Below are 144,179 nucleotides of genomic sequence, written 5' to 3'. Positions count from 1 at the left end.
ATAGTCTTTCTGGTAGCAAAGTAAAGGACAGAGCATACGGCCACAGTAACAGCCAGTAGGCATCTTTTTACTGTTGGGAAAACTCTTAGGTTCTTAGATAAAAGGGTGGCTGGTACTAAGAGATTAACACACACATATGTACATGCACATAGTCACACACACATACCTACAAACATACACACACAGGCTGAAGATATTTCTTAGCAGATAAGAGTATATTTACACTACTTTCCCAGAGTATCTGAGTTTGGCTTTCAGTACCAACACTGGGTGGCTCACAACTGAAATTAACTCTGGGTCCAGAAATCTAATGTCCTTTTCTATTTTTCACTGGCATCTGAATATGAGGTATATGTACACATAAACACACATGTACACAAATAATAATAAAATATATTTTAAATTGTCAGAGCCAATTTGAATCCATCTTATGCCATTTATAAAAAAAAGTCTAATTTGAAACTTTGTAAGGTCAAGTCACCACCCCTGCCCCATGGCCTCCCTTTTTTTCTATTCAAGAGATCTTGAACAGTGAGGCTGATTCTTTCTCTGATGTTTCCATGAACCTTCTCAAATGAAGCTTTTCTCTTTCTATAGCCATTTTACTTCTTTACACTGCCAGTATTGATAAAGATATAAGTGATTGTCACTGAAAAGCTTCCAGCTAGTTCTGTTAATGTAAAAACTGATTGCATAAAAGACTATCATTGCAAAGCTATGCACAGTTGAAACCATCTCACATGTCCTTAGCATTGTAGATCTGATCTGAGAGCTTTCCAGTGTTTTGACCATAGGCCAAAAGTCTGTTCTGAGTTCAATGAGGCTGCTGTGAATCATAAATTATTATTTGTGTTTTTGTTTCACTTTTTTTTATTTTGAGACAGGATCTATCTATCTTTGTAGCCTAGAGAGGCCTTAGACTCTCAGTATTCCCTGTTGAGCTTCTTAAGTACTGAGTTGAAATTTGATTCTATCCTGAAGTTCTAAAAAATATGTGCTTGGAACAACTTTAATGTGTAGTATGTAGTAAGATCACTTGTTCTGTATATATGAAGCCCAAATTACAGTCCCAGCACCTGTATAAAAGCTGGACATGGCCAGGTATGCCTGGGAGTCTAGCACTGGGGAATAATGACAAAATATCTGGAAAGATTCCTGACAAGCCTAGGCAAAATGTTTAGTTTCTGACTCAACCAGGGACTATGTCTAAATGAAACACAGAGGAGGCTGATAGAGGAAGATGCTCTATGACTTTGTACTGCTTTCTTTTTCTCACAGTTTAGTAAGATCTTTGCTGAGATTCCCATTATCTCCATAATTTGCTTGTTCAGAACCCTGAAAATCAGCTTCAGCTGATGGACAATGAATTTTAAAGTTCACGTGTACACCCAAACCTAAAATGACCTGGCTGTTCTAGTCCAGTGGGCCTACTTCACATGCTAAGAATAACCTTCAGAATTTCTTAAAAGACATTTAAGGTCCTTTGACACAATGAAACAACTGCTAAATGAAGATATGCTCACCCTGGCTGGTTGGAAATTTGAAGCTTTTAAAAGGACTTAATCGATTGAGTGAAGAATTCTATCAGACCTTCAAAAAAGACCTAACACCAATGCTCTTCAAACTATCCAAAAAAATAGAACCGGAAGGAACAATACCCAATTTGGTATATGTAGTCACAATTATGCTTATACCTAAACCACACAAAGACCCAACAAAGAAAGAGAACTTCAGACCAATTTCCCTTATGAATATCAATGTAAAAATACTCAATAAAATTCTTGCAAACTGAATCCAAGAATACATAGAAGCAATCATTCATCATGATCAAGTAGGCCTCATCCCAGGAATGAAGGGATAGTTCAATATACTGAAGTCCATCAATGTAATCCACTATATAAACAAACTAAAAAACAAACAAACCATATGATCATCTCATTAGATGCTGAGAAAGCACTGTCAAAATTCAACACCTCTTTCTGTTAAAAGTCTTGGAAAGATCACAAATTCAAGGCTCATGCCTAGACATAGTAAAAGCCATATACAGCAAACCAGTAGCCAACATCAAACTAAATGGAGAGAAATTTGAAGCAATTCCACTAAAATCAGGTACTAGACAAAGTTTCCCACTCTCTCCCTACCTATTCATACTGGAAGTCCTGGTCGGAGCAATTAGACAGCAAAAGGAAATCAAAGGGATACAAATTGGAAAGGAAGAAGTAAAAAATATTGTTATTTGCAGATAAAATAGTATACTTAAGTGATCCCAAAAACTCCACCAGAGAACTCTTACAGCTGATAAACAACTTCAGCAAAGTGCCTAGATATGAAAATAACTCAAACAAATCAGCAGTATTCCTCTACTCAAAGGACAAACAGGCTGAGAAAAAAATTTAGGGAAGTGACATCCTTAACAATAGTCATAAATAATATAAAATAGCTGGGTGTGACTCTAACCAAGCAAGTGAAAGATCTGTATGACAAAAACTTCAGATCTCTGAAGAAAAAAACCGAAGAAGATCTCAGAAGATGGAAAGATCTCCCATGCTCATGGATTGGCAGGATTAATATAGTAAAAATTGCCATCTTGCCAAAAGCAATCTACATATTCAATGCAATCTCCATCAAAATTCAAACTTCTTCATAGAATTAGAAAGAGAAATTTGCAAATTCATTTGGAATGACATAAACCTAGGATAGTATAAACTATTCTCAACAATAATAGAATTTCTGGGGGAAACACAATGCCCAACCTCAAGCTATATTACAGAGCAACAGTGATAAAAAAAAAAAAAAAAACTGTATGGTGTTAGTACAAAGACAGGCAGGTAGATCAATAGAATAGAACTGAAGATACAGAAATAAACCCAACACACCTAGGGTCACTTGATCTTTGACAAAGGATCCAAAGTCATACACTGGGAAAAAGACAGCATTTTCAACAAATGGTGCTGGTTTAGAGGTCAGCATGTATGAGAATGCAAATGGATCCATTCTTATTGACCTGTACAGAGCTCAAGTCCAAGTGAATCAAGGATCTTCATATAAAACCAGATACACTGAAATTAATAGAAGAGAAATTGGGAAAGAGCCTAGAACACATGGACCCAGGGGAAAATTTTCTTAACACCAATGGCTTATGCTCTAAAATCAAGAATCCATAAATAGGACCTCATGAAATTTCAAAGTTTCTGTACGGCAAAGACAAAATTTGTATAGGACAAAATGGCAACCATCATATTGGAAAAAGATCTCTACCACTCCTACATCTGATATAGGGCTAGTATCCAATATATACAAAGAACTCAAGAAGTTAGACTCCAGAGAATCCAATAGTCCAGTTAAAATTGGGGTACAGAGCCAAACAGAGAATTCTCAACTGAGGAATATCGAATGGCCAAGATGCACCTAAAGAAATGTTTAATATCCTTAGTCATCAGGGAAATGCAAATCAAAACAACCCTTAGATTCTACGTCATACCAGTCAGAATGGCTAAGATGAAAAATTCAGGTGACAGCAGATTCTTGCAAGGATGTGGAGAAAAATGAACACTCCTCTAATGTTGGTGGGATTGCAAGCTGACACAACTACTCTGGAAATCAGTCTGGCTGTTCTCAGAAAATTGAACATAGTACTACCTAAGGAGCCAGCTATACCACTGCTTGGCATATACCCAAAAGATACTCTAACATATAAAAAAAACAGATGCTCCACTATGTTCATTGCTGCCTTAATTATAATAGGCAGAAGCTGGAAAGAACCCAGATGTCCTTCAACAGAGGAATGGATACAGAAATTGTGGTATATTTACACAATGGAGTACTAGTCAGCTGTTAAAAACAATGACTTCATGAAATTCTTAGGCAAATGGATAGAACCAGAAAATATCATCCTGAGTGAGGTAACCCAATCAAAAACAACACAGATAGTATGCACTCACTAATAAATGGATATTAACCCCAAAGCTTGGAATACCCAAAATGCATTTCACAGACCATATGAAACATGAGAAGGAAGACCAAAGTGTGCATGCTTCAGTCTTTCTTAGAAGGGGGAACCAAAATACTCACAGTAGGAAATAAGGAGACAAAATGTGGAGCAGAGACTACCCATGGCTCCAGCTGCATATGTAGCTTGTTGGGCATTAATGGGAAGAGAGGCCCTTGGTCCTGTGAAGGCTTGGTGCCCCAGGGTAGGAGCATACTAGGCAGGGAGGTGGGAGGAAGTGTGTGGGTGGGGGAGTACCTTCATAGAAGCAGAGGGAAGGTGGGATAGAAGGTTTCTAGATAGGAAACCAGGAAAGGCGATAACATTTGAAATGTAAATTTAAAAAATCCAACAAAAGAAAGAAACAGAAAATCCTCTCTGCACTCAGCTGCATTACAAATGAATCATCTACAATATACATTTCTCAGGCTCACAAGTCATTTGGTTTGTTTTACGGAGATGAAAGGAAAGAACAGGGAGACTGAAAGAAGCCAAGAGTTACAGCCTCTCATCTTTAGGATGCATCTTTATAGGTGGTGGCTTTGAGTCTCCTATTCTTCAGCTTGTGTAAAATACATTTTATCCTATGACCTTATGTCTTAAAATTATACTGTTGAAAAGTCCACACAAAGTCATATAAAATTAGTTATTAATCTGCAGATGCCATTTTAAGATCAGTTGTGCAAATTCATGCTGAAATGCCATTATGGATAATGAAAGAGTTCAGTGGCTACAGGTTGGACTTGATATCTATGTAAAGAATGAATATTGTAGTCACTTCCCAAGCCTAACAAAATCTGATAAGGCAAAATGTTGGTGGCTGCTAAGTTTAGATGACAGAAAAGAAGGAAAAGAAACCCTAGCCACAAACCTAGCTGTAGTATGTTCTTTTCTTATTATATTTCCTTTCAGGAATTATGTGATTATTATAACTTTATTATTTATCTATTGCTGCTGGATCAAATTGGTGAAAATGTAGATTAATATATGCATTCTACTTTTTATTTTCCAACTCTGGAGGTTGGAGCCTGGAATGGGTCTACATTAGGCTAAGATGAACGTGTCAGCAGGCCAAGAGTTTTATCTTTCTTCCCAACTCTCTAAAGTTCTATTTCTACCTTTATGGATCTGCCCCACATATCTTAAGAGTCTTAATTGAAGAGTATCTACAGAAGCTCATTTACAATGTAAGATACCATATACCCCATTTCCTGGAATTAGGATCTACCCTTTGACAAATTATGCTGATCACAGAATTTATAGTAGAAAGACTTCTTCACATATTTTTAAAGTTGCAAATTTCTTCTCCACTTAACATGTCCTGTTTTGAAAAGATAGATGTTTTCCATTCAAGTTCAAAGTCCCAAGGACTGATTGTGCATAGCCTAGCCATATATTTTTTCCAGCTGAAGACAATAAAATGTATATGTCCATGCGAATGGTCTTCATCAGAATATCAGGCTGAACACAGACTAAGTTAGAACAAGGCTTTCTTTTAGATTTCTATCAGTGAATAGACAAAGATCATTTGCTCTGTTGTTCAACTCACCAAAGCACTTTGGCTACAAGGACAAGTTACCTCTGGTCTGATATTTTACATCTTGCATTGGTCTGATGTGTCTGCTGGAAATAGGCCAATTTATTGTGAACTAGGATTTTGCTAGCCTGGTTAGGTGTCTGAAAAGTGGGTTGTAGAAATGCTTATTTAAAAAGTACTAGTGTTCGTTGGCCTATGATTAATAAGCTTATTTCTCAAGTAGATTAGATTTTCTTTAAAGAAAGAAGTAATGGAATTCAGAAACTCCCAAAGAGACTACAAGTAGATACTTAAGCAAGCAAATTCAAGCAAGAACTTGGGACAATACCACACAAACAGTTCTTGTAAATCTCTATACATGTCATTGAGCAATTGTGTTCCTCCAGTGACAAACTGAAGGATGTATTAAATGTTAAAGAGCTAGAATTATGTAACCAATGCCCAGAAATACTCAACGGCCTTTCCAGTTATCAGAGGGTGACTGATAATTCTAATCACTCTCCTGGCATTTGGATAGTTTATATTTTCTTCATCTCTATACAGGTACTTTATTCAGATAGAATTTGTTCCAAACTTTTTTAAAAATAGAGATATTTTTCTAATTTTGAAGTTCAATCAAAATTAGCAAAATACCCTTAGTGGTTAGTGTGTGTGTTTGTGTGTGTGTGTGTGTGTGTGTGTGTGTGTGTGTGTGTCTGTGTGTGAGAGAAAGAGAGAGAGAGAGAGAGACAGAGAGACAGAGAGACAGAGACAGAGACACACAGAGACAGAGACACACAGAGAGAGAAAGAGAGACAGAGACACACAGAGAGACAGAGACACACAGAGAGACAGAGAGAGACACAAACAGAGAGACACACACAGAGAGATTTCCTCTTCTGTTTCATATCAATAAATCCCAAGATCCTTGGTAATGTGGATTTTGGATGGCCCAGGAATAGGTGGCTCATCTCACTTAGGACAAGTGAGCTGTGGATAGTAGCTGTGCTGCCAGCATGTGCCTTTCTAGATCCTTGGGTGAGTGAACTTCAAAGATGCTCCCTAGAATACAGGGTTTTTACTTGCTTTCACTTTGGAAAATCAGTTTGTATTAGATGATGGGACCCTCTAGAAATCCATCTGGGTTCCTTGCCAGATTTCTCTGTAGAGGGAGTGTTTCAAAATCACCTTGCAGGGCTGGAGAGTTTATTCAGAGGTTCAGAGTAATGACTGATTTTCTGGAGGTCCTGGGTTCAATTCCCAGCAACCATAAAACCATGTGGTGGCTCATAACCATCTATAATGAGGTCTGGTACGCTCTTGTGAACTTCAGGTATATGTGCAGGCAGAACACTCTGCATAATAAATCAATCAATCAATCAATCAATCAATCTTTAAGAAACAAGCAGAAAAAATACTCTAAAAATCACCTTTCATTTATTCCTCATGCTTTTCAATGGATGTTATCTCGGTTCAGGTTCATTTCAAAGCGGAATGTGAGACAAGGATTCAAAGGGAGCGTCGCATCAGAAGACTGAGAGCAGGATGAAGAACAGGCAGTCTCCCCGTGTGCACTTCCCAACAAATTCCACTATGGGTCTTACAGGATCTCAGCTCTGCTGGAAAATTCCATGAGTCTGTGGAGAACACTGAGAATTAACCTGGGGCTCAGGGTGGTGAGGGCAAGAGGTCTTCTGCTTGTTGGGAAAAAGCTGGCCAAGGGTAACTCAAGAAGCTAGATGTAGAGCAAGCCTGCCCTATAAATGGTAAGGTTTGGGCTCAATGATGGAAAGATTTCTTGTTAGTCTGTGAGACACCAAAAGAAGTGAATGTGCATTAGATAGATAGGCACGTTTCATATGCTCACAACTGTACCAAAAGCTATCAGGGAAATAGTGGCCGTTGAAGATATTGCTTCTCTGGGGAGCTCAAAGTCTTAGAAAAGTAACCCTTGTTTTACCTTGCAACAGTAAGGAAAGGGACAAAATAGAATGGGCTAGAGTGATGAGACATTCACTACAGGAGGTCTGGAATTGTTGGGAAAGGCTTCCTGTGGAAGGTAGGAAGTGAAGGAAGGATAAGATTTGTAGAGTCAGGGCCACACTCTGGATGGTCTTAGGAAAGACTTGAGAAGAAATGGAGCATGTGGGTAGACATCAATGATGCTTCTGAGAATCGAGTTGACAGAATACTCTCAAGTGGATCCACACATGTTATGATGAGGTACTGCTAACTTTGAGGCTCTTAAAGACAAAATGGAACGTTTTGGCTCACTGTTTTTCTAGAGTTGTAAGTCGATGCCTGGAGTCTATAATTCCTTTCAGAAAAATAGTTCACCCATGGCCATATCATAGCTCAAGAACTGGGTTCCTTCAGGAAAGTTTTCTTTCTTGCTAGGTTACACATGAGTGGGATAAGGCAAATCCCAGACACATAGTCTCATGGACTCAAGATTTTTACATTCCAAAATATTGCCCTTGGACACGAAGAGGTTGAATCCGTTTTTTTATTGTAATGTCAGGACAAGGGTTTCTTTTCTTTGTAAGCCACAGCCAGGGGCAGACATTAAACTGTACTGCACAGTAATGCATCACACTGCCAGACTGCAGCAAGAAAGATTCGTTCCAGTGGGAAACTCAAAGTGGCGAAATTGGAAAGCCTGAGTACGCTCAGTGTGGCTTCAGATTTTCTTACTCAGGGTAGGTTTCTGACAGGCAGTTTAGTTTTCTGTAAACTTTCCACTCAAGGACCGTTCCCTAAGACAACAAACAGTTTCTAATGTGTATCTCTTCCCTGGTTTCCATGCTCTCGTGGCAAGTACTAGGTATTTATGTCAACATGGTCCAGTCACCATGATTATAGTCACGGCCTGACAGTTACTGCAGGAGGGTCCCAGTGAGACAGTAGAGGAGTGTGAGAAATGGAGGGGGCGGGAGAGGGAAGGAAGCCTGGCACAGGCAAAGTCCACCCATGTCTATAGAGCATTCAGTGGCGCTGTGCAGGGTCCTGCTCACGTTTGCTTTCGTAAGCGTGACAAGGGAACTGGGTGTGCGCATTCTGCATTGCTGGAAATGCCTAGGCCAGTCAGGCAGGATCCTTCCCCTCATCTCTGTCACCATCAGGATGGGTTGTGGGAGACAAGCTTGCAAACAAAGGCATTTTGAAAACTGACTTCTGGGTAAAGCGCACCACCCAAAAGTAAATGACTACCAACAAAGGCAATGACATCCGTGTCCTCCTTTGCCACAAGACACAGCATCCAGCTGCACAAGCATGGCTGGTCCCCTCCTGTACCTGTTTCCTCAAGTCTAAATTTCCTGTTTTTTAAAGAAGACTGTTAAAGGGATGTGATAAGAACCTGGCAGGAACCCAGTTTAGACTCAGCAGCTTGGATACTAGAAAGAGAAAGTAAATATCACACCTAAGGTTGGTGAGACTATTGTGTATTTCTCCTTCTCCGCTACAAAGGAGTGTTTGCTCTTTTAAGAAGAAAGATCTTACTGTTTAAAATCCAAGTGTTATGCTTCTAAGAAGGTTCACATTTGCTCATGGTAGTTAGTTTTTACATAGTGCCACTGACTTCTGTTTAGTTCAGAAAAAAAAATGTGGTTTACCATCCACAAAGCTTTGTGGGACTTAAAGCCCTAAATGATCAAATACTAAGGTATTCTTATATGAGGAAAGGATATGTTATATAATTACATTTCTATTTAAAATAAGTAACAAGGACCTACAAAATGATTCAGAAGGTAAAGGACTTTTCCATTAAGCCTGAATACGCACAAGCAAAACACACACACACACATACACACACACACACACACACACACACACGCAGTAAAGAAATAAAGTGATAAGGTAATACAACACTTAAAAAATACATTTCCTAACGAAATACTATTACAAAGTCACTTTTCACAAAATTTATTGTTCATAGTTTGTATATATATTTTCTATATTATATATAACATTAGAATTTACTAAGAGCAACAGCTCAGGAGCCGGATGATAGGTGGCTTCCATTAAACTGTCCGGCTTTGTAAAACGTGCCACAGCGACACCAAGTCCTGCTGTCAGCACACAGGAAGTCATGTCCATTCTTAGGAGGCCATGGGAACACACTGCCTCATTAGTGAGTCCCTATGTATAGCCTTTAATTGCAGCTGTTCTCGTTGCATGCCATCATCTGTCATAGCTCGGACTCAACTTAGATCCTTTTATGTGTGTTTCATTTTCCACTACTGAAAAAAGGCTACCGAGTTGGGTTTCTCTAGATAAAGAGCTATTCGTTAGGAGATGATTTAGGAGGCACAGGAAGGGAGAAAAGCAATTAGCAGAGTATGCCAATGAATAGGATGACTGCTGGAGGTAGCCAGGACTCAGGGTTTTGGGAGCTTTGCAGCTACTTGGCAAATGTTCTCATTCCTCAAGATTGTCCCAGTCAAGAGGTGGGGACTTGGGGCACTCAGCCAACATTTTCCATATGATGTTAGTTGCAGGATGCTTTGTTGAGGATTTCTGGTGAGGCACAAGGGGAGGGAATCAGAAGAGAATGTTAGTGGGACTTGGCCAACATACATATGGATGCTCTCTGGCAGCATCTGTTATGGCCCGTATTTCCATGATCAGGATTCAGAAACCAGAGTCATCTAATCTCCTGACTTTAAGATGCGTGTGTTGCTTTTTAGTGCTCCACATAAGTTGAGACTGCTAAGTAGTTGGAGACAATCTTACATAAGATGCAAAACCTCGACAAAGGGGAGAAGACAGCCATGTGACAAAGGGAAGAATGTTTTCAAGTCCGCTGCATGTTTTTGCCTGTTTAAATTCTGAGTTTAAAACAAGATTTAAATCTTGGCTTGCTTGAGAACTTGTTCTTGGCAATCACAGTCTCATTCAGAATGAAATTGATTAGTCCCATCCTGCAGCCTGTGTTTTCCATTTAGTAGCTTTTCACGTTTCATGCCTGTCCTGTCCATTCAGTTTGTGTCCACACATTAGCCACATTTCTCAGTTGAGTTGCCAGCTGTGCTACTTGATAGTTCTCATCTTCTACGCTAGAATTTGCTCATTCCTCCCCAGGTTACTGGGAAAATGTAGTCTCTGAGGTGGGAAATACCCTTGGTGACCCAGGAAACCTCAGATGCATCTATAGATGGTAAGAGATACCTTTGGATTTCTAGGACTAAACTTAGGTCTACCTGCATCTTATTCAAAAGCCTTAAGTTACAGATTTGGTTTTCTTACTATGCAGCTATTTCATCATTAAGTTGTTCATTTTTTTATTCCATATCCTATCTATCTATCTATCTATCTATCTATCTATCTATCCATCTATCCATCCATCCATCCATCCATCCATCCATCCATCCATCCATCCATCCATCATCTATCTATCTATCTATCTATCTATCTATCTATCTATCTATCTATCTATCATCTACCTCTCTATTAATCATCTATATATCTATCTAATCATCTGTGTTCTACATATTCACATATGTACACTAGTGTGTATGATGTTTGTGCACATGTGTATAGATGGTAAGAAGATAGATTGACAGATAGATGGCTAGATAGATAGATGGTAAGATAGATAGATGATAGATGATAGATAGATAGATAGATAGATAGATAGATAGACAGATAAATAGATAGATAGAAAGAATGTGGAATAAAGAAATGAACAACTTAATGATGAAATGCCTTCATGGTAAGGAAACCATATCTGTAACATTGGAGGCCAGAGGTACACATCAAGTAACATTCTCAACCTTATTTTTGAGACAAGGTCTCTTACTAAGCCTGGACTCTGTCAGTAATCCTGACTACTTGCAGGAGTCCCAGTGATCTTCTGTCTCCATTTCCCCAGCTCTGTGATTATCCGTAGAGGCTGCTGCACCTGGATTTTCCCACAAGATTCCTGAGTATCTTAGCCTTCATGCTTCCACAACAAGCACATTACTGACGGCATCTCTCTGCCACATTATTGAAGGCACGCATCATTTTTCTTGAACCAGTTCAAGAAACAGAATACTAAAGACATTAGGTAATTATGAAGCCAACTCAGCTCAAGTCAAAGAATCCTGATCTTATGAAGAAGAAAACATCACCTCCCATTTGCAATTCCTTTTGATGTCTCCCTTGTTTATACTCTCCAACAGTAGCATCTGCCTTCCTCAAGGGTTCACATGCTATGTCTGACTTTTGAAAGAATCATTTTCTTTTGCAGATACTTTGTTATTTTCACTTTCTTTGAACTTGGGTATTTCTATGTCTCAGATGTTTTCACAATTTCTATTTCTTTGGCGGTCCCTATTACATAAAATGAAAGTCTATTTCCTTCCAATGCAATGTGAAGTACCTGGTTTGCAATATTACATTTCAATAACCTCTTACAAGTAATTTGTTTCTTGTATATCAACCAACCAAATATGGCTCTCAACAAAGATCAATAAAATAATGTGTTTAAATTGTTGTATTTTAAGATTGAACCTAGTAAAGCCAGAACAACCTCAAAATTATAAGCATTAGATTTTCCTACCTTGTACTTGAAAATTTATATCTACTTAGTTGAATTTCTTTACACACAAACATATATATATATTCATAGTTGCAGCAGAAAGAAGGAAAGATTTGTTTGGTGTTTAATTCTACTTTTATTTTTTTATATCTCTCTTTTTTATTGAATATTCTCTGTATTTACATTTCAGATGTTATCCTATTCCCCCAATTCCATACCCCTCCCCTTGCTTCCATAAAGATGCTCCTTCTCCCAACCACCCTCTCTCACCTCAGAACCGTGACATTCCCCTACACTGGGAAAAAGAGTCTTCACTGGACCAAAGGCCTCTCCTGCCATTGATGCCAGAAAATGCTGTCCTCTGCTTCATATGGGCCTGGAGCAGTTCACTTGGTCTCTCCAAGGGAACTCAATGGTTGGTGTTTTAGTCCCTGGAAGCTGTGGTGGGTTTGGGTAGTTGATCATTTCGTTCTTCCCATGGGGTTGCAGACCAGAAGGGAAGATGTAAAAGCAACCCTCCAAGTTTTATTTTCCTCTTGATATGATTCTTACCTAGACTTATACAATTAATGGTCTTTCATCCAGTTATTCATGTATTTGTTTGTTGAGTGAGTTCAGTGTCAGCAAACTTACAGGGAAATTCAAAAGAGCCTGAGAAAGTACTACCTGGTAAGCATGTGGTATTCAGAAGAAAAGCGATGCGTTGTGAACAGTCATGAATGCTGTAAAATGTTTGTACAGTCCTCCGTGTTGTCCAACTAGATAAAAGGAGACTGTGCAAATAAATCTGTTAGGAACCCAATGGAGAAGAAAAACATTAGATTGAGCCTCAGCATCCCTTGGCATCTGTAAAGTTCTAATCCAGTTCCTCTTATTACTTAGCAAGTTAGTGTCTGTTTGGTAACTGTCTCAGTGATGGGCTACAAATGACTAGAAAATGCAAACTCTGTTGGTCAGAACATTCTTTTTTTCTATTTGTACCTCAGAGAAACTGCCATTTTCAGAATAATGATTAGCTAGTTATTTTGCACCAGACAATTGGCCAATAAGGGTCTTAGAAGTGATGGTCCTGAGCCATCTGCTCTCATTTTGATGTTAGCCCAGGACCCTGTTTTCCCACTCCAAATACAGTGTCTCTGGTCTTTCAGTGGTCCCTTGGAGGATAATCCAAAAATAATTTTGTAATTTTAAAAATCTCATATCGAAAGGTTGAAAAGAGGGATTGAGGGATATATTGAGATATTGTCTTCCAAATAACTCGACGTGTTACCATCATCTAAGAAAATTCTAGGTGGCTTGTGGGACATAAGGGATATTCTACATCTCCTTGATAGTCTTACTATGATAAGGTTGCCACAGATTCATTTGGACCCTCTCGGCCTCTCACTGGATGAATGCTCTGGCTGGTCTCTTTACTAGCATCAGCTTTGTCAAATGCTCACCTTTCGTTCATTTCTTCCTCCTGCCAAAGAGAACTCACTCCGCTACTCTTCCTTTCTTCCTTCTTTCCTTTTGTCCTGCTGGTTTCTTTCTCTTTCCTTTCTTTCTATTCTGTCTCTCTTTCCCTTCATTTGGTGGTCTCATTATATAGCAGATGCTGGGCTTGAATTAAAGATCCCCCTTCCTCAGTTTCCTGAGTGCTGGGATTACAGGTGTGTTCCTTTACATCCAGCTCAAGCCCTCTTTCATAAGTGTATACCTAATTATGTCACCGCTGCTAAACTAGTTCACTTCCTTCTTCATAATGTTTGGGGTTCTTACTAGGTAGTGAAATCCTGCTTCATTCTGTTCCATAGGTCATCCAAATTCTTCAGCCATGCAGAATAACACTTGAGTCTGGACTATTTTCTGGGTGGAGGCTCTCTTCCTCCAAGTTTTTACTGTCTCCAACCCTGAGAGCCATCCTGAGAACTTGCTGTCCCTTAGTCCCTCTTTTTCCCCAGGTTTGGTTTCTTGTGCAGCTGCATTGAATGCCCTGCTTACCCCGAAGCCTGAATTAACAACTGTGCAGTGTAGATGGTTTCTGTTCTGCATCTTGCATGTCTAGAACTCTTGGGCTGAACAGGCTCTTTTCAGTCTGTAACACATGGAGGTTGCCCATTTTATCAACACATGATGATGTAACCACTGTAACTGTGATGTGATTAAATATCTGTCACTCTGGAAGATGGCAATTGTGCTTCTAAGGGTTGTTCTCCAGATCAGGCCTTGGGGTGAACCCTGAAAGAGTGAAGGTTCTAAGACACGAATAGCAACTATTTCTGATATTTTTTCAATGGGATATATTTTTGTCTTAATAATGTTAATATTTAAATTATTTCCTGTAAGGACACACATGCATGTGGCATCTTTAGTCAGAAACAAAGTTTAGACAGCAGTAGAGATTATGTTGTACTTATTATAATGGATTTTAAAACAAATATTTGGGGAATGAAAAAGGATTAAAGTAACTGATTTTTTTCTAGAGTTGGAATTATGGACTTTTTTTTTTTTTACCATTTTTCATCTGAATTGCAAGCTATTTCTCTTATACAATCTGTTTCATTTATAATCAAATTTTATATAGCTCCTAAAAAGTAAATAACATAATTCACATTTTATTTAATAATCAAACCATTTCATCAAGAGATTAGTTAACTCAATCAAATCTCACTGTCAAGACATTTAACTTTATTATTTGGAGAACATATAAATTAATATAAATTTTGATGTCTATCCTTTGATATGGAATAAAATGTGACTCTGGAAATTTATGAAATTGGACAGCATATTTCAGACTATTTGGAAGCCAAGTGTTTTGTTGGCCTTGGAGCAGAACCTAAAGCCAGCTTTGAATTATATAGTTGGATTTTAATGGAATATAACTGTCTATTTCTGTAGCCAATTATATTATTCTTTGGCACATAATACAGCAAACATGAAAAATTTACATATCCAGCAAAAGATTTCATGTGAAACAGCAATATATTCTTACACAATCTATAAAGGTGTAGTTACAGGTTCAGTGAGAATATTGACGATGAAAAGAAGGAAGAAACTCTTTTAGAATATTATTCATTTTGATTTTATTCTGTAAAATAAAAATGTCTTGGATATATTATTACAGAAAGTAAGCACACTTCAGTATTTATTGATAATGAAGATTTCTGTAACTGGCAAAAGATGAGCTAATTATTTATGTGCATATAGTTACTGAAAATGTCATTAGAAGGTTTGCTACAGCCATTCTAAGTTTACCTTTGTGTGCTTATTATCTAACACGTCTATGTCCACCGTTCCCAGCTCTGAACCTTGCTTTAGCTCTCCTTGGTTAGAAAAGTAGCTAGCAGCAGAAACGATGACAACTTAGAATAGTGTTTCTCAACCCATGGGTCCAACCTCTTTGAGAGGTCCAATGACTCTTTCATAAGGCTCACATATTAGATATCCTGCATATCAGATATTTACATATGATTTATAACAATAGCAAAATTAAAGTTCTGAAATAGCAACAAAAATAATTTTATGGTTGTAGGCCAACACGATATGAGGAACTGTATTAAAGGGCTGCAGCACTGGGAAGGCTGAGCACCACCGACATAAGAGTCTAACCACGATGGCAATTAAACACTCCAGCCTGAGAGAGGCAAGAATCACTTTCAGGGACATCCTCACCAATTCAAGCTAGCCTGTCATCTGGTACTTGGAGACTCACAAGCAGAAGGGGCATGCCCCTATTAAAAGCAGATTCCATATTTACTAAACAGGACTTTTTAATAACCTTGTCACTTTAAACATTAGACTTGATCAAGTTCTAAAGCTCTCAGGTCAGGCCACTATTACATGCATGTGGGCAGTTTTTGAAAATGTTTTTGGCCTGTCCCTTCTACTCCAGCGCAACTGATTCAGGTTCCAGGAATCAGAATAGCATAGAGAAATGTTTGCAATCCAGGGTACAAGTGGGTTCCTGGTGTATCACATAACACTTTCTGCATATAGCAGATGTGATGGCAGTTTGGTGCTGATCTACCTAGGTGGAGATTTTGGTACCTAAAGGCAAGTACTAAAATATTCCCATAGGAAATCCTGGAAAAGAACTTGGAAGAGGAACTTTCATTGGCTGAAACTTTAATGGAACTGTACAGCATTCACATTCCTTAAAGCAATATTATAATATTTCCTCAATTTGGCATTTTGCTTGTTTGTTTGTTTTTGTTTTTATGTGAGGAGAGGGGCCAAAACTGGCTGAAATTTGCCCTTTTCCACTTTACTTATTATTATTATTAATATCAACTATAATTTTGTTTTTATTAAAAATTTATACAATATATTTTGAGAATGTTTTTCCCATTCCTAATGCCTTGTAATCCTCACCATATCCCTACCCAATCAGCTTCATGGTTTTTTCTCTCTCTCAAAAACCCCCAAACCAGGAAAACCCAAAACAAATAAGCAAAAATCCCCAAACACAAAGGCCAATAAGACAAAAATTGCCCAAACAAAATACAGTGAAACAAAAAGACCATTGGCTTTGTTTAGTGTTGTCCAAGTTCTCCTGGGCATGTGGACTGCCTTAGATGGTGGTTGTAACTTCAGTAACTTCTCCAGTAACTAAGTTGCTAATAGCCTCTTAGTTAAGGGTGGGACTTTGCGTCTACTTCCTCGTGCTGGGATTTTGTCTTGCTGACCTGTCTAGGTCTTCAGTGGAATGCCACAATAGATTTGTGAGTTTGTATGTCCATTAATCCTGTTGTGTTTGGAAGACACTGTTTTCTAGGAATCATTATCATCTCTGGCTACAAGAATCTTTTAGCCTCCTCTGATACACAGATCTGGGAGGGCAGAGCTTTGATGAAAGCATCCCATTAATAATTGAGTACTCCAGTCTCCAACTCTCTCAACATTGTCCAGTTGTGGACCTCTATGTTTGTTACTGTCTACTTCAAGAAGCTTCTCTAATGGGTGAGAAATGATGGCACAGATCTACAGTAACAGCAATATATCATTAGGAGCCATTTTATTGCTATATTCATTTAGAAGAATAATTGTGCTTTCCTATAGGATCATTACTTATCTTGTCCCAGGTTCTTGGCCACTTTGACAATGTCAGATATGGGGTTCTATTTCATGAATGTACTGTAAATCCAATTAAAATGTTATAGTAACACCCATAACATTGTGCCACTGTTGTACCAGTGGTGTGGTATTGATTATTTTCATCCACAGTAGTATGCAGAGAACTTTCCAGCACCATTAGTGGTATTTAGTAGGAATGAAGCTTCTAATTTATTTTCTCTGTATTTGATAATTTAATAATTGACTTCAGGAATGTGAGTCTTGCCATTAGGTTGTGAAAAGCAACCAAAATAGTCTTGGCAATAGCCTGTGATGTTTGGAGAATTCCATGGCACCTCTGTTGTGATCAGTCTTAACAGAATGAAAGCTATACCTGGTGTTGGAGGTTTTACTTGGTGGCATGAGAAGTCTAGTTGTAGCACCATCTCCCTCATTATAGGGTCATTCTATTTACATTCTCTTCAGTTTTCTGGGTTTTGACCAATGTATTATATACACCCAGACCCTCCTCTTAATACAAAATACTTGCTGAATATCAATCCCTTGTAAATTTGCAATATGATAGCTTTATCTATAATTCATGAGTGAAACATGCATATATCTGCAGCACATAGGGAGAATGACCTTACCCTCGGGATAATTTAATGCCATATCACTAAACACATCTTCTCTTCCAGTTCCTCTAATCATTTTTCTCGTTGCTTTCATGTACCAGTATCTTATTTGATTTATACATTATGGGAAATGTCAGATTTCAGTTCATGTGCCAGAATCATCATCTTGGTCTCATTACTGTAATGTATTCCTATTGTTTGAAATATCACCAACAATTCAAAAGCTCTCAAATGTATGTCACTCACCGCATATTTTTCTACTAAGCATGTTTGGATACTTGGTTCTTTAACTGAGTACGTAGTGTGTGTCTCTCTTGTGTACTCCTTAGGTATGCTTTTATCCTGCTCACTGTATTATTCTGTGTCTATAACTTCATAAACCAGAAACCTAGGGTTGTCCATCGCATTGCCCTGATCACACTCAGAAAACAAGATCTTCACCATGTCCTGTGTACTGGGCCTCTGTGGTATTCTTCAAGTTCATTCTCGTCTCTGAGCCTCCACAATAAAATTAGTCATCTCTTGGTGCATCACACTACCCTGAACCATAGTGCCATAAACAGTGAGTTTTGTATATCTCTCATAGTGTCCATAGGTGGAAAGTTTGGTTGCAGCTCTACTAGATACTTCTGGACAGGGATTGCTTGTGAAAAATACACTCAAGATTGGCGGGAGCTATTTTCACCTGCTTCTGTGAAAGTCTGCCTGTCTGGCAAAGTCAAGCCAGGTCATGGTCCCCTTGCAGATTTCCTGGCCTGCTGACACTTGGACCAATAAGAGGAGCCACACTTGAAGCTCAAGGCGAGAGATCGAACATTCTATTAATCTTTATGGAAGAAACTGGGAGGTCTCTGGATGGGATCAAGTATCTTATGTATGTCGGCCACTGTTTCTGCTAGCTTGTGACTTTGTTTCCTATGATAATATAAAGTATATAAAGCCTATAGGGAATACATCCAGGGCTGGTGTGGTATAGACCTATAGCCCTCTAGATTGCTAAGCTTTGTCCCTGGGTCTTCTCTTCTGCCTTTCCTATAATCATCCCCACTACCTGCTCGGAGAACTGTTCTACTTAGCACCGGCAGGCCCAATTTACAAGATGCTTTGAAGGCTATTGCTATCCGAAAGGCTCCCAAGTGGTTAGATCTTCCAGTGTGGTTGATGTATACAGCTGGAGTGTTTGTGCTGGCTGCCCGCGGAAGGCTCAGTTCTTACGAAAGGGAATCATCCAACCAGGTGGCATCTGTGTTCTCACCACATGTCAGCTGGCCTCAGCAAACCAGCATTGCAATTATCGTTCATGGATTACCTTGGCAACATCATATTTGACTCATCTTATTAGCTACCCAGATCAGTCCTGATCAATGAAAGAATAGGGGTGCTAGCTGAAGTGTGAGGATTAACAGTGAAACCTTAGGGGTAATTCAGAGACAGACAAACAAGAGCCGCTAGTCCTAGATATTGCCTCACTTCCTCCAGAGAAGACAGAGCCCTCCTCAGTAGCCTTGGGGCTTTTCTTCATCTCCTCCATTTCCTAAAGTCCGTGAGAAGTGTTTTAATTAAGTGGCTTGGAAGTGTCACCTGCTGGCTTTAATTCTTCATGCTGGTACATTAAATTTAGAAGAAAATCCAAGTTCTTCTCTGAAAGGTCCTCAAAGTTAGACCTACGTCTCATGAGCGTTATCCCCATTGCTCTTTGGGTGCCGCCATCTTTGCGTTAAGTTCCCCGGACTTTCTCCTGCTCTTCATCAAACGTCACCACCTCAGGGCTTTTGTAAGGGTCTGTTCTTCATTTATAAATGCCGTTTTCTTCCCTCTGCTCAGTCTGGCTGTCTTTACCACTTCACCTTCAATGTGGGCATTTCTTCAGTGAAGGCTTCCTTGACTATCTATTTAAAACCTCACTTGGTGCTTTTAATCACAACACATTGATCCCAATTTATAATAACTACTCTGTTATGTAGGTACTTTCTTCTTATTGTAGAGGCAAGATCCTTCACGATACCAGACCCAGACTCTAGGATGCTGATAGTGAGTCCTTTAATGTTTTTTACAAGGCACAAATGAGTGAACAAATGACGTTTTATCTTTAGGTGAAATTCTATATAAATGTCTACATTGTAATTTTTCATTTGTCCCCGTTTAAAAAATTTCAGTAACTCCAAGGTAGAGGTAAGAGATTGAATAGGGAGAAACCAGAGTCAGCCAGAGTGTTTGGACTAGAAGGAAAACACCTTTTCTCTCTCCCTGTTCCAGTAATTTTCTTTAAACCAAAAGCCTAAAAAAGAATTGTGTTTCTGAACTATTGATTTTAGAATAAAGTATAAAGGATTTAAGTACATTTTGGTCCAACCTAGATGATGTTTTTAAGTTGAAGGATGAAATAGAAAACCACCAACCCAATTACTCCAACTGAACCAATCAATATGTTCCCTGTCTCACTCTTCCCCTCCCTCCCTGTTTAAACCCTTGCAGTATTTATCTCCATTTGCCAGAAATTTGTTATAAAATAGCTTGAATAATATGATCACCTATTGTCTTTTGTGTATTCCTAATTGTTCATTTCCAATGAAGGGAGTCCAAAAGCTTTATGGAACTCTGGCAAAAAAGGGTTGCCAACTAATTCATATGATTGTGACTCTGGGTCTGTGCTACAGAACAACATTCAAGGTTGACACCTGCCATGAGAACGCACCGTCTTTCCTTTCCCAGTTTTGTCACCACACTGTCAAAAATGACCTGCAAAGTCTTTGCAAAAAAGATTAAAATGATTTTCCTTTCTGGTCTGCAGTCTTTCCGCACATTCAGAATAATCAGTGCATTTTTCATATAGAAGACTGGAATTGAGACTCACCTGTAAGATCAGATGGAGTAAGGGACACGTAGAACCAAGAGTAATAGTGAAACTGTTTTGCAGAAGACTTGAAATTGTATGTACCCGCCAAGGGGAAGAAAAATCCCAGAGTTCTGCAGAAAAACCAGGTATAATGTCAGATACAAGAATTCATAAATACAGCAGTCATGGTTTGGATGGCAGTTATATATATATATATATATATATATATATATATATATATATATATATATATATATATATATATGTGTGTGTGTGTGTGTGTGTGTGTGTGTGTGTGTGTATATATATATATATATATATATATATATATGGGGGGAGGTATAGAGATAGATAGATGATAGATCTCCAAACTACTTCTGTTTCAGTGAATTATTGTGTGTGTGTATGTGTTTACTTACATATACTAATTCACTGAAACAGAAATATTTGGAAGCAGTGAATAAACACAGAAAAGGAAAGAATGTAGGGACTCCTCATCAGTTTTGTACGGAGAGATGATGGTGACGGCTGGAGGGTATGGGTGAAGTGGGAAGCAAATTCAAACAGTAAACTTAAGGAATTTAACAGGGGTGAACTGCAACAGCTGAGTACAGAGAGAAATGGCTTGTGACTGGGAATTTGTGTTTCGTGTTAGAATGGATGGAGATTTGTTTAATGGACCAGAAAAGAGTGAGGGTTAACTTGACAGGGGGACACACAGTGAGTGGACTGTGAGAGTTGGTGTTCCAACCACCACTGTAAATTCAAGCCCGTATTCATGAAAACAGAACGGTGACTACCGCAGGAGAAAGACGATGTGGGAACGCAGCAGGTGGTTAGTGTGAGTTCAGTACAGTACAAAGCGTCAAAATGGAATTCATTAATTATACGCTAAAATAAATGAAAATGTTAAAGCATGTCAAATGTCATGTGTTGATGGGACTGAGATTTAAAGACACAAGCCTAAGACGTAAAGATGAGAGCCATTCCAATTGGAGGTCTAAGGAGCTTGCCGGGGTAGTATGTGTCAAGATAAAGGTTTGGGAGGTGGTTTTAGAAATTTTGTTTTGACAGGGTTTTGTAGTTAGAAAATGTTCCTTTTATTTTCCAACATCCATGGCTTTTTGAGGGGGGGGGGAGCGTAAAATACATCTTTTTGTTGTTGTTGTTTTGTTTATTTTGGTCTTTTAAGGACATACCTGTTCAGTAGTAGTCTTGGTGATTGCACCAGGACCATATCCCGTAGATATGACATGGCAAAATCAATCTGACCACCAACAACGCTGCACTCTGAGACTGTAATGATGTCTAGAGTCCCAAAGCACTGGCTTTACTGGAGGTGAATGCATTTTCATTTGGGATTCTTGAAGGGAATACTGGGTCCCTTTGGTTGCCTTGCTGCTGAGACAAGAGCTCACATGGAAGGAAGAACAAAAGGAATACCGAAGCTGTGCCATGAGCACAGAGCCACAGCCTGGGAGTGAGACATTCCCAGAGATGGTAAGGATCAAGACTTGATCAGTCTCCTGCTTGAAACACTGCTTTAATAAAACTCCATACTGAAAGATTGCTGATGGTTTTGTGGAAGATGACCTATGAATGAGACTTAGACACAATGAAAAAACTGTGGTGTATTAACATAAAGTCTAGGCCAGAGGAACGACTCACAGTAAAGTGGAAACACATCACTTCCCCAACTGGTTCCTAGAACCTGGCCTCACCTTTTCCCTGGTGGTACAGTTTTTACTTATATTTTCCTCTATCTCTCTTTCTGGAATGGCTTTGTTATACAGGATGCCACCCCTTCTATCCAGTTCTTCTCTTCGAGGAGGGCCTTGGTGAGTCCTCATCCTTATGAAACTCACTTCATAAGACATTTCACTGTCTAAATTCCCTGCTTTCACCATATATACTGCAAGTCCACAGGTGGTGTGTTGTGGAGTCTTGTAGCTCTACTGGAGAAGCTGATGGTTCTGTCCTACCATGTCTGAAATCCTGGGATTTGACAATGTTCTATTTAAATATGCAAAACACCCTGAAATTCCCCCAGCATTAGCTTTTCTAATTGCCTCGAGGTATAGATTGGCAGCTCCTGCTTGTTTTTACAGGCTACTAAACTGAATATGTTCCAGGAGGAAGCCTATAGAAGTGGAGGCTAGTGAGGTCATTTGGGGTGTTCTTGCAAGGGGAAGAGAGATTTATGAATACTGTCTGAAGAGTTTCTATTGCTGTGACAAAAAGCCATGACAAAAAGGCAAGTTGTGGAGGAAAGGATTTATTTGGCTTACACTTCTACATCATAGTTCATCATTGGAGGAAGTCAGGTTAAAAATACAGGCAGGAGCTGATGCAGAGGCCATGGAGGATGCTACTTACTGGCTTGCTTTCTCTGACTCGCTTGCTCAGCCTGTCTTCTAAAACCCAGGACTACTGCCCATAATGGGATGATCACTAATTAAGAAAATGTCCTACATCTGGATCTCATGGATGCATCTTCTCAACTGAGGCTCCTTTTTTGGTGTGATGAGTCTAACTTGTGTCAAGTTGACACACAAAACCATCAACTATAGATACCCTAGTCAGTTCTCATGAGAATATTATACTAGTCTGCGCACCGCCTCACCAAGTTTCTTTCTGGCTTTCTGTCTGGCAATGTGACCTCCACTTCCATAAGCTTTTGCTTTTGACATCTTCCATGAGGCAAAGGAGCCAATAATGTTCTTTACCCAGCCTGTACTAGGCTGTTTAGATGTTGAGTACGCAAAACTATGAACCAAAGAGTACACTTTTCTTTAGCCAGCCTGACTCCAGTACTTCATGACAGTAACAAACAATATTTAATAATGTATGTGCTTATCTTCATGGTCAGTGATTGTAAAAGATGCTCCAATAAATACATGCCTGAGCTCACGCATATTTTGAGTATCATATATACCGATCCCTAATAACTAAAGGTAGACCATAGAGTGCTGTGATTATAAATCTTATGTTGTTTTATGGTTGTTTCTGCATTGTCCTACTGTTATAGTTTGGGTTTTATTGCTATGAAGGGATAGCATGACCACCTCAACTCATAAAGAAAAACATTTAATTGGGGCTGACTTACAGTTTGAAAGCCTTAGTCCAGTGTCATCATGGCAGGAAGCACACTAATGTGCAGGCAGACATGATGCTGGTGGAGCCAAGAGTCCTACATCTTGATCTGCAGGCAGCAGATGGAGCCTGTGAGAGACACTGGGCATGGGCTGAGCATAGATCTCAAAGCCCACCCCTGCGGCGGAACACTGCCTCCAACAAGGCCACACCTCCTAATAGTGCCATCACTATGGGCCAGGTAAACATGAGTCTATGGGGTCATACCTATTCAAACCAGCACATCTACTGTATCAAATGTTTCATCTATATTAAACCTTATAGAAATCCACACTGCAAAATATTTTAAGCATTATAATCTTTAATTATTGGGGTAGTCTCCAAGTATGGTTTTGCAATCCATTGCCTGATGACTTACCAGTGTTTGATGCTTTGTAAATAAGAGACATCTCTGGGTTCTTTTGAAAGGAGAGTATATCCGAGGATGTGCGTTATGAAGAGGAGGTTAGGGAGGAAATCTGCATCACCAAGTAGCCCAGATTCTAAGAATAACATCCATTGGTACTACCCCTAGGAGTTAGGACAGGGGATAGTACTTAATGGAACACAAGAGATGGATCATCTGGTAGAAATATGGTGTGGCTGTTAGATAGAAGCTGTGAAGTGAGACAGAGATAGACTCAGATATTGCCTGTGATGGTACTGAAGGCAACAGGGGAGAGAGTATTATCCTGGATTTCCCACACATCCCTTGGCATTTTGTCTCACACGGGATCTCCATTCTCTGAATCTTTCTGGAAACCAGATGATACAGAAACCTGGGAAGTACAACCTGGATCAGTTACTCCTTGTAAAGAGCAAGGAAAATGCTTAGGGATTCCATTGCCAGCACTAAATAGTACTAAGTAAATGAATAAAGTTAAATGTGTGCAGAGTTAGGGTTGCTGGCTGCCTCAACATTATGACAATGCTAGCTGTTGACAGCATAGAAGGTTTAGAAGTGTAGGATGATGTACATGTATGATATATAGAGGTCCCTACCTATGTAGGATTGTATGGTCTGCCTAGCTATTCCTGTGATGTACTATTTTGATGAATTCCCCCCTCTGGCTGACTATTTAGCTGTGCAGTGTTGCTTTGGCTGGGGATCCATTCAGACATCTTCGGGATACTTTGTATGTCGCTTATTTTATTTTATAGGTTGATTTCATTAATTCCTATGAGGAAAGTTGTATCTTTCACTTCCTTAGTCAGGAGCTTGATACTGAAGCCTCAGGAACAAAAGACCATAATACTCTCTCAGTTTAGAGGATCGGGGAGCTTTTCAAATCGTCAGGTAAATCACTATAATCTAGGGGGATCAGATTTGTGTATCAGCTTCTCTTCAAAGTCTTACCTACGAAGACAAAAGGGAAAGGTATCAGCATTAGTAATCCCGAATAAATACGCAGGCATCATGCACACTAAAGATTTACTTGGGATAAAAGAAATCCCCAAGACTTCCAGAATGCAAACAGAATGTTTAGTTCTTCCTTGTTATCCATACATGGCGAGATGTAGTAATTACTACCAAAGGATCTGAGGATGTTATTGTCTGAGCTTCTTTGATCTGCATGCATGTCCCGTTTACCTTCATTTGTAAATTTCCCCTAGGATCTATAAGTTAAACAATCAGAAAGTCACAAAAATCATACAATTCATGAAAATGGTTAACAAAAACCCAAGAAAGTTCAGTTGGCATCTTGAAATTAGTGTCTGTGTGTAAGGTATCTTAGCTTCCCCTCTCCCTTCCTATACCCCTTTCCTTCAGGACAAGATATGAGTTTAGTGGGTCTTGTGGGCATCATTGTGGCTCCACATTGAATATCTTGAATTAAAAATTTAATATAAGTTGCTAAACTAACTTTACTAGAGCCAATTCAGTTGCTCCTAGTAGATGTAATCTTATCCCAGAACATGGGGAAGAAATCATCTTTTGGTCTCTGATGTTTATACTTTCTAATGTCTAATAATACTGAAGTTTGAAGAAACAGAAACTAGCGATGGGATTTTGAGTTGTGTTCTTCTAAGTAGCTGCCAGATGAGTTTGCATTGCTGTTCTTGTTCATTGTTCAGTTTTATTCTTAGTGGTGAATAAGACAAGTATGTGAAATCAAATTCATGTGAAAGAGAAAGCATGATATGCAAAATGACCTTAAAGAATTACCTTCTGCCCTAAAATGTTTCAATACAGAGCTCACATTGGTTGAAGCTGTTGCTAGTATCCTACCCAGGTTCCCTTTGCCAGCTAACCCTCCCACCTTGTGCCGGCTAGACCATCCTGAGTTCAGCTGATGAGAGAAGGAGCTCAAAGCTCTCTGCAGTTGTGTACTAGATCTTGAGTCCCCCAGGCTCCATGGTCCAGGGATCACTGTGAGGGTGAACACTGCAGTTATGGGGGTGGGGCATATGGCACGAGACCATATTTATGTCATTGCAAATAGAATCAGAGAGAAATCAGAAATGGGAAGGTGTCAGGGCCAGACATCACATTCAGGGACACAGTCTCATAACCATCTTCCAATCACCTCCCAATAATCTATGTAAATGATCTAGAGGTCTCAGGAAATGTTCTCAATGACATGCATGTTGGTGTGCCCTAGTTGATTGATTAGGCCCTTCTTCCGTGATAAAGGTGATGATGAAGAGTGACTCTCATCTTTCCTGGTAGGAGTCCCTCATCACCCAGCCAGTTGATGGTTGTGAGGTTTCTCTCCTAACCAGGATCTAGCTAGTGTCTGAAACTGGAGGTAACAACCCAGCCTCTCTACTGGATAGAACAACCTCTGCTGGTACAAGCCATCCTCCTTAGTGTCACATGCCACAGACCAGAGCCAATTCCTTCTTGATCTCACATCCTTAATTTTTTTTCTCCTGATTCTTCTTGTCCCTCTCTATGGCCAGTTTCATCTGAGACCTTTCTGTCTACAAATTACTTGAACCAGAGATCTTGACTCAGTCTCTGTTTCTATGAACCAGTTTAATCTATAAAAATACTTAGATGCTAGAGGAAATCAACTTCCAAATACAAAAATTTTAAAAGTAAACTCTTGGGCCACTATCTGCTGAAACCGCCACTACTAGACTTAGTACTGATGTCTTATAGCAAGTATGATTTCCCCATGTCTGATTACTAGAAAGTAAGCTACATAAAGAAGTGCATGTTTAAGTCACTTAAACTAAGAATTTAACTCATCTTGCCAGAGGTGAGCGTGGGTTAGTGAGCTTTCATTGCCTTGCTTTTCATGTCTCTTCCTTTTGCCTACTTTGGTTTTCCTTTCTGCCTGATGGTTAACAGTGAACCATAACTAAGTACCAATATATGTGGGCACAGGGCTGGTTGTCCTGAAGGTTGTTGACTCATCTGTCTGGTTCCTGTGAAGCTGCCATCTAAGGTCACACAACTGAAACAGACACTCCCTGGCTACTGGTACTCATCGAATAGAAATAAAGATTCAAATCTGAGTCTGTGGAGAAAGCTTGTGCTTTTACCCACATGTAAAATCCATGGTGTAAAATCTGAAAAGCACCTTGTACCAGGCCATGTACTATGCACAGTTTCTTCATTCTCTCTAGAATACAGTTATCATGGCTCCCATGGAACTGCTGTTAGCACAGAACGACTTTTCTTCACCCCTTAGCTGGTGGGGATTAAAGGTGATTCAGAAATCCAGATACCCAGATCTTTTGCTGATGTTCTAACCACCCACTTCCCATCCCCAGGAGTTCCCCTGCTTGACCTCTTTCTCTTGCCTATCCGGTGTCTTGCTCTGCCTCATGGGTGGTCCCTTCTCAGGTTACTTGCTCTTCAGTTCTTGACTCAGCGTCCCTGACTAGGAAAATCTCTAGACACTTTGATATTCTAGACCTGTGTGTATCAATCTTTGGGCTTTTAAAAGAACAAAATCATTTATTACAAAGTACACCATTTTCATTGTTATAAAAATAGAAAATACAAGTCAGAATAAAATGGAGGCTAAAATACAATTTATGCCCCAAAGCCCCACAAACCCAGAAACAACTAGAAAATTTCCATTGACACATTGCATAATTAAAAGCCCGAGATGTTGTATAATCTGTCCCCCCCCTCGCTCTCTCTCTCTCTCTCTCTCTCTCTCTCTCTCTCTTTCTCTCTCTCTCTCTCTCTCACACACACACACACACACACACACACACACCTTTCTACTCTAGTTTTTGAAGGTGAGACCCAGCTCCCAGCTCCCGTTGCTGCTGCTGCTGTCCCTAAAACACTCGAGGTAACAACGTTGATATATTCTTTCTCAGAGTATTGGAGGGACTCCGACTTTGCTCTGTTTAGTCTTAGCATTAAACTCCACTCAAATATCTTTCAAACACAGTTCCATCTTAAATGAATTAAGCCATTAGAAAGAAAATAAGCATTTTGTATTTCATATGTACAGAAAGAATATTAATTAGGACTGGTCTCTTCTCAGTTTATGTTTACAAAGGTGTCTACGCATCAATGATATTTAGATGAAGATCTGATACAGGGCATTCAGTTCTCTTGTTCCCGAATGAATAAGTATTTCCTTGCACATTCAAGAAACAGAATCCTGTAGATACATCAGGAGACATATTTGTTATTAGTGGTTGAATTGTAATTCTTTCTGCTGGCATAAGAAGGGACAATTGGAGAGTCAAGCTAATCAAATGGTGTTAGTAACTGATATAGATGAGAGAACCTTTAGGCTCAGCACCTGGAACTTGTGAATAAGACTAAAGAACGGCAGAGTAATAGCAGAAAAATTAAGTGTATTTATATGCCCATATTCTTGTTGCCCCATGGTACTAAGTGGCATTAGAATTTAAGATTTTTTTTTTAATTAAAAGATTTCTGTATTTGAGTGTTTCACCTACATGAATGCTAAGTACAGCATGTGTGTGCTGTGACTTTGTTGGCCAGAAGAGGGCAGTGGATCCTGGAACAGGAATTACACACAGCTGCAAGCTGCCTGAGCTGGATACTGAAAATGGAACTCAAGATGTCTGTAAGAGACACAAGCTCCCAAACACTGAGCCACTTCTCCAGTTCAATAATTTGAGATTTATTAATATATCTACACAATGTTATACTTCATGTGTGCATTTAAGATAATGTAAATGGAAATATTTAAAAGCAATTTTAAAAACCAGAAAAAGGGGAGGAGAAAGGGCACTTGGGAGACACAAACAACTTGTTTGGAAAATTAGGATTTCAAGAAGAAAAACAGAAGGTAGGAAGCTTGTGGTGATGTTTATCTACACAGCTACATGTGGCATCTTCGTCATATTTGGAGCTGTAAACCTTCGCTGGAAAAGAGACCTGGAGTAAATTTGCTGGTGTTTTTCCTGCTGTAAAAACTGAAGATAGAAGAGGAATTTATGGCAGATGAGTAATCAACTTACATTTGGAGTTGTCTCCACAGAACAGCCTTTCAAGTAGGAAACAAATACGTGAGTACATTCTGCTTAAATTACCAAGATTAAGGGAGAAGAGAAAGTCTTAACCATCAGAGGCAAGACATACATTTAAGGAACGGAAACATGATCTCAAATATCATAATATTATTAGTACTTATCCCATAAGGAATCAGTCATGGATATTAATTATAGTGAGTCAAATTCATAAACTTACATACTTTCAAAGACACTCCCCAAGACACAAGGCACAGTATGCTGTGTGACATGAACTTCCCACGTTCTGACTTCTGGTTAAAGTGGAACTGAAGCATGTGCATGTCACATTCTTGCTATTGTTGCTTCAAACATAGTGTTTAAGTCTGTTCTTGGGACAATAATATGACAAAAACCAAGGGATATTTGCAAAACAACTACCCTGTATTCTTAAATAGCAGCATTTCAAAGATGTCTTATTTTTAAAAGGGAATCAGGCATTAAGCTTAAATCCCACTGGGCAGATAGAAGGTTTCATGCTAGGCTCGTTTTTCCCCTAATTCCTTTATCAGTTCTGATGCAGGATTTCTTAAATCCATCTTTATTCTTTGGTTCCCTTTCTCCAAACATATTAAGGGAGTGTGATATCTCTAGTCATTCTTGTATAGTTTTTTAATATTTGATTTTTTCTCAAATTATCAGCTATTGTATGAACACCATTTCAACGAATTCTTTGCAATTTCTCCAAAGTACAGAAATTTTTATTTTACAGTAAGCAGAAGATATGGGAATTTATCATTAAATCTTTTGATAGAATAGCTCAGGTTATTCCCATGGTTTTTGAGTATTAGTTTGGGCCCTGTAGCTACCTAGAAACAGAGAGAGGTATATTTGGGAGGGTGTGTGTGTGTGTGTGTGTGTGTGTGTGTGTGTGTGTGTGTGTGTGTGTACCTTAACTGTATCCTAGGGCTCTAGGGTTCAGAGAACATATACTCTTCAGTCACCCAACCAGAAGGCAAGAGTCCAACATCTGCTTTGCAATCATCTGCCTCCATACTGCTGAGATTACAGGCCTGTTCACCTATGCTAAGTTTTCAATTTTTGTAGTGTGTCTACATTCAAAATCATGATTGTTACTTTTCCTTTTAAAGTGTGGTTCTGGGGGTTGATCCCAGGGCTTTTCATGTGCACTAGAATTATTTTTTATAAACACAGTGGAGCACATCTGATAAATTTTTGAAATATTTGCAACTGTCATTTGGCCTCGGAATTTATACGGATAACCTGCCATTCATTGTAACATGAAAGAGAACTGCATGATACAACTCTGGATATTCATAGCTGTTACAGAAAGAACTGGCCTTTAATAACAAAGTCTTAATGGGTGAATTGCTTTGGCTTTGATGGAAATACGTACTTTCTCCAAACTCTGCCTCTGGGCCACAGAGCACTTCTCCAGGGAGGCAAAGCCCTGACTTAGTTCTTGAGTAATGCCTCCATTGCCTGAGCTTTCTCCATGATGTTCTTTTGGAAAGGCATCATGAAGTCTTCAAAGTCTACCTCGTAGGTGAACCTCTCCCTCCGAAGTTCCCTCTTCCTGATCAGCTCGGCTGTTGTGGCTTCAGGACTCCAAATCTTAAACAGACAGTCAAAGTTGAGGCAGTTGTTATCATGAGGGCCAACAATTTACACTCTCACACATTTTTGTTTTAAAGAAAGCACATGCTAAATTAGCACTCTGTCCACAAGTTACAGCTCCACCCTAAGACCTCTCATAGTTTCACCCAGAACTATAAAATACACATCAAAAATGTACTCCTTGTGTTACTCTATCTCATGACCCTGGTGGCTATGTGAACATCACTATTTCTGGTGAGACCCTTCCAGGAACAGAGGTCAGAAGTGCTCTTCAATTCACGTCATCTCGGGGCCAACTGCTGCTTGGTTCCATGGATACCAACACACAAGATCAAAGGAATTGGGAAGTCTAATGTAGAAGTCAAGTTGTTTTTGTAACAGAAGGCAGAGAGTGGCTACTTATTCAGCATGGCTTGATGGGTACAGGAAAGATGACTCTTTCTCCCACAGATGTCTCCACCTGTTTAAGGGCAGGTATTCTGGGAGATTAGTGGGTTCATTCATCCTTGACAGTAGAAAGCTTCCCAGATGTTTTGGTAAGGAATAGGCTCTGAGAAGTTACAATACCAAGTGTCTATAGGTTATATAGTCTATATGATGGCTATATGGATGGATCTAAGGAATACTGTTAACTAAAGAAGACTCCAGTCCCTTGAGGAGAATGGAAATACTAGTGTAGACATAGCAACAGATGGAGCCAGATTTTGGGAGTTAACATTTGGTAGGTCTCACTAAGAGTAGTGTGGCCAGGGAACACCACTGAGAGGCCATGGACACTGACATTTCTTCATATGGCCTGTGGGGTCAGCAAATGACAGTATGCTCTCTGATGTGTTATGGAGGCTTTTCTCAAAATGCTCACCCTTTTAGGAATAAATGTGATGTCAACTTTCTTGGTGAAGCCGCTGGTAATCAGGGAATTGAGGTAAACCACGCTGTCCCTGTGTGACTTCTTCTCCTCTGTCACCGCTGGCACAGTGTAAAGGGAGGACAGCGTTTCCTGGACAAACATTTTAAAAGAATAAGTTGCTAAAATCAAATGTCCAGGAATACCTGTTTCTCTACATTTTACTTGTAGAGTAAATTGATAGAGAAGGAAATTGATAAAATGTGAGATAAGATAGAATGTTATAAATACTGTAGCTCAAGGCATGCCTTGTTGGACTTCACCTATTTCGTCCTGTTGGGGACAGATACCATAAGATTTTAAGGTGCCTATCCATGACCTATGGCTATTCATGATATGAATATTACTAAAAATGATAATGGTGTGTTCAGTAGGAGCAGCAGTTGGTGAGGACCCCACTGCCACATTAGTCTACAGTCAGAGCTCTGTCCCTTCTGCCCAGTCCCTTTCCCCATCTCATTCTCTGAGGTCTACGTTCCCCAGCCCCCAATGTGATGGCATTAGGTCTTTTATTGCTTTACTCTCATTGCCTGGTCTCTGCCTCACAAGGCTCCAGTTAAGCCCGTATTCCCCTAAGGAAGCTTCCCGCTTGGGAATGCACTCCGACCATCCTTACTAATAGCAATTTCTTCTTCACTGTCTTTTCCCTCTATGTTTGGGGCATCTCACCAACTCTGTAAAATCTGGGCCCATGGAGACACAAATTGAACATCAGTTCTTTTTCAGTATCCTAATCATTTGATTGAATCATTTGTACTTCCTGTGGATTCTGTTTATGATAAATCCTGTGTAGAATCTTCAGTAATAGTAATTTTCTTGCTAGACGTGTCTTTATATTTACTGCCAAAGGTTCACATACCATGCTACTTTCCCTTGTACACAAGCATAACATAACACCACTGCTGCCCCAAGAGCTCAGGCATGTCCTGCTACTACTTGGTAGCTTCTTTTTGTCTTTACCTCTTCTTTCTTAACATCTGTGCCTTCTGTCTTCAGTTTAGGAAGCTTGCCTTTCATTTTTTGACTATCTGTTGGTTTAGGCAAGTTATCTAGTTTTTCTTTTATCATACCAATGATCCGATAATCAGCATATGCCTTTGCTATATCCATAGCAGCATGTCCTGTGGCAAAGATAAGCAGACAGCTAAAGTCACAATGAGCTAGTTTAATGATAGATTATGTCAGCATGTTACCATATGGTAGTGCAAATTCACAGAACATGATACATATTCTGCAGAGTGGACCTCACCACCAAGACCTAGATTTCAAGAGTCATTTACTAATACAACTTATTTCTTAAATCTTTTGAACACGTATCCTAACATGTGAGTGATAAGCATTAAATTACATTTTGAATATTAAATTGGTTGTCATTTCCACCCTCATCCCCACCATACATTGTGTATGTGTGTGTGTGTGTTGATTTTTTTTCTTATCCTTCCTTCTATGTTGCAAGAACATAAATCCTGCAGGTGGCCTTATTCTTAGGTATTATTTTATTTTACCTCCAACATCACCAGGCAATTCTAAATACCAATGCCTTAAAACCAGTGATGATACTACCCGTGATACAGGGACAACTCAAAGGCTGCTGATGTACAGAGCCTAAAGCAGTAATGAGTCCAAAGTAAGAAAAAAGACACCTCCAAATAGTGTTGGACCAAGTGTGTTCTAGAGCTATGAAGGCCTCAAGATACGCGTTTGTCCAATATTAAAAGTACATCAAGGTTTACAACCTCTAGATGGCCAGTAATTATGGCATAAGGATTTTAACTGTGATAATCTAAGTGTGACCTGAAAAATGCTCTGTGTTAAGGACTAGGGACAAGAAACTACTGCAGAACTAAAATGTGGATAAGTACTTGAACAAGGCTGACTCCACTAGACATACTAACTGGACAAGAGAAAGCAGGAGGCCTGGGTCCTACACAAATATCTACGCGGATTCTGAGGGTGAGAGCAATAGTGTTCCTCGGGAGAGAGCACACCCATTGGTTAACCAGTACCAAATGGTCAGCCTTGAAAACATAGACACACAAGTAACATTAAAGGGACTGGGCAGGTTGTGTTTATTTGTTTAGGTGTGTGTGTATGTGTGTGTGTGTGTGTGTGTGTGTGTGTGTGTAGCAACAAAGAAAAAGAGGTTGTGAAAGAGAACAAGGTGAGGTGAGTTGGTTTAGAGGGAGGGTTTAGAAGTAGGAAAAGGAAGAGAAAATGATGTACCTTTATTACAATATCAAAAATTAGAAACAAAACTGCAAGGATTTTTAAAACACTCTAATTTTTTTCATTTAGTTTTTCCATCAAAAATAAACTTTTAAATGCACTGGAAATTATTACAGTTAATAATGGTATTCTAAGTTCAGTGTGTGTAAGTAAAAATATACTAATTTTATACTATGTTTAAAGATGTAGATTATCAAATATTTCTGTCATTTTGGGGTTAATATGCATTGTACTAAGGTGTTCTTTAGCAACCATCAGATTAAAGCATACGCTAACGATTAGGGTTGTAGAAAGAACTTCAGCAATGTGATAGAGAAACTTTCCATCACTTCTACCTAGTGAATAAGAAAAAAAAACCTTTGGGCATGTATTTCATGGTTCCAAATGTTTTTGTTTTAACTTTCCAAAACTACCAGCCTTTAAGACTACAAACGTAAAGAAACGAGCCTTTAAACCAATGACTGGGAACTGCTAGGTATCAGAGAAATTTCCCCACCATGTAATAAAGGCTCATGTCTCTATAAGCACAAAAGCAATTGGAATTTACAATCAGTTCCCCTTTCTTGCCCCCAGCATCAGCAACACGGATGCGTACCTTTTCTGTTTTCAATCTGGAATTTGGCCCCAATATCGAGTAGGTATTTTACAGTGTCCAGTCTACAGCTTTCAATGGCTCTGCTTAACGGAGTGGAGTTGTTGATCGATGTGGCATCTATTGCAGCCCCGGATTTAACAAGAAGCTCGACGATGTCTTGCTGGCCAGCATGGCATGCAAAATGAAGTGGCGTCCATAGAAAATTATCTGTTGCATTAACGTTTGCCCTATGTAAATAACACAAATACAATAGTTAAGAATTCTGGTGGTTTCAAACATCAGAAGCTAAAGAGTCAAAGTAAGAAATTTCATGCAATTTTAATATTAAATTCTCAGGCATAAGAGCTGTGTGAAGAGTCACTGTGCAAGTGTTCTAAGTGTTGGTATACTTTTATATGCTCCCCAATACTTTTGTTTGGCATTATTGAGCAGCCTTAGCTAAGCAATAAACATGTATAACAATATATAAACAATATATAATATATGCACAATATATACTAACAATACAGACATATATTATTTATATATATATGATTGTGTGTGTATATATATGTGTATATATACACATACATGCATATAGTAGGAGCAGCAGTTGGTGCCACTGCCACATTACTCTACAGTAAGAGCTCTGTCCCTTCTGCCCAGTCCCTTTCCCCATCTCATTTTCTGAGGTCTATGTTCCCCAGCCCCCAATGTGATGGCATTAGGTCTTTTATTGCTTTACTCTCATTGCCTGGTCTCTGCCTTACAAGGCTCTCCAGTGAAGCCCATACTCCCCTAAGGAAGCTTCCCACTTGGGAATGCAACACATTGTGTTATGCAAATATAATACATATTGTTTTATATATTGTTGAGCTTGGAAAGTGGAAGTTACATTTTTGCAAAGCCTAAAAAAATCAATAAAGTTCTAAATCTATTTCAATGAAGATAAAAGCTGGGCAAAAAGATAAAATGTGAATTATTCTCCTTTATGTCTACTTTCTCTGCATGTTCTGAAATTTAAATGAATATTCATTATTTTAAAATCTAAGTACTGTGATGTATTATATAAAAGTTTAGTTTTTATTAGAACTTCACTACTCAAAAGCTATTTTTATTTATATGAATTACGCAGATGAGTATCTTTGCCATATAAAACTGAAACAACACCATATGTCTTTCCTTGAGTGTGTGCAATAATTGAGCTGATAAGAGCACTGCATATTTAAAATTATTTAATCATCAATGAACTTAGAGCTGGGTCCTATTAGAGCCTATTAGAGCTTGGGGAAACCAAGGCATGGAAGTGTTCTAAACTTGCTTCTGGTCATACAACGGTGGCAGAAATAGCAATTAAACCCAGAAGTTGTTTTGGTTTTAAGAAATAAATGAAAAGACCATGTTTTAAAGATCTTCATACATGAAGATGTTCACTTCTCTTGAGAACTGGAGAGGTAGGGATGTTTTCTGTTGCCGTGGTAGTCTTTCTGCTTGTATTTGCCTCATCCTCCACAAAAATAAGAGGCAAATTAAAAAGTGACTCCACACCAGCTCACCAATTAGGTATGATCCCAAGGCAAAGCCAAGTTGCCCAATCCCTAGCTTGAGAAGCAAGAAATGGCAACTAGAAGACATCACCACCCCAGATTAAAACTGTGGGTTGTCACTCTGTTTATCTTGGTGGGCTACTGTCTCTGTGCATCCATGATCCCATACCCTCCTTTGCCTGCATCCTCTTTTCAGATGCATTGGGCTGTTCACTACAAAGGGACCAATAAACACCAAACCTGAAGCAAAGAGCCAAAACCTGAAACGCATACCCCCTTTCGATAAGAAACTTGGCCACATCAACGTTGCCGCTGGCACACGCTGTCATTAGGGGGGTCTTGTAAGTATTGTCCTTCATATCCACGGGTATTCCTGCTTCGAAGGCCTTTTTCAGAGAGGCCAGTTCTCCTGCTTTGGTGATAAAATTAATATTTGCAAAGACCTTATTCGGATCATCAATGTACCACTCAGAATCGTCCTGGATGGGGTGCTCGGGTGGATGGTCCCGATTGAACCTGTTACTGTCAGTGACATTCTGGTAGGTCTCAACCATGTAGTAGGGTGGGCCCCCATCTGGCCGCCTTGGAAAGGCGTTCTCCGGGATGGTGCAGATGGGCAGAGGCAAAACAAACTTGCCTTTCCTTGGCTTTTTGCCCAACCCCTTTTTCTTTTTCTTAGGCCCGAAAGAGCTCAAGACGTAAGCCTTGCTTAAGTATCTGGTACCCTTAAAGAACTCATTGATGTTGATCCCGCCTCCTTTGCTTTTTTCGTGCATTTGAGCGATGGAAAGCAACTGCTCTGAGGTGGCATACTCTTGCCTCTCCTCCAGGGTCACCACGAAGTCATCTCTGCTAACTACACCATCGCCCCTGTCCACGAAGCTAAAGGCATCACGAAGGACAACCTCGTGTTCTATGGACCAGTCGTGCAGCCGGAGGGCCCAGAGTGGGTTAGGATTTTTTGCTCCTGGCTTAGCAAGTTTAGCAGCAGTCCGCTCTGCTCGACGTATCTCTTTGCTAGCAGCTTTGAAGCCTCCATCTTTCGCCACAGCTCGGGGTGTTTTATGTTCCAAATTTTTCCATTTCAGGTCGCATCCTAAAACAAAGAAGCATCACTGTTAAGAGTATGCCAAGGTTATCTGTGTGGCCTCACAAACGAACACTCCCTGCTATTTCCTTCATTTCGTGTAGTCAGAAGCTAATTCTTAAAACTGATGTATAAAGAACATACATAGCTATGTGTAACTACCAAAACAATCAGCAACTTATTTTCCTGAGAGCATCATTTGAGTGCATTCAAAGTCACAAATTTACAGTATGTATCTGCTCACCAGTATCCCTGGAGATAGACAACTTAAAATGAAGATGTTTGAAACAAGTATCAGTGGACTATTTGCTGGGGAGCTTGTGCTAACAGGGAAAAAGAGAGAGGGTTACTAAGAATATTCGGAATCCAAACAGCTTAGGCAGGTCTCCTTCGGTTCAGACCATAGCAGGAAGCTTACTTCTTTTTTAATACGCTTTTACATGCTGAAACAATATTTCATGTTTTCTCCATTAATTGAAGATAACTTATTCTAACTTGCTGTTCTGCATTAAGGTCATGGGAAGAATCTTAGCAGCTGAAAAAAGAACGAATTTCTTTAATGAAAGCTAAACATTTCAGACTTGTGTTTCTATACAGGATAAATATTACATTCATTACTTTAACTCCTTAAAGATAAAAAAATTTAAAAGTCTGCGCATTTCTAATTATATCAGGGAATGCTTATTACTACCAAGAAGGCTACAATGTGTTGTGACACATTAAAATATATTATATAAATAGGTCTGTCTATTAGGACTGTCTTCTGGTCCTTAATCTAGCTGAGGGCTGGGCAGCTCTCTTGCCACCATGATGTAATAGAAGCAGACACACACGATGGGATTTGAAATCTTTATTTTTTAGAAGAAAAACAGATGACAATGGTGTTTGCTCTGCCAGACCTGGGGGTGCAAGGCATGCTTTTTCTATGTGTTGGGGAGAGCAGTCACCTAGAAATATAAGCAACCCTTCTCCCTCAAAGGAAGTAGATGAAAGAAGAAAAAAAAAAAAAACACCAGCTCTGGTTTTCAATTCATTCTTTGTTGGAATTGTCAAAGATTTGTATTTATACTAAGGTTAATAATATTAATAGTAATAAAAAACTCATAAGGGTATGTGATAATGGCTTTTGCAAGTTTGACCCTGGATGGTTTGGAGAACTGTCATTTAATTAGAAGGAGATGGGACAGTCCCAGGAGAAATCCACAGCATGGTAATGCCACAGACACGCTGATGCTTTCCTGGGATTCTAGATCCACCAAACCTTTCAAGGCAGTTCTTGCATGTCCAACCCTAACCCTTAGAAAGCTAAGAGATTTCTAGGCCCACTTTAGCTTGCCCTGCTAGTAAGCAAACCTGGTGGTTGTAAGACTTGCGTTCCCTCTGTTCTTGTCTGATACTTCCAAGAACTGTACTGATCTCAGAGCACATTCAGACATTTGTTTTACGGAAACATCTTAGGAATCGCCCAGGAAGATAGACGGTCTCTGTATCACCAGCTCAGGCCACTGCCCATCACCCAAGCTTCGGCCTTTGCTTCTCAGGGCCACATCCCAGCATTTTATCCTAGGAAACTTTGTCATTTGTCCCAGCAAGAAATCACTCAATATATTAAGGATGCTGACTGAGTCAGTCTTGAGACATTACTGACGTTTAGAAATCTACAGTGTTAAAAGTAAACATGTCAGAAGAAAATGTTGAGAGTGACAGATTTAAAAATAAGACTAATTAGACAGTTTGCTGGGCAAAACTTGCATATGACAGTTAGGTTATTTGTTATAACAGTTTCTTTCTGGGAGAGCTCTGAGCTTATACAAGTAAAATCAAGTCAGCAATGCTATTAGTTATAAGGGCCTGTCAGTCATGTACATTCATGACTCTAAAGTTTATATGTAGAGGGCAGGAAAAAAACATATTTTTAGAATACAATTGTATGGATTTTTTTCCTAGTTTTTATAAACTAGAAAAAATAAAATTCAACAAAGCACTAATGGATTTCTACAGAAAATAGAGTTCAGGTGTGCACTCAATCCATGGGTATCTTGACCAGGGTGCTTCTGTGCTGTTCAACATAGTGACTTAGTATTTCACTGTAACAAATTTGCTAAGCTGTAGTCTGCTTAGATAACTTATGTTTCTCAATGGTGAGAAGATCTACACATTATGTTTGTTTACATTTTATGTTTGTCATACATCTTTTTGCTTTATTTTATTTCGCTTATAACTATGAATCCCTCGGAAATATTTGTTTCAAATTTGACATGCACTTTAGGTAAGATAAAATTATTTTCAATATTTATTTTTCTCGAGATTGAGGTTGGGACCATTTGTTTGTTTTACATTATTTTATTGGATATTCTCTGCATTTACATTTCAAATGTTTTCCCCCATCCCTAGCTTGTATCCCCCCTCCCCGTCCACTTGCTTCCATGAAGGTGCTCCCTCTCCAAATCACCCTCTCCACCTCAATGCCTTGGCATTCCCTATACTGGGAAAATGCACCTTCACTGGACCAAAGGCCTCTTCTCCCATTGATGCCAGACAATGCCATCCTTTGCTACATATGCAACTGGAGCCATGGGTCTCTCCATGTGTGCTCAATGGTTGGTGTTTTAGTCCCTGGGAGTTATGGAAGGTTTGGTTGGTTGATAAGTTGTTCTTCCCATCAGGTTGCAAACCCTTTGAGCTCCTTCAGTCCTTTCTCTAGCCTTTTCACTGGTGTCTCCGTGTTCATCCAGATAGTTATCTGCAAGCATCCTCAACTGTATCTGTATGATTCTGGCAGAGCCTTTGATCCTACCAGTATTTCTTGGCATCAGCAATAATACTTGAGTTTGAAGGCAGTCTCTGAATGATCTTTTCTTCAATCCCTGCTTGTATATTTGACCTTGTATTTCCTCCTGTGAGTGTTTTGTTCTCTCTTCTAAGAAGGACTGAGGCATCCACATTCTGGCCTGCCTTCTCTTAGAGCTTCATAAGGTCTGTGAATTTTTTCTTGAGTATTCAGAGCTTTTGGGAGCTACTATCCACTTATCAGTGAGTACACACCATGTGTGTTCTTTTGTATCTGAGTTACCTCACTCAGGATGATAGCCTCTAGTTCTATCCATTTGCCTATGTATTTCATGAAGTCATTGTTTCTAATAGCTGGGTAGTACTCCATTGTGTAAATGTACCACAACATCTGTATCCATTCCTCTGTTGAAGGATATGTGGGTTATTTCCAGCTTCTGACTATTATAAATAAGGCTGCTAAGAACATGGTGGAGTATGTTCCCTTGTTGTAGGTTGGAGCGACTTTTGGGTATAAGCCTAGGAGTGACATAGCTGGGTCTTCAGGTCTCATTATGTCCAATTTTCTGATGAACTGCCAGACTGATTTCCAAAGTGGTTGTATCCTTTCTGGATTGCCATCGCACAAACAATGGAGAAGTGTTCCTCTTTCTCCACATCCTTGTCAGCATCTGCTGTCACTTTGATCTCAGCCATTCTGACTGGTATGAGGTGGAATCTCAGGGTTGTTTTGATTTGCATTTCCCTGATGACTATTGATGTTAAGCATTTCTTTAAATGCTTCTCAGCCATTTGTCTGTTGAGAATTCTTTGTTTAGCTCTGTACCCCATTTTTAATAAGATTATTTGATTCTCTAGGGTCTAACTTCTTGACTTCTTTGTATATATTGGATATTATCCCTCTGTCAGATGTAGGACTGTTAAAGATCTTTTCCCAATCTATTGGCTGCCATTTTGTCTTCCTGACAATGTCCTTAGCCTTAAAGAAACTTTGAAATTTCATGAAGTCTCATTTGTTGATTCTTGATTTTAGAGCATAAACCATTGCTGTTCTATTCAGGAAATTTTTTTTCTGTGGCTGTTTTCTAAGCTCCTCCCCACTTTCTCTTCTAATATTTTCAGTATACCTGGTTTTATGTGGAGGGATGTTGGGACTCTTAAAATAAGAATAATAGTGGGTTATAAGCATTTAATAGTGAACACAAATCCATTTTGATTTAGGCTTTAATTCCTCTTATTACTAGATTTATAATTCAGTGGGCAATTGTATGAAAAAAATTCAATTTTCATCCTACCTTGGGAGAGGATCAGTGACTAAAAATTAAGTAGATGATAAGAAACCAGGCTGTGTATGCTAATCATTTATGACACAGGTAAAACATGCATTAAACAGAAAACTGGCAGACCATTTTTACCTCGCTGTGCTAGATATTTGCAGCAATCTGCAAAGCCACCCATAGCAGCAAAATGAAGGGGCGTGTTTCCATCCATTCCAATCAACCCCATGTCTCCATTGTAGGCAAAAAGGAGCTTCAGGATCTGCAAAATAAAAAGAGAAATGGGAATGTTCATTTATGGCAAGATGGACAGCCAGCCAGACCCGTGTTCTCCTATCTGTTGATTGTCTCCTGTGGCTGTTGAACATTCAAACTGAAATGAAGGTTTTTAAGTCCAAGTCTTTAGTCTTTGTGGCCACATGTAAAGTATTCAAAAGTCATAGGTTTAGAAGGTTTTCATCATTGCCAAAAGTTCCAAAATTCAGTCTTGATACAGATGACAGAAACAGCCAGGAATTGTCACTTGGTGGCAGGTAACTTCAGAAAGCATCAGAGCATGGCACATACAGAGAAGCAAATTTTGTACTCATTCCAGATTCAATGTTAGATGCATCTTTAACATACAGAAAAGACACGAACAAAGGTAGTGTGCCAAAGCTCAGAAAATTGAGTAAAGAATCTTTAGGTGGGATGCACAATTTCACAACACAAGATAGTGATTCTTACACAATTCCTGCAGTGCCGTAGTATCTGTGAGCTATGCTGCTGAGGTGTCGGAATGTTTAGACTTTAATGTTAAGGGGTAGAATCAGGTACGCAAAAGGGAGATAAGAATGTGGTGGCCCTGCCCTCCCCATGGGCAGATAACAGGAGGCCTGAAGAGTTCTGAAGCTGTCAGAGGCAGTATATAGCATAGTCCTAAGTGGCAAGATTTCTACATGTTATAGTCAACTATATAGGAAAACATTACTGGTAATATCCAGTTAATAATCGAGCAAATATATAGAAATGTTAGTAAATATATGAAACTGGTAATGAGACAGCCAGGATATGAGGTCAGAGTTAAAGTTTTATATTTGGGAAGATAAGATAAAAACAACATAGATATCTTAAAAAAAAATACCTGCCTCAGTTTAACCTGCATGAAAAAGAAGCACAGAAAGGAAAAAAAGGACAGCTTTAACAGACAAATTTAAAGCAAAGAGCAATTATTACATCAAAAAAGCCTCCTTTGGCAGCAAAATGAGCAGCGAGGTGTCTATTGTTGTCAAATGTGTTCACTTCACCTCCTCTTTCCAATATGCCTCGAACTATTTCCAGCACCCCTTCTCGTGACGATTCCATCAAAGCTGTGCGCCCTGTGGACTGGACACAAGACAGATCAGAGACTGTTACACTTTTCTGCATAAGCCACAGTCAATACAAATGTAGGCTGAGTTCCCTGGATCTTAGTTGTATGCTAAGAAGTTTCATGGTCTGTGTTTTGTTGATTTCTCTTTAAAAAGAGGACTGTGTGTGACTGACTGACATGGAATTTTTAAGCTAGAACCCAGGTTGCTCTGCTTTCCCCTCTAGGAATGTCATGCAAAGGGGAGAGCCATGGAGGGCAGAGAATAAAATGAAAGGGAGAGGGAGGGAAGGAGCAGCAGGCAAAAACTAGGCAGAACTTCTTGTCTAATGAGAAGAAAATCTATGTCTGGATGTCTTGAAAACATAATTACAAAAATTGGGAACTCCAGATTAGCCAGCTGAAGAGAGTCATCATTATATATCAATATATAGATAGGGGGAGACAGATTTTTCTTTCTATGGAGATGTATTTTATTAGATGGCAGTGATACTTTTTCTACTTGCTATAGTGATATTTCCAAACTATGGGTAACAAGAACTGATTTCCAAACACAATTAACAAATAAAGTATAGAAAGGTACTGGTGTGAAGAGAACAAAAGTGTATCATCTTCAGTACTTTATCCAAAGAGATGAACAGTCTATGAGCTAACAGGACAGGTTTACTATGTCTCCTCCCTGCTCCCAACATGCATGCCTTTTTCCTTCTTGTTTTTTTCTGAGACAGGGTCTCATTTGTGTGGAAGGCCTAGCATGCTGGTCTCGAACTCACAGAGATCTGCCTGTTTCTGCTTCACAAGTACAGGAACTAAAGGCATGTACTAGTCTGAGAAAGTGCAGAACAACAACAACAACAATAAAACAACTACTTGATTTGTAATATAGTAAAATAAAAAGATATTAATCATAGGAATAGTCATACTGTGTTCATAGCATTAGGATTGGCTCCTTTCTCCAAAAATGTCATGCACATATCCTTCACATCATGTGCTTCCTCACAAGCTTTGAGGAACACTGGCTTCCCTTCGTAGGTGATATTGTTGACATCTGCACCATGGTCCAAGGCAATCAGAGAACATCGATAGTGCCGCTTAGTGGGCAAGATGCAGTAAAACAGAACGCCTGCAGAAAAACAGTCCTGCCGTGACTATTCCTCGTCCAGGAACAAATGGCAGCCGTGAAAACGTGCATACATAACATTATATGGACATAGGTTATATTTAGGAATATATAGATACATACAAATACATATATCCATGTATTAATAACTAATGAAAAGGAGACCATGAATTTGAAGGAGAGTGGGGAATAGTATATGAGAGGGTTTGAGGGAAGAAAGGGGAAGGGAGAAACATTGTAATTAAATTTAATTAGAATAAAATTTCAAAAAGAAAAAAAAATCTACCTATATTTGAACCTGGCCAAAAAAAAAAAAAAAAAAAAAAAAAAAAAAAAAAAAAAACCATCAGAATTTAAAAGCCTATGAGACATGTCATTGATGGAGTTAGAAAACAGCTACAAAAGGGAATGCACCTTTGTTAAGGCAACTGGAGTGTGAGGGGGGATGGGAGAAGGGCAGGATAAAGTGATAACATCTCAAATGTAAATACAGAATATCTAATAAAAAAAAAAGAGAAAAAAGGGGGAGGGGAAACAGCTACAGCTACATCTTACAGGACTTATGCTAAGGGAGAATTGGAGGTCTGGTATGGAGTCCTTGTTGGCTCTGGGGTTTGGTAACTTATGGTCCACACCTCATGTGACTGTTCAAATCTTCAGGGCTCTGTGTGCCAGGAACTTTCTTGGATATCCTGAGTTCCATTTGAACCAGTTTAATGGGAGCAGGCTCTCTGTTTTATAGCAGTAAGAAGAAAAACCAATGCTGTTTTGCTGTTTTGCTAAATCACTTTGTTTCCTCCCCCAAGAAGAAAATGCTAAACATGTACACCTGGACATAGAGGATACGCTACATATTACCATACTCTGTGTTAAACATGTACTATATACCAACTATTCTTACAACCTTAACAAGGAGATGCTATGCAAGTTGTAGATAAATAACAGTTAAAGCTCTAAATTGACTTTGTAATGACCTTGTGCCCCAACATGGCTTCTTTCAAAAGTGAATACAGCCCCCAAAGAGACCTCTAAAAATACACCACCAGAAAGATAGGAAAGTGGATCATAAAAGGCAGTTAAAAATATTCAGGGAAAAACATCACATTAATAAAAAATGATGGGCTGGCTTATTTTTTTTATTAGAAAAGAAATTAAATATAATTCATTCACAAATAAAAATGAAAGACATACATACACCAAAGAGGACCAAAGAAAATAGAAGACAGACAAAAAAAAGATGGGACTGAGCCAGCAGGACCTAAGAGAACACATTCAAGATTGAGCCTGCCCCAACTATGGTCATACAAAATCCTAAGAGCTGACACAACGCCAAACAAAGATGAGTCCACACAGCATCAAGGAGAGGAGAGGCTTTGGCTCTGTGAAGGTTCAATGCCCCAGTGTAGAGAATGCCAGGGCCTGGAGATGGGAGGAAGTAGGTGGGTGGGGGAACTCTCTCATAGAGGCAGGGGGAATATGGAATAGGGAAATTGAGAAAGGAAACCAGGAAAGGGGACAGCATTTGAAATCCAAGTAAAGAAAATATCCAATTTTTAAAAAAGGAAAGATAAAATACAAAGGAAAAATTGTAGTGCTCCAATGACTATTTTGCCAATGAAAAAACTGAATCTAAAGATCAAAAGGAAAACTTGCTTAAGAACAACCAATGGGAGGTAAAGCCAGGTGAAGAAGGTCTTCTGCCCAAAATCCCATCTCCTTTCTAAAGCGAAAGTCAGGTTATTCCTGAGATTTCCATGGGAATATTACAAGCAAGAAGGTCATTTAAAAAGTGACCATATGAATTTATAATATCACAGAGAAGAAAACAAAAGAATTATACCATGTCAAGCTGCTGATCAAATATAAAATCAACACACACACACACACACACACACACACAGCAGACTAAGCATATAAGAGAAGTTCAAATGAGTAGGCTAAAATACGTCATATAAAATATAAGCCTAACAATAGGATCAACACTGAACGAGAATCTCTGCAATTTCTTCAACCACAGAACCAAAGATAACCTTCTGGAGGAATTCTGGGTAGATAGATTATTTCATTGGGAAGGGAGAGGGGAAGAGAAGATAACAAGCATACGGTATTTTTCCATCTTTTACTGAAAATCACGATACTTAAAGACTGTAAGGAGACCAAGCAAACAATATCAACTAAGATATAAGGATTCACTCGAGCGCTACATGATCATAACGGACAATACAGGTGATGGTGCTGACAACACACAGGCCCAAGGAGGCAGAAAGCTATCTAGTTAGCCTTTGAGGAAGCTAAAAGACTACTAGTTTTAGAAAATTAAAAACTCTAAAATATAAAATGGCTGGAGCACATAGAACACAAAAAAAACTTTTGTATTTATTTACATATTAGATCCATTACACATCAGTACTATGAAACTGCTGAGAAGTTATGACTTTTTAATATAAAATAAAATGACAGTTCTGAGGCCTAATTTATGGACACTTAGACACATAAATTTTTGCTATTAGAAATAAAGTTATATTAAAAAACCTTAAATATCTGTCATATAAGAAGACACATCTAAAATAGGTTTACTGAGAAATTTAGAACTACAGTGAAGGGGCTAAAGATAAAAGACTTATCATGTTACCCAAGGACCTGGGCTTTTCACCAAACTGCAGGAGAAGTAAGAAGGGAGGAATGGAGGGAGATGAGGTAAGAAGGGAGGGGAGGAGAGAGGGAAGGATGAATATCCTGATGAAGAGTCAGTTGAAGACATAGTTAAAAAGAGAAAAATTAAAAGGTTTTATGTATAGGAAGTAATTGCTGAGAGCCAGAGAGAGGTTCAGAGAGTTTGCTGTGAAATTGTGTCTCTTAGTAATATCAACAGCTACACCCACAACGTCTCACCATGACTGCCCACACATTTACTGAACAAAGATGATCCCGGTGGACATGCCAAAAAAGGATGGGGGAAAAGTCCACAAGGCCTTAGCCTTACGGAAACAACTGCATCTGAAGCCAGCTGAGGGCAGGAGAGGAAGTCCTCCCCAGGGAGGAGCACACTGATTAGCTGTCCCACACCATATGGTCAGTTCTGAGAACACTCATACAGGTAGCATTATATGAACCCAAAAGGTTATATTTTGGAATATATATGTATATACATACACATATATGCATGAAATAACAGCTGTGGAATAGTGGAGCCATGAAAAGGAGGGTGGGAAAGGATATAGGGGAGGGTTTGGGAAGAGGTGAGAAGAGAAATACTGTAAATGCATTATAATCCTCAGCATCCATGAGGATGCTGGTTAAAAATGAGCTTAGAGATGACCAAGACAATGTAACAGAGAACTATTCCAAATCAAACTCTGAATGTAATACCACACTACATTTATTACAAAAACACCAAGGTGTTTATGAAGTGCATATTTTGTAAGGAAGGCTTTTGTACCCTTGAGCTCAAAGCCTACAGCACATGTCAGGTCCTTCTAATGTCTCATTTAAATATTCCATGTTTTCTTGTCTTGTAGAAATAACATGCAGTCAGTCAATGTTAGAGAATCCTGGAGTAAGCACAGTGCTGCCCCCTAGCTGAGGCTGTGCAAGCCAAACTGAGCTCTCTCCAAGGGAAAAGACAGGGGTCTTCTGTTAGCCATGAATCAACTTTCAAGGCAACATGTGAAAAAACACAATGCATTTATTTTATTTCATATTTTGTTTTTCCCCATGTGACTTAAATTATTTTTCCCCATATTTTTACTTTTTCAGACCTTTATTAGCTTCATAGTAATTCAAATGGCCGTAAGTATCACTCAAGTAGCTGTTGCACTTGGTACAAATATCTACATGACCTTGTTCTTATTTTTCTTTGACTTAAAAAAAAACTTTACAATTTTAGATTCGTAAACTATGTGTCTCCTTTGGATGTATTCTGTTTGATTTATATCTTGGTTACCATTTAACAAAATAAACTTTTCTTCATTATATTGTCTTTCCAAGTTTACTCTATACAACTTAAAGTATGCTTGATGCTATGTGGGAAAACTGCTTCATGGCCGAATAAATATTTACAAATATTTTACTTTCTCTCAGCAGGAACAGAGGAGGATGTCTCAATTTGTTTTATTCAGTGGCTGGCCAATGAATTAGATGATTCCATAGGTCATGGATGCCAGCTAAAAAAATGACATTTTGTGAAACTTTAAGAGGGAGTTTCTCACTGTGTAGCCCTGGATGAACTGAAAGTCACTATGTAGACCAGGCTGTCCTCAAACCCGTATGATCCTCTTGTGTCTGCATCTCAGGTGCTGTGATTACAGGCATGGGCTGCTATGCCCGTCCATTCTACTGCACTGTCAGTATTTAAAACGTTAAACCATACTTGGCCTCTAAATGCTTCTTAAGATTATTTTCTTGTGTGGTTGGAGTGCACGCTGTGTGGAAGATATCAAGTTGGTAGTCAGTGGCAGAAAATATTAGCAATGTAAAATGGGATTCATTCCATCAGTGTATGTTAGTGTCAAGGTTGTGCTATCCTCTGGGACAACTGACTGCACCTACCATTTTATATGGAGTCTGTTTATAATTAACTTGTTAATTTTCATGGGGCTGCCTTAACTCTGCCATGGAACTCAATGAGGCAAAAATCACCAGTGATTGATGGCTTTTCAACAGAATTACATGTGCAATAATTCTCAAAAGTCATGTGTAACATTTCAAGTTATACTTCCAAATGCATTAAATTGTACCTTATAAAAGTTGGAGTTTTAGCAAATCTACCTTAGTTTTCTCAGGCTCTTAAATGCAATCCTTTCTACCCTAACCTTGGGACCAGACAGGACAAAATTCATCTAGAGTCCTAAGTAAGTTTAACACTACCATGTTCTAAAAGGAATGCTTCTTTGTAAACAAGATTTTACACTTTACCATAAGTGAGTATAATAATGTTTCCTTGTGTAAAGTTGAAAGCTGACCTCACTCGAAATAATCTACCAAACCAGAGAGAGGTTATACCTGTAATCTCGTTATCTGGGATCTAGAAGGTTCATGCAAGAAGATTCAAGACTAGACTGAGCTGAGACTCAGTTTCAAAAATTACAAAACCGCAGCAAGCAGAAGGGGGAGGAGGATATGGAGGAGGATGTGGAGGATGTGGAGGATGAGGAGGAGGAGGAGAATGTGGAGGAGGAGGATGTGGAAGAGGAGGAGGATGTGGAGGAGGATGTGGAGGAGGAGGAGGATGTGGAGGAGGAGGAGGATGTGGAGGAGGATGTGGAGGAGGAGGAGGATGTGGAGGAGGAGGAGGAGGATGTGGAGGAGGAGGATGTGGAGGAGGATGTGGAGGAGGATGTGGAGGAGGAGAAGGAGGATGTGGAGGAGGAGAAGGAGGATGTGGAGGAGGAGGAGGATGAGGAGGAGGAGGATGTGGAGGAGGATGTGGAGGAGGAGGAGGATATGGAGGAGGAGGAGGATGTGGAGGGGGAAGAGGATGTGGAGGAGGATATGGAGGAGGAGGAAGGAAAGAAGGGAGGAAGGAACAGAAAGAACAAATGACCAAATACAGATTAATCTAATTGTCTTTGTATGAGTGGGCTTTCAAAACTTGTTTTCCTGTAATATTCCCAAGATGTGTTAGATTATGTAGAGGCCATAAATTTAGGTGGAGCAATGGGAACTGAATCTTTTCCTTAAGATCTTAATTTATTTCAAAGGCTGTGAATCAAACAACAAATTAAATCGCTTCTTGCTTTCTAGCTACAAAGTGAGCATCCTCTTCGCAGAATGAGACAGAGTGCGGGAATTTTACCTTTTCCTTCATTATCCACTATTGTCATATCAGCTTTGGCTTTGGCTAAAATTTCCATTGACAGCTCATGGCCCAGCTCTGCGGCTCTCATGGTCGGAGTACAGCCCATGTGGTCTTGCACATCAGGATGGGCGCCAAGTCCAAGGAGAAAGCTCACCATGTCTGTGTCATTAGAGATGGAGGCTAAGTGCAGAGCACTCAGTCCATCAACGGGGTCCGTGAAGTTGATTAGCTCAGGGTACCCCAGTCTGGTCAGCTTCTCTATCTGCTTCTTGTCTTTGTTTCGGACACACTGAAGAACTCGGTAGATCTGTAAGTTCTCGAGTCTCTTGTCTGCTAACGCCATGTTTGATGCTGACTGCTTTCAAAAGCTATCTGGACTAAGACAGAAACTATAGAGCAGAAAAGGGAGAACATAAAAAGTTTCATCGTTACTGATATTTTTATTAATTTTCAATATTTTAAAGCTCAAGGGAGAGGCTTTTAAATGTATATAATATAATTTAGTGCAACTGCTTCCAGAAAGATGTCATATATAACTTCAAAACATTCCACTGAAATAACATTTTAAGATAGTTCAGTTTTCCCAGAGAAATGAGTCCTAATTTATTCGGCATTTCCCTTACTGTCACATTTAACCTGAGTTGCCCTAGCATTTACAATTGAATTGGCAACAGAAGGATATGGGCTCCCATCTGTGGCCCACAGCAGTATTTCCCCTATACAGAAGCATATACATCGTCTAGCCATGTTCATTAAGAACATGAAAAACTGGGCTATGTGAGGCACCAACAGTGGGAGGCTGCAGAAGGAATGAGTGCTCACGGAGAAGCACCAGGGAAACTAGGAATCTTATCATGCAAGGTGGTCGCAATGAGGGCATGAATGCCCACTAAGAGGAAATAAATACCCACTTTCCATCCAGAAGGCTGGAAGTGAATGTTGCTAATCATCGGGTGATTTTTTGCTATCTGTAGAGCCAGACCTCATCCAAATCCCCAGAACTTTCATCCCAGACTCTTCTCTCCCTAGAACTTACCTTTGTTTCTCAGTCAACCGAACCCAGCCTTTAGGGGAGACATCACATATGCTTTATAGATCTCTGTGTTATTTCAGTCAGGGACCTCAACCGATCCTAGGCCCTTAGGCTATAGAGCCCATCTTTATGGTCGAGGGCACATGTACTTTGCAAAAGAGTTTTGATATAGTCACACCTTAAATTGTATTGTACCCATGGGATTTGCATAATTGTTCTTACCAGAAAAAATTTCCCCCCAAATTGTGCTGGATTTAAATATGTATAAAATAAACTGGCCTAGTGTCAGACTCCATAAGTTTTGTTCCAGCACCAGCTCAGTTGTGATGACATGAGTTTTATTTTACCTCCCCCAGATCATTTTGCTACCATTGTGACTCTTGCAAGGATTCCTGATAACTCTTACATCATCTTAAGTGAAGATAAGGCAGCTACATTGAGGAGACAGCTAAAATTTGCATAAGTATTGTCAAGGCTAAATTGGGTACTCTAACATAATTTACTCATAATTTTATAGAAAGACAATCATTTGGATAAACAGTAAACCTTGCTTATAGATATTTGTATTTTTCCTGGCCAAAAGTCTCTCTCATTAAAATATGAGGAATCAACTCTAAGTAGTTTGAATGGGGCTTTCTTTCTGCCCCTAGAGCAGGACTTAGTCTGAAACCAAGGCACGGCCCACGCCCGTGAATGATCTGTCTTCAGATACACTGAATTGCTCTACTGTATACACTTAGGATGTGCCGCCAGTCAGCATCCTGGAGGCTCTATCGGAACCATATGGAAAGGCTGTCATTGTTGAAGCTACCAAGCAGTCTTGTTGGGACCCTTAAAGAAAGCATACACTCAAAAGATGAAGACAGCTGGTGGCATGAGCTGTATGTACCCTGGGTCTCACCCCACCCCCACTTCATGCTGGAGAAATCTATCTATTCTTTTCCTGCATGTCTTAGCCTGGTACCAGGCAGAGAGCCATATGTCTTACTGCCTTCACAACAGCCCCTACATTCCATTCTCCAGATAACATCTGCAATGGAATGTTCCATTTGATTCTATTTTACGACAAAATCAGCAAGTATGCCCATTTTTTCCGGAACCACAAACTAGTGCCTTCACCTATAGTGCTCTAGGGCAGTGCAGTGAACTATTGATCCCTTGTTCCTTCTTCATGTCACCGTAGGCAAGCAGTGTCTCTGCCTGTTTCTTCTTTTACACCATTGCCCACCCTTCTACTGTGTTCTTTGATGACTCTCCTTTTGATGTTTGACATCTCATTGTTGGACTGTCTTGATAGGTCAGAGGACATTCTTTTACCCTTGGGAACTCCGTGACTAGTGCCATCCCCTGACCTTCATCCTTAGTTTAAGCTACTGATTCTTCACTCTTAGGTTTTCATAGCTCCCATGAGCGCTCCCCAGAGTGAACAAAAACTATTATCCATCTGTATGTAAAGGATTCACTAACACTGAGCAACTGATAGGTGCTGGGAGAGAAAGAGCATTTTTCTTTCACTTTATGAGCACTGATAGGTTTTCTATGCTTCAGCAGATGGTCCTACTCTCCTGCATATACTAGTAGCACTTACTGGACAAGGTGGGACACTAAAAAAAAAATTAAGTAAAAAGGATGATGTGAAGTGGGGGCATGTTAGGGAATATCCAGTGGTAACTGAGGGGTAAAATAGAGTGTGTATACAGACAGATATTCTGGATACATACAGAATTTCCCAAGGAATAAATTAATTTTTAAAAGTAGCTTGACCATTGCAGAATGTATGATATTATCCTGATCTTCTCCATTTCTTCCAGCTTCTGATAATGGTATTACGTTAAACGTAACCTGAGTTACAGTTCATTCTTTTTGTTTGTTTTTCTTCACAGAACCCCTCCCTCAAAACACCTTAGCAAACCCCATGAGCTCTGCTCAGAGTGTATATCTTGACATCACTATGACCCTCAGACAAATCACTCTCAGGCTCCTCATTGGTCCACTGCTACTCCAGCATCAGCCCTATTCATCCCAGTGTCTAAACAGCAAGAAAAAATCCTTTCAAAATGTACATCAGATTGATTCACACATGCTTTTGACCCTTAAAGTTGTGTCACCCAGGGGCTACCAATAAGGCTATACTCCATGCCGTATCTATCCATATCGTTGTCTTCTAAGCTTGGCTTTTTATCCAGTTCAAAATAAAGTGCAGCCACAATCTAGCATGTATGTCCTGACTTGAATCTATTATGTCTTTGCAGACCTTGTCTTATTTTGTCTGTAATAATATGAGCACATATAAAATGTACAGCCTAGTCTATACAGCAGTTCCCAGGACAGCCTGTGCTATTCAGAGAAACCCTGCCTCAGAGAGAGAGAGAGAGAGAGAGAGAGAGAGAGAGAGAGATTTAGAGATTGATAATTTAATTTGTAATTTATGTATCTTTCCAATTACAATATGCTCATCATATAAGATTTATAATACAGCTATTTCTCTACCCCTATAACCTGAATTATATGAGGCATTACTATAATGAGTAATTTTCTTAATTACTCATTCAGTAATTTTCTTAACACTTAAAAGTTAAAAGAACTGAAGAGGAAGCATGAAAGAAAACCCCAGGTTTTTGGTTTGAGCCACTAGATACCTGTCTCTGAAATGGGCTGCTCATGGTAGGCTCCACGCTAGTCAGGCACTGGCATGCTGAGAGGGCAGACAAGCTGATATCCAATTTTGAGCTGTCAGGAGAGATGTCTGACCCAGGTCTGTGGTGGGTTATGAGGTCTTAAGCAGTCACGGGGTAGCTGTAACAGAGTCAAGAACTGTCACTGATATGAAATCCACAATGCCAAGCTTTCCCCCTGTCCTGTCTTCTGGACTCCCCCTCCCTACCCCCTTGCTGCTGAGATCAATGCTTTCTTGCTATAGTCTGTCTCTTCCCTTCAGGTCTATCTCTAGCATGGGGCAGACTCAGGACACCAGTGTTGTTTGTTCAAACTTCTGTATGAACAGGCTCCAAGTCAGCCCAAGGGTCCCCAGCTGCCTTTGCATCATGGTTGGCTGACAGTCATTTCAGATTCCTTCACAGCTTACTTGTAGTACAGTCTCATGTTACCCCTATATACACATCTGTCTGGGACAGGACAAGATGCCTGCAAACAGTTTACACGAATGGTGATTCTATTCATTAAAACAAAAACACATCCTCAAAAACAAAACAAAACAAAACAAAACAACGAAAAACAAGCATCAAGACTTAATCAAGCTCTGAGGATGGTTCCCCAGCTCCCAGTCTGTTGGGCATGAGCTGGAAGACATAGTTACAATATCTTGGCTTGAGTGTTTTATTTGGAGTCTGAACATCCTCCAGTTATATACTCCACCCTTCCCTCATCTTGAGTGCTTTTGGGTGGCTTTCTAGGCACATTTTTATGTCTTCAAATTCTCCACAAGGCCCACAAGGTGGACCGTTCAAGAAATGGATGAAGCTGCTCTTGACAGAGGAGTGTAGCAGAGGGGAATCTGCTATGGTCGCTTCTCCTCTGCAGCCTTTTCACCTACGGGGCTGCACACTTGGACGGGTTAACTCCAAGAGTCTATTCGGTGATTTCATCTCTGAACTGGGGATACACGAGAATTCCTGCAAAATAGTTAGACAAGTCCTATAAGCATCACCTCTGCGTTTCCTTTCAGCCTGTCCAGAGGTAACATTTAACATTTGTGGGCTTTTCTACTGGGCCTTCAGTTTTGGTTTTTGTTTTCCAGAAAAAAATCTAGAGATGAGAAGGGCAAGTAGAATTATCATTCCCTAGAAGAGGATAGGGCACCAGTTTTACCTTTTGGTCCTAGAGGCGATCAGGAGCCAGATCTCCCTGAGCACTTGTGTCCCTGGTCTTGTCAGGGCCTCTCGGCTTCCGATCTCTGTCACCTGGGACTGGCTCTAGCCAAGGCCTTAGGGCCCAGTAAATCACCCTTCTGGCAGAGCAGGCCAGCCTGCGCGCGCGGGCAGCAAAGAAGGGTTGTGTGTGTGTCTGCCAGCTTGCAGCAGGGTGACCATAGGGGGTGAGGTGCGGTCCACCAGGCTGCGCCCACTGTGAGCTTCACCCACGCACAGCCTGCTGCCAGGGCAACCAGGCAAGTGCTCTTCTGGGCGGAGCTTGCCTAGGCCCCGCCCCTCGTGGGTCGCAGCGGAGGCTTGGCTTTTACCAGGATTCAGGGCAGGCAGGGAATGGCACAAAAGGACTCCGTGTCCCTTCATTCTGTTTGTCACCTTCTGCCCTCAATCAAAATATAAATAGAAAGGGTGAAACTGCATGTGGTAAATAGTAATAATCAAATACACAATAGTTTACTGAGTAAAATTAAGTGAAAGTGGGAAAATGCTGTAAATTGTACGAACAGAAATGATTTTTTTGAGTATTCATTCCCAAAATTATTTATTAAATAAGTGAAAATAAGTATGGAAATAATTTTACTTAACAGTTATCTTCCTATCTTTCTAGAGGCAAATTTTGAAATTTTATGTAAATGAAAACCCTGTATGAGGGTTTGCCGGGCAGGGCAGATATCTAAGTCACCAAGTGCAGGAAATGTCCCTGAACATCAGAAGAGGGCAGAAGCAATCCTTGGAATAGGAAGGAACCAAACTCATAGGTCCTCTGCAAGAACAGCAGGCATCCTTTACCGATCAACACAGCATTCAAGCATTCATCGTTAGAAATAAATAACTTGGAGACGTTTCTAATCAAAAGCTTAATGGTTCCTGACACTCATCAACACAGAGATGTTGTTTTAAACTATTTTAAGGACCATTTCGCAGGAAAATACTGAAGGACATATAGATCGTATGGCACTGTGAAGACCATAATGTGCATGTGACTGAAGAAAATGAGAGCTGGAAAAGAATGTGAAAAAAAAAAAAAAAAAAAAAAAAAAAAAAAAAAAAAGACGCGAGAAAGGGGTAGAAAGAGAGAAAGGAAGGTAAGGGCCGGGTTTTATATTTCTTCCTGATACTGTGCCCTTTCTCTCTGTCCTCTGTCTGAATTTGGTATTTAATGTTTCATAGCATCCAGAAATGTGTTTCTTCCTGTGAATGGTTCCCTTAATAAAGGGTATTTATGATAGAATCCCATGTACAAATTTTATTAAAATGGAGGAATTAGATGGCTGGGGCAACTCATGTCTATGATCCCTATACTCTTGGGGGCTTCAGGCAGGAGGCTAGGCCATATAGTAAGTGTGAGGCTAGCCTGAACTCATGATCCCCTTGTTTCAACAACAACAACAGACAACAACAACAACAACACCCCCCCCCACACACACACACAACACAGTGCTTTAACAGTAGTACGCATTCCCACTGTATTACTATTTTGTGTTCCCGTTAAGTAAGCACAACGATTGGTGAATAGTCAAGGTATTTTTAGTAACTGGCATTGAAGCAAACTTCTAGAATCATAGACTGCACACAAGGGCAAGATGAAAACTTGTTCTTATCTTGGTGACACAGTTGATGACAGTGGTAGCCAGGTTTAATTCTGAAATCCAGGAAGTTGTGAATCTGGTACATTTTGGAGGGATCACATTTAGAATATGGAAGAGAATAGAATAGTAATTACATCAGAACTACTGACTGGAAGCTGACAGAATGGAACATTTAAGCTTCTACCCAAAATAAAGTGTGGATACAAATCAGATCCTGGCTACATCCTTCATTAACTTAACTTCTTGTATCTTTATCTGCTGTTAAGTAATATTTTTATCCTCAAATTAAAACTATTCAATCTGATTGAAAATAAGCAGCTATCATTGATCCCCAACATAGCCCCAAACATCTGATTATTAAAAGTGATTCTATTGGATTATTTCACATGTGATTATAAAACTTGTCATTAAATCTCCAGGAGTGAACTGCATTTGCTACCAGAAACTTTATTTCTGGCCTGGAAGGAATCCTTTAAGTAGTTGAGGCATAGCCTGTTAATTAATTCAAATTAGAAGATTACTGGTAACTCATAAGGCATGCCAGTGGGCGGTGCATAGTTAATTAGAAATAAAATATCTAAAGTTGCCAAAATTCCCAAGTTTTAAGTTTGTTGACACAGGACCAAGGTAAAGCTGTCAAAAGTTTCTTAGTGTTGCCGTGTTCTTTTCACAGTTTTTTACAGGAACGTATTTGTCTCTTCTAAAACCTAATATTTAGAATGTTTTATGTTACTCTTGCTTCCATGTTTCCCCTGTTACAGTATGTGCCACTGTATTATGAAGAAGGACAAGGGATTTATTTAAAACTGTTTGTTGTGTATAAAAAAGATCACATAACAACAACAGATGCTTTGTATCTTTTCAAATGATAAATAAACGCATGTCCAACAGCTTTGAAGTGAGGAATAAATCTGTGGAAAACATAAAGCACCACGTTACACTTACACTGGCAGCTTTACCTTGATTCTTACGTCTCAGCAGTTCTGAGCCTTGTCTTGAATGAGAGTTGAAGAAGGATTCCTTTAGAATATGAACAATTGGTAGGTAATTATATTCAGATAAGAACCTACTCTTTCCAGGCTTAGAGAAAAACTATTCTAGGATCTCATGGGGAATAAATATCTCTAAAGCTCGTGCTGAGCACATTTTCACAGTTTGAGTCTCCATTCCTCTGAATAGTCTCATTTATTCCTAACTTTGCTCTCTCTCTTTTTTTTTTTTTTTTTTTTTTTTTTTGCATTCTGAAATAGATCAAGTGGGATTACTTATGACTTAAAGACAGACAGAATATCTAACTAGGGAATAATTTGGTCTGCATTTCTAATGTTATTATTTAATCACCATGTCCAGTTCATGCCTAGGTACTTATCTATTTGAGATTTTTATGCACGAAAAGAATCACTGCCAGGAATTCATAAGAGTTTGTGCAAGTTTTCAAACGGACTGACATATGACTGAGAAACATTCTTTCATAGTCCTCGTAGCTTCTCAGATGGTGTGATTGTGACTCCCACCTTCCTAATTATAGGCAAAGCCTTTCTCCTTACTCAGAACCACAGAGACCGTTCTGCTCTACCATAGATCTATTATAGATCCAAGAAGGAACTTTCATTATATATCTTCTCTAATGTTATTTTTAATTTCATCGAATTTAACTGTCTCTTTTTTATGCTTTTACAAAACAATTATTTGGGGGGATAGAAACTTTTATCTCTGACAGCATTTTATTAAAATACAAAGAAGGAACTATATATCTTCTCTATTGCATTTTGTTATTTTTAATTTCATTAAATTCAGCTATCTTCTTGTATTATCTCTTAACAGAAGCATTCATTTTATGCTATTTCTTAAAAGAACAAGGTTTTTGGCTAGGAACTGTTTTATCTCTGACACATTTTATTAATATAGACCCTAAAGGCTATATGTTTTGCCTTGACCAGGACATGTCACCTGGTCTTTAGTATTAAGTAGTCTTTTAATTGCTTTATACTTAATAGTAATGTTACTTGTGGTGTTCTCCTTGATGCCAAGATGAAGTATGTGGCTTCATTTCTAATTAATGAAGCTGTTGATAATTTTGAAATAATTTACATTTGATATATGTCTTAGTTAGAGTTCCATTGCTATAAAGAGACACCATGACTCAGGCAACTCTTATAAAGGACAGCATTGAATTGGGGCTGCCTACAGGTTCTGAGGGTCAGTCCATATCATCAAGGCAGGAAGTATGGCTCCATTCAAGTAGGCATGGCACTGGAGAAGCTGAGAGTTCCAAAGGCACTGTCTCCCACATGGCTTGAAAGAGGGCCACAAAGCCCACCCCCACAGTGACACACTTCCTTTAACAAGGCCACACCTACTCCAACAAGTTCATATCTCCTAATAGTGACTCCCTGGACAAAGCATATTCAAACTACTATAATAAAGGATGATCAGCTAGCAGAATTATTTGCTGATTTTAAGAAAGAATTCATAAAATATATAAACAAGTACATTATGCGGGAAATGGAAGGCATACGTTTAATCAACTTTATTGTATTATTCCATTTTCCTCTGTGCTTGACTATTTTTTTAAATTGGTTCAGTTCATAATATATTAAGTCCTCTGAAATAAGAATGCTCAGTCATGCCATTGAATTTTTTATCTGCTGCTGTTTCTTGACCCCCAAGAGCCCTGGCTTTCGAGTATCATCGATACATAGCAGATCTTCTGTTCTCCAGTAGAATCATGGTGATCGGTACTCAAGTCTGGCTATTCCAGGCACATTTAGGCTGTCCATAGAAATGTGAGAAAAGGGAGAAAATTGTGCTTCTGAGAAAACAGCAATAATTCACATTGTGATGATGTGAGTTCTTTATATTGTCTTCTAACTCTACATTGTCTTTCACACTCAACCCGTCTTGCTTATTGTTTCTAATATATTGCAGTGGATAGGACAGTGGGATATCAGAGATGAGGTCCCAGAAGTCACCACAGCTTCTAACCCTTGGAATATTTGATCTGAGGGCAGTGAGGAACTGAATGACCACAGCCACGTCTTGACATCTAGGGAGAAGATCTTCCAGCTGCAGTCTTGCCGTTCATGAGGTCACCAACTTTAATCTCATCAGGAGAAACCCAGAGCCATCCTGACTTTCAGAAATACTGTCAAGTTTTACAGCCTGGTCTAAACCTTACTAAGTTCAAATGAGCCTCCTGACTTAGCCTCTGTGATGGTTTGCATATGCTTGGCCTAGGAAGTGGTACTATTAGAAGGTACAGCCTTGTTGGAGGAAGTGTGACACCATGGGGATGGGCTTAGAGACTTCCTTCTAGCTGGTTGAGTATGCCCAGTTAGTTCCTGGCTTCCTTTGGTTGAAGATGTAGAACTCTCAGCTCCTCCTGCACCATGCCTGCCTAGATGCTGCCATGCTCCCACCTTAATGACAATGGACTGAACCTCCGAACCTGTAAGGCAGCCCCAATTAAATGATGTCCTTATAAGAGTTGCCTTGGCCATAATGTCTGTTCACAGCAGTAAAAACCTAAGACAGCCCCCAAAGAGGCTAGGTCTTCAGTCTTAAGTGAGGTACAAGCATGTGTCATCGTGTCCAACAATACCTTCTTCTTTTCATTTTAGGATTTTAGGCCATTAACAGTCTGGATCAATTGCTTGTGATGAAAGTTGTGTCTCAAAAATTTACCTCAGCTGGAGGCTTGAAGGTTATATTCTCTGAATTCTTGCAATCTGTGAATGTTTATTTCATTTATCACATCATCAATGTGTATTGTAGTTATGATTTGAATTTCTGGTGTCAGGTTTTCTTTATTTTCCTGAGCACTATAAATGTTTCCTACTACCCTCAACCAACACCCATTTCCTTCCACTGAATAGGTATTGTACTCTTATTGGAAAGTTGATGAAATTTTTATTGTATTTTATATGTGAAAGATTGCTTCTTCCTTAAAATTTGAAAGATTTCCACTTAATTATCTAAGTTTTTGGAAAATAACCAGGATGTATTTAGATCGGCACTATTGGTACTAATTTTGCCTAGCAACCAGGAGCTTCTTTTAGGATATAGGTCTGGGTTTTCAGCTGAGAATACACTTGATTTTAATTATTTCTTTAAATTTTATTTTAATTAGATTCTGTGAGCACTGACAGCTCAAAAACAGGCAAGATGGTACTTTGAAGGACTTATTAAATATTTGGAGATCTTAGTTAAAATGTAAATTTTGATTCTGAGGACCTGGGAGGCCAAGGCCTGTAAACAGGCTAGAGTAGAGCACCCAGTTTCCAAGAAGGTATCTGTGCATCCACTTACAAATGATGCTGGAGATGTCAGGTTTTACTTTCTCAAGATCATCCCACAGTCCAGCTGATCTCAAATATACTCCATAAAGATTTGTTATGAAAAGCCTGATCTGTCACTCTCCCATTCCAAACTATGCTGCAGGAATTATAAATGGAGAATGTGGTTGAGAAGGGGAGAGTAGAGATGGCCAAGATTGTTTCAGTTGGGCTCTTGAACTCTTCTTAAATACAATTAGCCTATAACAGGAAAGCAGAGTTCTGAAAGAGCAACTCCAGATGAGAAACAGTTACTATCTCTGTGTAAAGTGTTCCAGATCACAGATATGCAGGCTGCTTCTCATGTAGAGATTTCCAAAGACAAGAGGCTCCCTGCAAGTTCTAAGCCAACAGACATTATGAGTGAGCAAGGCCAGCCACTTCCCATTTATTCTTTCATCCTCTTAGGGAGAAACAAATGGGAATCTATAAAGATTCTTGGATTTCCAAAGGGAATCGTTGAGATTAGCTAATGAGGAGAAGCTGTGAGCCAGGCTAGCAAAGAAGCAGCGAAACAATAGGAGCCCATAAAGTTTATATAAAGAAACAAACACATCTGTGGTTTGTAGTCTTAGGTCAGAAATGCTATTGAGTCAGGTTTAATAACATCTAAAAAAAAAAAAGCACGAGTTAGTCTTGAAGTTTGCACATCTGTATTTATTTTAATATCTGGCTCTCCCTGCCTGCCCAGCTCCTGGGTAGAACCAACTGTTGACTTCATTAAGAAAGACATTACGGTTTAGGTATTCCACTGACATCTCTGACCATCATTAGCAGTTGATAGGTTCCATGCTGTCTTACTTTGGGATTCTGTTACTATGAAGAGACACCATGACCATGGCAACTCATATAAAGAAAAATGCTTCATCGGATCTGACCTACAGTTTCAGGAGTTTAGGTCATTATTGTCATGGTGGGAAGCATGGGGCATGCAAGTAGACATTGTGCTGGAGAAGGAGCCGAGAGTTCTATAGACAACCAGATGTATAGATAGCAGAAAGTAAGACTGAACACCAAGGTGAATATCCTACATGCTCATACTCCCTTTGAACCTATGGGAGCCATTTTCTTTCAAACCAGCACACATGCAAATACTGATAGTTCTTGGACTTCATTGATCTGTTAGAGTTCTCTAGAGGAATAGAACCAATGGGATTAACATACAAAAATTTAGTAAATCAAAATTTAATAAAAATTTCATGTCTGTCAATAGGAATTTAATAATACCAACTGCAAAATTACATCTGAGAGCTAAGAAGCCCAGTAGTTATTCAGTCTTGGAGGCTGGGTATCTCAGCTGTGGGAGTAGTCCCACAATGACTGTCTCTTTATTTGGCTGGGGGGTCTCAACAGCTGGTAGCTTCTCAGTCCACCAGTCTCAAGCTGGCAACAGAAATCCAGAAGGTTCCTAGAGAACTGCTAGTCCCTTGTCCAGGATGAAAGCATGAAAGTGCTTGTGCTGATATTTTAGAGAAGGAATCATCATTATCATTATTGTCATCATCATCATTGTATTCAGCAGCAGCAGCAGCAACAACAGAGTAAATTAACAGAGTTGTAACAGGAAAATTGTAAGAGTTGAGGCAAAGTTTCTTTTGCCATGCCTCTTTTATCAAGACCACTACGGGAAGGTGCTGTCCACAGTGGGCTACATCTCTGGACATAATCATCAAAACAATGAGGATAATTTTTTCAGGTGTGTTCTCTATTCAGGTTATTCTAATTTGTGGTAAAATGAACATCAAAACCAACCACCATGATAGACTTCATATGCCTACTATAGATTGCACATGAAAAATTTTAATTCTTTCAACACCAAGAAAAATGGTAGCTATGTGTTAGTAAAAAGATGACCATGTTGTTTTGGTATTTATGTCGGAGAAGACTGTTAGTATATGGGTTTAAGGTAACAGAAAGTCTTTATTAGCCAGACAGTGACTGAAGTGGGCATTCAGGATCCTAATACAGCACTGAACCCCTTTCAAGGTGAATGTTTAAACACACACACACACGCACACACACACACACACACACACACACACACACACACAAACATGCTCTGGATTGACATATTTCAGTTAACAAAACAGTTGGCCAGAAGTGGAATTACAGAAGCCAAGAAGCAAAGGTAGCACATTGTGAAACTTTCCCAGAACTATATGAACTTCTATGAATAGGCTACTGTTTTAGTTTGGCAGGTGGTATGGACTATGGCCTGAGTTTTACAACCTGAATGGTGCTTCCATCATGGAGTCAATGTTGCTAAGGTCTGGGGCTATGTTACAATGTTCTCAGGATTTGGCTGGAAATAATCTTTGTCACATCTCATTAGGAAGTGTGCAAGCATAATCTGGTCCTGCGAGGGTAAGTTTCAGCACAAAAGTCAGTCAGCCCAAATTAACAGAACAAATTCTAAGAACATGCGTCTTCAGTGATCCCGAACTAACTGAAACGCTCATTGTTTTAAACAGTTTTGAGATAATTCTCTTAATGATTAAAAAAAAAAAAACAACCATTTTTGGTATTGTATCAAATGTTTATCTTCATTTAGCTCATTTATTTAAATAATTCTTGATGTCTCTGTGTATTCTGTATAATGTAAGTATGATTTGAATATCCATCCAGAGATTGTAGTTGACCTGTAATATAAATGTCTATATTAATTGATTCCTATTTCTTTTCCAGCTTTCTTTTACTATCCTACATGTCTGTACAGTAAATCTACAATGTTTTGGTTAGGCAAAGCTAAACTGTGAAATTAATATTAACTGTTAACTTACTGCAATTACAGAAAATAATTTCTCTTATTAGAATTCCTGTGGAAAAAGGCAATATAATCTGGTATAACTCTAAAATGATTTATTTACTATAATTCCCATAATATAAACATATACCTAGAAAAGTATGAAATTAAGATTGTTTTAAAAATGAGATCTTCCTGAAACAAAATAAACATTTGCCTAATCTCAAGCTGATTAGGTATGCATTTTAGCTGGTGCTTCTCTCTGGTTGCAATAATTAAAGTATATTAAATATTCAATTAAGTAATTAAAATTTTTCGGAGAACTTTCTCAGCTCTGTGAAGACTTAAATAAATAAAATTCAAGCACTGTATTTTCATACTTCGTAACACTTGCTCCTTTTTAGTGTACTGATCCAAGTTTATGGTTGACTTGAAATGAGATGGATCTTTATTAACTGTTAACTCTCTTTTCCCCACTTTCTTTTAATAGCCCACATGTCTCTACAGCAAATCTAAAATGTTTTGATAAGGCAAAGCTCAGCTGTGAAATCAGTATTGTTGTCTTACTCCAGTTATAGAAAAGAATTTCTTTCATTTAAATTCCTGTAGGGAAAAATCGAAGTGAACTGGTATCATTCTAAAAGGATTTATATACCTATATTTATATCTTGTAACTATATTTGATTTTTGTTTCATTTTATATTATTTAAAGCAATGCTTTGGGTAGAGGCTGCATGTAGGTATAATCATGGACTATCAACTTGCTGATTTGTTTGTTTTTGTTTCTTTTCTCAATGTAAAGACATCTCAAATGCTGCTAACTTAGTGAATAACTGAGCTTGCGATAGAAAATACTCCTGGGATAGTCTGGGTGTTTTTGCATACTCCGTCATTTTCTTGATTACCCTGTCCATCTTCACCAGTAACATCCATGACATTGTTTGCATGACATAAAACCAAGCAGAAAAATGATTGTTGCTCTGAAAATTTTTTTTCTTTGCTAAATAACTCATGATAAAACCACTTGACATTTTTATAGAGAGATGTTATTGAAAAGAAAAGTATTACTGTTTTTAATTTTTTTATTTTTTAAAATAAATGACGATTTTTATTTCATTGCAACATCTCACAAACAACTGACCTTTTCTCAGTTTTCAAAATTGTAAAAAAAATAAAATAAAAAAGATAGTCTGAAACTTCCTTCCACTTGAAGAATGGCCCCATTTCTCTCTCCTTCTTGTTCTTTTTTTTAATTAAACACAACTTTATTTTTAAAAAAAAAAAACAGATAAATGTACAGATTTTAAAATCATTTTTGCATAAAACTATATGAATATAGTTTTGTCAGTACTTGATTTTTTTAAAGGTTTGATAGTATGCATGAAAATTTGCATTCTTCTGCATGCTGAGTATCAGTAGAATCAGCACCATTTGTTGAAGAGCTGTCCTTTTTCTATTGAATGTTTTTAGTTCCTTTGTCAAAGATCAAGTGACCATATATGTGAGGGTTCATTTCTGGATCTTCTATTCTGTTCCATTGATCTACCTACCTATCTCTGTACCAGTACCATGTGGTTTTAAACACAATTGCTATGTAATATAGCTTGAGGTCAGGGGTGGTGATTCCCACAGAAGTTTTCTTGTTGAGAATAGATTTTGCTATTTTAGGTGTTTTGTTATTCCAGATGAATTTGGAAATTTCTCTTTCCAACTCTATGAAGAATTAAGTAGGAATTTTGGTGGGGATCGCATTGAATCTGTAGATTGCTGTTTGCAAGATGGCCATTTTTACAATGTTGATCCTTCCAATCCATGTGCATGAGAGATCTTTTGAAAAAGAACACAATTAGAGAACTAATCCCTCTGATTTTAAACCTTACTACAAAGTTATAGTAAAGAAATTGCTATGGCATAAAAATAGACAAAACAACCAATGGAGTAGAATTGACAGTTTAAAAGTAAACTCATAGGCTTAGATTTGTGACCCTGTTATCAGGACAATGTAATGGGGCAAATTAGGCTGTTCAATAAATGATGCTTTTGCAAAAGGATGCAAAAGGACTTGGCATCTGCATCATACCATTTAAAAAGCAACTCATGTTATTTTTGTATTAGAATTCCATATTAAGATAAAATTATAAAACTTTGTTTCCATTTGTTCTGATTTTAAATTTTTATTCCTTCTTTGCAGAAAGTGAGGGCCAGAGAAGAGAGAGAGAGAGAGAGAGAGAGAGAGAGAGAGAGAGAGAGAGAGAGAGAGAGAGAAAAGACAGAGAGACAAAGAGACAGACGGAGAGACAGAAAGACACAAGGAGAAAATAAACATGTAGGGAGAAGGGAGGTAGAGGGGATGAGAGGTTTTGGGAAAAGAAAAACATGATAGTTTCTTGTTATATGAAAAGGTTAAAAAATACTTTTAAAAAAGACCATAGAAATAAAGTTTCATGACCTTTCCATTAGGTATGACTTCTTAGGCATGACACCTGGTATATAAACAAACAAAGGGGAAATAGAAAAACTGAATATTATGAAATAAAACTTCCATGCCACTCATAGTGCTATCAGGAAAGCAAAAAGGACAAACTACAGAATGTGAAAAAATATTTGCATATCATATGTCTGGTAGAATTATAGTATTTGGAAAATATAATGACCTATAACACAACAAGATAACTAAATACAGTCATTTATATGTTTGTAAATAATATATAAAAATAAACAATAAATTTGAAAAGAGATTTGAATCATTAGGTACTTGGAAAACACCAGCTCAAGCTATAATGATGTCACATTTCTGATTAGCTTATTTGATGATTTGATTGAGAATGGAACTCTTAGGTTAAAATTTTCAAATACTTGGTTCCAGTTGGTGGACGTGTTTGGGGAAGGATGAGAAGGTGTGGTCTACTTGAAGGTATGGCAATTCGACCAGGCTTTGAGGTTTCAAAACTCCTTAGGCTGTCCCAGTGATCTCTCTGTGTTCTTTCTGTCTCCATTTTAGTGACCAAGGTATAAGATTTCAACTGTTCCTGTCACTACGCCTTTGCTTTGATGTCATGGATTTAACCATCTAGAACTGTAAGCCTAATTAACTGTTTTATTTTGTAAGTTCATTTGTCATGGTGTTTTAATCACAGTAATAAAAAAACATTAAGAAAGCTATGGTGGTGATGCCAAAAAGCTTGTGCCAAGTGTTGAAGAGAATATTGAGAAAGCAGAACCTATTTACTGCTGAGAGCAACAGTCGTACTGTATGACCCTAATTGATTCTTATCTATTTGAGGTGCCCATGAATGAGATGAGAAGTCAGAGATCAATGTAAAAGCAAGAGGTTTATTAGTCTAGTGCACTGGGGCAGCCGACATCCAGAGGAGAGGCAACCTTGAACTTCCGTTAGTACAGTTTTTATACATTTTATAAAGGGTGGGCTATAGCAGTCATGATTAGGCATGCAAGCATTGGTGGGGTCATTTGACATTTAAGGTGATTGGCTGCTGTTGACTTGGGCTTTGTTGGGGTTCTTGGCCTACACTCCAGTGGCTAAGCTGTGTTAGAAGAGGAGTGGGTGTCTAGATAAAGTTGGACCATTTTTTCCTGGGAGAAAGGGCTTCTTGGTGCCCTGGAGACATTCCAGGAACTGTGGCTAGATAAGATTGAAGCATTCTTTCTCCTGGAGGGGAAATTACCACCCCTTACTTTTCAGTACAGCCCCCTCAGAATACTGTCACAAAACTTAAGCATAGGATCAAAGTAATGCCAAGCAGTTTCATCCTAGGAATGTGCACAACATATTTTAAATATGTGCACAAAATCTTCTTCATGAGTGTTCATAACAGGAATTATTTATATCAATCAACTATGTCAATATAACCCAAATGCCCAGCAGCTAAGAAATGAACAAAGAAAACGTGGTAAAGTCATAAGGGATATCTAGTAAAAAATGAAGTACCAATAGCGTTCTACTACATAAGTAAATAGAATAATTTAGGATTTCTGTTACATGAAATTTATATACATTTATATGGCACATCCAGAATAGCTAATAAATTTACAGTTACCTAGGAGTTGATGAAGTGTCAAATGATTCTACAGATTCATGGTTTTCTTTTTGGAACTCTGACAATATTCTGGAATTACTGATAACATTCTCTCATGTTGCCACGTCAAGAAACTCCCATTGAATCCTCTGAAAGGATGAATTTTATAAAATGAGACATGTCAACTTTAAAAAAAAATAAATAAATTCTGGAGAATTTCTCAGAATTCTGGTTTTCTCAAAATTCTCAGGTGATGTTGAGTCGTTGATTTACAAACTACACTTAGGATGGTAAGGATCTGAAGAATTCATTCCAAAGTCCGAATTGAGAACACAGCACCCCTCTGCAGTGACAGACTGCTGGAGGATCACTTCTCTTTACCTTCGGTATGAAAGGGGTCACTCTACACAGCAGCTCATGAGTGAATGGCTGATACTCATACCTCAAGATGAGGTACAGCCCTTGTTCCATCCAAGAAAATGGATGCTACCCATCTCAACTATTGTTCTTGAAGGTCAGCCATAGTTACAGAAGAGGAAGGAACCTTAGATTTTGCATCAAGGAAACCATATGCCATGTGTGTGTTTGTTAGGAATTTTAGGAAATGGGTTTTGTGAAGGTGTGAATGAGAATGGCCCACATTGGCTCCTATATCTAAATTAGTTGCCAGTGGGTGGAACAGTCTGGGAATGATTAGAAAGTATGGCTTTGATGGAGGAGGTATACCACTGGGGCCATAGGCTTTGTGCTTTCAAAAGTCCACATGATTCTATCTTAGGTTTCTCTGTCTCATGGCTGTGCATCAAGGTATGGACTCTCAGTTTCTGCTCTGGTGCTATACCTACCTTCTGCTCCATCCTCCCCACCACGATGGTCATGGACTCACACTCTGAAACTGTAAGCCCCAAATAAACTTTTATAAATTGCCTTGGGCATGGTATCTATTACAGCAATATAATAGTAAGACATTGTTGCCACAGAAACAACCCTACAGGTTTTGGTTATTTGTATCTTGTATCACTTGTGTGAGTTTCATATACTTGTTAATGTGGGTTAATGCATGTATGTTGGTGCACATGCACATCTGGTGGAGGCCAAAGGCTGCCATCATCTATCTTTTCATGACCATTCTTAATTAATTAAATTTTAATTAAACTTAATTACTTTTTTTTAGACATTGTCTTTCACTAAACTTGAGGCTCATTGATTCTGCTGGGCTTGCTAGCTGGCAGGCTAATGAAATTTGGGGATCCATATGTCTCATTGAACCCCCAAGATAGAATTACAGCTTTTCACTATTATGCCTGGCTTTGTATGAGTACATTTTCTGGTCATCTAAACTCAGGTACTCCTGCTTGAAGTGAGGAGTATTTTGTTGACTGGGCTACTTCCTCAGCTTCCTTTCTAAATAATTTATAAAGATGAAATTTTACTGAGCACTAGTTACAGGAATGGTGGATTAATTGATATGCTATATTGAATGTTAAGACACTCCAGAGTTTTGCTATGGCAGAAGCCTATTCATCCGTGTGCTGGATTGGAAAGAAGCTATAGTGATGAACTCTATGGGCTGGATTATACCTGGGAGCTTGAAGGTAGAAAAGATTCTCTCACAGGAACAAGAGATATTGGAGACACTGCTGGAGACAACATACAGTTAGTCTTTCCCCCACTTCCAGCACAGCCTAGAGAGTTTCAGCATCTCTGTGACACATACCCAGAGCACTGGAAGATAATAACAGAAGGAAAATGGAGCAGAAGGAAGAAGGGCTGAAAAGATTGGCAAAGAACCTCTAAGGGAAGGGGTTCATTCCTAAGTTGCCTTTGTTAAATGTTTAGAAAAACAACAAATACAGAGATGGGTGCTCACAGCCAACCATTGGACTGAGAACCGGGTCCCCAATGGAGGAGTTAGAGGAAGGACTAAAAGAGCTGAAGGACTTTGCAGCCCCAACAGGAAGAACAACATTATCAACCAACCAGACACCCCATAGTTTACAGTGACTAAACCACCAACCAAAGAGTACACATGGAGGTACCCATTGCTCCAGCCACATATGTAATAGAGGATGGCATTGTTGGGCATCAATGGGAGTAGTGGTCCTTGGTTCTGTGAATGCCTGATGCCCCAATGTAGGAGAATGCTAGAGCAGGGAAGCAAAAGGGAGTGGGTAGGTGGGTGTGGAAGCACCCTCATATAAAAGCATGGGAGAGGGAGATGGGATAGAGGGTTTCTGGAGGGGAATCCAGGAAAGGGGATAACATTTGAAATGCAAATTTTTAAAAAAAATCCAATAAAAGAAAAACAAAACTAATAGGTCTACTTGGAAAATGTGACCCAGTGTGTTTTCCAACTTGGTCTACATTAGAACCACTCAATAAGGTTTTAACATTGCTCTGCCCAGGCTGCCTATCAAGCCAATTACGTTGACTCTTAGGACGTGGAACTCAAATGTTAGTATTTTTTTAGAACAATCGAGAGGATTGCAGCATGCAGCCTAGACCGAAAGCAAAGCAAAACAGGACAAGGATAAAGATACAGGATTGGGCACGTAGTTTAATTCCATGTACCTTACCATTAATAGCAACAACAATAAAGGGCATTGGGGTTAGTTTAAGCTGGAACAAAAGAAGGAGAGACAGGTGGGGAAAGTTCAAACATGAGATGTCTTGGGAATAGAATACCTGGAAAGGCACATCAAAGGGTAAGCTAGTTACTGAGCTAATGTTGTGAGTAAAAATTAGGCCAATCTCAGAAAATACGTTTGGTTTCGTGTGTGTGTGTGTGTGTGTGTGTGTGTGTGTGTGTGTGTGTGCGCGCGCGCACGCGCGCACGCCTGTATAACATGAATATAGAAGCAAAATGTGAGTGAAACAGAGAGGACTAATTGGGGAGAGGGAAGTAGAGAGGATAAAATCAACATGCAGTGTAGACCTGTATGAAAATGTCCTCATATTACACAGTACAATACACAATAAATGTATGTAATAATTGAAAATAAGAGAGACAACAGAGACAGAGGGAGACTAGTCGTATTCATTTGACCACAAAGTTTGAAGTTCTAAAAAGGCAACAGAAACTAAACCAGGATTACAAGCAACAGGAAGAGTGGTGTGTGCCTTCTGGTTGCCAGGACAACAGGAGCACTTCCTTATGTTAATGACAGTAGGCAGAGAACCAAAGGTCATGCAGCTCTTGCAGTAAGGAATTGTTAGAAACAGAGTCACACCTTGTTCAGGGAGTTTCCACTGAGGGATGCTCTTAGGAGATCAGGTGAGATTGTTCTGAGACCTTGAAAGGGGTGATGGGATTGGTCTTGAGTTATTGGAAACAGGAAGTTACACCTTCTGTGGAGTGTCAGCTCATACCATATGTGGCCTCTTCTCCATGTTGTTCTTGATTGAGTTCCCTGGGAATAAGGACTCAAGACATCTGGACTTGGCTGACTCTCCATGTAGGAAGTGGGAACATAGAAGAAGAAATACCACGATTTACAAAAATTACTTCAACTTTCTTAAAATAGGTAAATGACATTTCTTTTTATTTCTTTACTTACTGAAAACTTTTGGATTTCTATTTCACATTTTAAAAGCTAATATTTTGAAAAGCTTATTTCCACACATTATCTTTTATATTTGAAAAATATTTAAGTGGTTTTTCCCAAATACTAAGAAACTTTTTAAGTGAAACATTTTCCTCTTAAAATGGTTTATTTTTCAGTGATCGAAACACAAAACAAGTTCCTTTCTGTTTTAGAGGAATGTATCTGTAACAAGCCCGAGATTCACTTGGGGTCATGTTAGCTAACTACACACTTTGGCTGGTCTTAGGTGGGTCCTCATGATGTGTATTTCAACAGCTTCCCAGTGATGTCTTCTGACATTCTGAATAATGGAATGTTAACTCATTATAGTAACTATGAGAAAATATTACCTTAATAAATACATTCTGACCAAATATAGTGCATTTCCTTTTGGAGTATAAACTTTCCCTTTTGGAAATAATTTTTGTTTCAAATTTATTCTCTTTTATTGTTATATACAGGTAATAATTAGGTAAAAGTTCAATAATTATAAGAACATAGGAAGTAAAGTAAGATATATTGTCATTATTGTAATCCTTCTTGATCTTTCTCCTCAGGAAAACAAATACTTAAAAATACTAAATACTTTATATGTGGACTTACAAACATGTGTACATAACCATCCATATAACACACAAAAAACATTATATGTAAGTTTTCTCAATGTCATTAAAATTTTAACACCCTCAAATTCCTCCTTCCATGGCCATATATATTTTATTTTAGGACAGCATATGGCTTCATTCTTCTTATTGTAAGTTTTAGCACTGCTTGCTTTAAGAAATCTATAATCATACTTATGTAGTCTGATTGTGCACTCATATTTCTATACGTTTGGGCGCATTTAAAGTTCATTTCCAACTAGAGAGAGATGATTCAGTGACCTTGAGCAATGTGGAGAAGAAGATATTTCTTTACTTCTTCAAGAAACGCTGTTCCAGTTCATTCCAGGACTCAGGCTGGTAGCATCCATGCAATGAATGGCCAACTTTGTCAGCAGTCTAACCCACAGGAAAATTAGGTTATAGTATCTGTTCAAACAAGTTACCTTAGGAAAGGGATGGAATTGTCCCGGCACAGGAGAGGTATATTGCTTCCATTCTGTTGACGGAAAATGACCAAGTGAGGTCTTGCTGCATTTGTGACTCCATGGAAGAGATTTTCCCTTGAGTCTTTCTGTGTCCTCCCAGCCTTTATCCCTGGCAAAATTCACATTTTCAATCTTTGGTGTCTATTTTTGTTCATCAGAAAGAATTCATCTTTGAATGTTTCCAAATTGGTAATTGTCCAGAGCAGTGATTAGTGCAAAAAGTAATAATAAAAAAAATTGAACTGTTTCCATGTGTTCATTATGGGAACCAAGCCAAACAGTTGTTATTTTACATACTTCAATTGCCGGAGCAATAAGCCTGTTGGTTTCTTTCCAGGTTTATTCTCCAACAGCAGTACAGGGTCTTTCATTAAGAAGACGTGATGTCAGTGGGAAGTTTGGGTTTACAAAGTTTATTTTTAAAAAATCTGTTTCATAGTTAACTTTGTCTTTAGGAACAAACTTTTTATGTGGATGCCAGGGAAAAGTTGCTGTTTTCACTGTTTGAAGAGATTCACCCTGTGACAGGCTCTCTCTGAGCGGACAGGAGATGCTCTTGATGCCCAGCTATCTTCTTAACCAGTGTCTGGATTCACGGCAGCTGCTCATTTCTTTCCAGCTGTGACTCCACCTGGAGGCTTTTTCCATAGAGAGGCGATCGATCGCTCTGCCACCTGCATGGCCACCTACAAATGCAAAGGGCTTTAATGGTGCCAATACCAGTCTTCTACCAGTGAATTAACTGGAACCAGTAAACAAACAGCCTAGCTTCTCTGGGACTCAGTGGGGCACACTCGGAGAAACATTGGGCCAGCAGCAACCTGCTGCTCCACTCCTTTTACTGGGTGCCTCTGCTAAGGGTGTGGCTCAGTCCTAAAGCTCATACTGAGTTCAACCCCCAGCACCACAAAAATAAATATGTGTTTACTATTATTTTTATTGTTGTTTTTACAATCATATATCTTATGGCTGCCTCACTCCCTACTGCTTTGCAGCAAGTCTTACCATGCTCTGACTAATAACACAATTGTACTGGTGCCTTATCTCAAGACTGAACTTGAAAGAACCTTCCCATAAGCACATAAAAGCAGAGCACCTAAGGCAATAAAGTAACTTAACTTGCATGTAAATAAAATGGCTGGCAGATGGTGTTGCTTTGTCAGATCTCCCAAGTTAAAATAAGCGGCAGCTGAATATCAGACACATATAGAAAGACGCTCGATACACCCCCGTACATGCTGGTCTGTGATTGACACATAGAAAGGTACAGTGTGGTCCAAGGCAACAACAGTACCTTATGCTCTCGACCCGTTATCTCTCTAAGTAGTTCCATCAGAACCTTACAGCCATGACTTCACTTTGGTTGGTCTAGGGGAGCCCTTCCCTGACTCATCCAGATGTATGCACAACTCCGAGCTAGTGATTTTCAGCCCAAATGGATCTGCATTAGTCTCGTGTGCTCCGAAGAGCCAGTGTATACACTTCTTGGGCCCTAGTTCACATTTTCTAGGCCACCATTTTACAACCACCATCTTTGTGAAAGTATTACTGATGGGTGGCACTTTATCGAAGTGCACACATGCACAGATCTCTCTTCTTTCCTGGGGTTTCAGTCTATTGCTTTCTATAAGCCACGTAGGTGTTCTTTTCTAATTATTCGTTTTTATTCATGTGTAGGTGTGTTAATATCTGCTCACATGTGTACCATGCACATGCAGCCAGTGCCTGGAGAGCCAGAAGGGAGTGACATAACCCCTACAAGTGAATTCACGAGCAATTTTGAATCATCATGTGGATGCTGGGACCTGAACCTTGGCCCTCGGAAAGAACAGTTAGTGATTTTCACCCCTGAGCTGTCTTTCTCTCCTCAGCTGTGTGTCCAATTCTCAAGCTGCATCAGAAAAACACTGGCTAGGAAACTCTTGAAGCAAGAATACAGATGGCCTATTAACTGTTCTCCTCTGTCTTCACTGATACTTTAGAAATCTGTTTTATGAAAATAATAGTCATTTATTTTATGCATATGAATATTTTGCCGGCCTGAACATATATGTACCAAATGCATTTCTAGTTCCTGGGGAGGCTGGAAGAGGGTTTTGGGTGGCATAGAACTGAAGTGACAGAGGATTGTGAGCAGTCAAGTGGGTTCTGGGAGTTGAACCTGGGTCCTTTGCAAGAGCAGCACCTGCTTGTGGCAGGCAAACCATGGCTGGCCTGCTTCCAGCTCCGTGGCTAATACTTTAGAGGTGTGTTCTATGCCACTGCGCAGAGCTGCCCCAGGAGGACTGAGCTGTATTAATTTGTGCTGCAGCTGGATTGCATAACACACTATTTATAATTTATCTGTCCAGTCCTCCATTTCAGCACCCGAGGGAGGACCTGTGCAAAGGAGTCTTTCCCTGTGCACACCCAAGTTCAACTTGAGGGAACCTTTGCTACCCACGACCACACATCTCCACTCTGTTTCCATTCACTTTTCCTATGTCTCCCCAGTTCAGATTCTAGTACCAACATCTTGGCTTAAAGCGACCAGAAGTTTTTAAGTTAAAAAAAAAAAAAGTGTGGGGAGGATAATATTCTTCTGCTAAACCACTGATATGAGCAAATACTTATATATCTAAATTTTGATATCCTTACTGTACATTCTGAAACCCTAATGACTCTTCCAGTTCCTAACAGCTGTCACTTCTTCGTCGGTTTTTATCTTTCTTTGTCCTCCATGGTGCTTACAGCTGTTGATATACATTTTGTGAGGACTCAATGATTGTAGGAAAGGCTCCTGCATGCCACAACATACTGCAAGGATTTCTGAGAAACCCCGGGTTGCTAATACGCAACTGATTGCACTCCAGAACAGTGCAAAGAGAAGGAAAGTCTACGCAAGCAAAAGATAATGTGATTAATGAGACAAGTTATATGCTTTCCAACATGTTAGGGAGGCAAGAGAAATCACGGCCGGAGAAGCAGATTTACACTGCTCTTCATCAGTGAGTAGTCAAGGATGGTCTTCCGGGACCATGCTGAGATCAGCAAAGGAGATGACCATTAATTTTTCTTTTCTTTTCTACAATGATGGCGGAACTTGAGTTCTGCTGGCTAAGACATTTTGAAGGAACAGTTTGCAATATCATGAGAAGACTTTGATAGTTCTAGGTATGTGAAGCTCCAAAGACATTTCAGCAAGTGTGGTATAATGTCACTAATAGCCTCTACTTTTCCAAGGCTGTGATGTCCTAAAATGAGAAACTTTGGAGTATTAGGACTGTCCTCCTACCCATAACGGGTGGGCACTTCAGGCTTGTGATTGTTTGTTTTTAAACGAGAATTTTATTGTTACTCATGTGTAGACAGCAGTTTGAGTGACCTAGAAAAATCTAACCAGGAGAATAAGAACGCCATATCTCATGCCTTCTCTAACTGAACTTTATGCTCCAAGCATTGAAAATGTGCTATTTTCTGTAACAGCCGCTCACATATTATTTATCTCATACAAATAGGATGCTTATCAGCTTCAAACACTTACAGCAAATTGCTCACGGGTTTCTTAAAAACAGCAACACTAGTGGCAGGCTCCATTACTTTGTGTCTCTGCTTTTACCATATCCATTTTGGTTGGTTACGGCTGTCCTCAAGTTCCTCATGCCCCTTGCCAGAGCCACCAATTTGTTGGGATATTAAGCTTCTGCTCCCATGTTTGGCTGCCATTTATTTATTATTTATTTATTTATTTATTACATTCCGAACATTTCTCACAACTGCAATTTTTAGAAGTCTCCCAGAGTTTCTGTCTCTTCTCTAGGATAGAAGGATACGAAGACAAACAGAATTGTGGCTTTGTGATTAGTAGGCCTGCGCATGAGCAGCAGGTATGGCTTTGTAAGGGAAAGGCATGTACGGACCACTTACCAGGACATTACAGAATCCCACTTTGTGCTCACCTCTCAAATGGATGGCACATCTATACTGACTGTGTGCTCTTGGATCTGTGAGACACAGTATGGGTAAATACATAGTATGTCAGAAGGCCACTGTGACACTGTTGTGGGGACATGGTTGCTTTGTAGGTTGGATTTGCCCCACTATGGGGTCTTTGCTTTCTGACAAAGATTATGAAATAAGCTATTTAAATTGGGAACAAGAATGCCGAGCCCGGGCCATGATTCAAATGACGTAGTCAGTTCCTTATTTTTCCTGGGAAACAGAGTATCTTCCAAATGTGGGAGGTCTAGGGCATTTCTTCCTCCACATGTCTTGTGATTTTAATTAATGGTGAAGGGACAGCTAATGTGGGTCAAGTCTTTGGTACATCTTCCTCACTTACGCTCACTTTTAAACACTGATGTGGAATTGGCATGCTTCCTCTGGGCTCCCTGCTGCAGCTGTGCATGGAAACTTGGAGAGAGATCACATCAGGAATCCTAGTGTGAGAATCATGGGAACTGTGAGACCTAAGCCCATCCCTATCAGCCTCAAACAGGCCCCAAACTTCCTCATGCTCATCAATGAAAAACCCTAAGTGGCAGGTTGCAGCCCTCTTGAGTTGAGCTGTGATCTCAGCACACCATGCTCATGATCAGGAGACACCCTTTATTTGGTTCCGTATTCGTTATAATGAGAAGATAATTTTATCTCTCCGTTTCAAAGCAATAGACAAATCTAAAACTGAGATTAACTGAGAAACCATTTCTGCCCGGAAAGCTAAGAACAATTAATTCTCTAGAAGACCATGGGAGGTTTTCTTTCACAAATAAACTATGAATAACATCCATGGGGTCACAGAGAGGGTCAGTCAGGGCATTGTGGTAAGGAAGAGATGACACATTCACCCTTTTTAAAAAATCACACCTATCTGTGTCTGATGTATCTGCTACATGGTGGATGCACTGGGACAGGACTACTGCCTGCAAAGACAAATGTGCAAACCACGGTGCAGTTCTGATGTGGAAAGGCCACTTGCTTATGTATTCAGAAAGGAGAAGAAGACCCTCTGTATTACATACAAAGTATCATGTAAAGTGATACATTTTACGTGAGTAATGGTGAGGAATTCCTAATTTCAGTTGGCTCATCTTTTTACAGGAAAGCTGCATTAGTTGCCATGGCAACAGAGATACCAGGGCGACTCACTCTTTTCCAACATTATGTGATTCTGTTTCTCTCACTGCTTATTGGAATAGCAGCAAGCTTGTCTCCATCCAAGTGCTATGTGAATTCTACTTAACACATAATAGAACATCACTCCCTTCATTAAGATATCACATTGATCATCGACAATTTTCCATCAGTTGAAACTCAGAGGGTGTCTAACAAGATTGGGACTTGTGATGACCTATATTGCAACGCAATGTTAAACATAGAGGGTTCGTAATGTTATATGTTTATACTTTGGGTAAAATATTCATGCATTTAACTTTAAATGACTTTCTTTTTTTAAAAAGTATTTTAAAATATGGATATAGGAGATGCTGTAGAATCCTAAAGAGTGAATGTGTGCCTGGCCAACATGTGTTTGTGGGAGGCGGGGACAAGGGCATTAAACAATCACACTACAAAACTGATGCAGTGCTATAAAAGGAAAACTGTTAATTCACTGTGGGGGGCTGGTTTTACCATTGCTAGTCTGGAGGACTGTCACTATGGAGGGTCACCTCATTAGGGAAGAAGGTGCTGTACAAGGCTGGGTTTATTTCTTGGTCTCAGGTTCACTAAGCCAAGGGCTGAGTAAATGATGCAAAACAATGGGAAAGGCAGGAAGGGATGCGGGCTCGCTGGAAACAAGATGGCGACCGTCTTTTGTTCTCCAGTGGAAAGGGATGTGGGCTTGCTGGAAACAAGATGGCGACCGTCTTTTGTTCTCCAGTGTCCAGTTACAGATAGACCGCGTGGCTATTTAAAATATATTTCTAAATATCAAAGAGAAAACAAATTATATTTGAATTTCCTTCATTTCTCTCCGAATGAGTAGCCTACCCTTTCTAGTCTGTCCTTACAGAGGGAACAAAATGCATGCCCAAACTGGTGAACAGTCAGACAAACATCTCTCACCTCCAACTAGGTTAAATAGCCCTGATCTGAGTGTTTCCTCAGATATAAGTAAACACTTTAACATTTAAAAGTTTGGATTAAAATGTAGTTGCATCCTTTCCCTCCCTCTTGTCCCCCAAACCCTTCCCATGTCACCATCCTTTCTTCAAGTTCTTATTCTTCAATTATTTTTGTTACTTACTTAGACATGCAAAGAAATATACAAATGCAGGTTGTTGGGTCCATTTAGTGATGCTTGTGTGTTTGTCTTTAGAGCCAACCACCGGATGTGGATTTGGATAAGCATTTAGAGGCTCCTGGAGAAAGCTAATCCTCCTCACTGCCATCTTTAACAGCCTAGCTCTTCATCTAAGTGTGCCACTTCCTCTCTCTCTCTTTCTCTCTCTCTCTCTCTCTCTCTCTCTCTCTCTGGGTGTGTGTGTGTGTGTGTGTGTTATACTTTAGAACTACCAGAAATTCTGAGTGATGTCAGTGGGTGTACCTGAAAATGATTGGTCACCACAGACACATGTGTCTGCTCAGTGGTGTCCCTACTTTCATGTCACAGAACTGTGCTGAGTCACATGCTCCTGTTTCTTCTGGCTTTAGCCTTATCCTGATCTTTTGCCACCTGTCTCTCTCTTTAGGTTGAGTGATCTCTAATTCTTGATCAACTTTACTGGGTCTCTAAGTCGTTTTATACCAGTCTGTGTACCACCACACCTATCACGACTTCTTAATCTTCATCTTCACACTCTATTTATAGCTGTCATTATTTTACACCATGTGTGTCCATATAAAATGTCTTGGTGCATTTTCCTTTGCTATAAGAAAATATGGGAAGCAGAATATTTCAAAAGAAGTTTGGTTACCTCATAATTTTGGAGGTAAAATGCCTAATATTTAGTGCTCCAAGGTCTCTCACTCTCTGTGACATGTCTGGCTGTAAGCCTGAAATTTGTTCCCATCTGTGGCAGGAGGAAGATGATGGCTGAAAAAGCATTGACCATGAGTATAAAAGAATATAATTAAAAGTCTTTTATCACTATATATATATGTATGTATGTATATATGTGTGTATGTATATATGTGTGTGTGTATATGTATATATGTATATATGTGTGTGTATATATATATATATATATATATATATATATACACACATATGTAGATAGATAGATAGATAGATAGATAGATACACATATATAGAACCAGTAGGTTGCCCAAGAAAAGTTTTTGATTCTTTTTTAAGAAAGAACTTAAGGTTCAGTGGGTAGGAGGAGAAAATAATTTGGAGTGACTTAGGAGAAAAATGTTGTCAAAATATAAATGAATTTAAAAATGGTTTTAAAAAGAAAAAATATAATTAATTACAATAAAATTATAATAAACATTATCTCCCCCAAACACTAAACATTCATGATTTCTGCACACTATACCTACTAAAAGTGTGTGCATAGGGGCTTATAAATGTTGCAAGTCGATACCTTAGACTAAACCCATTATTGGAGAAATTGTATATTTATTTACATTGTTTTTCATGTAATACTAGTATATCTTAGGGAACGTTTCAGGCATACAGCACTTGATAGGTTTTATTGGTGTAAAATCCATTTTCAGAAAGTGTTCATTTTCTTTTTAATGATCAATTTATATGCCTTTGATTTGTGGGCGCATAAACACAATATCTGTTACATGAGGTCAGCTATGTCATTTCCCCACAACATAGCAAACATTGCCCAGTTAAATAACTCAAGCTGCCAAGCGCCTGTCCTCTAGGGAAAAATAGTGTTTTCCAGTGTGTGTGTGTGTATGTGTGTGTGTGTGTGTGTGTGTGTGTGTGTGTGTGTGTGTTTAAATTCACCAGGCCTGTTTCAGAGGCATAAATCACATTTGCACAGAAATCTGTGGTTTGTTCATTTTGGACTCATTGAGATGAACAAACATGAGAAATCACAGTCGTTTATAAAGATGTTCTGCAGGGGAACCGTTAGATATCAAAGCTCAGGCTAAACCATTTCCATACTACCTGTCAGTCATTCTTTCTCTTATTCAGCAAACCATTTACACATAAACTGAGGATTTAGCCAATTCTTACTTTAAAAGCTCTATTTAATTTGATCTTAGCAAGTCTTGAGGTTGTTATTGAGATACTTGATTGTGTGATTTCTTATATTATCTTCTTTATCATTAATATCTATTAGCTGGCATTATAAAAAATGAAAGTTTTGAAAATTAGACAGCTCAAATTATTGCAACTGAATTTAGATAATTATACAAATTGTCATATTTATTTTAATCTATTTCACTTATTAGTCCCAATGGACAGATATTTAACATAGAAATATTACTCACCACTTATCTATAAAAGAATACATATATCCTAATGGTAACTCATTATTAAAAACAAATTAAAATAAGCAAAGAAAGATAGTAATCGAGAAATAAAAAATTGGTAACTATAGTCCAAGAAATTTATGTCAATTTGTATGTATTCTGATTAATGCTTATTTTATATATATTTCATTTAATCAATACAGCAACCTCCTAGTTCATTCAGGCATGTTTTACTAATATATTTTTTACTTGTTAGTTTACAGAAGTTGTTAAAGTTCAGAACTAACCAGTGGTAGACCCAGGATATTTCTAATAAAAAACATATTCTGTCACCAAGGCTCTTGTGTCTTCCAGGATGCTATGTCGTATCCTAGGTGATGTAGGTAGAGGAACAGACTGACGGACCAACAGGACACATAATGAAAGAATCTCTGTCCTTGAAAATGCTGCAAATGGGAAGATCCAGCTTCAAAGCATTAATTTTGTTTTTATTTGTTGTTGTTCTAATTCCTGCCTAGCAAGCAGACCAGTTTCTTTCATGGGAATTAAGGAAAAGTCTCAAAGCCTTGAGTAAGTAGATTTCAAGTTCTACTAAAATTCATCCTAGCAATGTTCAGTATAATTGTATTATGTTTACTTCCCATAAATGAAAGCAAGTTAATAATATTAAGCAGGCTTATATATAATCTACTGGCAATAAAGTTTGATTCTCTTATTAGTCATTAGAGTTATTCAAAATCATTGTTCAACAAATAGCGCCTTCATTTTGATTCTTACAGTTGGAGGACACTTCTTTACCCAGCTGATCATTCACTATGCTGAGATTTGCTTTGGCCAGGGGAATGGAAAGCAATATGGGAATGTACTTTTACTTAAAAAGGCTATAGACAGTTCTCTATTCTTCTCATAGAACAAAGAACAATGTACTGTCACATTTAGGTATGACAAGACTATACCCAAGGTAGTCCACGGTAGTAGGAAGAGACACTAGGTCTCTACACACTGGTCTAACTTGTACCTTAGAGTTTAAATCATCTGGTTTGTAGCAACCCATGATGGATTCCCTGGTGATAAAGTTGGCAAAAGCCAAGATACAAGTACTTAAGGAGAATGCACACAAATATCTATACTATGCTTGCCAAGACTGTGCTGGCATTAGTGTAAGCGACAGGGGGAAATTATTTGTACAAAATTTTGCCCTGGCTTCTCTCTCACAGTAGGGCAGAACCTTGATTTCAGTGTGAAGATAAGAATATGAGCTTTCATACAGTCATATGGAGAACTAATGTGGTCATCTGAAGAAGTCAAAGTTGGAAATTTACCTCAGTGGATTCAGGTTAAAAGAGAAGTATAAATTTAAATCTTGGTGAATATGGTTCTATGTTAGTTCTATCATTACTGGCCCAAATCACCAACAAAAACAGCTTAAGGAAGGAAAGCTCTCTTCTCACTGTTTAAGAGGGTTTCTTATGATGGTGGGGTCATGGTGAAGAAACTTACACCATGGTGCACAGGGCAAGGACAAAGTATCACACCCAAGGACACCTCTTCCTAATCCATTTCCTCTAAGTAGGGATTGAAATCTTGAATACATCAATGAATTAAACAATACATGAATTCGGGACAGTTTTTCATTATGTAGCCATCTCTACAAAGGCCCTTACAGACACATGTAAATTTCAAGTCCACTCAAGTTAACAGTTAGTATTAATAGTGAATATGTGTGTGTGTTTGTATAGTATAACTTATTGCGTATATATTTTCAAGATAACACAACTTATCACCTGTTTCTAGAAGAACACTCTGTGGCAATTTTTGATGAAATGGTCTTCATTCTAGTGCCTTTGACCAGGTGTCTTTACATCACAGCCTCATGCCATAGCTCTGTTCTCTTTACAGTAATTGAATGCTTCCTTAAGCATCGGCTGCATTGAAATAGCAAATGAAGTTCTGACTCAAATTTTTAAAAGCAAATCTAGCTGCTGTGCACCATCTTGTGCTATAAATTGGTTTCAAGCCCCTGAAGACCCTTTAGTATTTACAGGATTTTTATCATGGGACTTAGTAATGAAGTCTTTGTCATCAGAAGCCAACAGTCAGTGAAGAGACACCTTACGCTCATCAGTGCCAAAATAAGCTAAATTGCCACAGGGTAAAAAACCTGCCCACCCATTACAACTACTTGGATCCCCAAATCTGGCATAACAGGTTTTTGCCCCAGTTGGAATAATTGTCTCTTAAAAGTTCTTGACACAGACTCAATATGATTGGACACAATGCTATGTTCGATTTTTAAAAAGCTAATTTTTTTCTTTACTATGAGACTCCCTCTAGCATAGTTTTTTTTAGTCATACAAAAATTAAAAGTATTTTGATTCATATATTAGTCTATGCTATTTCAGAAACAAAATAAATTTGTGACAGGAATCTAATTTATCTATTTTCTTTTTATTATGATTTTAATTATGTTAAGTTAGAGGACATTAAGTTCTGTGCTTAAGAGTGGCATGCGGTGACCGTAAACTACATCACACTGCCGTGCTATTACTAGCATTCCTCTCCAGACCTCTTTGTGGTATGCAAGACTTAGAGACATGTACCTTTTTCTGAGTCATAGGCAACCATCATTCCACTTTATTTCTATGGTTCTGACAACTCTAGAGACGTTGCATAAGTGGAACTACATAAAATAATTTGTCTTGTTGTGATTGGACTTTATTTTCTTTAGTGAGACTTTGTTAAGATACTCAAAACTGATTCATATTTTAGTATGCATAAGGTTAATTTTTTAAGGTTGAATAGTATTTCACTGAATCTATGCACTATAGTTTATCTGTACATTCATCTGTCTATACACATGCGAATTACTGTTACCCATTGGCTATTGTGAGTTACGAACATGGGTGAGAAAACTCTTTAAAACCGAGCTTTAAAATTATTTTTAGTATGCAATCAGAATTGGGACTGCTGGATCACATGACAATTATATTTTTGTTACTTTGAGGGGTCATACGGGCTGCATTAGTCTATGTTCCCACCAACAGTACACGTATTCCATTCTTCCCTGTTACTTATGAACATCTCTTATTTTCATCATTTTAGCAGAAGTCTTTTTTTTAAGATTTATTTTTACTTATATGAATGCACTGTAGCTGTCTTCAGACACACCAGAAGAGGACATCAGATCCCATTACAGATGGTTGTGAGCCACCAAATGGTTGCTGGGATTTGAACCCAGCACCTCTGGAAGAGCAGTCAGTGTTCTTAACCGCTAAGTCATGTCTCCAGCCCCATTTTCATCATTTTAAATTGTAACTTTTTTAATGTTATGGACAATATCTTATTATGGTTTGGATTTGCATTTCCATCATGACTAATAGTCATGGAACATCATTTTATGTGTATATTGGCTATCTGTGCATTCTTCTGGGGAAATGTTTACTAAAATCTTTGTCACATTATTCGTTTGGGTTGTTATTAGTAAGGTTTAATGCATTTTGGAGACAAACCATTGTCAGATAGACAATTGAAAGATATTCTTCTTCATTGTGGGGGTCATCTTCTTACTCTTAATTATGTCTTTTGATGCACAGAAGTTTTTAATTTAAGGAGGTCTACTTTATATATTTTTACATCTTTAGCCTATACTTGTAGTATCCTATCCAAGAAATCACTGCCAAAGCTATTCATTTGCTTTTAACAAAATCTGTCTTGTATGACATAAAATATGATTTGCAATGTTAATCAATTGGACAGGCTGAATTAATTTTGTCATTCAGAACACAAGATACTAAAAGCAGATAAAAACAAAACTGTTGAATTGGAAGTTTATTGAAACTCACTCTATAATTTTTAAGGAAAAAAAATACATCTTTGCTTAGTTAGTTGATTCAATTCTAAGTATCTCACTCCCTTGTGCTCATATGACCTTTCATATGGAAACATAGTAGAAGTGATTTGAAGCCAAAGAACAAGAGGTCTTTGTTTGGCCTATACTGCTTAATTTAGTGAGTCTTCAAGACATTCTCAGTATATACCCAAAGTAACAAACTTTGGGCCAGAAAGTGCTAAGCTGTGTGGTCCACACTACTGTGGATAGTGCTCGGCACCAAACTAAGAGGCTGCAATCCCATCCCAACCTTGAATGCCCTCTTCTAAAACAGGCCTTAAAGTTGTACATCTTCCAGTTTTAGCCTCCCAGGTAATTGGCAGATCAGGTTTATGTTCCTGGTTTGACTAAGGCATATGAATTGGGATCCTTAAAAAATAAAGTGCCAGGGACCAACAGTGAGTGCATAAGATGCCATGCTTGTGTGTAGAATAGAAGCGTGTGGCTTTAGTTTGGACTGCCTTTCTGAAAAATGAGGCAATGAGTACCTGCGATGCTGTGTTACATCTAAACTGATGGGTAGTACAAGGGAACTGATCATGGATACTAGATTACTACCATGACTGTGTCTGAAGAATCTTCCTGAATTCTATAAATGCTCCTAGAAACAGCTCCCATGTCCCTGGGGCTCCCGTGTCTCATACTTCCCATAAGTTTTAGCAAAGCCTATGTAAAGATGCAAAAGAAGACTCTCTGTAAACCTCCATGTGGGGTGACTGGGCTCCGTATTTTAAAGTTCATTTTGCTTGTTGAAATGTGTAGCATTGAGACATTAAAGGGATTAATTGCCCATACCTTCCTCCGATGACTGAGCAATGAAGACCCAGGGAGATGGCAAGTCTATACAGGCTGTCAGCGAGTAATGTCAAGATCTTAATGAGATTATCAAATCTAAAGGTGTATACATTGTTACAAAGGTCACCAGAGGCATAGCCAAAAACAAAGATGTATAAGTATGCACTTCGGGGCTGAAGACTCCCTTTTTGTCTTCTTAAATTCTCTCTCTCTCTCTCTCTCTCTCTCTCTCTCTCTCTCTCTCAATCGCTCTCTCTCTCTCTCTCTCTCTCTCTCTCTCTCTCTCTCTCTCTCTCGACCAATCACAGAACCTTTAGGTTTCTGCACTGACTTCCCCCAAAGTAATGAAGAAGCCCAAGGATCCTGCCCTTGGGAGCCATTCCTTCCTACCACAGTTCTGCCTTAGTGTATCTTACTGACTCAGGCTGGACAACACTCTGTTTTCTCCACTTGCAGCTGTCTTTGAAGTTTCATTTTATACAGGAAGCAAGGCTCACTGCTGTACTGTTGCTACTGTTTCCACGAAATACTATAGTGATAAGACTGGCATTTGTCCAGAATGCCCAGACTCTCTTGTTCTTCCAATTTACAGTATTCACTAGAAAATTATTGGACATCTGTGGGAGTCATTCGGGTTAAATTAGGTTTTCTGTGGGAAGTGCAAGTGGGTCGGGGCACTGGGGTTACTTTTTGATTGTGTCAGATGTGCTAATAAAATGCTGTTCTTCAGGGCAAAAATGGGCTTGACGAAGCTTGGAGGGAAGGCTTTTCAAAATTCTTGATTAAGCAGTATGTACAAGAAGTCAGAAAGGACACATCAAGAGCCTCTCTTCAATTTGACACTAAAAATAAACAAACAAACAAACAAACCCTGAAGTGATCATAACCCAACCATTATAATCTTAACCAGTCCTATTTGTGCAGAAAGAGGCAGCTTGTTCATGCTTTAAGCACTAAAAGGAAAATCCATAAAGAGAAATGCTATTTTCTTTTCAGAATCTGGGATTGCAGTGCTGTAATTTGTTTTTGGATTGCTTAACAGAACAGAAATGGGGCAAAGACTCAAGAGTGTTGGAACTCAGATTTCCACTGGATATTACAAAGAACTTCTCTAGAACCGGCTGCCTTGTAAGAAACAGACTCTCATCCAAATGTCCCTGGAGAAACTGGGCAGTTCCTTCTCAGGACTTTGGCAAAAGATGTTTCTTTGCTGGATGAAAAGTATACTAGACAACTGTCTATGTCTGTTTAAACCAAAAGGGTGGAAGGCTCTAGAGAGCCCCTGGATGAATCAGTGCTACATAAAAAGTCTCAAGAATGAGTCATCACCTAACTGAATTTAGTATTTATGTTTTCAAAATCCATATAGAGGCCAAAGGGCAGTTAGTTGTCTGTTTCAGAAGGATATTCAGTGAAGTAGATCCAAAGATAGTTGGCTCTCTGGGGATCTGATCAGGGGATATAAAACAGGAATGATGCAACTTGAAGGACAACCTCAACAGAGTCAAAGTAAGGACCAATTTTGATGTCGTTTCTGTATTTCCATCAACTTTATCCTTTCCAATGTGAACACGTAGCAAAGATCAAACAAGGAGCTTTTATTGGGTTGCAGCCATAGCCATTCGCTCTGAATGTTACCAAAGTGACAGCTGACTCTTTTTAGGTGCCCAGAAATTCCTCTAATTTAATGCAACTCTTTCCTCTGCTCCATGCAGTTTTGCCACTCTCAGAGTTGACATGTGGCCTCCTGTTCTTGCCCTTTCTGTAGTCATATTCCTACCTCTGAAGCCCCTACTTTTTCTTTCCTAGAGTCTGTGACCTCAGATAAACCCTCACATTTGGAATTACTTCTTCTTTCCTCCCAGAATCAAAGATATGAGCTATCCCTTGCTTCTCTGGTCCTCTTGGATATGTCATGGTATGAATGGGCAGAGTTCCAAAGTGTAGAGCTGACTGCAGCCTTCTTGAATGATATCTGCACAACAGTCAAACTTGTTATATTTCTGGGTTATAAAGTACACGGTAGCACTTAGAGTTACCACTTTGAGGCATAGTTTAGCAGCATCCCCTCTTCCTGGCAGTTAGATCAGCCCCTTCGATATCTGTGCATAAAGGTCGAAACCATGTGGTGAGGATCATTTTAAGATTCATTGCAAGATCCTGTCCTCAGTCAATCAAATGTTACACAGCTTTATTCTGTGGAGGTGCTATTGGACTTCACTGGAGAGTGGACAGTGTTATATCACACTAGATAGGAATATGTCACACTGGATAGGATTTACTGATTTCTGTGATTTTAGACATTTATTGACTGCAGAATGACATTCCTAGTTCTTTCTTTCTTTTTTTTTTTACAGACTCTGATTTTGCTATTTCTTTAATGTAAAGTGTTTACCTAAGTGTTAGAGTTTCTCAATCTGTTGTAAACTTCTAATTTTGTTGGAAAGAAATGTCTGGGAAAAGTTAGAGTATGAGAAAGTCCAAAAGATATAAAAAGGCTGAGATAAGAGAGCTAAGAACTGGTGTTAAAAAGTTACATGCTGACAAATGAACTCAACTAAGCAGAGTCTTCTACAACTAAAATTATGAGTATGTACATAAAATACAACTTACCCACAAAAACTCAAACCCAAGGCACTTAGAGTACATACTTATCAAACAGAACGGGAGACAAAATCAACCCGCTTGCTTTCACAGAGCCAAAGCCGTGAAGTAGAGGAGGAAAAACAGAATTCTAAGTCAGTAACATGTCAGCATTTGAAGTGTCATTCCACCACACTGATGTTTTCTCTACAGTGACCACTGTTTCCAGCCACCAAAGCTAGCAAACATGCCGTAAAGGCCATTCTGAAAGCGTAGAACCCACGGAGTGCATTGCTTTTCTTTGCTGCTTGGAATCAAGGGGAAAGAATCCCAAATCTGGTCAAAGCAGCAATGTCCTTAAACTTTAGTCTCTGTCAAACATTTTATCCAAATTGCTAGAGAAGGTGGAAATCTCTTCTTTTTCCCCTCTGTCTGGTCAGCACTTGATATAGGCAGTGACACTGGTTTCCCTCGGTAAGCGAGGTTGACAGCTAAAATCTGCTACTGCGACAGAGGCTGCCACTGCTCTACGTCTGAGAAATGGATGGCAAAACTTTCAAACAAGAAAGTGTTTTTTTTTTTTCTTTTACCCCAAACATACATGTTACTTTTCTCACATCAAGGAGAAATTAGGTGAACATCTGTCAGCCTCACCTGAATAAGTAAATTTGAGTTGTTGACGGCATCCCGGAAGCCCTCCCACTTGGCTCTTCCGCTGCACTGCGACTCTTCAGAAGGGAGGCTCTGTGGGCTGGAAGGCTGAGAAATGTCCAGCAAGGATCTTCCCATGGCGAGCCAGTGGTTTCTTGGCAGTACCGCTAGACTCCAGCACCCAGCCTCTGTCCTTGTTGAGGTCGTAGGTTTTTCCCATCTCTCCTTTGAAAATGTAAAAAATGGCTAAGATAAAAGCACCCGTGGCTACTGTCAAGTAGACAGCGTATAGGGTACCAACAACAGCTGAAGCTAGCATGAGATCCACAAAGAAAATGATCAGCTTCACCAACATGTCTGCATTTCCTCTTGATCACAGGCTGTCTCTTCCAGTTCCCGATGCCCTCACTAGGCAATTAAATCTTTGAAAAATGTGATCAGGAAAAGGACATTTCAGAATATGCCAATGGAATTTGTGATTTCTCCAAGTGTTTGCCAAAGGAGACTTAACATGATGAAACTTTGGATTTCCCAACAATACAAGTATGAAATAGTGGCTAAAAGTCAAGTCCGGACTGTTGCCCAATCACCAGTCCTATAAAGGGGAAGAACACAGGGTTCATTTTATTCCCTGTGTGATTTGCTTAAATTGTAAACTTCTGAGCAATGGAACTTGCTAACATGCATTTTCAAGAATTCTATATAGAATTCTATATTTCTTAGAAAACAAAAATGTACTGATCCAGTGTAGAGGGAAAATAAACCCATGTTTATAATCCAAAGATTCAGAAAGTTTTATTTCTCTTACGTGTACCGTTTTTCCTCAAATTACTCAGGAGTGAAATATCTTCACTTCCTGGGAATATAAGAAAAGTTGACCTTGACCAATATACCCATAAAATTAAATTGATTGTGGAATCAGAGATCAGTGCAGATATAAGAGGCAATAAATTCAAATTAGAAAGCAAGTTAGAGGGCTACTCCAGACAAGAGCCAAGAAGAAAGGCATGTACATGTACTTGTTTGAATGATTTATAAACATAATACCATGAAAATATGATGGCAACGTTAATAAGGCAACCTTAATAATAACCTGGACACCTTAATAAGGCAAACTAAACACCGAGGGACATGTAAAGTTGTGTAGCAAGAATGATTCTCAAATGAAGCAAACTGAACTGAAGTGCAATTCGGCAAAAATGACGCCACACGGGAAACAAGAATTCATTCATCCTGATTATGGAGAATCTTTCTCCAAGGATCATAGAATAAGAGTACATGTGCCTACTTCCAAATGCTTCAGTTACACAGCCTGGTTTTCCAGTAACCTTTTCCAATCTCCGACTCTCCGGAATACTGATCTAGATTTATTCATTCATTCATGTATATGTACATGTGTCCAGGGTGTTGTCTGCATACCAGGATGCACACATAGAGGTCAGATGACAACTTGTGGAAGTTGGTTCTTGCCTTCTGTCATCTGGGTCCTAAGAATAGAATTAAGGTCACCAGCCTGGGTGGAAAGCACTCTTATACACTGAGCCATGGATTTTCTCTGTTACTAGTTGTACAAGTCTAGAGCCTTAAAAACAACACAAGACATCCTAATATATAATGATGATAGAACAGAATATTTAGGCTATAAACTAAACAATGTAAATGTAGCAATGCAGCCAACATTGGAGGCATAGCTGGGGAGGTTGAGAAAGCTAAATAATATTAACTTTTATAATTTACATAGTTTTAATTCAAGGAATACTCTCTAATACAAAATAAACACTAGGCATAGACTTAAAAGGAATGAAGGTGGTTAATAACAGAAATGGACACATATAATTAGAGAATTTATAAGACAGAATGGACAACAGAAAGTGTTGCAATTTTCACTTTCATGGCAGGGAACCAGCAGTCTGCCAGACATCGAGTTCTATTAGTCAGCCTTTCATCTAGGTCAGACAGTCAGCTATATGTCACTAGTCTCTGCACCCACTGAGTGCTTGAAATCTACACAGTCCATATTGCTAAATGCAAAATATGGTTTGACAAAAATACCATGAAATTATTTATAATTGCGCTTGATGACACTAAAAATGTGTATGTGGTATATGATTTTACTATGTAGCTAAAATCAACTTTCACTTCCTTTTAAGGACATGCCTTCTATAAATCTTATATATAGTCTACATTGTGTTTCTACAAGGTCATACTGGTCTAGAATATTTTAATATCACTTGCAGAAGAATTAAAGCCAGAATGTTTTAACTGTAAATTATTAAGGATACAATACATGTTGCCAATGTCATTTTTTCCTACATGAATTTTTAATGAAATATAAATAAAATGTGCTATGCACAAATGCAGATTCTATAGTCTTAAGGAGTGCACTGTTCAGGAATTCATGAGACAAAACACAGAAGAAAGACACAACGGTAATTTAAATAAAATGTAAATAGACAAGGTAGAGAGAGAGAGAGAGAGAGAGAGAGAGAGAGAGAGAGAGATGGCGAAATGGTTAAGAATGGCTGCTCTTCCAAAGATCCAGAGTTTCTTTACCAGGAACCACATGCTGACTCACCAACATCCATGAAGTGATCTGTCGTCCTCTTCTGGCATATATGTGTGCATGCAGATCGAGCACTCATATACATAAAATGGATATTTTTTAAAAAATGTAAATTTACCTAACATATGGAGAATGAAAAGGAATGGTAATTGAAGACATGTGTATTATTGATGAGAAGTTAAGATTGTGAATTATAAATGTATTGCATTGGTCTATTATACATTTATAAGCTTATAACATGTTTCAGATTGATTGGGTAGGTTTGCATATTAGACTAGGAACGGAAAACTATCTGGTAGATGGTGGTGTCAGGATCACTAGCACAGGTCAGTTGGCCTTTTGCTTAAGAAGAATATATATTCCCCATTGTAGCAAAGAGATAACCTTGGCCGTGATTTCTTACCTTATCAAAGCAGCCCACCTCAAGTAAAGAAGCATCAAAACAAACTTCAGAGCTCAGGCTGAAGGCTAAGTGCTTGTCTAGCATGTGTGGGGCCTGGTTTCAATCCCCAGAACTGAAAGAGAGGGGGAAAATGACACGCATCCATCAGCATTGAATGCCCTTGTGTGTGGCTTTCATCTAAACTCTGCTCCCTGGCTTTGGAAGGTTGCTTGAGAAGGAAGGGCAGGAATAGAATTCAGATTTTCTCATTGCCATTATTAAAAAATGAAATATAAATAAGGCTCCTATGATCATGGTTGAGCATATGTCCTTGTCATATGTGGGAGTGTTTTTCGGGTATATGCCCAGGAGTAGTGGAGCTGGGTTCTCTGATAACACTATGTCCAATTTTCTGAGGAACCTCCACACTGATTTCCAGAGTGGTTGTACCAGATTGCAGTCCCACCAACAATGGAGGAGTGTTCCTTTTTCTCCACATCCTCACCAGCATCTGCTAACACCGGAGTTTTTGATCTTAGTCATTCTTACTGGTGTGAAGTGGATCTCAGGGTCATTTTGATTTGCATTTCCCTGATGACTAAGGATGTTGAGCATTTCTTTAGGTGCTTCTTGGCCACTCAAAATTTCTCAGTTGAGAATTCTTTGTTTAGCTCTGTACCCCATTTTTAATAGGGTTATTTGGTTCTCTGAAGTCTAACTTCTTGAGTTCTTTGTATATATTGGATATTAGCCCTCTATCAAATATAGGATTGGTAAAGATCTTTTCCTAATCTGTTGGTTGCCATTTTGTCCTATTGACCATGTCCTTTGCCTTAAAGAAGCTTTGCAATTTTATAGCAGCCTTACTTATAATAGCTCAAAGCTGGAAAGAGCCAGATGTCCTTCAACAAAAGAAAAGGATCCAGAAAATTTGGAAATTTACACAATGGCCTACTACTCAGCTATTAAAAACAATGCCTTCATGAAATTCTCAGGCAAATGGATGGAACTAGAAAATAAAGCAGGGGGAGGGTGGATAGGATAGGGGGTTTCCAGAGGAACTGGGAAAAGGAAATAACATTTGAAATTTAAATAAATAAAGCATCTAATAAAAATGAAATACAGCTAAATCCTCACAAAGCATTTAATAAAATCAAATGCATGCTAACATTCTTCAAACACATTAGTTATAGCAAATTAGATTACTATTTCACTAACTGAAAGAATATTAATTCAGTGTGTCCTTGCGAGTGGAAAAATACATTTTAGAGGTCAGATCAAGAGGAGATTTTTTTCTCCAGTTCTGTTAAGAGTTTGTTGTTTTCCAGCACTCTTGTGAGGTGGGTTGTTCTAACTCCAGCTCCAAGGCACCTGGCCCTATCGTTTGATGTCCCCAAGCATCGGCATGCACATGGGAGAGCACACATGTAGATGTGCACACACATAGAAAAAAGACTAAGTAAAAGAAGGGCCAGGGGTGGTGGCATATGCTTTTAACCCCAGCACTCAGGTGGACCTCTCTGAGTTAAAGGACAGCCCAGGGCTCTGTCGCACAGAGAAACAGTGTCTCAAAAACCACCACCAACAGAACCTTGTTAAGTGGTCCTTTCTCTTTCCCCTTTTCTAAGGAACAACTGATCAGAACAGAAAAAAAAATTAGGTTAATAAAATCCCTACCTATGCATTTTTCAGAGAGATGGACAAGAGAGTCATGCAACTTCACTCTGAGTTAGTTGTTCTTCTCTGATGGGTGATTTTACAGAGAAACTGCGTCACATCTCCATTTTCCCACTATCTCAGCATCCCTCTGGTCAAAGCATTGCTTTCTATTGATAGTTTCATAGGAAGGCCTACAGAACCCAGTTCCATTCCCCCCCAGTCATTAAAGTACCTGCCGAGAAGTTTTAATTAAAGAACTTATTTATTTATAAAGATAGACCTTTCAGGCTGAAGAGATGGCTCAGTGGATGGCATACTTGTTATGCATGTGTGAGGGACAGAGTTGGGGTCCCTAGACTCACACAAAATCTGCATTTCAGCATTCATGAGGCCCAAAATTCAGGGCAATCTGGTTAGCTAAGCTACCCTAGTTGGTGAGGTTTGGTTTCCCTAACAGATGCTGCCTTAGGAAATAAAAATGGAGAGTTATCATGGAGGACATGTGCTATCAACTTCAGATCCTTGAGTGTGCCCTCACACCTGAACATGCAAAAGGATAAAGCTTCATAGGAAAGAGGTTGGAAAAGGGGAGACGTTACAACTTCAGGAACTACCAAGGTCAGACAAAGATGGAAGCAAAGCACAGAGAGAGGCGGGCTCGGCAAACATTTTGGTAAATCATGCGATTTAACAGTCTGTGTCTAGCCAACCTGGAAATCAAGGTACAGTTGGTAACCCTTACCTTTTGTACTTCACTTTGTGACAACTAGGACGATTTCTGTCACAAATCGATTTGTGACTGAGAAAGAGTCATGGAAGCTCTTCTAATGTAAACGTGTATAACATGTATATAACATGTACTTGTATAACCATTTTAGATTTAGTACTAGCTGTGCTAGACAGCACAGCTCTAACACATCAAGAGGTTCAGTGTCTGAAATTTTACAGATGGATGAGCTCCTATTCCTATATGTAAATTAGATCTCGTTTTGATTTTCAAAAAAAAATTTTTTTCAAACCTTCATTTTAATCCTTACCTCAGGATACAGATTTCCCTTATTTAAAAACAGATTAAACCAGTAGCAATCGAGGATTCAGTCCATTTAAAATGGCTGCAGTGGGTTATAGCAGCCAAATCATACATTTAATATCCCTCGATTTCCAGATCAGATTTCACAAGGCTCACTATAAATCCGTCTGCTTCCACCCACGACTCAGAGCTTTTCAGAAGCAAATGATGCCCTGCCTTGATTTATGTGTACCTGGACGCTCGGAGGCCTCTCTGCCCTCCATCAATCTTTAAAGGCTGGGAAATATGCTTGAAGAGAACTGCAATGCACCGTGGTAGAACGAGGCTTGGATTTCTCTGCTACAAAGTAGACGGCTTGACCTGATCCATGCTGTGGAGCGATTTCACCTTGGACTCAGCAGCCCCTCAGTTCTGCTTTGTGCTTTTTCAAGTCAGGGATACACCCCGAGAAGACTTCTTCCCTAAAGTACTACTTCCAGGCAAGGTCAAGACACAGTTCACTTGCATTGACACCTGTTTTCTCCATAAATGTTAGGTGATATTCTATTTGGTTGTATTTTTACAGTATTAATATATTGAGCCTAGTTTTATATTATAGCCTAAGTTATCTAGCTAGTCTGGCACCGTTGACACAGCACTGGCTTTTAACGGGTGATCCAGTTTTGGCAAGTCAGCCATCACCGAAAACGAGAGCGGATGTGGTGCAAGAGAGATCTTCGGGGAGCCATGAAGACCGAGATTGTGAATTCAGTCACATCTTTCATAACTCGAACTCTGCATTTAATGTTTGCTGTTGTCTTTGAGAGCCACGTGATGAATGTGTGCGTTCTTCAGCCCGTCCGCATTTACATTCCGGGTACGTGGTGAACGCATGCATCTTTCTGCCCGTCTGCATTTAAATTCCGGGTAGCTTATTAGTTTGTCGTCCTCGGGAGCTCTTTACTGTTTCTCAATGTCAGTGTCTCCTGTTGGAATAAAGGGGCGGGGACAGCATCTGCCACATGCGGTCATTGCAGAGATAAAAATGAACCAATGAATACAAAGTCTGGCAAACGAGCCTTAGGTGTTTAAATCGTGTAAGTTATCATCACAGGGGCGCATCTTCTCTGCTCCTCCCTTTTCAGTTGGTCTTGCAACTTATTTTAACTTTGTCTGCGATTCCTTGAAGGTAGCAGTAATTGGAAGATGTTTCATAAATTAGCTATTTCAGGTCTGTGTCTCCTTGGGAGACCATTGGAGTCTAGAACAATTTGTAACGACCAATTACTAGTACAACGCAGATCCGCTGGGTTGAAGTTCTGACTTCCTTGCTGTCTACACCGGGACTTCTTTCTGAACCATGAAAACTTACATTACAAAAGAGATACTAGACAATAAATCCTATCCAGAGAAAGGAGAAAGTCTCAACTTCCGTGCTCCTGAAAAGAGCCGGAACACGGAAGGGTTTCAGTTAGCTACATGAGCCCCTTTCTCTTCACATAGCTGGTATGGCTTCTGAGAGCTATTTTGAATGTTGCAAAAGCACATTACTTTAGGAAGAAAATAACTATTTCAACACATACACATATTTCAGCACACGCACACACATCTGCACACACACACACACACACACACACACACACACACACACACACACACACACGCACACACACGCACACCCACACACAATATTGACCAAGCTACAGATAAATATGGGATAATACCCGCCCTCAAGTTGTAGAACTTAGATACATTCTAATGAGTTTTATGCACCTTTTCATATTCAAAGACTTTTTGACTTTTGGGGAGAGTCTCTGCTTACATTAGAGAAATGCCAGAGCTCTGTGGAAACTTGCAGCCTGCATGTGAAAACAGCCCATTGGCCATAGCCTTGTGTCCAAACACAAAGGCTGAGGTCCTCATTCAATCCCATGAGGCAGTGAGATGTGATGAAACTCAGACAGAAGAAAGTCAGAAACGACCCTGTAAGCCTTGGGACACTGTAGAAGTTGGGGTTATTTTCCACTGTGTTCTGGCAGTGTTTGTTTTTCCCACAGGCCCTTGCTCCCCCCCACCCCGCCCCGCTTCCGTTTATATTTTTTCCTTCTGTGCATTACACACAGCAACAGCGCCACCTACTGGCTCATTCTATTGCTGATTTTTTTTTTTCCCCTGTAGTGATTTTATAGCTTCTGTGACGATTCACCTTAGGTTTTCATACCTCTGCACTTGTTCTGCTGAGTACCTTTGTGATAAAGCTACTTTGCAGTTAGCTTAGTAGCTCTCCATTATTAAAACCACATTTCAAAATAAACAAAGTGTTCTTATACCACCTTGTCTCTGACATAGTAATTTATGCAGATAACAATCTTATTAATTTTCCTGCCAAGGGCTTAGTGTAAATAAATGTGTTGTCTTAGGAAACACATAAAATTAACAACCCAATAGCATTGGCCAGTTAAGCAATGTAGTTTGCTTTTATTTCCTTAAAAATTGTTTCTGCATTCAGGAATGTGATATATATATATAATGCTGTGCACACTTAATATACATATATATTGTATATACACTTGCATGTGACCCCAAGAGTTATATATTATTATCTTCTTTTAAAACAGAATTAGAGGATGTACTTAGTATGCGCTTATAACAATGGGGCATTGGAAGAACTCTGTGAATACACTGCTCACTTTCAGATTGCACTTATAGAAAATGTAGGCATTCTGGCAGAGCAGTGAGTCTGATCAACCTGATGAAATTCGAGTCAAGGATGTTCTGAATCTTTTTAGCCTCCAGCGTGGCCTCCTCATGTTTGGTCACAAATCAATAGATTGCAAGGAAGAGATTGATAACTATTTGAAAGACAAGGGAAGAGAAGAGCGCTTGACACAGACTATCAAACTGTAGCATATAAAGATTTGGCTTGACACAGGATCCATGTGTGCTGTAGTGAGGAAGGATCCAGAAAGGGGCCAAAGCAAGATGGCGGGGATGTGGTCTTGGGAAAACCTTGGCAGATTCTTCTTGGGGACAATGAAGCATGAAGTGCATCTCTTTGGTCAGTCACTGACTGTGAACTTGTTCCTTGGTACGTAGAGAGGCGACTAGAAGCAACTGGTATCTCTCTAATAGTCATACTAACCAGAGAAAGGGATTGAGCCTCACTGAAAGGCACCTGAATGGGGCTCTACCATGTTTCAACCGTTTGCTCTGCACAGATAGAATCTTCTGCCTGGAGGTGCCGCAGGTCCTCAGATCCTTTTGAGTAGCATGCTGTTAGACTGAGGTCCCTAATCACTCTCAGCCTTCATCCAACTTTGCCTCTCTCCATCATCTCCTGAGTCCTTTGCATGTGATACTTTATAAGCCCACATACAGCAGTCTTGATTCTTTGCTCTGCAGTCTGCCTTCAGTTTCTGGTCCTTCCTTCTCTTCTGCACTGTTAGTCAATGGCTGGTTCTGTGTATAACAGCAATCTAATATTTTATCGACTAGATTTTAAAGTGTTTTGAGGTTTATTATTTAATCCACTCTGATCTTGTTTCTAACTGAACCAGAGTGATAAACCCTGCGACTAACTTCTTTCCTATCAAAGGACAACAGACAGGTCAGTCAGGTGTTTCTTCTGTAAGTTAACCATTTAAACAAAACACACAAAACCATGGCCTGTGAGCCATCACATAGGCTATTGGTCTTTAAGATGTGGATCTAAGGGTTAAAATATAAGAAAAACATATTGATTAGTGTTCCAACACCAACTAAATGTTGTATCAAGATGGAATCATTTCTGTGTCCGAAAGGGAGAAAGAGGTGGCCCCTAATAACCTCCCATCTTCCCCTCCCTCTATCTGGTTAGCTCAGAAGAACCAAACTCAGAATCCAGAGAAATCCCACTGAGGCATCCAGCATGGCTCAAAACCATGGGAACACAGGGGGCTGAGGAAGAAGTTGTTTTTTTACAGGAATAAGGGCAAGCCACCACAGTGCCATATGGTTAGTGATTCAGCAATGACATGAGGGCATTTTGTAATCTACTAAGGGCTGTGAACACGAGATGGAGTCATTTGTGTAAGGCTCTTCCCAGTTCAGGAAGCAGATGTTTAATAGGGAGAAGGTTTTGGAGATCAGGTAAAAAAAATTACCATTTTCCTTTAGCTTTTGAGAGAATTGTACCAAATATCATTGAATTTTTTTTAAAGGAGTCATGGTTTTCAGATATAATCAATATGTCCTGATTTGAGAACATCAGCATATTCTCATCTATAGCTTTTGAGTTATATTTATTAATTTCATGTTTGTAATGTTCTTTTGTACTAGGAATATTAGCCAGTAATCTCATAACACCTTCAATATTCACTATTAACTATCACATTTAAATCTTCCAAGTTGTTTCATTATTACTGTTGTTTGATATTTTTGTCCCATGCTTAGGATTCTCTTACCTCTAACTGGGAAGCCTTGGGAACATATGGATCATGGCCATATCCCACTTTGTTTTTATTTTTGTTTTTAATGGCCTTACGTTGACTGGATCTTATCCTCAAGAGTTCCTTTTCTGAGAACATGCCCAAGTACATATGTGAACACAGTGCTTGGGCTGTTTGTGTTATGGCTTGAATCTTAAATGTTTCCTCCAAAGCTCAGACCTTGAAGGTTTTCCTTTTGGTCAATGACGCTCTATTAGAAGGTGTTAGAAAGTTTAGGATCAGGGGACCAGTTGGAGGAAAGAGATCAGTGAGGAGTGTTCTATCTGGGCCAGGCCTTCAGTTCTTCCTCTCTTCCGTTCTGTGTTTTCTAGCTCTGTTCTGCTAAGCACTCTCTGACACCATGTTCTGCTTTGTCATGGGCTCCAGCAATGGGGCCAAGTGACCATGGACTACAGCCTCTAAAAATTTATCTTTTTGTTTTAAAAATTGCTTGTCTTGGGCATTTTGTCACAGTGATGTGAAACCCAGTACAATGATTTTGTGTTTATATTTGAGAGGCAACTTGGGGTTATAAAATCTTAGAGTCACATTTGTTTTCTAAGCACTTTGTAAATGTTACTTCAGTTTCCTGATATTGGTTATTTGGGGAGGAAATAGTTAAATGAACTTCTACCCTTTCATTTTACTTGCACCTATTGTCTGTCACAACTTCTGTCTCTTAGCAACAAGAGTATTTACCTTTTCATCTATAGCATCTGGAGTCACTGATCTGAAATCTCCCAGAGAACTGTGGTATTATCTGATAGATTTTGAGTTTGCTGAACTCACAGAATCTCTATAACATTTTGTGAAATTAATAAACTAATGACTGAAGTCTAGTTGAATTTTCTGAAAGTCATTTTGTGAATGATTTACTCAGTCAGTTAATCCTTAAATGATTGTGACATACTGCGCAATACATAAACACACATATACACATAGATTCACAATGGTGTATATGTGTATATGTACATATATGGACCTATATATTATGACTATATGCATGAAAATGTATACAGATATATGGGGTTTTTTTGCAATTATTGCAGGTTGATTTAATTGGTTTTCTCACAATGAAAATCTTTTACATCTCCATTTCTGAATTTATATTGCTCTTTTAAGAAGAATTTGATGTGGCATGTTTTTCAAAACAGGTCACTCTAGATTAAAAATGACTATGAAGACAGAATCCATATAATGGCAGCAGTGATCTAGAAATCTAATTTAATCTCTTTATTTCAGCAATTACAGCAAACAGGAACTTGTAAGTGGAGTTTATGTGGCTGCTTATACAAATCATATATCTCTCAGGATTGATGTTTGCTTTTATATACTGATTTCTTCATATACTTCATAACTTACTAGCGTAGCAATGAATCTATACTGAGTAAACCAGATTGTATTTTTGAGCTCAGATCTTGCAGGAGTCGGGTCATTGTTCATGCTCAAGGATGTTGGGTGTGTTGGCTGTTTTCTTTGGTTCCTGCACATTCTCAGCCTCCTTAGTTACTATTTGGTACCCGGGAGGCTGATGCCTCTGAATTAAGTGCATTCTCTCCCTTCTTCTGCTCCCTTGGTTTAGGCCAATGAGAAACCCTCCTGAAGATCACATGGCACGGTAAGGCCTTGGGACAAATCTCCACTCTGCCAACCTTGGGTTTTTAGTTCTAGAAGTGGATAACTCCTCAAACCACCCATCTGAGCTATCAGGTGACTGTGGTGATACCATCACTGCCATCAGGAGAGACAGATGACTGATGTATGTGAAAACATGTCTGGTAAATGCTGTGGGGGAATATCTGCCATTCTTGTGTGCTGTAGTGATGTTTTCTCCTAGTGACTCACATTTAGAACTTAGTGTGGGCACACACTTTAGTTAAGCAAGAAAACTTACATTCTTGGTATTTTGGAGAGTTCAATATTGAACCTATTGGTCTTGAATTCCGATTATTCCAAGATCAAATAATCTGGTTATTAATTTACAAAATAAAGAACTGGCTTTAGAATAATGACTTGGTTGTCACAAAGATGTAAGTAGATGACATGAGTTTTATAGAACAATGAAAAGTGGAAATGATGCCATGAACCAGGGCTCTCTTGTTCTCTCTCCCTCCCTCTCTCCCCATCTCTCCTTCCTGTCTTCCCCTCTCACTCCCTCTACCTCTCGCCTCTCTTCTCCTCTCTTGCCCTATCTTTCTTTCTTTCTCTCTTTCTCCTCCTCTCAATTTCTCCCTCTTACTGTCCCTGTCCCTCTCTCCCCCCCTGTTTCTCTCTCTCCCCCTTCCTCCCTCTCCCTCCCTTCCTCCCTTCCCCTCTTTCTCTCCCTCCTTCTCTATACATCTTCTTCTTTTTTGCCCCTCTTTCTGTTCCAGATCCAGTGATCTAAATCAGGACATGAATATCTGGGAGAAAACATCTGGTTGCATATTTTATTGTAAATTTCAGGAAGAGAAGCCATATAATCTCCTTTTACAATTTTATAAGTGGTGGCAATGAACTAGGTGGTAAACAAAGGATGCCTAAGAAGAATTAGCCTGGCAAGATGCAGATGCCTAGGAGGAGCAGTGTCTTGTGCACATTGTCTCTTTTCATCGGCTTGTCCCTCCCTTTCAAGTGTTACCAGACCTAGAGTGTGTTTTCATAACCCAACAGCTTCATCTCCCACAATGGCAGGACTTGCACAGAGCAAGTTCATCATGGCTAGGAGCAGAAAGGCTTAATGTAGTCACTAACCACTAGCCCCTCTGTGCTGTGGCTGTTGACTCACTGAACATTCTTCTTCTTTACAGTTAGATTATGTGATAGTACAGAAGCCAACCAGCAACTATTTCTAATCTGAGGTTCAAATCAGCCCCCTGCTTTGTTGTATAACTGAGTCAGGGTTGACTCATCTTTGGCAGGAAGAACTGGTTCCCCAGGGGGAAAGTCTGTTTTTTTGCAGATGCAGAGTAGGTGAGCGCTCAAGGCAGGTTGTGTGCAATGTCACTGGTGTCCACCCTCTAGGGAACACATCTGTAGTCCTAATGTCATCTTCACTTACATGTATCAATTAGCAAGATGACTTGGAAACCTTTGCTTCAGAATCAGGATTGGGGAAGACAGAAGCAGAGACTTGGAGAATCGCCACTTACTTTTACATTATAATTCCCTTAAGTCACTGGGAAGATACAATGAGGTATCAAGGGGCTTAAGAAAAAAAAAAAAAAAGCAAAGTCAAGAAATAAAGAACAATCCAACACTTTGAGATGGCTCAGCTAAAATAAAATTTAAATACTTTGATAAACATTTGTTCCTATTCATGTGTGTGCATTTTGCTAATGTTCCTATGTATATTAGATGTATGGATGTATGTATTTATGTATGTATGCATGTATGTATGCATGTATAGATAGGGGAGATTGCACATGCAAGTGTCTGGAGGCCAGAGGATAGATTCAGGTGTTGTTCTTCAGGTACCTTTTCTATCTATCTATGTATCTATCTATGTATCTATCTATGTATCTATCTATCTATCTATGTATGTATCTATCTATGTATCTATCTATCTATCTATCATCTATCTTTCTTTCTATTTATCTATTATCTATCTTTCTATCTATCTATCTATCATCTATCTTTCTTTCTATTTATCTATTATCTATCTATCTATCTATCTATCTATCTATCCACCTATTTATCAAAGGTTTCAATAACTGGCCTAGAAGTCACCAGACTGGGTGACCAGGGAGCCCCAGCGATCTGCCTGCTTCAGTCTCCACAGTGCTGGGATTAGAAGAGTGTGTGCTATCACCCCTGGATTTTATGTAGGTTCAGATCCTCCCGGTGCAAGACACACCCTTTATCCACCGAGATTTACCTAAGTGTCTTTGTTTAAATTAAAGAATTCTTAGAAATAGAACTAATTTCAAGGTAAGTACTTTGATTTTGAATTCCCCATTCCTTATGATCATTATCTATCTCTAAGTGGTATAGCTTGTTTTCCCACCTACCACAGAGGGGATTTTTCCCTCTAGTCATGTACATGTGGACCTGAAATTATTCTAGTTTATCTTAAATGTTAAAAGGTTTGGACATCTCTTCTAATCAGAGTAAAGAAGGTTGCTGCAAAACAAAACTGGGACATATTTTGTATTTGTTTAGTCCCTATGGCTTTGGTGTGAGCAAAACATCTGCATCTTACTATTTTCATCAGTGACTTGTCTTTGTAACCTGAAAGTAAAAACATCCCCAAGATTTTTTAAATGGTACTATTCCTTGTAAATACCTGGGACCAGAGAAAAACTGAAATGCAGATTAATAAAGTAGCTATACAAAGCAAAACAGAATACAAGCACATAAGCTATTGTTACTAATTCTAACTGCAAGCACAATTTTGGTCCATGTTTGTTTTCTTAGGTCAAAGAATGCCCAAGACAATTTCACAAGAGATTTATGCTTTCAGCTCTTTTGAGTACAGTGTCTAGCAAGATTTTAGTCAAGTATAATTCAGCAGTACCATTCATTAGCATGAAACATCTATCAAAACCTGCAGAGTGTTAAGACAAACAAAGATTCTGATAGGGGCAGGCAGGCCTTAGAAATAATGTCAAGGTTAATTAATTTCCTTTGAAGTTTTGATGGTTATCAGACAGACAGTCTTAAAAAATTTCCCAGGCAAGTTTTTTTAGACCTCAAAGATAATCTGTGATGATAAACCTGGAAATTACTGTGGACATGTTTGGGAAAGACACTTTTAAGACATGTGTGAGGGTTGGATAGATGTTGACAGCAATTTTCGTGGTGCATCAGACATTTTAAAGTTATAAGAACACTGTATCTTGCTGGTAAATGCCCAAACACAAACTGAATATGCAGTGGTGGCAAAGCCTTTTCCTCCAGATCGTATTATCCCAAAGTAGCAACAGTGAAATGTGAATACTACACTACACTACATTACACAAACACACACACACACACACAATCTGAGTATATTTAAAATTTTTTACCAGTTCATAATTCAGTGAGAGGCTCTGTTGTCTGTCAACATTATAAATTTAAGAATAAGTAAAAGTGACTTTCTTTTGAGAAGGAATAAGGACAATGCCAAGGAAGGAAGAAGAGATAAATAAGAGTAAAGAAATGGGGAAGCATATTATTTCAGATAATAATAAAACAAGCCCCTCACACTTGGTCATAAATCAAATACTATGAGACACATAGATTTAGGTTTTCTCATGTTCTTTATGGTCATCTTACCAATTAGGAAGCTCTGAAGTAGGGAAAGGAGATGATTGTCATTGTCCAACTTCTATATTAGAGATCATATTTTTGTGTGAGTCTGGAGATAATCATGACTTCATGCATGATACGAATAAGAAAATAACATAAGGTAACTTTTTGAAAGTTGTTGGTCATTCTGTTGAGAAGTTGAGATGGCCACCTGGCTTGATCTGATAGTTCAAATGGTTTTACCTCACTTAATTTTCTCTCTGTGTTACAAGCACTCAATTCCTATATATACCCTTTCCAGTTTTTCATCTTGAAAAAAATATATATCTACTCATTAAAAATTTTTCTAAGACCAGATTTGGATGCCTCATTCTTTCTTAGAAGGGAGAACAAAACACTCACGGGAGGAAATAAAGGGACAAATAGAAGAGCATGGATTGAAGAAAAGATCATTCAGAGACTGCCTCTCCTGGGGATCCATCCCATATGCAGCCACCAAACTCAAGTACTATTGCTGATGCAAAGAATTGCTTATTGGCAGAAGCCAGATATGGATGTCCCTGTAGAGGCTCTGCCAGAGTCACACAGATACAGATGAGGATGCCTGCAGCTAACCATCAGACTGAACACGGGGACCCAAATGAAAGAGGTTTAGAAAGGTCTGAAGGAGCCTCTCTCCATGACTATTAGAATGTTCTCATAGCTTGTCTCCTTTGTTTCAGTTTAAACTTTTCTTGGTGCAGGCACCACACAACAGCAGACTGACCTTCTTCCATCGTAAATTCGCTCACATAAATTTGCTTTTAGCATTCATTCAATGCTGCCTGCATGTTGCAGTCATTTTTAAATCTCGCGTTTTCTTAGTCGCAGACAGGCAGCATTTTCTCTTTTGGCAATCTCCAAAGAAAGTGTTAAACAACAGCAATGGATCTTTCTGAGCATGAATGTTTTGAGAGAAAGACATCTTTGATAACATCTTTCACTTCGTTAGCTCATACTGCTCCATTCAATTATTTCTAATTTAATCATTTTTTCAAATGTTTCATTTCTCTAAAGATTTATTCACTCTATGTAGATATTAGAATTTATAGACTCAGAATACCTTTTTTTAATTTTTCCTCCTTAATTTGCTTGTTTAATTGTAAATAACTTCTTATCCCTATTTAGTATCACCAGAAATTTTTGATAAAAGCACTGCAATTAAGTAGTTTTTTGTCTCAATTATTAACGGTTTACTGTTATTTCTCCTGCTCACAATTGCATAGAGTTTTGCCATTATCAAAATATTTCCTCGTCCTTGCCTCACTGATTTTGCCTCCCTACAGCAGGCCCAGAAGTTATCATAGTAAACCACCTATGCTCCTTCTTGAAAAACTCATCTGGCTTTTCAGTTTTAGTCCTTTTCCTTGATATATATTTTAATGTATGCCCCTAATAAATACAATATGCGCACTGAAAAGAATTTTTATTTTCTCAGTAGGTACTGCCTTCATACAGTTTAGTCTAAGTATTCTTTTAAAAAATTAATTGTATTATTATTATTTTACTCATTTGCTTTACATCCCACTCACTGCCCATCTCCGGTCACCCCTCCCCCACAATCCTTCCCCCTCCAACCTCCCCCTTCTCCTCTGAGCAGGTTGGTCCCGCTGGGTATCTCCCTAGTCTGGCATTTCAAGTCTCTGAAAGGCTTGGCACTTTCTCTGCCCCCAAGGCCACACAAGGCAGTGCACCTTGTAGCACACATGCCACATACAGGCCACAGCCTTAGAGATGACCCCCACTCCAGCTCTTTGAGACCCACGTGAAGACTAAGCTGTACACCTGCTACGTGTGTGTGGGAAACTCACACAGTATTGGGTGATGAGGTGAGAAGGAACAGCCCACCCTTCTGAATTCCCCAGTTCGACAGGAAACTCTCAGATGGACTCCCTGAAAAGCAAGTGTGGAGGTCATAGCAAGTTCTGAAAGCTATGACAACAAATTCTTGTAAGGAATTCCAGTCTGTGTAATCAATGACTTTGTTCATTGTCTGGTTTGTGCCTGGAAAAGGAAGGGCAATTCCTCTGGGTACATGAAAAATGGAGGTTTGGCACTGGACTGTTTGCTACAATTATTTTCTTGTGCTGGACAAAAATTAGAGAAAATTTCAGGAGACTTCTTTTATATTTGTTGCTATTAATTATAATTATCACAGCCTTTATTGTCAGATAATATCATTAGCATTTATCTTGATTAGAGTAACCTTATCTGATATAATCTTATAAATGTCACATTCCTTTTCTGCCAATTAAAAATTAAATTGAATTCTGTACTGGCTATCAAACTAGTTATTTTTCAAAAAAGTTTATGCTTTTCAATTGCTTACATAGTGTTTGATCATAATTTATAGCATAAAATTTCAAAAAATTTGTAGTTCAAGTTATATTTCATTTTTCTCCAAAACAAGAGAAAATATAAAACAGGCATACATGCAGGAATGTTAAAATAAATATATTTCAAACAAATATGAAATGTGTATAAAATAGAATATGTATGAAGTATTCTAGTATATTCTAACCTCTCAAATATATTTATCATTGAATAATTACAAAAGAAATGAGAAAAGCATACAGTCATCTCGTTTTCATAAATTGCCAAGACATTTTTTAAAGATGTTTTAAGTAGATGAAGCCCATTTCCATGTATATCACAACATATCTGATTAAATAATGCTACACTGTTATCTGTCACTTGAATTGGACTCTGCTAATAGATCTAAATCACATTGACTCTAATGCAGTAATACCAAATGTCTTCATACTCTGTGAGTTGGAAAGTCATCTGACTGTCCTGAGCAACAATCAACAGAAATTTTCCTTTGCTGAGGCTTTATCACTACATGTGGGTATATGGATAATATTTAGAATTAAATTGGGAATTATATTGGCCCAGCAAAATGGCAGTAGCAGATTCTTTTCTAAGATCTATCACCTCACTGGCTATAGTGAGTGATATTTTGGCTCTATTTCTAGTTCCAAGGATGATTTTTTTTTCCCATACTGACTGGACCTTACATCCAATTAGACACCCCTTGGTTAGCACCTCCAATGCACCCAACTTATTGCATCTTTATGGACATCTTGCCATTCTGGCCATTGTTCTGATTCGTAGCTGTTGCAGCTGGGTGAGACTATTCATTCATTCTCTTGGCAATTTGCATTACATTTTCTGGTACTATAGAAACTAGATTGCAAGGAGGAGAAGTTTTTCCTTAGATCCAGCTCAAATTATCTGAGTACTGTGTCCTCAGTCTGCAGTATCTTCAGCAGCAGAGTCTTTACTCTCAACTTGAGAGGCACCCAAAAGATATCAATATATAATTATGTATTGCTTTGGGAGGGTCCCTTGAACCACCTTGATCAACTGTACTAGCTGGTTTTGTGTCAACTTGACGCAAGCTGGAGTTATCACAGAGGAAGGAGCCTCAGTTGAGAAAATGCCTCCATGAGATCCATCTGTAAGGCATTTTCTCAACTAGTGATCAAGGGGGGAGGGCCCAGCCCATTGTGGGTGGAGCCATCCCTGGGCTGGTAGACCTGGGTTCTATAAGAAAGCAGGCTGAGCAAGCCAGGGGATGCAAGCCAGTAAATATTATCCCTCCATGGCCTCTGCATCAGCTCCTGCTTCCTGACCTGCTTGGGTTCCAGTCCTGACTTCCTTTGGTGATGAAGAGCAATGTGGAAGTGTAAGCTGAATAAACCCTTTCCTCCCCAGCTTGCTTCTTGGTCATGATGTTTTTGTGCAGGAATAGAAACCCTGACAAAGACACCAACCATTCAAAAGGAAATTTCTCATGTCTGGTAATAGAACTTTTTTTGTAGGGTTTATGTGGCACAATTTCCAAAAAAACACTGGGATTAAATTACATTCTAATCAAATGCTTAAAAGTCAATCTTGTTTATTTCTTAAATAACAAATTTTCTCTTTCAATGATTTTTTACATGTATTTTACTAATTTCTGCTCTGCTCTTATTTATTTCTGGCTCTTTGTTTATTTGTTTGCTTGTTTGCTTCTTTTCCTAAGGGCTAAGGTTATAACATCATTAAGTTATTTGTTTGAGATGTCGCTGGCCTTTCAGTCACTCTACTTTAGGACTGTCTTTGTTGTATTCTATAGGTATGGTTTACTTTGTATTTGATTTGCATTTATTTTTAGGGATTTTATATTTTCTTTTTTGATTTCTTCTATAATCTGTTCAAGTATCAGTGGCATACTGGTTAATCTCTATGAATTTATGTATTTTCTGTAACTTCTTTTGGCAATCATCTCTATCTTTAATCTCATTGAGGTCAAATAAAATACACATCATTATTTCAACATTCTCTATGTGTTGGGACTTGCCTTGTGATCTAATAAAGAACCAACTGTAGTGTAAGAACTATAGATTGCTGCGAATTTGTCTTTAATAGTTTTGTGTGGCATGCTTTACGAAAGTTTGCTTAATTCATTTGTCCATGATGTCTTTTAATGTTAATGTTTATTTATGTAATGTTTCTTTAATCAGATGACCTGTCTGTTCTTGAGAATATGGTTACCTATTATTTCTGTGTGGGATAAATCTTTTTATGACTTTTTACCTAGTAGTTCTGTTTTATGAAACTGTGTTCACCTTAGAATTATAATTTCCTCTTGATGGGTTGTTCGCTTGATCAGTTTAAATGTCCTTTTTCCTTTCTAACTAGTTCTTTTAACTTTTGTTTTTGTCAGATATTTAAATAGAAATGCCTGCTTTTTCTTTTTTCTTTTTTTTCTGATTTGGCTTGGTTGTAATAGCTTTTCCCAAATTTTTACCCTGAGAGAGCACAGATCTTCAATAATGAGGAATGTTCCTTAGAGGTAGTACAAAAAGGTGTATCTTGTTTTCTAGTTTAATATGCTAGTCTGTGTCTTTTGACTAAGCAGTTGAGTCCATTAATGTTCAGAGTTACTGAAATGTGTATGTTAGTAACTCCTGCAATTTGTTGATCTCATGGTGTTTGGAGCTTTCTGAGTTCCCTTTGTTTAACTAGTGTTCGCGCACCATTGAATGAACCTTTTGGTCTCAGATATTCCCTTCAGGCCCTGCTGACTGCTACGTTGCTCTTTGCCTCCCCCTTTTAACAACATTCATCAAGGAAAGTGTTTTCTTTCACCTTCAATTATGAGAGTCTCCCTGTGCACAGTAGTCTGTATTGGCAACTGTGACCTTTCAGCACTTGAAATACATCAATCTATACACCAAGCACAGCTGGACCCAATTGAATCTGTTGTACTCTTTCAGGTAGCTGAGGTATTTTTAGCCCAGTTGTGGCTTCTGTGATTATTTTGAGGCAGCCACAGATCAGTCAAGTTTGTTTTGTGTTCACTACTGTGAAGTCAGTAGGAGTTATTTAACCCACCATGGTCGTCACTACTGCTGGGGTATCTAGTTTTGGTGGCTACAGTGGATAAAACCAGGGAGTCTTTGTTGAAAATGGTAAAACTCCTCCTGTGGGTGTTTCACTATACACAGAAAGGCACTTAAGTGTAGCCCTCCTCATGGTCACAACAGCTGTATCTCCTGTGGTGAACGTAGCCTGGTGTCTGCAGTGTGGTACCATGTCAGATCTAGCGGGAAGATCACTGGGGAGATTAACTACTTCTGATCAGTTGGTGAGTCAGGGAAGTGGCAGGAACAGGTGACTGAGTGATGGCTTTTGTTGATTTCTGCACTTGCTTAAGTATCCTCACCCACTCATTCACACAGGACCCTTATTCTGCCATCTTACTCAGAATTCTCTTAGTTTTCTTGACTGTTTTGGTATTCCCCTTAGAAACTAGAATACTGAATTGTCACAATGACTAGAATAGAATTTGCAAGTTGGGGTTTTCCTGACATGAGTAGTTAGTAAAACTGAAGGAAGTTTTGATGAAGTCGGTTGTCGGTTAGACTTAATAAGTTTCAGTTTTATTTCATTTTGGGGGGTCCTGGAGCTTAAACCCAGGACAAATGCTTAACAACACTAAGCTCAAGAGTTTTGTTATAAATGATGGTATGACTTTGATTTTGATCCGTAATAGGACTTTTCATATAATTGAATGTCATATTAAGATTTTATGTACTTTATTTAACAGCGTTTATAGTAACTATACATTTTTTAAATACTAAGATTTGAACTCATGATCAAACTCATGCTTTTTTCAATAAAGAAGTATTTTATGTACTCACAAATAGATGATCTGGGAAAATTACTTATCTCATTAAGAGGTATACTCACAACAAAAATTTACACTGATGTATAATATTTAGTTATCAACATTTTAACATCTTTATAATGCTTTTTATCAATTATGTTCCTAAGGATTATAATTCTTCAATGTTTTAACACTTGAAAGTTTATTATTTTTACTGAGAGAAAAATGTTGCAATATCTTCTACATATGGAAAAATGTAGGGCAATAAAATATTTCCAACATACGAGAAAATATTTCAAGATACAACTCTATAGAGTAATCAGAACGAAAGCTTGATTTTCGACAGTAAAAGACAGCATGTACATTTTCTACAATCATAGAGAATTTGTTCCTTTTAATGGACAAACTAATGCTAAATTATACAACTATATTTTGTTTCCTTTGGATCTACTTATATTCCTCTGGATAGAGTTAAATAGATTATACCATGTTATTACATTGTTGGAGCCAGTTTAAATTTGTGAAAGGATCTATATGTTTTCAAAATTAGTTTTGAGACAGATTCACTGTGGGAAGCCATTTATAAAGTAAGAGCTATATAAGGGCAGTATCAAGACCACATGGCATTTAGTCACGTGTATTAGGATGCTTTGAGACTGTACCAGGTCATGTTGATATTTAGCCAAAGAAACTGAGGAAGAATTCAACCTTACTAAAGCAATCATCTGCCCATTTCACTACACAAGCGCAGTGTCCAGAGTTGTCTGACAAAATTCTCAGTTCCTGCCAGCCATAGCTCCTACAATTAGGGATAATTTCCCAGAACCACTTTTATGTTCCCTGCTAGAGCATTTTTTTTTTTTTTAAACAAACTGCCCGTGGTTCATCTGATGTTCTAGTACTGTGTGGTCCAACAACAGAGCATCCTGTGACAATGAAAATGTTCAATGTGTCAATGTGTGAGCTACTTGGCATTCACCACCCACAAGTACCTTTTGAACATTTTAAATATGACTAATACTTCAGAAAGAACTGGATGTTTAGCATATATCAATTTAACCAATTCAGTTTGAAATTTTAAAAGCCACATTACAGTTAGCTACTATATTAAACATAAAATCTTTAGCATAACACAACTCATTTGATTCACTGTTTACTTTTGGCTAGGGCAAACTTCATGAAAGTTAAATATTAACTTCTAGAGACTGGGAAGCTCCAGATGGCCTCTTCCCCGTAATCTTTTGTGACCCTGTTGTCATTAATCAGCTTTGTTTTAATTAAGAAGCTTCTTTTGACATTCCTTCTTTTATGGAGAATGCATGGTTCAAGCCATTTCCACTCTCCTTCAGCCCAGAGTTACCACCCTGTCATTTCTGGATGCTGCTACGGCAGACATGAACGCTGTTAATACTCATGAGAACATTGCACTTTTGATGTTTTTGCAAATTATACTCTGGTGCTGTTTCCCCATCTGACTTCACTTATGATCCTCAGGGTTCTCAGAGTTCTTCCAGGCTCCACATTTTCCTCCTGGGTAAGATTCAGAAGCAGCCTCTAATTACTTAGCTCTGTGTGGATCCTATTTTTTTGCTACCATTTTCAAGAGGCAGGAGTATGACCTTTATTTTTTGTTGTGGTTAGTCTAGAATCCCAGCTTTGTCTCTTATTCCACTGTTAACCTATAAGAGTTCCAACTGTAAGAATAGGGAAAACTTCCTAATAACAACAAGGGGGTCAGACACTCAGCTCTGTATTGGGCAACAGAGGTCTCTAGTCATATATTCTCAACCCACATTGATTGCCTTTGGCTTTGAAAGCCTTTCTACTCAGAAGCTTTCTCTGTCCTCATTTATTTTCCTGAAAGGTTTTCACTAAAGCTCTTTTTTTTTTTTTTTTTGGATCAAATTGTGGCCTCATCCCCCAAAAATTCATAATCTGAACTTCTAACCTCTAATGTTATTAACCTGAGAATGCAATTGTTCTTGGGGCTAGGATGTTAAAAGGTGTTAAAATGAATGTGACATTAGTTTGGTCTCTGATCTCAAATGACTGGAATTGTTAAATTTCAGCATAGACACCCACGGAAGGATGAACATACTTAAGCCATCCAGCAAGTAGATAAGAGACACTTTGGAGATAATCAAACTTGATTCTACCATGATTTTAACCTGTCACATTTACAAAATAAATTCAGTTGTTTAATTCACCTCATCTGCAGTACTTTGTTATAGTTGTCCCAGTTAATATCATCCATAAGCTTAGCACACAGAGGTACCCTAGGAGGAAAAAGATTGAGTCTTCTATTAATAAGTTCCATTTTAGCTTGAGTAGAGGAAACATTGAAATGAAAGATTTGGGGGAAGTGGATAGGATACATGATTATCTAAGGGGTCATTATACAACTATCACTGCTTTAGGAAGAGCATAAGAAAGACAAGAAGTGTGAACAGCAGCATCAACATACAGTAGATAATCACATTTTATCCCGACTGGCTCTGTGTATATTCAACAGGTCTCCTGAAAGGGTTATTTATTAACAAGCTGTGTAATATGTAATCTGTTTGTTATGTCTGCAAGTTGAATAGATGGTCTCCATGTTTTGGCCTGTGATTCTTTTTGGGAATCTGGTCTACTGGCAGACCAGCCTGTGTTTGGGTGGTTTAAGATGGCTCTGATCTGAAAAATCCAGCTTTCTTCTTATATGTTCCGAATGTCTGACCAGCTGTTGCAGGCTTGCTTCTCTAGTCATGACCAGGACCTAAGATTGTTAGGGCCAAGGTTCAGAACTGACATTTTAGGTTTGCTGTGTTCTGTCAGTCAACATCAACCCCAGGGCTGTGGCAGAGTCACTAGCATGGAGAGAATCTTGCAGAAGAAAAGCTTCTGTCACCTTGGAGAGGGTGTGGGTCAGAAAGGCTCAGAGAATTAAGACCATTTTTTTTTTTTTTTTTTTTTTTGCTTTTCTTGTTGTTGTTGCCTTATTACAATTTATTATAGTAGCAAAGTTACAGTTAGGTAGAAATGATAAAAGTAATTTTATGGTTGAAGGTTACTACAACGTGAAGAACTGTATACAGGGCTACATATTAGGAAACCTGAGAACCACTTAGGACCAGTTTTACAATGCAGTGCATTGTGAGAGAAATATACTTCATTTTGATGTTTTGGGGAGTTTTATATTTTAGTTTTGTATCAGAACTTTCTTAGTCTCTTTTTATATATCCTCAGAACAAAATGTGCTTTGAAAGGTGCAAAAATGTGGAAAATTAAAAATTACATGCTTTAAATTCTCATCCTTTTTGGTGTCCGCCTAATAATGCAGTTCTTTTAAGCATGTCACTGCTGTTCACAGATAAAGCCAGGGCTTGTTTTCCTAGAGGAAATGGGGCTTTGATACCTTAAGGAGAAAAAGTTTTGTTAGGCTTTCAAGGAGAACAAGAACAAACTGTTTCTCAATTGACATCCTGTCATTGAAACCACAGAGGAAATGTGTACCTGAAGACAAAGTGTTGATACTGAACCCAAGAGTGACCTGGCAGGGGTCACTTGTCACTTTTATTATTAGCACCAAGAGTTGCACTTGTCATTAGTAAAATTTCAGAGCAGAAATTTGCAAATCACGTGTGTACAGTGGCAGTCAGCAACTATTTTCCTTGGGCCACACAGTCTCTTTCCTAACTACGAAATGCTGGCATGAGTGGTCATAACAATATTTAAATGAACAGACATAGCTACATTCTTGCATAATTTTATCCAGAAAATAGCTGGTAGGTTGGTCCTTAGGCTCCATGTTTCTGGTTCCTGTTGAGAAGAAAATTCTTACACAGTCTAGGAGGAATAAGGCAGAAAGAGCACAGGAGTCTGGGAAGTGACTTCTGAGAATTGACATGAAGCGGGAATAAGACCAAGGAGGGAAAACTTAGTGGAAATTATAGGACGTAGAGCCCAAGGAAGAAGCAACTTGACAACTGGATTACATCAGCAGAGGAGGCTGTTCAGCTCCCTGGAAGCCAAGTGGCAGCAAAGAAAGAAGCGCAGAAGAGACATCTCACACTCGGTGATGACATTTGCCTTCTCCAAGGAAGCTAGAACTCACAGATTCTGGATTCTGCAAACTACAGTCTCTGGAAATACTAGGCGATTTATGATTTTCATGATAAGGACTCTTTAATCCATAACTAATTGTTAACTAATAATAGTTAGTTAAGGATAATAATATTCTTAAGGATAATAATATTCTTCACTAAGATGGAACGATAATAATGGACAGCACAGTGTTTAACAGAACTTAAAATATCTTAATTTATTTTTTTCAATGTGAAAAGATCATGCAAGCATCAGAGACCTTTGGAAGGGTGTGGATCAGGATGGGATTTAAATGTCTCTGAGGAAGTACAGATTTGAGCCATCTTTTCTAATACTGGATAGACTAGTGAACAGAGTACTAAGGACCCGTGTTTACTTTTGTACTTTTGAATGTGAAGAACTGTGGCATATAAGACATAAAGAAAAAAATAGCACATGAAACAGAACAACGAATTAGAAAGCAAGAGTCCTAGAAAATAATACAAATATATCCAAGGAATCTTCAGAGATGAGATGCTTAATGTGAAGAGACATAAGAGAATTAATAAATTCAAAATAGAACAGAAACCCTGCTAAAGCTCTTAGGAAAGAGGAGATAAAATCCAACCTTCTGGGAGGTTAAAGGTAAGAAAATCCAAGCTTTAAGAGATGCCTAGATCAGTGAGTGCAGGCAGACAAGAATCAAGGGCAACACCTAACTTCTAGCACCATTCTGATAATCAAGTTTATCATAAAATTTACAAAGACCTAGAGGAAACTCTTGTTTACAAAACAAATAACCTTGAAGCCTTTGAGTAATTGCATCGGGCAGCTGAAATAACTACCAAATCACCAGTGTGAGAAGATAAAATAAATCAGAGATGACAGATGATATATTTCCCCTGGACATAATCTTCGTTAACAATAGCTGGAAAGATGGAGGCCATTTCCCATCCGCACTGACTGATGAGGTGTCAGTTGGTGCGGGCTGCAAGAAGAAATGAGGAGTCTGAGGTTTCTCACTGGGCCAAGCTCTGCTGGGAAATATGTAGCAAAGCTCTGCAGTACAATGAGGGGATATTGAGGAGCAGGAAGATAGCGTTAAAGTCGATTCAGCACCAAACGTATAGGCGATGAAAGGAAAGTAATAAGCTGCAGGGGAGATGACTGTTTAGAGGATTTTAGAAAGTGAGAAGGAATTACACAACAGTGAGCTATTCATCTACTATTCATGCTGACATGTATATCTACGTACGAGAAAAACGAATACCAGTATAAAAGGATAATCTTCAAAACCATGGGACTGTAAGGCTAAGTTGAGGAGTACTGGATCCAAAAACACCATAAAAAATTTTAAGTCAGTGGGAAAACTGTACATCATACTAGAATTATCCACATGACTTGTTGAGATGTGCATGGCTGATTCCAGTGCAAACTTCTACATCAGATACCTTAAGGAAATTCCTAGAAATTTTCATCGAAAAATGGTGATGATAATATGCTTACATATGACATATCTGTGCACACACTTGCATAAATATGTATGTGCATTTTGTATGTGTATGTGTGTGCACATGCATGGGTGTGGACGAGGGCACATATACACACACATACACACACAAACACAAACACACACTTCTGTGGTGTTTGCTAGTGATGCTCCTGTGGATGGGCTTTGAGAAAGTGTTCTCCATGGATCCTGGCGTGTACTAGACTTTCCTGGACCTCTTGTAGATCTGTACATTCAGGACCTATGAGTGGGGTTCAGGGACTGATGTTGTTTGTCTGAAGTGTTTCATGTGATTGCGGCACCACTGGGCTTTTGAGCGACTTCAGCTAGCCAGTACAGTGTGTTCAACAGTTGCCTGACATTATTATAGTCATCATTAAAGACTTCTTTTCATAGATGTATCCTGAAATGATCAAGTCCAGTACACGGGCTTTCCCGTTGTCTTGGAACAACTTCTGATTTATCCATGGAACAAAATCTGCTTTGTCCTGGATTCCGGTGGAGTTTAATTGAGAAGCTTGAGAAATCATCCCAAGGATTGAGAAAGTCTGTAATTCCAGCACCAGAGAATTCAACCATCCACCTTGCCTAAGAGCAAAGCACAGCTTGCAAGTATCAAATTCAGTACCTTTAGATCTTGGGACAATAACCCTGTTAGAACATTCACATCATCTTTGAAAGGTCCCTTGTGCATCTTCTTAGCCGATTTTAATCTTAGCCAAAGGCTAAGAAGTGAGACCTGTCTTTCCTGTCACCACATATGAGTTTTTACTGTTCCAGAACGACTAGAAATGATAATCTATATAAGTACTTAAACCATAACTCTGAGAATAATTTTCTGTTTTCCCATGAGCATTTATTGGGTAATTAGTGTGGCCTTAAAACAAAATGAAGTGTCACATTTATACTAGACCAAAATTGAATCTTTTCCATTTAAGTTTTGAAATATAATAGTTACCTCTTGCTAAAATATCCATAGTTTCAAACTTTCTATATTACATTGCTTCCTATTCAAACCTATCTATTATGATGTTTAACATAAATTAGGTATGATGGGATATTAATAACTAATAATAACATGAAACAACTATAATAATGTGCCATAATAAAAGGAGACCCTTTTATTTGAATGACAGGCTCAAATTTGGATCCAGCTCAAGGGGAGGGTCCAAGGCCTGACAATATTACTGAGGCTATGGTGTGCTCATAAAATGGGGACTATAATGACTGTCCTCCAAGAGACCCAACAAGTAACTATGAGTCAGATGCAGATATTTACATCCAACCAGTGGGCAGAAGCTGCTGACTGCCATGGTTGAATTAGGGAAATCTGGAAGAAGCTGAGGAGCAGGGAGACATTGTAGGACCAGCAGTCTCAACTAATCTGGACCCCTGAGATCTCTCTGACACTGAGCTACCAACCAAGTGGCATACACCAGGTGATATAAAGCCCCCAACACATATACAGCAGAAGACTGCCAGGTCTGGACTCAATCAGAGAAGATGCACCTAACTCTCAAGAGACTGGAAGCCCCAGAGAATAGGGAGGCTTGGTGGGGTGTTGGTGACATCCTCATAGATGGAGAGTGGAACAGAAAGAGGGTGGACCAGGAGGGAAAACAAAAGCTGGAGTGTAAGAAAAGATTAAATAATATATATGTTACTATATGTTAACATATATAAATAACAAAAAGTTATGTAGAAATGGTATGTCTGCCTTTCAAACAAGCTCTACAACACTGCCACTATGGGGTTGATACCTACCAGGTGGGTAGTGCACACACTGCTCACAAGGGTGATTTTGTTCTTGATGATAGTTCCCAGGTATGATAGAATTGGATCGCATGGCATTTCATCATAGAGATCAAACACAGGTAAAACCACAAACGTTATCTGTTGCTGGATTTTCCCAAGTAATAGTTTTGAATTAAAAAAGGAATGGGAGCAGCAAACAAGGATGATGATTGTGTGCTTTAGTTTTGTTTTTAACCTTTCTCATCACAATGCCTTTATGATTGTGATATCAAAACTTTTGGGAATGAAGAAGAGTTTAACTTTTCTTCTGATGTTTTCAGCATAAAATAATTTCTAAAGATGCGAAAATCTGTGGGTCATGATTAATCTACAAACTTCAGTCGGTGTCAGAGCCTGATAAAAATTCAAAGACCCATGTCTTATTCTACTTCAAGAAACCTGGTGACTCCTGTTCTGTGTGAATTCTGTAGGCAGCCACAGAGAAAGAACACAAAAATAATTAACTGCGATGTAATTGTCAGCGATGCCCAAAAGGTGGCTCCCTTGATCACACTAGTGAACCTGAACCAACTTCATCTTGCACAAACTATTTCCAGAGTCCTTGTGGATACAAAGGCAGTTAATTAGCTGAATGGTTACAGTTTCCTTTCTTCTTGGATGTCTTTGAACTTGTGACTCCTAATAAATTCCCTAGATGAACATGTAGAAATTCTCACCCCTGTATTTTAAAACTTGTTTTTTTAACAATTTTGTTGTTTTTATAAGTACAAATTCCAGGCTTTCTTAGGAAGAACTCAGGCGTGGCTACACAAAATGTGCAAAAGCCTCCACGAATCCATACATTGCATTCCCCTTGACTCCCCCCAAAGAGTGAGGAACTGATTCATTCTGCTCTGGACTGGGCTTACAGGGATGGGGATCCTTAATGGCCATATTGGGAATGATGTTAAGAACTAAAGGGCTCCATCTTCAGCTTTAATCCATCTGCTCAGCTGCAGTGGTTCTGACCTCAACATCGGCTCGGTTCCAGTTTACCAGGAAATAACAAGCTACAAGGAAGCGCACAGCGTCTTCCACTGTGCCAGCCAGTTATTGCTGCTTCTATATCAACATAAAATGATAAGATACTTTTGCACTAGACCGATACTTAAGTTATTTTCTAATGTAGTAATCACATCTGACCCATGGAGGAAATGTCTCAGCTAGTGACAATTAGACAAGCATTACTACCTTACCCCCATGCCCCAGGGCAGAGCTGTAGAGACCTTTGCTTCTAGGTACTATCCAAATAACATGCTTAATTTGTAATTGTTCCCAGTGCTCGCCAAATAACGTCTGCAAAGTGTCATTCACAAAGCACGTAAACATCTACCAGATGCCCACTTGGTCTGCGATGGCACCAGAGCTGAGAGGATGGAAAGGACCTCTTTGAGAGCTGGGGCAGGTAAAAATCAACCCATCTCAGCGGTAACTGAGTAATCAGTTGCTGCCTTTTCAGCCCTTCACTCTTTAGCTCAGCATAATGCCTCTCTCCTGTCATTTACTTAAGAAGTAATTGCTTAATTATATGGATAATGTCTTTGGAGAGAATATCCAAGGTGGTAAACAGAGCCCCTGGACAGGTGTGTAACCCAAAATGAGGGAGAAAGCCACTTGGGGGGCATTCTGTTGGTTAGCTTCTGTTTGGAGTAAATTTACAGAGAAGTGGGTAGGCGTGGGATTTTACTATGGCATTGTGCCTGTCTGTTACTACCATACTCCTACTACAGCTCCTGGGGTCTCCTGGATTTGGAAAGCACTCAGTTGCTACCTTCAGCCCTTAGCTAGTGATTGCCAGGAGTTTGTAGGAGAGCTGGCTTTGGTTTTGCTGTTTTGGTTTTGTTTATTTGTTTGGTTGGTTTTGGTTTTTTTCTTGGTTGTTTTGTTGTTTGCTTTGCTTTGTTTCTGGCATGGCAGCTGAGAGAGGTCTGATGGGTCCATGTTTTAGAGTTCCTCTACAGGACATGATGATAGCTGGACTGAAGTGCTGACAAGAAGCTTCCCAGTCTCTGTCACATTCCCCCCTGTTACACTCTTCCCCTGGCACACTCCCCCCTGGCTTACCCCACACCCCCAGCCTATCAGTGTTTGGAGCTTCTGACTCTTTCCAGCCCCACCTGTGTTTTGGTGAACTTGTTGATCTGTTTACGTGATTGTTTATGGAATCAAGACCTTACCAGGTAATACAAGGAGCCATGTACTTTGTGGTGCCCTTGAACTCACCAGGTCACCAGGGTTGATGTGAACCTTGCAGCAGCGTTCCTACCTCAGACTTCCTTGTGTTGGGATTATGGGTGTTTGGCACTGTACTCTGATAATTTTTTTAACTGTTCAGTGTAAGAGAGATTCTGCTATAACACCCCATACATCCATAAGATGTGGTTTCATGTTTACCCGTCTATCATTCTCCATTGTTCCCTTCTCTCCTTTCTCCCACATTCCAAACAGTCTCTAGGAGTAGCTTCCTGCTCTCCTCCTGTCCACAGTGCCCTCTACTTCCATCCATTTCATAATTTCACACACACATATGTTCATATATATGTTTACATATGTCAAGTGACATATGCGATTATATGTATGAGATAACACACATATGTTACATCGTTCACTTTTTTTATGACTTTTGCAAGTTTGAATTTGCTGCCTGGAACACCTATGCATTTTTTAAAAATCGTTTCGTTATTACAGGAAAGAAGCACTGTGTCCACAGCTATGCCTATTATCCATTCATGAAGTCATTCCTTAGCATTTGTTATGTGTGTGTGCTCTAGGCAGGATCTATGTCAGTAGCTAAAAACACCAAGCCAGATATGGAAGTTACTGTATTTATAAAGCAGCCAACAGAAACTGAAAAAGGCTGGTGAGAAATCATGGCTATCATTTGTGGGGCCAACAAGGTAGGGCAGCAGCAGCTTCCACCTTTGGATTTTTGTGTCTTGACCATAAAATTTAAAGCTCTATTATCTCCTCATAAGCTAATGCTCATCTAGAGTTTGAATCAGTTACAGAACACATAACACAGCCATTTTCTAAAAGAGTCAAAGAAATGGTGCAAACAACAAATCTGGAAAAGATACTAACATTCCCTGGGTGCAAAGGAAACGTGGGGTGAGTGCCTTTGGACATCCATCATCTGCGAGTTGGTGTGTGTCCACTCAGGCTGCTGTAAGTATCACCTCTACCAATGTACAGCTCGAATGTCTGTGTACCCTTGCCCGCAGCTGGTGACCTACGGTAGGGTATGACTTTTCTGTAGGCAGAAGAAGGTAGCAGGGTCACTGGAGATAGTATCTGTAAACCAGGCATATTGTAGAGCAGGTGGGACTTTTACAAAAGCATATTTTCACAGGACAGGGATGGAAATTAGCCATGAGTTGAGTTACGAGGACCTCAATGTATCTGACCTCAGGCATTGCACTTGTTCTGGCTGTGAGTCTGTTCCAAACTTCACTGGGTGGGACATCTGCCTTCACCAGGTATCTCTCTCCTGTATTGTGTACCCCACAGGAAACCTGTTCTTTGGGAACTTACCTCTCTGTTAGACTCCACTCTTAGACCTTCCCAGGAATGGGAGTAAGGAGCTCTCTGTGTGGGACCATTCCTCCTTTATTCGATATATCCCTGTAGGGTTACTGGGGTCCTGTGTCTGCCACAGGGTTCGGCCACTTGGGGAGGCAGGATGTAGGAAGTTTGACCATGCTTACCCCACACTGTCTCAAGGTGAGTGTTGGGCCTTAGGGTAGTCCCAGGATACCATTCCAGGGGTGGGGAAGCTCGGTCTGAGGCACAGGACACAGCTAGAGCTGGCTTGTGGGTCACCAGGCCTGCAAGTAGGCCGCGGCTATCTGGTTGTCAGGATCTCAGATACCCAGGCACCTCTGGATGCCGGGGAAGAACTAAGAGCAGAGTGGAGGCCCGCAGGCTAGATCTAGCCTGGGGCCTGTGGGGGCTTAAATATGGGAAGCTCCTGTTGGTCCAGCAGGGATCAGAGGGGAGTCTTTAGCTTGACTTCAGCAGGCTTAGTTTGGCTTGGTGGTGGCTGTGGCTGGGAGCACAGAGAGGCCTTCTATGGGAGATTAGACTATGACTCTGTAGGCGAAGGCCTTCTCCACAGCTCCCCATGTCAGATCCCAATAAAAAGAGACAGTCCATGGTTTTAAGGCATTTATTGTCATGGCGGAAGGTGGATGAGTAAAACCAAACCCCACTTCTCAGGGTAGGCATGAGATTACATACCTTTTGCAAGACAGAGTGTCTGGGAAGGAAAGGGTATTAGCTAAGCCTCCAGAACTTTAATTACCTCATACTGAATATGTGTCTTGAGCCTACATGACCTGTGGTCAAGTCCTCATCTATGGAGGGACTTTGTGCATTGCCCCTATGTGACTGATGGCCATAAATCTATGGAAGGCTGTGGATAGTGACAGGAGCCTGGTTTCCCAGGAGTCAGGCAAAACACCTACAATCCCTTCAGGGTCACCGGGCTTTCTAGCCTTAGCTCAACCAGGAACCAGGTTGTCTTTCATGGTTCCACACATACCCAGCTTTGTGATCTAATACCTTTAAAAAGAAGAGATAACCATCAAGTTTACTTAGTGCTACCTATTTTTCTTGAGTGTGTGATCATCCTCTGTAGCATTTTACACCCACAAGACCACATCCTTAAAATAAGTAGTTGTATCTCACCCAGCTATCAATTCTTCAACTTGTGATGGACCTCTATCTGAAGTTCTTCTTTTAAGTAACCTTTCTGTCATCCCCCCATCTCTCTGTCTGTCTGTCTGTCTGTCTGTCTCTCTCTCTCTCTCTCTCTCTCTCTCTCTCTCTCTCTCTCTCTCTCATGTGAGGGGGTACAACAATAATACACCTACTTCTGGTTGTATCATTAAACAGAGAATAGTGAAAAATAAACATCCTTAGATGTGATCAGATTTTGCCAACCTGAATTTTCAATGTCTTCCACAAATAATTATCAGGATTATGAGTTCTGTTCTAGCTCCTGGCTTAGATTTCAAAGCACATCTTGGGTATGAATCAAAGTTCCCATGCATGTTCAACTGCTAACATTCACAGCCTTTTCTCCAGTTTTTTTTAAAGAGTACAATACTATTTAAGAAAGAAATGGTTGGGCTTCAGAGAATGGCATAATAGCAGAGCAGAAGGAAATGTTGTCAGCTGAGGCTGTAGACAACAAAAGACCGGGCATGGCCATAGAAAGCTTTGCACATTCTTAAGCCTAATGAAGAACTTTCTCAGATGTGTATCAGTCAAGGAGTGGATGATGGGTTCAGTGGTAGAGTGTATGTGAAGTTCTACCCAACCAGTGGCATACACATGCATCAGCCTTCTATTACTATAATTTCTTCCTGACATAAAAGCACACATTGGGGTTCCTGGTGGGGATAGAAACATCTTCTGGTATTTTCTCTTAATGCTTAACATAATACTTACTTTTACATAGTGCTTTGCATAATTTTTATTTTTTCACCTCTTGGTTCTTCCATAGCAAATACTGTGTGTCATTTTTTTTCTGACTCTTGTGCTTATTATTGTTATAAATAGTCCCCAAGTGAATGCATGGGTGATAATGCTTACTTTACCTATATGGATTTCAAAAGAGAAAAATATGGACACCTCAAATACTAAGAAGGGAAAAAGCATGTTGGAAAATGCCTATAGCATTCAGCCCATATCCTTCCACCTTCAGAGTGTTCCTAGAGATGTCATTATATTTATGCCTTCTGTCTTCAGAAGAGGATCATGCAAGAGCATCCCAGGATCTTAGTATAACATATGCCTATTCTTTTAGTGAACTAAACTGATATGCTGCCTACAACCTATAGGTTAGGTGCTATCGTAGTCAGAGCTGAGTTGTATAAGAGTGAATCTGGCTAATGCCTTTTATTGGTGATGGCAAGCATGTCAGATATAGCAAGAGCAGACTGAGAGGGAAAAAAAATCCAGAAAGCAAGGAAGAGGGCTACTTCAATTTCACTAGCATGCAGCTTCTTCTTACTTTTGCACTATGTGACATAGGTATATGACCTTGATTTTTCCAGGTCACCTAGTAATTCAGGATGGCTGCTGGAATGGTAAGTCATCAGTGCTGAGACTAGAGAAGAGAAAATTGTCAAATGTCCAGTAACTTGATCTAGTAAGATGCTACTCTCTTCTCCTCAGCTCTCTTTGTCCTTCTTCAAGCTCTGCAACACTCTTTGCCTGTGGTTGGCTACATTGTTGCCTCTGGCTCATCAGATTCAAGAGAGGCAGGAATGTTGACTGACTATATGGTACTCCAAATCAAGCTGCAGTGCTAGTGCATGGGGGAAAAGTGGAGAATGGACATTATGTGTCTACTTATAATCCCTACCTATGCATTGCCATCCATTTTATTTAATTCTGAATTTTCTTCTATGTAAAACAGGGAAAAACAGAGGTAAAAGTATTATATGTATAGGTACAGTGCCTGAACAGCACTTGTGCTGTCTAGTATAGGTTAATTAATATATTGGCTATTGATATTATTACTATTCCTGCTCTTTTGAGTGATTCCTGGTCTCTGGAAGACAAGATGAAAAGAAGATATATAAATGGTGGTAAAATTCAGTATAGAACTGTATCCCTAAATCAACAGAGTAAGTGGGTGCTACAGACCTGAATACAGTTCACCAGGAAGAGAGATTTAGCTGTGATGTGCAAAGTAGGAGGAATATAAAAGAAAGAAGCAATTACATGTCCTGAAATTTCTTCAATAGTACTTTTCAGAGCAGTCCTTTCATGCCCTTAGTTCAGTGTGTTGATTCATTTACATATTACCATTTGGGGAGCTATATTTGCATTTCAAGTCAACGATCAGCTGTTTTGCAGTACATTTCCCTCCCCCTCTTCTTTTCAGTTAAGTAAAGCAGCTTCATCCAAACAGGGAAAGACTTGCTGGAAGTTGGCCACAGGAATGTGGCTAAACTTAATCCACCAGAAACAAATGAATCCAACTAGAGCTAGATCCCTGTTTATCAGCGTGCACCAAATGAATAGGAGCAATGCTATGACCCCATCGATAGTTTTCTGTCTACTTGTGTTATCTTCGATCTAAGTTTCTCCAAAAGAAAGCATTTAGATCTCTTATTCACATCCACATTTATTTTAATATGCCAAAACTTATCTGCAAAATTGCTTAAACTAACACCTGTTAACTGAAACACATTCCAGCAAATAAAGGTCCAACATGGGCTGTTGCTGGACCTCTCCCTTAAGGCATTGACTATTTATTCCTTCCCTGTACAGCTTTGATACCTTTGTGGCACTCAGCTTTCCTGTGAACATACATTACATGTGACTAATGTAAACTAAGGGAAGCAAGCCTGTGCACATGTAACATTCACCATTTTAACTTCTCCTCATGTCTCTTTAACTAATGACCGATTTAGAAGCAGTGTCTTCCTTGGAGCATATTAATCAATCAGAGCACATCGGAGGCCTAGTGGCAGCGTAGCTTATTTAGAAGAGAAGATCCTAGTAAAGTAGAATTTTTTTTTATGTAGAAACCAGAAAACTGGCTTAAAAATAACAGTCAGGATATAAACTGAGAAACAAACAAAGACAATCGGACATGAATATTCTGCCTTCCTGCCTTTGGTGGAGACAATGTAAGGGTAGTCTTGCATGTAGGATTCCGTGATACCCTAGAGAGACTTTGGAAGCAGGTTCCTGAGACAGAGAACAATATGGATCTAGCAGCGAGAACTGAGGTACAGACCACAGTAGCAGAAAAAAAAAAATAATCAGAGTCACAGTGCCATTTGAAGCTGGACACAGATGACTTATTTGTGAGATCAGGGTTGCCACAAACATTTTAAGTCCTTTTACTTAAGGTTGGAATTGATTTTCAAGGATTTGAGGTAGTCAAATAATCTCATGTCCTAGAAAAGGATGCAAATAGAAAAACACACAAATCCTTTTCTGGCACTGCTTAAGAGCCATGGGATTACTAAACTCATCACCATCATATGGTTTCATGCCAGGAAAAGAGATTAGACTTACAAGACAAAAATGCGTTTGGATGCTGGAGGAATCTCGTAGGTGAAAACGGATCGTACAAGATGGTCTGCCAGTTCAATGCAGACAAAGTGAAGGCAGAGCCGAAGTACAATGTTATTTATCCCAGGCTTGCACAGAGGGGTGGAGCACGTGCTTCACTTTCATGGCATCATGGATTCAATCCCAAATGCTCATGTCAGAAATGGAGATTTGTTTTCTCTGAACATGCATGCACACACACACACACACACACAGACACTCACACTCACATACATACACATACACATACTCACATACACAAACATACACATGCACTCTTTCACACACACATACACACACCATAAATACGAACACATACATATACTCACCCACACTCTTTCACACATATTCTCTCTTACACACACACACTATGCTTGATAAATAAGGCAGCTGAGTTTCCTCCACAGTATATGCCTGAAGTAAAAGAACATCAACGGACTTGACAAACAGCTCTGTAGGAAAACAGCTCCCACCAGAAGACAAAACTGCTAATGCTGATTATTTCTCATAATTAAAAACAAAACAAAACAAACATATGACCTCACTTATACAATGAATACTTTACAAGCTCCTTACAGACTTCATTCTAATGTACTCTTAATGCCTTTTGAAACTTCACAATATATAATTGTAAGATGCTTCTGAAATGGTCTAATTAATTTGTAGTCCTAGGAGATCCTTAGTTTCTCCCTGTGAGAGGGTTACTAAGAGCTAAAGGACAAGGTTCACACACATTCACGCCTTTAGCACTGTGCACACTGCTGTGGGTTCTTGTCTAAGTTAGTTTCTTTTTGAGCAGTTGTTTAAGGGGAGATATAAAAACATGTTTGAAAATTAATTTTTGTTCACAAATTAAATAATTAACTGTTTTGAAATACACATCTTCTCAGAAAAAGATGCTTCAATTGTTGATTCTATAAGCAAATGACTATTAGTTTTTACACCCAGCGAGACTTCACTGGAGAAAACTGTTCTCTTTTGCAAGTGGCTATCAATTGAAGAGAGCTTCTTGGTTAGATATGAGAGCTCTTGTCCACTTCCTAATGTAAACCACATTTAAGGTCAAGCCCCATGCCTAACCCTCACACAAAGGGCTTACTAGAAACTCACTTTGGCCATTTGTAAACTAGGAATGTGACACAAGCACAATGCATGCTGGGATTGCACAGGAAGCGTCTGCTTCTGATCTTTCACTGTCACCAGTGACGTTCCTTCCTAATTTTCTGTGTTAGCCTTAGGAGGCTATTGGGAGATCTATGGAGCCAAGTTGTCTGTAGAACTTAGAAGGCCAACAAAACTCAGTAGTAGTTTGGAGATATTCTTTGTTGTTTGTTTGATTGGTTGGTTTGTCTCATTTTGCTCTGTTTTAGCCTCTTTTACCTTACTGGACTCATGCTTATATATTATGTTCCTAATTTTGTGTGTGTGGGGGTGTGTTTGTGTGTGTGTTTGACTGTCTATCTGCCTGCATTCCTGTATACATCTGTTCCTTGTGTCTTTCTTTTCCTTTTTAAATTCTGGTAGATTTGTTTGTTTGTCTGTTTCCTACACAGAGAAAGAAAGAACGCTTGGAGTTGGATGGGTGGAGAAGTAAGCATAAAGAGCAAGTACACAGTATCTTATGTAGTGAGGGTTTTGTCATTCATTATCAGTATTATTAACTCCTTATGGTAGCATGGAATTATACATACTTCTTTTATTTTAGGAGTTATAGTATTTTTACATCACTTTGCTGCTGCACTAGGTAACTGTAATTCCTATCCAGGTGGCTCTGTCACCTTCTTAACCCAACTCATTCTTCTGCAAGCACTTTCTTGAAGTACAGCACTGTTATGATCATTTTTAATGTCAGAGTTCTGAAAGGAAACACTGTCACATTTGTTTGTTTGTTTTTATTTGTCTGTTTCCAAAAGAAAGGGAGAAAGAAGGTTTGGTGCCGGATGGGTGGGGAACTGAGGAGGGTCTGGGAAGAGATGAGGAAGTCGAAACCATGGACAAATATGTTGTATGAAAAAATATTTTCAACAGAAAGCCTGTGTAAAAGCCATTGGTTACAGACCACTTACAACCCAGTATCTGTTCTAACCCAGAAAAAGAAACAATTATAATCCAAGGAGAAGTAAATTAATTATTCCTGTAATGACCTATACCATTTAGGAAAAGTTAAATGTTTATTTTAGCTAAGAGAATTGAGGTTGTAGTAACAGCAAGTTGATATAAAATATTGTATTATAATCTCTTAAAATAAAAAGTATGTATAGTTACATGCTAACATAGTTACTACTAATAAAAATGACTGTTAAATCATAAATAGAAAAAAATTCCCTTATTATATAAGATGCTATGTACTTCTTCTTTATAGTTTATAATACTAGTAATATTAGACATATTTTACATAAAACATTCTGTATCAAACATTCATTATATGGCTATACATTAAATAATATAGAACTGTAATTAATAAATATAAAAAAATGAAGAAAATATCACCATTATCCAAATAATCATTCTTTCAGGTAAAATTTACCAGTATATACTAAAATGAATGGATTGATGTTTGAAAAAATGCTTGTATAATCTTAAAGTATCTCTTTTAACATAGCTATGGTTTAAGGAGGAAGAAACTATATGATTACACTGCAGAAATAATTGAGAAGGGGCATCTTCAGTAAGTGGTCAATGTTAAAGTCACTGTATTAGTGCTTTTCTCAACACTATGACAAACTTCCTGAGAGAAGCAATCTAAAAGAGGAAGAGCTTACTTTGACCCATGGCTTTAAGGGTCTTCTTTTCAATATGGTGATAAGTATATGACTGCAGACAGGGCTCAGCCTATGTCAACAGGGTGTGTAGCATTTGGTCATATATGATGACTAGGAAGCAGAGGGAACTGAATCAGAAACAGAGCTAGGTTGTAACTATCAAAGGCCTTCCCTCAAAGATCTACCTCTGCCAATAGAGTTCTATAAACTCCAAAAGCTGTGCCAACCTTAAGAGGTTAAGTTTTCAAGCACATGGGCTTATGGGGCACATCTCAGATTCAAACCATAATAATGTACACACGAGCTTATTGTCTGCTCATTTTAAAAACACATCCTGTCACTTCTGTTGTTTAGCTAAATTTACACACAGTCCAGCTGCTCCCTCAATATCTGTTGATACCAACAGACAAATGCGAGTCTCAGCTGCAGTCAGAGACGAGTGTCTTCTTAGAGAACAAATAGTGAATGGGGAGATTCAGAACCAAGTCAAATATTCATACCATTCTCCCTAAGGTTGAGGTAACACTGTAGAAAAATGGGTGGTAAGAATGTTTGACGAAGAGAAGAGCTGAAAAAGTCTTCTTTGGAGCAACAAACGGTTATTGAAATCATGAACTTACAGTACTAGGACATCTGTACTAGGTCTGCATAAGAATTGGGCTGTCAAAAGTCAGACATTGATAACAATGAGGCTAGTGAATGAGGGGGCCCTACACCTAACTGCTGAACTGTTTTCTACCTATGCATTTAGGAGCGAAGAACCATTGTTTTGGTTGCACACACACTGATAACCTCACCATGGAACAGTGAATAGTTCCAACACAGTAATCAAACAGATAATCCTGGTTAAGTAAAATAACTCACAAAACCTAAGGTCATGATTCTAAGATGGGACTGGAAGGAATAAGGTCAGGGGCTGAAAGGGAAAAGGGAGATAAGAAAGAGTATAAGGAAGACAGTAATCAGAATATACTATGTACATACATAAAATTATCAGGTAATAAAATTGATCAATAACAAAAGAAAAATTCATTTAGTCACAACCTCAAGCATCCTTATCATCTTAACACTTGTTGAGAATCTTACCAACACTGTTCAAAATCCCCAAGGCAATTTCTTAGCGATGTGCACCTATGTAATCAAAAGGTGCATTAAGCATTGCCAGGATACAGTAGCACAGAGTAAACGTTTCCATTCTATTAGAACAAAACAAACAAACAAAAACACCCAAACAGGCAGACAGGTATTGTTACAATTAATGTGAAGCATCCGTAACAAGTGGTAACATCGTATGAACTACAGCATGCTTGGGAACATCATCAATATCCCTTTGGTACATGTAGTACACATGGCCTTTCCATGTCCATGGCATGTTTAATATCCTAGCAGCTTTGCTCAAACTTCGGCTTGACCCTCAAAACTTGATTCTCCAAGGCTTGAGATCTCTGTACCAAGAACCTGTCCCCACTACACAGTAACTGAACTAATAGGAACATTTTCTCTGAGTTATGAAAAAGTACCACATGGACAATGCCAGACTCTGTTGTCAACTCATGATGGAGTTGGACCCTTTTGGATGGTGGCTTTGGTGGCCTTGCGGTGTCTGTGTGGCAGAAGTAAAGAAAACATCCTTTAAGCAGTTCTATTTGATGAGAGAAGTGCCCCAAAATTGGGCTCCTATTTCAAATAGAGTTTTAATATGAGTTTGGACTTGTACACTCTGGGACACTGACAGTCTTGTCCCTAAGGCACCACATCTATTGTCCCACCGCAAAGGCCTCCGCTTCTTTTGAAGGAATTTAGTTCACTGCCTCTGAGGCTCTGTTTGGAGCTTTAAACACATGCATGTTCACAGCTGCATACTCTTTATTACCTGCTTCCTCAATTTTTCCATCTCCCTTTCTATCACAGATATGTCTCACAGGAGCAGGTAGACTCTGAGGTTGTGAAATGTTTCCCACTAAACAAATTCCACCTCTTGTGTCTTAATTCAGTCTCATTTAAAATTTCAGTGAATGAGTATATTTCTAAATAGCCTTTGGCCCAATCCTTAATAGTTTCTTCCATCCCCTTAAACTTTAATCCAGTCTCTGCTGTCCAGATTCCCACTCTACTTAGACAATTCCAGTGCTCCTCTAGTCTGAAGTTATAACCCCTCTCAAGGCATTTTCATGAACCACTTCACAAAGGCTTATGATAAAAACAACCCAATATCTTACTGTCATTCATTTGTGTATATATATATCCCTTGTCATAATATCATCCACTTTCAACTATCAATCGGAGTACAAAGCTCTCATCTGATCCAGGTGCCAAATTGACGTAACCTGAATCTATAACCATAAGCCAACAACAAGCAAAAACCAAGGTGTATTTTATAAACCACTCAGTCTCAGATAATCTATTATAGTAACAGATAAAAGACTAGGACATTTCCCCTTTAATATGAGACATCTAAATGGATGCAGCATTTCTGGTATTACTAAAAATGGGCACATTGACCTAACAATGAGAAGTCATACAACAGAACATTTGAGACAGATCTTATAAACAGTGGCAGATGTTTAAGATGATCCTCAAACATTCCAATTTACTATACTTCATCCCTTCCCCTTTGAGGGTATCAATGTGGAGAAAATATGACACCCTACCCATCAGTAGGCTGTGCCATAGAACAAAAGGGAAAGGATTTTGAAGACTAAAGTTTAAAATCAACCGACTTTGTGCTAATCAAAAGAGATGATTCAAAGTGGGCTGACTTTCACAAATACGTCATTGAAATAAGCTAGACTTTTCCTGAATTCAAAATAAACCCAGAAGGCATCTGGAAAGGTTGGCTCTGCTATGATGTGGAAGTCCTAATTCAAGACATACATCAGCCTTAAGCTGAGTCTGAGATTTAACTCTGTGAGGCTCTTGTCAACTTGACAAGATCCAGGCATTAAATTATATTTTTTTACTACTTTACACCTGTAATTTTGCAACTGTTGTGAATTGTAATGTAAATATAAATTGTACAGGATATTTGGTATGTGATCCCTGTGGAAGACTCATTTGACCCCCAAAGGGGTCATGGCCCTTAAGCTTATAACTCCTAATTCAGAATGATGTGTGGAAAGAGTCTTAATGAGAAGCTATGTGTATTTAGATTTATCTGCTGGCACACCTGTGGGGAACTTTTGATTGTGAATTGATGTAGAAAGACCCATACTATTGTGATTGGTTCTATTTCCTTGGCAGAGTGTCCTTAATGGGATAAGATAAGAGCAGACAAACAAGAAGAGAGCAGAAAGGCCTGCATGCCTGCATGCATCTGCATCTCTCTGCTATGGGTCATAGATGTGATGAGATTGGCGGCTGATTCTCTGGCCGTTGCTCCCCTTCAGTGATGGGCTCTGCACTGGAGCTGTAGGCTGCAGACATCCTTTCTCCCCTAAGCTGCTTTTCATTTGGATATTTTATCACTGCAACAGAAGTGAGGCAAAAACAACCTCAGAGCGCAAAAGACTTGAAGCTGTCCAGTCAGAGTAGCAAGTGTTGGAGAGCTCATGGGACAACCGGTACATTAAGTCAATTGCTTACAAGATTATAAGCTTGTACAACAATTTTAAAATAATTTTTATTAAAAGTAGAAAAAAATTATGCTGTGTGGCCCAGAAATGCATAACAGTTTTTCCCATATGTCCCAGGAAATATGTACATGACCATTATTGTCATAATAAAACCATGAAAGAAGATAAAAATGAATATATGTATGTATGGGGGGAGACAGAAAGAGACACAGAGACAAAGATCATTCAACCAACATTCACAGGATTTCTAAATTATTCTTTGTGATTATGGTATAATCATTTCCCCTGTTCCTTTCTTCCTTTCAACCCCTCCCCACACACTTACACACTTTTTATCTCTTTCAAATTAATGGACTCTTTTTTATTTCTATGAACCAGACTTCTGAAGTTCTTAGTTCCTTATATCAAAAAGTAAAGGATAAATTATCTCTCATTCTCTACAAATCATGATCTCAGTAACATGGGGTATAAGCAAGATATAACAGTGTCTTTCATTGTTGTCAAAATGGTGACAGTCTCTGAGAGTACAGATTGTCACGAAGTCTGTGACCTATAAGTGGGGATTAGAGGTGAAGTAATTTTTCAGGTGACCAAGAAGTGGTGTAATTATTCACTGATACAAAGAAACATTTTAAAGGAAATGAGCTTTTGAATCACACACAGGGACAATCAGCAGCTATTGATTTTGTTGAAGTTGTTTAACGTCCCCTCTCTAAGCTAGAAATTGGTAATTTCACAAAGAATTCACCACTTAAAGATTACCGGAATGGAGAAACAGGAAGTACTGAAGAAGTCGTGACCTCCATGCAGTATTGATCCCTTTCTTTTGGCATTGATTTTCAAGAATATTTTCATCAGGATGCCTACCTCTCTTAAAATTCTTCTCATCCCCTTCTGCCAATGTTTGTTAATGTTATATTGTAGTGGGAAATATTAAAAATGCACCATCCCACACTAACACCGTCTACTCTCTGTCCTGGAGGTCTCACTGCTTCCATGGGCTGCCCCAGGATCTGCATGGTCTCCATGCAGTGACAGCCCAACTTGGGGTTCTGCTGCTGTGGATTCTGGCCACATTCCAGCCATCCATCCCTGTGGTTAGCTGTCACAAATTCCCAGGACCCCGTAGAATCAAAACTCTAGAGTCTTGTAATTTACCAGTCAGATTTATATCAGTAAATTCTCAACCCACAAAATGCCCGCACTATGAACTCAAAACTCAATTGATATAAACACAAGCTACACTCATAGATGGGACAAACACACCCTTCTTATTATTTAATCATCTATCTAAGAAATCCCCAATACATATGGCACCAAGGACTATGTGGTCCTTGCTCCTCTTCTCTCCTATAGGTCCCATCTTGTCTCCTTTCTGGTCCAAAAGCCAAGTCTGTTTCTCCTCCCTCCCCTCTTCCTCTCTCAGACCCAGAAGTCCCGCCTACTCCTCACCCAATGAGGATCCCCTAAAATCTCTATTCATTAGGGGAATGTTCTGCCACATTATATGACAGGAAAATTTAAATATATCAATAACACATCATAGAACTAGTAATAGTAATAAAGCCAGTTGTTCAAGAAACAGGAAAGAACTGAACAACTGAAAGAAGAGGAGCAGGACCCCTCTTACTCCCCAGCATCAGTTCAGGCTGAAAGCACAGACATCACTCACTGCTTCCCATGAAGATAGAGCTGCAAACGCCTTGAACTGAGAGCCAAGTCCAAAGTTCATTATCTCTTCTTCTATTTCCTTCCTCTAGCTTTCAGTCCTACAACCACAAATAAAACTGAGACAGATGACACAAAACACGAGAACAGTGAAAGCTCTGAAGAGTGGAGAACCTAAAAAACAAAAAAGCAACAGAAACAATTCTAAATTCTTGGAATGTAGATTTATGACCCTCCCCACTAACATATAGTTAGATATATATTATATATAATACGAAACATAATTATATATAATCATATTACAATTATGGTATTATATATTATATATAATATTACATATATTTAAATACGTATTTATGTGTAATTTATAAATGTGTTATATTTTATAGTAAGAGTGCTCACATACCTTCCAAATATTTTCTTGAATGAAGCTGTTTGTAAAGCTCTGTCATTTAAACTTCAGGCTGATATGCTTCAACAACATGAGATGGTTCTGTACAATGTTTTTGTGACAAAGCTTAAGCAAAAGTTTAATTAATGAAATAAAAGAGACCCGGTAGAGATACAAAATAGTTATAAAAAGAAAAATTTTAAAGAAAGAAAACATGTGCTCCTATAAATAAGAATGGAAAACTTTGTTAGTAGTGTCTAACTTCCACATGACTTTAGACTTTAGTCTTACTCTTGTGTTACTCAAAAATAGAAAGGCATCCGGTTATTATAGGACATGTAAGATTTTACTCTCCGGTATTTCTGGTTGAACTATTTATTTCTGCTTTTATATGTACATAAAAGATGAGAGGAAATAAAAGTAACTCTCAGCAGGGTAGTTAGTCCTAAAAAAAAAATCCCACAAGTCTAGTTTTTAGATAAAACTGCTAATCCACCTCAGCCTTAAACCATGGCAAATTTACATCTATTCAGTTTTCTTTTCCTTAATAACGTGGTCATTCCTGAATACTCCAGTGGCTCCCCTGAGTTACAGAATAAGTGGTGAGCTCCACATCTGCTATTCAAAACAAGACTGTACATCCTTAGGAGCCACAGAAGACAGATCCACTCACTGCCTGCATTTAGTGTCTTCCCTTGTCCTGCTGGATATAAGACAGTTTTTCCTTTAGATAATCTTTTCATAGTCCTTTATCTTGCATTCCTTTCAAAATTAACAGGGATGTAAAAAGTAAAAAAAAAAAATTGCTTTAGGTATGTTTAAATATTCAAGTCAAAAGGAAAACCACAATGCTTGTAAAACTAAATACATGTAACTATATTCATGTAGAAGGAAAAAAATCCAACCATGGTATCAGAAATTAATTCACTTGACAATACTATTTGATAAAATATGTAAATATTTGATAAAGATTTAAGAGATTCCCATTATAATTACTATGTAAAAACTACCCAGCAGAACATAGATTTTCTATTCAACAAATCACTCTCAATTCTTTAAAAAGAAAACAAATATTCATAGTTTTTAGCTTCTACATATGAAGAAGTTTGAGGCTTTTGCTGGTCTCCCACAGCTTGGCTCTCCCACATGGTTGAATCAAATTGTCAGTTGTGTGTGAGCAACGGATTGGGTGTGCACAGAAAATACATCTAAAAATGGCTGTATATTTGACTAGCAAGTTGGTATAAGATAAGTCCTCTGCTTCTCAGCACCTGGGCTATCTCATGGACGTGTGAGAGTATCTGAAGAACAGATATCCTACTTTGCTGAGAACCATAATCAATGAGAGCAATATGAGCAATATGGAAGCTGCAATATTTTATAATCTAGCCATAAAATGTATATGCAAGGACTTTGCAAATGTTCAAGTTGGCCCTCTTTGAAATGGGAGAGGAGGACTCAAAGGTATAAGAAGCAGTATGGGTTCTGGAGCTATCTGAAAGACTAGGCCACCCACTCAATTACAAAGAAAATATGAATTTAAAAGTCTTTATTCTGATTTTAGGGCTGACCACTTGCCATTCATTGTACGGCCAATTAGGCGGCTTATCCCTGGGGAGGACTGTCTCTCCTCTTCTCACTCTTCCTTACTTATAGTTCTTTATGGATGGGGCCATGTGAGATTTCCCTGTGAGGAGTTAAGGGAACTTTGAGTTGGGGTGTGAGGGATGAATGGAATCCTGAACCCATGAGTAAGGAACTGATGAAATCCTGTGTGAATTTGCAAGGCTGCCATGAGTAGTTATGTCAAGGACCCTAATGTCTCAGGACTTTAGGAGTGTCAAAGCCTGCCTTGGAGGAGGCTCATAACAATGACAAAACCTTTACATATTTTGGATATTAGCCTCTAATAGATGTGAGGTTAGTGAAGATTTTTTTTTCCAGTCTGTAGGTTGCTGATTTGTCTTATTGACTAAGTCCTTGGCCTTACAGAAGCTTTCCAGTTTCATGAGGTCCCATTCATCAATTCTTGATGTTAGAGGATGACCCATTGTGGCTCTGTTTAGAAATTTTCCCCCTGTGCCAATGAGTACAAGGCTCTTTCCTACTTTCTCTTCTATTAGATTCAGTATGTCTGGTTTTATGTTCAGATCCTTGATCCACTTAGACTTGAGCTTTGTGCAGGGTGACAAATGTGGAACTATTTTCATTTTTTCTTACAACTTTATTTAAAGAAGAGAGATACATGTACAGATTTTAAAAGCATTTTGGTAATTCTTTTAGAGGTTTGATAGCATGTATTGAAATCCCACTAGTTATCATAAGCATAAAGTACATACAGACAGCCAGTTAGACCAGCACTATTTATTAAAGATGCTTTATTTTTCTTTTGTAAAATTTTGGCCTTTTTTGTCAAAGATCAAGTGTGCATAAGTCTATGGTTTTATTTTGGGGTCTTTAATCCTATTCCATTGATCAACCTGTCTGTCTCTGTACCAATGCCATGCAGTTTTTAGCACTATAGCTCTGTAGCAGAGCTTGCGGTTAGGGATGGTGACTCCCCAGGCTGTTCCTTTATTGTTAAAAATTGTTTTCACTATTCTGGGTATTTTGCTTTTCCAAATGAATTTGAGAATTGCTTTTTTCATGTCTTTGAAGAATTGTGTTAGGATTTTGATGGAGATTGCATTGAATCTGTAGATCGCCTTTGGTAGCATGGCCATTTTTACTATGTTAATTCTGCCAATCCATGAGCATGGGAGATCTCTCTATTTTCTGAGGTCTTCTTTGATTTCTTTCTTGAGAGACTTGAAATTAGTGTCATACAGATCTTTAATCTGTTTGGTTAGTTACCCAAAGATATTTTATATTATTTGTGGCTATTGTGAAAGGGATTGTTTCCGTAATTTCTTTCTCAGCCTGTTGTTAATAGTGGCCTTATTTGTGATAGCCAGAAGCTGGAAACAGTCCAGATAGCCTGCAACAGAAGAATCATACAGAAAATGTGGTTCATTTACACAATGGAATTCTACTCTGCCATTAGGAATGAGGAAATCCTGAGTTTTACAGGCAAATGGATGGAACTAGAAAATATCATTCTGAGTGAGATAATTCAGACTCAAAAGGAAATGCACAGTATGTACTCACTAATATGTGGATATTAGCCAAAAATAAAAAAATAAAAATTAAGAGGACAAATACCCAAGATATAGCCCATAGAACTCACAAAGATCAACAAGCTGAAGGGTCCAAGTGAGGATGCCCCAGTCCCATTTGGAAGGCAGCAGAAAGCAACCACAAGGGGGAGAGGGAAGAAGGAACTTAGGAGGGAAAGGGATGGTGGGGCAAGGAGAGTGGAACATGATCTAGTGTTGGGTGGGGGAAAAGCACTGAAGCCCTGAAGGCCAGACTAAAGAATAGAAACAGGCAACGTCAGGAGATAAGATGTTGGGAGGATCCTCCAGAATGCACCAGAGACCTGTGGGGTGAAAGACCCTCAGGAACTCAAAGTGGGGGTAACACTAGATGAAATGTCATATAGTGGGGAGAGGGAGCTTGTAGAGCCTATCTCCAAAAGAAAGATAGGGCATCAAGTGAGGGATGGGTTGCTATCCTGCAAGTCAAAACTCTGACCCATAATTGTTCCTGTCTGCAAGAAGTACAGGGATGGAAATGGAGAAGAGCCTGAGATAAAGAAGGTTCAGGGACAAGCCCAAAAGGCGATCCTGCTCAAGGGGAGGCACCAAGGCCTGATACCATTACTGAGGCTATGGAATACTCACAAAAAGGGACCTATCATGACTGCCCTCTGAAAGACCCAACAAGCAGCTAACAGAGTCAGATACAGGTATTTGCACCCAACCAATCAACAGAAGCTGTTGATGCCTGTGGTTGAATTAGGAAAAAGCTGGAGGAAGCTGAAAAGGAGGGAAACCCTGAAATTGGACCAGCAGTCTCAACCTGGACCTCCTATATCTCTCTGACATTGGATGACCAACCAGGCACCATACAGCAGCTGATATGAGACCCCCAACACATATACAACAGAGGACTTTTAGGTCTGAGTTCAGTCAGAGAAGATGCACCTAACCCTCAAGAGACTGGAGGCCCCAAGGAGTTTAGAGGTCTGGCAGGGTCAGAAGGATGTGTGCGGTGGGGACATCCTCATGGAGACAGGGGGTGAGGAGGAGGTATGGAATGTGGAACATTCAAAGGGTGGATGGGAGAGAAATAAAATCTTGAGTATAAAATTTTTTTTAAAAAAGAAAAGAAAAGAAAAACCCTCAGATAAAACCTTTCTCTAATCTGATTGCAAATGGTGATAGAGATGTAGGAACTATCAACCAAGGCTTCCTTCTCTTGGATCGCTAGAGCTCAGGACTGCTCCCCTACAGAGACCTCCTACTAAGATTAGTTAAACCGTCTTGTCTTCTTGTGAACAGTATTTCACTAACCTGCCTCCTTATTCACTTGTAGAGTGTACTGCTTCCATGATTCAGAGGCACAGAATAAACACAGACTTCCTGAGTTGTGCATTTAGTGCCTTCCCTCAGAGTGTACATGGCACACCTGACCCCAACCTCTCTGTACCTATGTCTGTGTATATTCTTACTGCATATCGTCCTTCTCTCGTCAGAACAATCTCCCAGCTGTGTGGAGGACAGCAGCCCCCCTCCCATGATAGCCTATCTGTTGGTAGTGCAGTTTTTCAGGTTTAGGCATGAAGCCTCCCTGTCATTTCTCACATCAGACTTCTTGGTCCTCTGGCTCTTACCATTTTCCCATTCCCTATTTCTTGATGTTCTCTAAGCATTGAGGGCCAGGAATTTTTTATAGCTGTACCAACAGGGCCTGGGTAATAACAACTAAAAAGGGGGGGGGGACATAATTTCAAGAGAGAGTGAAGAGAAGTATATGGGAGTTGGATGGAGAAATGGGAAGTGGGAAAATTATATAATTATGTCTTAATTTAAAAATAAAGACCACTGTTCTAAAAGAAGATCCCTATGGCCCCCTATAGATAGAATAATTTTTATTAGTATTAAAAATACCTCTGCAGAGGATGGCGTTTTCTGGCATCAATGGGAGGAGAGGCCTCTGGTGCAACAGGGGCTCCTTTTCCCAGTGTGGGGGAGCAGTGGGGTGCTGGGGTGGGAGAGGGTGGTTGGGAGAAGGAGCACCTTCATGGAGGCAATGGAAGGGGGAGGGGAGATGGGGTTGTGGGAAAGGGATAACATCTGAAATGTAAATGCATGGAATTTCCAATTTATTATATATATAAAAAAAAAACCTGTTTTGTCTTTCAGTGGCATTTTATTGGGTATTAACCCTTATATTTCATTTTGTTATCTCATTTTTTGATATAAGTTTTCATGCATTTTTGGAGTGAATCTTTGGACTATTTTCCTTTTCTATATGGGATATTATTTCAGGTGACATGTACATCCTAACCTAGGCAGGGATGCTCTACATGTCATACCAGGTACAGTGATTCATTCAGCCTGTTTCCACCTTTTTAACAACTGATTGGATGATATTCTGCAAAGCAATTATCAAACCATAGTTCGCAATAGTTCCTTTGCCATTATTTATATTTCCCAGCTCCTGAAGACCAGACCAGCATTTGCTGTTTATCTATTTATTTTTTAAAATCTAGTGCATATCCACAGTATCACACAGTAATTGTCATCATGTGTCCAATACTTCTTTGGGATGTCCTTATGTGTAGTGTTACTTTATTAATCTGTTCTATGGTCACAGCGGGTGTGCATGCCTTCTCTACACCTACCCAAGTGTTTTGGATTCATGAATGAAAAACACACACTCCAGCTTATTTTTAATATGCCTTAATTAGCTCAATGGCTGAGCCACCCCTGAACTTCCACGTGGCTAACTCACTCCCGTCTGATATTTCTGAGCTGACATTTACTAAAACTAAATTTTATCCTGTTGCCCTGGACCCTTCTGGGCAGCCCACCTACATTTCAGCTGTCTCTCCCTTCTGAACCTTCCTGGTGTAGTCTATCTCCCATGTGCTTGTCATGGCAGAATGCCTCTTCTTCTCCCCCTTGTTTCCTTCCCAGAAACCCTAAAAGTCCTGCCTCTGTCTCCCTGCCCAGACACTGCCCTCTGTCAACCTTATTTCCCAACCAGAGCCAACTGGGGGCAGGGATCCTCAGCACAGATGAGTGGGTTCCCACCTGATTTCAGGAGCCGAATTAACACGAATAACATTAGAACCAATCCACAACACCTACAAATTCACTTTTATTTTTTTATTTTTTTTTTTGCATCTACATATCTCAGGGGCATTTTTATTGATTGGTACAAGTATCACAGCAAAACCTTAGTTGTAAGAAAGTCTGATTATTCTTAGTTTTCCAGCCAGGATAAGGTACTTTCCATGAACCAATGACACATCAAGGATGGTTGGTTAGCTGCCAATGAACAGGTGAGCTCATAGATTAAAAAGTTTCTCTTTAGAAATAGTTCATCTATTTGACAGAACAATCTTATGTCTATTGAATACAATAGTCATAACCCACCTATTTCTATTGTTTCGTTTCCCCCTTTTATTGGAAATAGATTCTTTTCTTATACAACCTATTTTGATTATAGTTTTCCCTCCCTCCTTCCAGCTCCTAGCCACCTTCTCTCCCAAATGGCCACTCACTTCCTTTCTGTCTCATTAGGAAAGAACAACTTTCCAAGAAATAATAATATATGTACCAAAATAAAATATAATAAGATGAAAACAAAGACTATCACATCAAAGTCGGACAAGGAATATCTACATATCAGAGTTGGACAAGAAAAATGTACAGCGGGAAAAGGACCCCAGGAGCAGACAAAAGATTCAGAGACCCACTCATCCACAGTCAGGGATACCATAACCGTTCTGGACTGTAAGCCACAGTGTATATAGAAGACCAGGTATGGAAAGGTGCTGGCCTCCTGCATCCTACCTTGCTTTCTGTAATTCCCTATGAGCTTGGCTCAGCTGATTGAGAGGACTCTGACTCCTTGGTGTCCTCCATCCTCTCTGGCTCTTATATTGTTTCTGCCTCCTCTTCCTTGGGGATCCCTGATCCTTGAGAGAGGGATTTGATGAAGACATCCCTTTTTGGCTCAAGGTTCCAAGGTCTGTCTTTGCCTAATGTCTGGCTGTGGTTTGTGTATTTGTTCTCATCTTCTGCAGGAGAAAGCATCCTGAAGATTTTCTCTTCCTCTTCTCCTTCTACTTCCTACCCCCATTCCCATTTAGAGCCACCACCTTTCCGTCTCTCCTTAGAAACAAAACAGGCTTTACTTACATTTCAAATGTTACTGCCTTTCCTGGTTTCTCCTCTGGAATCTCCCTATCCCATCCCCCACACTGCCTCTATAAGAGTATTCCCTCACCCACACACTCCCTCCCATCTCCCCACCCTGGCATTCCCCTACTCTGGGAAAATGTGCATTCACTGGACCAAAGGCCTCTTTTCCCACTGAAGCCAGACAATTCTATCCTCTGATACATATGCAACTGGAGCCATGGGTCTCTCCATGTGTGCTCATTGGTTAGTGTTTTAGCCCCTGGGAGCTCTAGAGGGTTTGGTTGGTTAATAATGTTGTTCTACTCATGGGGTTGCAAACCCTTTCAGCCCCTTCAGTCCTTTCTCTACCTCATACATTGGGGTCCCCGTGTTCAGTCGATGGTTAGCTGCAAGCATCCTCATCCTGTATCTGTGTGACTCTGGCAGAGCCTATGCGGAGGCATCCATATCTGGCTCCTGCCAGTAAGCACTTCTTGGCATCAGCAATAGTGCTTGAGTTTGGTGGCTGCATAAGGGGTGGATCCTCAGGTAAGGTAGTCTCTGAGTGATCTTTCTTTAATACCTGCTCCTCTATTTGTCCCTTTATTTCCTCCCCTGAGTGTTTTGTTCTCCCTTCTAAGTAGGACTGAGGCATCTACATTCTGGCTTTATTTTTTCCTTTTTGAGCTACATAAGGTCTGTAAATTGTTTCTTGGGTATTCTGAGCTTTTTGGGCTAGTAACTGCTTATCGGTGAGTGCATACCATGTGTGTTCTTTTGTGACTGGGTTACCTCACTCAAAATGATAGCTTCTGGTTCTATCCATTAGCCTAGGAATTACATAAAGTCATTGTTTTTAATAGTTGAGTAGCACTCCATTGTGTAAATGTACCAAAATTTGTGTATCCATTCCTCTGTTGAAGGAAATCTGGGTTCCTTCCAGTTTCTGGCTATTATAAATAACGCTGCTATGAACATGGTAGAGCATGTGTCCTTGTTATATGTTGGAGCATCTTTTGAGTATATGTCCAAGACTGGTATAGCTGTATCCTTAGGTAATACTATGTCCAATTTTCTGAGGAACTACCAAACTGATTTCCAGAGTGGTTGTTCTAGCCTATAATACCACCAATAATTGAGGGTGTTCATCTTTCTCCATATCCTTGCCAGCATAGCAAGTTTTTGGTCATAGCCATTCTGACTGGTGTGAGGTAGACTCTCGGGGTTGTTTTTATTTGCATTTCCCTGGTGACTAGGGCTGTTGAACATTTCTTTAGATGCTTCCCTGCCATTTGATATTCCTCAGTTGAGAATTCTTTGTTTAGCTCTGTACCTCATTTTAATAGGATTATTTGATTCTTTAGAGTCTAACTTTGTGAGTTCTTTGTACATATTAAATATTAGCCCTTTATCGGATGTAAATATCGTTCCCCAATCTGTTGGTTGCCATTTTGTCCTATTTACAATATCCTTTGCCTTAGAGACATTTTTCAATTTTATGAGGTCACATTTGTTGATTCTTGATCTTAGAGCATAAGCCATTGGTGTTCTGTTCAGGAAATTTTCCCCCATGCCTATGTGTTCAAGGCTCTTACTCACTTTCTTTTCTTTAGTTTCAGTGTATCAGGTTTTATGTGGAGGTCTTTGATCCACTTGGACTTGAGTTTTGTACAAGCTGATAAGAATGGATCAATTTGCATTCTTCTAAATGCTGACCTCCATTGAACCAGCAACATTTGTTGAAAATGCTGTCTTCTTTCCATTGGATGGTTTCAATGCAATGCCCATCAAAATTCCCACTCAATTCTTTATAGAGTTAGAAAGAGCAATTTTCAAATTCATTTAGAATAACAAAAGCCTAGGATAGCAAAACTATTCTTAACAATAAAAGAACTTCTGGGGGAATCACCATCCCTGACCTCAAGCTGTATGCAGAGGAATCTTGATAAAACCTGCATGTTATTGGTACAGAGACAGGCAGGTAGATCAGAATAGATTTGAAGACAGGAATAGAATTGAAGACTCGGAAATGAACCCACACACCTATGGTCACTTGATCTTTGACAAAGGAGTTAAAACCATCCAGTCGAAAAAAGACAACATTTTCAACAAATGTTGCTGGTCCAACAGGAGGTCAGCATTTATAAGAATGAAAATTGATACGTTCTTATCACCTTGCACAAAGTTCAAGTCCAAGTGGACCATGGACTTCCAAATAAAACCAAGGTATACTAAAATTACCACTGTGGGTGGTGCCATCATTGAGCTGGTAACCCTGAGTTCTATTCTATTAAGCCGGTTCTAGTCTTTCTTAAGTAGGCTTGAAGAGCAAACCAGTAAACAGCACTCCTCCATAGCCTTTGCATCAGCTCCTGCCTCCAGGTTCCTGCCCTATTTGAGTGCCTGTCCTGACTTCCTTCAATGATTACAAGTGGTGTAAAAGTATAAGCCTAACAAACTCTTCCCCTCCCAACACTTCTGTTCATGGTATTTCACTAGAATGGAAAACATAAACTATGGCACTTGATTCTAGTTCTTATGGGATCTTGATAGGTGTGGACACTGTGGTTTCCAAGTTAAATATGTTTCTAATCATTGAGACATGACATTTAGGAATATATCTGGGCTGGAGAGTTTGAGGGAATCCACAGGGGGCAGGAAAGCAGGATATTCCACCATAATCTTCTTAGTCCCCAAAGAATGGCAACAAATATTGAGGAGGTATTCTGCTTCAAGATGGGTTGAGACCAGGGGACTGGATTTTGATGACAGAAAGTATGTGAAACTCTGAAGCTAGCCTACTGGCTTTGCTGGCCTACTTGCTTCTCTGGAAAGCTTGACTATAGGGTTGCCAAGGAAATGCTTGGTGGAGTTGGTGGCTGAGAAAACAGGATGAGGAAAGTGGAAAGACAAGATGTGAGTGATCTGTTGGAAGCAGAGAGGAAGGCACGGATGCAGCAGATGTTCTGCTAGGAAATGAGACTTGGGAATTGGCTTTGGGGTGGTTTGGTGGTTGTTGACTATAGAAGTCATGATATAATGGGATAATAAAAAATATCATTCAGTTTAACCTCAGCAGGAAGATGATTCCACTGCTTGCTAGCCTGGAGGTACAGAAGGAGGAAGTAGTGACATGGGAACACAAGGGATGCAGGTCTCAGTAATAACTGGGACTCCTGTGGCAGAGGGGAGCTGGATGATGAAACCTTCAACCAATTCATGAAGGGAAGAATAGAAAGATTCTAGTCTTGTCGGTACTGCCACTGCACTCTGCAGAAACAAACCTCCATTTACCCCTACATCCTGGTAGAAGAAACTCTAGGGCCAAGGAAAGACAAACAATACACATAGAAGCAGGCCAGGGCTAATATAGCCAACTTTATTGTTTCTTTTTTCCTACCTTGTTAAACTAAAGATCTATTTCTACTTGTGTGTCCACCTTTACCACATTTAAGCTTTACTCGGCCGGAGACCACAATTAACTGAATAAATGAGAAGCATTTCTACAACCCAGCCAGGAAAATCCAAGTTCTACTGGCCTGGTAACTAACCCACCTTTGACATTTGCCTTGTGTAAATAGTGCCCCTGTGGCACTTGTGAGTCTAGTGGAATCAACA

General features: G+C 39.1%; 1 protein-coding gene across 2 annotated transcripts; it reads right to left on the bottom strand.

Annotated features, from left to right (window-relative positions):
- Positions 1-24,039: 24,039 nt before the first annotated feature.
- ANKEF1 (ankyrin repeat and EF-hand domain containing 1) lies at positions 24,040-88,355 on the bottom strand. Of its 2 annotated transcripts, XR_013975392.1 has the most exons (13): positions 87,949-88,355; positions 70,362-72,352; positions 53,042-53,198; positions 49,367-49,758; positions 43,376-43,575; positions 42,320-42,469; positions 41,243-41,366; positions 36,224-37,046; positions 34,425-34,651; positions 32,564-32,724; positions 31,559-31,696; positions 30,476-30,693; positions 24,040-25,021 (listed from the first exon to the last, which is right to left on the bottom strand). XR_013975392.1 is itself a non-coding variant. In XM_080931483.1 (12 exons), the coding sequence occupies exons 4-12, from the start codon at positions 49,710-49,712 to the stop codon at positions 30,535-30,537; spliced, it is 2,328 nt and encodes a 775-aa protein (XP_080787609.1). In that variant the 5' UTR covers positions 49,713-49,758; positions 53,042-53,198; positions 70,362-72,352; positions 87,949-88,355; the 3' UTR covers positions 30,181-30,534. The 2 variants fall into 2 exon arrangements, 1 of the variants encoding a protein (XP_080787609.1); XM_080931483.1 differs by lacking the exon at positions 24,040-25,021 and having other exon boundaries at positions 30,181-30,693.
- Between the last annotated feature and the right edge of the window lie 55,824 nt (positions 88,356-144,179).

This window comes from Micromys minutus, assembly GCF_963924665.1.
Source record: "Micromys minutus genome assembly, chromosome: 17".
Classification (NCBI taxonomy): Eukaryota; Metazoa; Chordata; class Mammalia; order Rodentia; family Muridae; genus Micromys; species Micromys minutus.
Note: the sequence above shows the minus strand (reverse complement) of the source record. Positions and strands in the feature narration are given on the sequence as shown.

Bases quoted from the DNA above. Each gene is read 5' to 3' on its own strand.
- ANKEF1 (XM_080931483.1), bottom strand. From the start codon at position 49,712: ATGGCGTTAGCAGACAAGAGACTCGAGAACTTACAGATCTACCGAGTT. The intron at 43,576-49,366 runs GTAAAATTCCCG...GTTTTTCTGCAG, and splicing joins AGTGGATAATGAAGGAAAAG to GCGTTCTGTTTTACTGCATC. The intron at 42,470-43,375 runs GTATGACTATTC...TCTTGTGTCCAG, and splicing joins ATCCTAATGCTATGAACACA to TCCACAGGGCGCACAGCTTT.